The 144,179-nt window shown below is 35.4% G+C and overlaps 1 protein-coding gene across 1 annotated transcript; it reads left to right on the top strand.

Annotated features, from left to right (window-relative positions):
* Nucleotides 1-25,579: 25,579 nt before the first annotated feature.
* Nucleotides 25,580-134,877, top strand: BMP5 (bone morphogenetic protein 5). Its single transcript, XM_081140781.1, has 7 exons — nucleotides 25,580-26,707; nucleotides 83,145-83,337; nucleotides 96,079-96,227; nucleotides 116,833-117,027; nucleotides 127,932-128,008; nucleotides 129,321-129,431; nucleotides 133,056-134,877. The coding sequence occupies exons 1-7, from the start codon at nucleotides 26,218-26,220 to the stop codon at nucleotides 133,203-133,205; spliced, it is 1,365 nt and encodes a 454-aa protein (XP_080996907.1). The 5' UTR covers nucleotides 25,580-26,217; the 3' UTR covers nucleotides 133,206-134,877.
* The last annotated feature ends 9,302 nt before the right edge of the window (nucleotides 134,878-144,179 follow it).

Genomic DNA, 144,179 nt, shown 5'->3' with positions numbered 1-144,179 from the left:
TGATTTTCAGCCCATGTGCCCCAAGAATTTACAAAACATGCAATACCTGACATTTAGTCAGGGGCGCTGACCTCTTTTCCCTTAGATTGCCAAATAAAAAAGTGACAACAGCCCACACAACAGTAGCTGTCCGGTGTGAGTGAATCAAAATTATACCTATTTTTTTGGTCCACTCAGCAAAAATATAGTGTGTTTTGGTGTGCTGCAGAATTTTAGCAATTAGCTTATGAGTGCCATGAGATGAAAAAAGTTGAAAATCGCTGCTGTATCTAATGGCTACGTTGATTTATTGGTTATCCTCCCCGTTTCAATTCTAGCTGAATCTCAAGGATGACGTGAGTGACCTTTTCAGCTACAGGAAGACCATTCCATAATAAAGAATAAGGTCATCCTTGAGGATCCAGATCAGATGTCACCATGTCCAAAATCATCTCAAGTTCACCCTTCCATCCCTTGGTCCCATGCACAGTCTGTCCTTACCATACATTTTCCTCCCGCTTGTGCCAATGCCAATGATGAATAGGTAATGTTATATTATCTGATTGCACTGCTTACAAATTCTATCCCTGCTCTTTGGTCTGGTGAGGATTCCTTCTGTGCATGTTAGTGATGATTAAAATGAGGGAAATAATTTTTGAAGTGAAATTAATGAAGAAAAATATAAACTTGAGTTCCTGGAGGAGGCAGAGACAAAGATTTTAAGTAAGGAAACAAAAATAGCGTCATTCCCCCTTTTTACCCTTCTTGTAACCGGATACTAGGAAAATTTATTAATGATATATTTGAGTTCCAACAATCATTGGTGTGGTATTGGCTTCCTTTTTAACACATGAATGAAACAACACAAAGAAAGTGTTCTCCAAATTTCATCCCCCCCCCCCCAAAAGGTAACAGAACAGAAAAAAAACAGAGAATCTAGAGAAGAGTTGAAATGTACCTGCTTTTTCATATTAGCCATGACCCTATAGACCTGGGTTGCTCCCAAGGTCATTGCCCTTCATTAGTTCATGGAGACTAATTGAGCCCCAGACTGGGATTTTTCTAAGGGAGAAAAAAAAGAATAGGTTTTTGGCATTGGTAAGATGTTTAAATTTTTCTTTGTAAATAAATTATTTCTATATCTGTGGGAAATACTCTATTTCCAATTTCAGTTGGCACATGATTAACTAAATAAGAAATCATCTCCTTTAGGTTCTTTAATAAATTGCTTTTAAAAATTAATGCTGGGTAAACTGTTTTAATTTTATTTATCACAATTCCTTATGAACTAGACATTAAAGGAACGTGTCCTAAAATCAGAAGTGTTGGCGTCATCCCTTCATTAATTATACTTATTTTCTGACTCTCATTTGCTTGCTCTTCTGCAGATAGATACTTTGTTTTAAAACTTCATTTTTATTGTTGACACTATTACAGATGCCCCCGTTTTCCCACCTTTGCCCACCTCCACCCAGCCCCTGTCTTCCTTCCCCTTGGCCATCACCACACTGTTTTCCGTGTGCATGGGCTATGCATGTATGTTCTTTGGCTAATCCCTTCACCTTCTTTCACCCAGTCCCACTCCCCCCTTCCTCCTTTCCCTTTCCCTCTGACAGCTGTTGTCAGTCTGTAGAGTAGCGTGGCGATATAGCTTTGCTTTTGTCCTGTGGCTTTCCTTTTTTTTAATTACCTCAAGAGACCACAAATATTTTTATCTTAAATACTGTTTATTTTGGTTTATGTACTTTTAAAACTTGAATCTTAATATTTTTTCACAGAAAGTTGAATACTCAAGTTTGGTTTCTGTCTAGTCAGGAAATAAGACTGTGTCCTTCTCTGCTATTATAGGCTTCCTGAATTATTAGTAACAATTCTGAATTACTACTTGGTTGATAATTCAAGCTCTCTTTGCCATCAGAATCTCGAACCTGGCTCTTCTGATCTAATAGACACTTGCTTCCATATCTCTTCAAAAGCCTGACCCAGCCTGGGCCCCCCTTGCACTGCTCGCTTCTCAAGGGTGCTCCTGTCCCATTATCTGTTTGGAACTCGACCTCTTTCTCTGAAAAAATGAGTCACATTTATCTAAACCTTACCTTTCAATTCTTTTTTTGCTTATGTTTGGGGCCTCTGGGAATCTGAGCCTGGGGAAAAGAAAAACAAATACTCCTAACTTTTCCCTCCTCAGAATGCCTTGGCTCTTACCCTTTCTGTGTCTCTGCAGCAGACACAGAGCCTCTGTATCCATTTCACATAGATTCGTCTCCCCAGAGCTCTTTTATTCCAAAGTCAAGCGAAGAATTTATAGTCATCTGGTGAATTCCAACACAGTAATTCAATTTTTTAAATAGAAATTTTACTGCTTGATATTTTGCTAAGGCTTATCCTATGAATCAATAATATGAATTATATTAGTAATAATGACCAGTATCAACTGATTGTTTTTTCATGTGCCTAATATTGAGCTAAGAAATTTATAGACATAGTTATATAACAAATCTAGATTTATCAAATAACAATTACCCCTTCACTTTGTCAATATTGTGTTTTATGATCCATGCTGCAGACAGTCAATAAAACATGTTTAGGATCATGGTCCTTGGATCAGAGATCTGGGTTCAATTTTGTGTCTGCCAAGTAGCACCTGTATAACTTTGTATAAGTTATTAAACATTGTTTTATCCAACAAATATTTTTGAAAATATATGTCATTTATTTTAAATTAATTTTCTATTGAATTTATTGGGGTGACATTGGTTAATAAAGTCATACAGGTTTCAAGTGTACAACTCAATAAAACATCATCTGCATTCGCTCACCACCCAAAGTAAATTTTTAAATTAATTTTAAAATTCAAAATTATTTGTTGAATATATATATTTCATAACCAAAGCCACACCATTAATAAAAATGAAAAAAATATCTAGCTCATAGGGTTTTGTGAGGATTAAATAAGGCATATTTGCAAAAAAACTTAGCCTAGTGCTTGGTGCATTCCAGTAGTCAATCAACTGTATCTGTCTGCCCTACTCCAGTGGTTTTTAAGCTGCTAACTTGTGAATTTCTGGGGCCAGAAGTTGGTCATGATCTCATTCTTTATTTGTGTAAAACAATATTTTATAACAATTTCTAGGATTAAGCTGGCTAGGATAGAAATAATGTAAAGTCATAATAAAATGAAAAATTATAATTTAAATGTATACTCAATCCATTTTAAAACAACTAAAATTTTACACTTTACCATTTTATTTCCCAGATAAAATTATTATTTCTTCTAGGGAATAAGTGGTTAATCTTGGGCCTGGTTCTGTCCTCTCAGATAAAATTTAAAAGGCAAAGGCACTGAGAATGGGATATAGCTATTTACATTCTTAGAACACAATAGAAGACCAGTACAATACATCAATACAAGCTGATTCATAATGATATTAGGCATCCCTAATCTGTCAAAGGACAAAGATAAAGAAACAGTTCTATTTTTTTTTTTTTTTTCCACTTCCTACATATAATTATCAAAGTCAGGTCGAAACACCTAAGCACTGAAATTCAAATTTCCAGCCTGTTTCTCATGTTTTTCTATATTTTCCCATGTAGCACATCCAGGCTGGACCACTTGCTCCTCTGTGAATATATTATGCAAATTGATGCTTTTGAAACTTTGTTCTTGTGATATACTTGGCAGGAGTTTTCCCTCTCCCACCCTACCCCAGTTCTCCTCTGTGAACATTCCACTCATCTTTCAGATTTCAGGTCAGGGCCTACAACCTCTTCTTTCCCATTTCTCCTCTGCAGTCTTGATCTTGATATCCCCATAGCAGTTAGATCTGCATCTTCAGTATGACATTTATTTGAGTCTCTCTCTTCTTATGATTTTTTAAGTAGAAAATTTGGGTGCTATATAATATTTATGGAAATTGAATTATTAGTTAATCTCCCCATTGTGTTGAGAATCTTTTCCTACCTCAGTCTCCCTATGGATAGCAAATGTCTACAACTGTGTTTTGTAATATGGTAGCAACTATGTACAGGTAGCTATTCAGCACTTGAAATGTGGCTAGTCTGCATTGAAATGCACTGTAAGCATAAAATACTACACTGTTTTTCAAAGATTTAATGTAAAAAAATTCAAAATATCTTAATTTTTGATGACATTGCAATGTTAATATGTTGACCATATTGGGTTAAATGAGTATATTATTAAAGTTAATTTTACTAGTTTCATTGTACCTTTTAAAATTGTGGCTACTAGAAAATTTAATATTTCATATGTGGCTTATTGAGTTGCATTATATTTATACTAGACACTTCTGGTCTAAGTTAAATTCAAGTTGAAGGGTATTAGTCCCAAATGGGAGGCGTGGAGATGGCACAAGTGCTGGCAGGGTGGATACATCTGGCTCTTGCTTTGTAGGGGCTGCAGCTATCAGGCCTGAGCTCTGCAGAGGGAAAGGCCGGGGCTGAAGGCTGAAGGCACAGGAGGTGTCCAATGGGCGGTTGCAGGTTTTTGTGTGTGGAGGCTGAGGTGCTGCCACCATGGCTGCCTCAGATGGACGCCAGATGGGGACTGTGATCCCTGGTGACTGCTGTGGACATCTTATGTTTGGTGCCGGGCCTTTGAGGCTGGAGCAGTAATCTCCTGCTATTAACACCTTTCTGTCACTCTCATTGGACTATAAGATTCTTGAGAAGGTCCTGCATCTTATCATCTACTTCACACAATGTTAACCCAAGTGTTTAGTACATAAAAGACACTTCAAATCTTAGCTGAATCAAATTAGAATTATTTCTTAGTTCAAAACGTTTCATGGGACTATATTCTTAGTGCTCTTGATTCACTACTGCACTTTTCAAGACGATAAACAAACATAGGACCCTTTCTTTAGCTCCCCAGCACTTCCCAAGAGGCATAGGATCCTGTCACAGTGCAGTTCCATGGTGTGTTTAATGTATGCTATTAGTATCATCATTATTTGTGTGTATTGAATTCATTTTTAAACCGATTTATCACAACCCTAATTAAGAAGGCTTTGTACATATGACTCATACTAATAATAACGGAGGCATTTGAATGTCTTAGTTACTGAACAGTAAGTCATTTTGTCTCAGTCTTTTACACCCGTTCTTTTTCTTGACTCTTTTGCACTAACATTGTTGAATTCACATATTTACTGGTGTTATCGGACATCTACTATATAAAGCTGCGCGAGGGCTGAGATACACTAGACATTCTCTGTCTTCCAGCTGTTTGCTTTCTCATAGGAGAGTTAAACACACAACTTCTGCACACAGCGTGTAAAAAGTGTGATAGGAGCCTGCAAAATGGACTGTCAGATTGCTCAAGAAAGGGTAATGATCTCTTCTACTTAAGATCAAAGCCAACAGCATTGTTGAGATGATATCTGAACTGAGTCTGAGATGGTAAGTGGAATTTGGATAAGTGGAGAAAGCGAAGAGGGTATCTGTCGGCAGAAACAAGGACATGAAAAATGGTATACTTTTAGAAAAATGGAGTTTATTTGAGCTGAGCAACAATTTTGAGGTACTTTTCTCTTTGTAAATAAAAGTAGTGTTTGCTTTATTTGTTAGACAGTAGAGAAGGACTGAAAAATGTGACGGTGTGTGACATGATCAAGGCAACACTTTGGTAAGATAATGTAAAATTGTGGTGGGTGACTTAGGGAGTTTAAGTTTATTTCAGTGGAGTGGCCATAGGAGAATGAAAGAAACAAGTGGGACAAACAGGAAAACTACTACCCTGAAAGAATCCACATCATTTAGAAAATGATTTTGATACTGGTGAGGTAGAGAGTGAATAGAAGATTATAACCACAGATCTGATACTAATAAACGGTGAAAAAATTGTTTTTCAATTCTAACTGTGGCCAAGTTTCCAAACATTTTTCAACACTGATTTTACCTTTAGTGGGAAACCTCTTTCTCTTTCTCTCCTTCCTTTTCCGAGTTTTTGTAAAATAGTTGTCTTCATTTATTATTTCCATTATTTCGCTTTCCATACGCTTCAAAATATGGTTTCCATCAAGGCTACACCATCAAAAATTTTAGGTAAAGATCTTTGATGATCTCTCTGTGGTTTAATAAGGAAGACAATTCCTGTTTCTTACCTTCCTTGACCTCACTGAGCTATTTGAGAATGATAATTAGCTCATGCTTTGGAACTGTCCCCTATCTTGGTTTCTGTGGCACTCTTCTCTCTTTGTTTCTTTTTTCCTACACTGGCTCTTTCAAGAACAGCGCTTCCTTAACTAGTTTCACACACGTTTCCTAACCTGTTTTCAGCCATTATATATCATTATTCTATATCTGTATTCCCATGGTTCAACCATCATTTCTAAAATGGTTTCTTTCTTTTGGACAAGTATTTATTGAGCACCCATCTTTGCCAGAAATGTGTTGATGCCCCAAATCACCATCTCCAGCTCAGCTCTTTCTTCTGAGCGCCAAATCCCAGACGCCCATCTGCCTGCTTGTGTTAATCTCCTGATTGGCTCCCGGGCCCTGCAAAGATAGCATCTCCATTCTGACCCTTGCTCTTATTCTCCTACCTTTCGTTTTAGTGAATGGTAATATCATCCACCCAGTTGACCTAATTAGAATCTCAGGAGCCTTGCTTGACTCGGCATTTAAGTAGATGACAGCAAAAACTAATACCAATGGCCACAGACCAGAGGCCTTCCTTTCATGGCATGGAGTTAAATAACTCCTGAGGAGAAAGGGGAGTGGAAGGAAAGAAATTTTTAAGTAGAAAGCATTTAAATTAGGAAGAATCATTTTCTATAGAATTGACTGAAGTATAATAATGGAGATTAAAAATTGATATTGAAGTGAATTTCAGAAAAAGAATGTTACATTTTTGCTTACCTGACTTAAACTTATGACTTAAATTTGTTGAATTACAATATAATTCTTTTTTTATTAAGTTTATTGGGATGGCATTCGTTACTAAAATTATATAGGTTTCATGTGTACAGTTCTATGATACATCATCTGTATATTACATTGTGTGCCCACCACCCAAAGTCAAATCTTCTGTCACTATATATTTGGCCCCCTTTACACTTTACTACCCTCCCACCTCCCTTCCCTCTGGTAAGCACTAGTCTGTCTGTGAATTTTTGTTTGTTTATTTTTTCTTGTATGTTCATTTGTTGCTTTCAGTTTTATATACCACATATAACTGAAATTGTATGGTTCTTAACTTTTTCTGGCTGGCTTACTTTGCATAGCATTATATTCTTAAGGTCCATCCATGTTGTCACAAATGGCAGTATTTTATCTTTCTTATGACTGAGTAGTAGTCCATTGTGTATACATACCACATCTTCTTTATCCAATCACCTACCAAAGGACACTTCAGTTGTTTCCATGTCTTGCCCATTGTGAATAATGCTGCAATGAACACAGGGGTGCATATATCTTTGCAAATAAGTGTTTTTTAAAATTTTGGGTAGATGTCCAGAAGAGGGATTTCTGGGTCATATAGTAACTCTATTCTCAATTTTTTTGAGGAACCTCCCTACTGTTTTCCACAGTGGCTGTACCAGTCTACATTCCCATCAGCAATGAATGAGGGTTCCTTTTTCTCCACAACCTCTCCATCATCTGTTATTACTTGTCTTGTTGATCATAGCCATTTTAACAGGTGTGAGGTGGTCCTTAATACACTTCTAAACATTTTTCAGAGGTTTCTCCTGACATTTAGAATAATGTCTCAAAACCAAAGAGATCCAAAACCCTTTGTGCTTACCTCTCCAGCTTTATCCCTATATTCAATCATCCTTTCATCCTACCCTTAAGTACACATGCTTTTTCTGACCTTCAGGAGCATATATTTGCTCTTATATTTTCCTAGAATATTCCTTAGCCAGTGTTCATTGGGTTAATTTCTATTAATTAATTCATAATCATTTATAGGATATCTAACCTTGTGCCTAGCGTTATCTAGCACTGAAGTCCTATAGATGAAAAAGCAAAAATCCCTACTTTCAAGTATTACATTATGTTTTGAGGTTCAGCAGAAGAGATAAGTGTATTGAAAGAGAGGACATTGATAGAGAATCATAATATGTGGTGTTTCAGGAATTGAGGGGAAGGCCTGGGTAGACTTATTTGAAGAGGGCACATATAAGAGCAGCCCATGGCATTTTCCCAAGTTTTAATGATCAGCAAGTGTTTTCTGCATACACAAAGGGAAGGAGAATCAGTGCCATATATTCAGGAGAAGAAAAATTTCATAGTGAAATAATGGGTTGACCTTGATAAATATTGGAACTACAGTGTCAAATGCTGTTGGAATATATAAAAAAGTCAAGAATGGGAATAATTTATTTTATAATATAATTAGGATATCAGACTTGATATGTAAGAGAACAGTTTCAGCTAAAGTGGTTAAGACAAAATCTTAATACTAGTAGTTAACAAATGCATAGTGATAAAATGATGGAAGTTTGAGTAGGAGAAAGATGTAATAATAATTTGCCAGAATGGCAGGCAAAACCAGATAGTTTGTGATTTTCAGATAAATGTGTATTTGGAAAAAAATGTATCTTTATTTCAGATGACTGACAATAACACATGGTAGGAAACATTAAAAAAGGAGAGTGCTGGAGGCTGATCTTGGGCAAAGTGGAGCTGTATGAAATCCTTGCAAGTGTAAGAGATTGGAGAGATTCAAGGCATCTTTTTGTATGGCATAGAGGAGAAAAAAAATAAATGAGGATGCCGAATAATTTTTAGGTAGAAAGGGAATTAATTTAAAGTTTGTTAAATGATCCCCATAAATTCTAGAATAAGCTGAAGATGGGTAAAGTGAATATAGAATTGGAGTGGGAGGTTGAAATGACTAGGCTAGGTTGGAAGAGCCACTGTAAAGATATTAAATACAGAGCCAACAAAGGAGTAATAATAATAAATGACTTGTGGTGCAGTGATAAGGGCCCAGCTGATCCAGTGTGACTATGAACAGCAGCGGGAAATACAGTCAATGGGAAGCAGCTTGGTTAGGTGGGAATGTTCAAAATCTAAGGAGATGTGGAATTCAGAGACCTGACGAAGGGAGGCACTGAATTAAGTAATAATTTGGACTATGATGAGGAAGTCATCAGTGAGTGAATGAATTGAGAAGTATGGTATAGGGATCAATGGCAAATATAGGAATAAAAACAAGCTTAGTAGCTGTGAGGGTAACAGTAAAAAATAGAATGAAGGCAATTATAGTTAGTGAAAAAAGAGTACCTTTATTATCTGGTATTTTTCCACATTTTTGTTTCTCTAATGGCCCATATGAAAGTTGTATCATTAGATTCTCTGTGATTCTCAGACTTCTGGATTTCATAAGCCAATAAAATTTCAATTTTTTTCAGCTTTATAGTTTATTATTTATCTTTGACCATTAACAACAATAAAAGAAAGAACTGCCGTCTGCTATCACTATAATATGCTAACATAAAATGCATTTAAATATTAAAGAGCAAGAAAGGCAAAATCTCAGAATAAAAAAAAGAAAAATATTTTCCAAAAAAGCACAGCCTGCAATTATATTAGTGCTTGAGCTTAAATTTATATATACATGCATATGCATTGATCTATCCATCTGTTCATCTTTATTATTGTATCATTATTACTATAACTTATTTTTGCTTATTTTATCATAAAAGCTTTGCCACGGACGGATAACTAGCATTTGGGTACTGCCCCCAGAGCCTTCAGAGAGAGCATGGCCCTGCTGACACCTTAATTTCAGATCTCCAGCACCTAGGACTGTGCTATGTGTTGTGGTAATTTGTTACAGCAGCCTTAGGAGACTAATGCAGGGAGGTAAAAGTGCAGACTGTTTCTTATTTGCACATTTTCATGTGCTTGCTTTGTATTCTCTTGGCCCATAGATGTTCAACACTGACCCTTTCGTAAAGTACTTATGTGGATTCTTTGGACCCACTGCTGCTTTCCACCATTAAGGACCTCGCATGTGTTGTCTTGATGTAGGTAATATATTCCCTTGTAGTTGATTGATTTTGGGGCTCTAGGAATCCAGAGGGTGCTTTTAACTTCTCTCTACTGCAGCCAGTTCACCCTTTAGATAGCCTTTGTGGGCAAGGCCCTAACATGACTCAACATACTGACTTTTTAAATTTGTGGTCCAAATCTGGTCTCTGGAAAGTCCTCAGGTGTCCTTTGCTTTACTAAATTCTGGAATGACAGGCCCGTCTCAACTATGCCACCTCCCTTGACCCACCATCAGAGCGATTAGCCTAAGGTTTTATGCCTGTAACATTTTCTAGGTGGGAGTAAAACACTGTCCATTGCAGCTCCCAACTTTAGGGTGCATGGGTCAGGTTCTCTGCAGAGACTTGTTGAAACCCTTGTCATTAAGTTTGATGTTAGAGGCAGACACCCTCCCCAAACTCTTTCCCCTGAAAACAAGGAGGGACTCACAACACATCAGCAGTATTCTCTACTTTCGATCTCTTTCTACTCAAGAGGTAAAGGACTTATGTATTGTTTAATTGGTTTTTATAAATCCCCTTTGAAAATTTTTATATTTGTCTAGCATTTCACTTTGACATCTGATACCTGACGTTTTGGGGTATTGGTTCAAGCTTTCACCTACTTGGTATCAGTCGTTTAATATTTTCTTCTTCCCTAGATGTTACTTCTATGAAAGCAGAGATACTTTTTTTCCCTTATAAATGTATTCCCAATATTATTCTAAATGCCTAATTTATGATAAGCCAATAAATATTTATGGAATGAACGAATGAATGAAATTGCAGAAGAAACATGTTTCCCTGGTACTGAGTTTTAAAATAAAAATTTCATGTGATGCTTTAAGAGGGATATATTTAGAGATGGATAATAGTCTCAACATCAGTACTTTAGAAAAGCTAATATAGCTCATTTCTCATCCTTAGATCAAGTTTTTCAAGCAGTGCATGGATGGTATGTCCATTACATTATCTTTTCTGCATAGCTTCTCAGCCATGTTTTTTTTTAAAATCAGAAACAGATTTTGATATTCATTTACTCTGATGAGTAAAAACTGTTGATATCTGTAAATGTACTTGATGGCAGGTCCATATTTAGCAACTGGACTGTCCGGTGATATTCTTTTTTCTTCTTTTTTAAATATATTTTTATTGATTTCAGAGAGAGAGGAAGGGAGAGGGAAAGAGAGGGAGAAACATTAATGATGAGAGAGAGCCACTGATGGGCTACCTCCTGCATGCCCCCTGCTGGTGATCCATCCAGCAACCCTGACTTGCCCTGCCCGGGAATCGAACCTCGATCTTCTGGATCATAGGTAGATGCTCAATAGCTGAGCCACACCAGCAGGGCTCCTGTGATATTTTTTAACATTCCATTATGAATGTTGAGATACTGAAACCAATAATTATCCTGGATTAAAGGACAACTTACTCTTGTAAAAAACTTTCCATTATTGCATGACAAGTAACCACCAAACTTAGAAGCTTAAAACAACAAACATTTATTATTTCCTGCTTTCTGTGGGCCAAGAACCTGGCCCTAGAATAAATGGATGCCTGTGGCTCAAGATCTCCCATGAGACTATAGTGAAGTTGTTCACTGTGGCTGTGGTATCATCGGATGGTGTGATAAGGGTGCATGGGGGGAGAGATTTGCTTGCAAGTTCACTTATGTGGCTGTTAACAGGTCTCAGAAGATCTGCTTCTGAGTTCACTTATGGGGTTGCTAGTAGGCCTCAGGTCCTCACCTGTGGGCCTGTCTATAGGCTGTTTGAATGTCCTCACAGCAGGACAGCTGGTGACTCAAAAGAGAGAGCGAGCCAAGCTGAGCATAGCTCAGCCATTGAGCGTCAACCTAGGATCTGGGGATCATGATTCCATTCCCGGTCAGGGCAAATGCCTGGGTTGCGGGCTCGATCCCCAGTCGGGGGCGTGCCGGAGGCAGCTGATCAATGATGACTCTCTCATCATTGATATTTCTCTTTCTTCTTCTCTTTGAAATCAACAGATATATTAAAAACAAAAGAGAGAGAGAGAGAGTAAAAAAGAGAAAGCATCTGAGATGGAAGCCTTTTTATAACCTAAATTAGAATTAATATCTTGTTACTGCTGTATTTTCCCCCGTTGGAATGCTAGATAGACCCTAGGTTGTTGAAGTGATGTTGTTTGTTTAATTAGTTTAGGATTAGTTTTTCATTTCTAGGCTTAGAGATTCTACTGTTATCCTGTCATGCAGACTTTTAATTAAAAAAAAAGAATTTTATGTTTTCCACTTGGATTCTCAGGCCACATCAAATATCCTTCTTAATCCCCCAGACTTTCCCAAGTAGAGTGATTTTATCCCCTCTGTCACTCAGGTCACTTCTCATTCTTCTAGTTCTCTATGTGGACCTCAGGTTTTACATATAAACTCATATATGTCCAAGATCACCTTCATATTACAAATGGACATTTAATCTGCAGCCTCTAGAAACAGGGCTTTACCTGAGTCTGATAAGCCCCTGAACATCTACCGAGTCACTTTACAAATCTCTGTATTTTTACATTTCTTCTTGGTTGCCAGCACCTAGGAATTTCTCTCTCTTTTCTTTAAGTTCATCTATGTATTTTTTCTTATTTCATTTTGATTATATATTATTTACTGTTTCTCTACTTTTATACCTACAGGGGCTCTTTGTTAGGATAATCGGCCAGGTTGCAGGAACTGAACTGGAAAAAAAAAATAGTGTAATTTGCTGTTCAACCAGTTCCTTATTTACCTTACTTATTAATGCTTATCTACTCTCCCATTCTTACTTAGCCTTATTTTGTTTTATTCCTATGCTTAGGCAGCCTCATAATTTCAGGTTCTGTCCTAAATAAAATCTCTGTCTATATTTAGCCCATTATTTCTCCTCACACTCCAATTAGTCTTTATATGTACGTAGGCACCTACTGTGTCATTTCTTTTGCCCTATGATTTAAAATTGTATACATAAAACACTTAGGAGTGAGAAGGCATAAATCCTTCCAGCTGAAAGAAATGCAATTAGTACTTTGGGGAATTTGAGTGTGTCATTGCAAAATACTGTTCTGTAGGGTAGTGGCATGGTTTGGTATAAAGAGAAGTCATAGAAAGGCTCCTAACAGAGCCCAGGATATAAAAGTCCTTTGTGTTTTTCATTACTAGGTCATTACTTGCCATTCTTTACAAAATAAACAGGAAGAATCATTTCCAGGTTCTAAAGTTCAAGAGTTTGGCGACAAACTTGCAAAATGGAAACTGAAATACTTAAAAATAAAGGACTACAACTGAGAAACAAAACTTTTAAGATGGGTACTTTCATGTCAACAGAGATAGGATTCCTGTTTCTAAAAGCTGAAAGTATGTCTATACATTTTCATTCAAAAAGGCTACATACACTTTTGCAACTTTACATGTTGTGTAACCAAAAGGTGGCAGTGTTCCATTGGATTTCCTTTGGAACCTAATTTTCTAGAGCTAAAATTTTCAGATGTATTCTGCCTCTAATTTACTTTTAAAACAAATACTAAGCAATATTACTATTGTCGCATGTGCCAAAAGATAATAAGGATTGAAAATAAAAACTTTTTTGACAATAGGAGCTTTAATGCTTTGATCCGAACAGCCAAAAGAAATACATTTTCAAGATCAGCATATGGGTGTTTCACATCTAAGATGTTTTATGTTTTATTAGACGATCTCTTTGGTGTTCTACTCTGTCTTGAATATTGATTGAGCCATTTTATAGTACTATGCAAACAGTGATTTATTTTCAGGTCTAACTAGTAAAGCGAGGAAAACAGTTTGGCTTTTGTGTTCATAGCAGACAATATATTTTCATCAGTCTGATTAAAAGTTTTCTTCAAGAAGCAAATAATAAATATTTATGACCATTGATGAGTAGGTTGAACATATAGGCAAATATGTTAAGCTATTGGCATTATAATGAAAGCAACTAAAATAAATAATTGAAAAGGATTCCATCCCAAATCCTAACTCTGTTCCAAAATCTTAAACGAAAGCTCACTTGAGGCAAAAATTCTTTTTTACAAGTATATCCTGGCAAGAATTGACCTAACAGCCAATTATTATAAACAAAGTCCAGGTTTCTTAATTAAAATACAAAATATTGGCTCTCCTACTTAGCCTGAAATAAGTTATGTCTTAAGGAGACTGCAATTATGGTGGCGCCTTCTAATGCCACTGATGGTCAGAGCCTGTCAGTGTTTGTATAAAACCCCATTTTTTTTAGAGCTTTGCAACAGTGCTGCAGATTGTTACTTCATTAGCTAAGGCTTGGCATCGAAATTCTAAAACAGAAGTTCAGGAATTTTGTTTTGAGTTTGGTCGGAACACCAGAAGACTCATTTTCATTCTCATAAATGTGGGAAAAAGTAAACTCTTCCATTTATTATGGTTACATATTTGGACTTGGGAATTTTATCTCTGTCCATCTACTATATATAAATGTTATAATTGGCAATATTTGGCAAGTAATACCAAATAGAAATTAATGAATCTTTCATAGCCCTTCTTAAACAACTTCTAAAGAAAGCCTTTATGTATTTGAATGATAGTTGTTTTCCTTTGGTGAAGCAAAATTAGTTTTATAACTGATTTTATCAAAATGAATAAACATTTATTTTCAGTTATCTGTGTTAGTTAGTGACAAAGTCCTTTTAAATGCTTTTACTCATTATTTTAAAACTTTTTTACTACCTAACCTAAGAAAAATTTCTAGGACAGAGCAGATTTGACTAGTTTTAATATTATCTTTCTTCTCCTTCCTTGCCACCCTATTGAAAGAACGAAAATGACAGTGAAATAGTCTATACTTGGTCAGTGAGAGGAAGTGAAACAGTAATCATGAGCTGATTTTTACACCTTGGACTCATACTATGTTCACTTCTATGTAGTATTTCTCAAGGTATTTATATAATTTGAAAAAGTGACAGTGTATCATTTCAGTTCAAGAAAGCTGTTAAAACCCTTTTTTTTAAAGACTTTTAAATTAATTTTAGATAGAGAGGAAGGGAGAGGAAGAGAGAGACACACATTGATGTGAGAAAGAAACATCGATCAGCTGCCTCCTGCACCCCCAGACCTGGGGTGGGCCTGCAACCGGGGCATGTGCCCCGACCGGGAATCGAACCAGCAACTTTTCCATGCACGGATGACACCCACTGACTGAGCCACACCGGCCAGGGCAAAAGCGCATATTCTTTTATTCTTATTTGTTATAGTTCATCAGGTGTGCTTGGCTAAGTTATAGGTCACATTGGCATAAGAAAACACTTTTTAGGAGATAAGCATTTTGACCTTTCTGCGTATTAAATTGCAGGATGCACTTTGTTGAGCTGTGTTATCAATGTGATAGCAGTTTATATGGACCAGTCACAATCATGACCTACGTTTCTTTAGGCTTGAATGCTATCTTAGTAACTTAAGATGTGTCAATACTTATTAATGTATGTTTAATAATTGCTACTATTTAGCTACAGGTAGATGCTTAGTAGATATTTTTAAACAAATTCATTCTATTGGGCATCTGTGTGCCAAACACTGCTAGGCATGAGGATCTAGTGATATGTAAGAAGGTCCTGTCCTCCAGGAATTGGTCATCAAGTAGTGAACTCTCATAGTACCTGACATTTATTATTATGTGCCAGGCCCTGTGCTAAGTCTTTTTACATTTATTAGTTCATTTAATCCTCATAAAACCCTATGTGGTAGGAACTGCTATTACCCCCATTTACTAAGCAGGAAACTGAGGCAGAGTAGGGTTACACAGCTATGAAACAATGTAGCCAGGATTGAAATTCAGCCTGGTTCATGAACATAGACTTTTAATCACCATTTTATGTTGCTGCTTCAATCATAACAAGACACAGATTCATTCTTTCCCAAAATGTGGTGGGTAAAAACCAATCCTAGGATGTGTTGTGCAAAACAGCCATCAGCTTCTTAAATAAATGACTTTCTGGTAAAATTTTTTTGGAAAATACGGCGTACTATAACTGCCCTTCATCACCACCACCATCAAAATATCTTTGTTTATTCTAAATGTACACTAGTATCCTAAATGCTTTGGGCAGTCTCTCTATAAAGGTATGGAAATTACTCAGTACACGTCTCAATGAAAGGGTGCTGAATAATAAATGTGGCAAATGCTCTCGTAATGATTGCTTTACACTTAGGAAAGAATGTTCACATATTGTGTCATTTAAGAATCATAACAGTCCTCTAAAATAAATATTATTAATATCCCATTTTTTTAAGGTGAAGAAATTGAGGCAAAGGTGTTAAGTAACCTTTCTCGTGTGTAATAAAGTAGTCAGTACCAGAACTACTACTTGACTCAGTTCTTCTAATACGAAACCAACGCTGTAAACTGTGTAGTATAAATGTCTCAGTTTGGGGAAACCACATCTTTGCAGGCATGTTTTGGATAATTCTTGTTCCCGGCCCTTAGTCATAGGTTGCTTACTTGAGTCAAAGCTGAGCAACCATCGCTTCCTCTCTTTCACTCGCCAGGTTCGGAAGCAGACTGTCTCCTTAACACTAATGGAAAGCCCTCGGGCTAGATACGCATTTTACATTTTCTCCCTGGTGTGGTAGAGAAGCAGTTACTCAAACCTAGGATAAAAATAAGAAGCGATTTGAGATGGGCTGATAGAACAGGGAGGGGTATCACCGAGGAGAGAGGTGCTTTATGTCCTTCAAGATGTTAGGAGATTGTGCATAAAGATAACAGCGTACAATCCCTGGCTTTGTCTAACTTTGTCCGTCTGTAGACATAACAGCCTTCTTTTGAAGAATGATCTTTTCATAGTAATTCTCAAATGTTTTTTCTCTCCATCAAGTGATTAAATAGGAATACAAACATTGAGTCCAAGTCATCATTGTGCATTAAACGATGGAAAAGCTTACAATAATCTGAATTCTACCGGGCCACGTGCCCATGACAGTAAGTTATGAAACGCATTGCCTATTATGAAGCATTTTCTCATACACTCTCTCATTTTAATGGGTTCAGCAACCCCATGGTGAGGTATTGTTTTTTTTCCCTTCCACTTCACAGATAAAGAAACTTAGATTCAGAAAGGTGACCCCTTCCTATTACTCTCTATTTATGTGATTCCACAGTGACTTCTCCAAGGTCGTTCAGACAGTAAGTAGCAAAAGCAAAGATAAATCTAGCTCCCTGGCTGACGTTCTTGAACACATGTTAAGTGATGAGAAGTAGTGAGTACCTATCAGAAGATTTAAGCATCCAACATCATTTGGATACTTACAAAGAAAATAGAATACATATGCTAAGGCAATGACTTTTAAGCTATAGTTATTAATTTTAGTTATTAATTTTATAGTTATTAATTTTATAATTATTAATTTTATAGTTATTAATCTTATCCTAAATTCTGATTCCATTGTTTATGAATGATTCAGTGGTTCTGTTTGGTAGAGGTATCATGACAGAATATTTTGGATTTATAATTGTAGAACCAAGTACCCATCAGCATCTGTAGATTTAGAACAGAAACAGCTCAGAAAAATCGAACTGCTCCAGAGTTCCATGGAAATAACTTTTGCCACCTAGAGGTTGCTTGAATGCTTGACCAGTTGTGAATGTCGGCATTTAAACCATCCTAAGAGACATTAGCAAATCGTCTTTGTCTCATGATAATGAGTGAGTCTTTCTCATGGATTTAAGAACCATGTCTGAAAATATATGTCAGTGAGTAGGATACCTCCGTATGAGGAATTCCTGGATTATGTTAGAAACTGTAGACACTGTGGCTTAATTTATTCCTTAAAAATGGTTGGAAGATAACACACAATTAATAAGCATTATATCCAGGGAATTTTTTAGGAAAAGTCTAAAAGGACCCTTTAGAAGACCGTGTTGAATGATATTGCATATTGGATAAGAACCTCCTTATAAGGGATATACCTGATGTCAAAATATAAAAATATTGAGAGTAAGTCATTATGCTAGGTATGGACTGTTGTCGGGATTTAATTTCAGTAGCTATTTAGATTATTTCATTGTATTTGAACTGTAGTCTGCATATCTCATTAAAATGCAGTGATTATTACTGTTATTATTAAAAGTTGTGGGTGTTTCAAAAGGATTTATAACTGCCTTTGAAAACACTGCCTTGGAGCTGGGTTGGTAGGCTCCAAAATTTGCATCCCTCTCTACAGAAGCAGCTTCAGGGTAAAATGCATTTATCAGAAAAATATTATTATACTGCAAATTGATGGTATCACCGCCTTGCTAATGAACATGCAATTATAGAAAATACAACACTTCTAGAAGGAAGAAGAAAGAACTAGAGATTAGGGGGGTAGAAGGGTAGGATTACCCTGCAGGAAGAGAGGGGTGGTGAAAGGTGAGAGATAAAGAAAACAGCTACACACTTGAAAGAGAGTCCTAGATAAGAACACGAGGAGGGATAAAGCTTTTAAAAACGGAGACGGCTAGATAAAGAGTTTATTGTGAAATGGAGGGACAGGAGATATCAAGAGAATGCCAGGCTTGAGAAGAGAAAATCAATAGCTTTTAAATATAGAAAGTAACTGGGAAAGGAAGATGGAACTTCAGAAACGCGTGTACATCTGAGGAATGTGTGTGCGTGTAACCCCCACACATACACACAGTCTCACAACACACACACACACACACGCACACACACGTCTAAAAACCATGAAGGCAGAAAAATTTCAGAACTGAACACATCTAGTGTAGGCATGAAGAGAACCTGTTATGTGAATTTCAATGACTATTTTTTTAATTGAATTTTAAAGAGTGATGTCATGGAGCAGGCCTTGTGATTCACATTATATTATAATCAAAGAAAGAACTACAAAGGAGGGTCAAGAAGACTGTGTGATAAACAGATGCCATTTTGAGTAACATATTCTTATTTATTCTGCGATACAATAGCATTTTGATTATTTTAAAAACTGCATTTTAACCTCTGCATTAAAATACAAATCTCTAAGGAAATCCTTGGAGAATTGTTCTAGAAATAACTGACCTCTAAATTTGGGAAGAGCTGGGCCTATCTGCTTTATTTATTGCTATAGCAGGTGTTGAATAAGCTGTATTTAGTATATAAATGGGTACAAAAGGTTTTCTGGATGCAAGCATTGTGTACTTGTTTAAACAACAATATACTATATACCAAATAAGGTCTTGTAATTTGGAAACTCTATTTTGATACTGGAACATACTCTTATTATGTGTGTAGTGGTTTAGATATTGTCAAGAATATTTGTTAGGGCTCTCAACTTTGGTTACCTATTAATGAGTATTTAAAAATACTAATGTCTGGGCTCCTTCTCAAGAGTTCTGATCTAGCCCGGAGGTGTGGCTCAGTTGGTTGAGTGTCCTCCCAGGCACCAAGCTGATTCCAGGGCACATGCCCGGGATTCAGGCTCAATCCCCAGTAGGAGGCACGCAAGGGGCAGCTGATCCATGTTCCTATCTCTCCCTCTCCCTTCCTCTCTCAATAAAAACATATTTAAAAATTATCTTAAAGAGTTATGATTTAATTGGTCTTTGGTGTGGTCCAATCATTTGTGTTTCTTTAAAGTTCTCCCTGTTCCCCATTTGTGATTATAATGCGCAACATGATTGGAGAAACTTTGGGTTAGTGTAATATTATGTGCTTACAGCTAGAATATTATTAATGATTATTGTCCGTCATCTTCATCGTTAGTTGTATTTGGCCAGGGTATTATGTATTAGGATACAGAATTCATATCATCCATGTCATGTCACAGGGCATTAGTGGGTCTTGAGTGACATATACACATGTTTTTCTTTTGTTGCTGATGGACAATTTTTGTGATATAGTTGGGGCTAATTTGTTAGGTTTTAAACTTATCCTAAAGCATTTGATGATGATTCTATGAAATATTGAATGTTTCCTGAGGGGGAAAAAAGTGCTATGGAAAAGTAGGGCCATTTAATTAAAGCATTACAGGTAATACTATGCCTGCTACTGAGGCAATTTTGCATTAGGTAATTTTTAAATTTCTTTCAAATTGTCTCATTATGAACGTATCATGATTAGTATTGTGTATAGATTTTATTTTCCACTGAGAATTAACTTGCTGTTCATGGGAATTTGGGATAAATTAGCAGTTTTTGTCTTTCACTGAATTATAACATTTCTATAGATTTTTGAATTGGTCAACATGCTGGTAAAATAACTTATAGAGTCTTCTATCTGCAAAAGTGTGAAGTATAAAAAGTGTGGTTTAAAGGCTTTTACTTTGACTCTCCAACTTGCCTCACCTAGTACCTTTCCCCCCACTTTAGGCATTTTCAGACCTCACTTCATCCCTGTGTTTACTGTGTATCTCAACTCTGTATACAGTAGTCCCCCTTATCTGTGGTTTCACTTTCCACATTTTCAGTTACACACAGTCAACCACGATTGAAAAATGGAAAATTCCAGAAATAAGCAAATCATGAGTTTTAAATTGTGCACCGTTCTGATTAGCATGATAAAATCTCATGTTTTCCTTTTCCATCCTGCCTGGGACATGAATCATCCCTTTGTCCAGCGTGTCCACACTGTATATGCTAGCGGCCTCTCAGTGACTTAGTAGCTGTCTCCATTATCAGGTCCACTGATGTGACATCATTGTGTGCTTGTGTTCAAGTAACCCTTATTTTTCTTAGTAATGGTCCCAAAGTACACGAGTAGTGATGCTGGCAATTCAGACATGCCAAAGAGAAGCTGTAAGTGCTTCTTTTAAGCGAAAAGTTGAGTACAGTACAAGATATTTGGAGAGAGACCACATTCATATAACCTCTATTATGGTATATTTTTATGATTGCTCTATTAGTTATCATCTTACTGTGCCTAATTTATAATTAAGCTTTACCATAGGAAAAATATAGTATATATAGGGTTCAGTACTGTCTGTGGCTATAGACATCCACTGAGGGTCTTGGAACAAAGCCCCACAGAGAACAGGGGACTACTGTATACCTGCAGGAGCCTTAGCAGGTATGGTGTTAATTGCTATTGTTTGTTAAACAAAGAGTGGTCACTTTCAGGGCTTCTTGCCTTGTAATATGGGCCATAAAAACAGCACCAAAAACATAAAACAAAACATGTAAGCCAATCCAACTCAAAGAAATGAGGTATTAATCGATTAGAACAGAAGTTGCTCTTTTGGGTCAAGAACCACTTTAATTCATTAGGCAGTCACCTAATCAGCTTTCTCTATAATGATAGACTAACGTATTTTGCAAGTGCTAATCTGATTCATTACATGATACTTTTCCTTCTAGGTCATTATAATTATCTAGTAATGACCAAATTTAGTGCTTGGGTTCGTAACTGTGGGATTAGGCATGCAATAGGCAAATTTCCTTGTAAAAGGAAGGCAAAGTGAGCCAACCTAATAAGAAATACAGCAATTCATCAACTAGTGTGCCTAAAGAATCTTTACAGCCATGCATTCAGAGAGTACTGACCTTAAAAAAAAAATCTTTGGAGTTTTGTTCATCTTTGTTAAGAAAATTGATTGTTCACCAAATATTAATTGAGCTGCTAATATGACCTGTTTGACACTGGTGAACAAAATAAACTCACCTTCTATTTTTATGCCGTTTGCATTCTCACTAATCTCTCAAGAAAAAAGTAGAACTATCTCAATTATAACCACGTTTAAATAATTTTATAATCATATATATAAACACTATAAGGACAAGAGCCTCATTTGAATTTTTTGTTGTATCTAAAGCATGTAAACATAGTAGTTCCGTAGCAGGTATTCAATAAATATTTGTTAATTGAATAAATATTTCTAAGGGCTCAATTGTTGTGAATGAGTTTTTAAAATTATAAACTGCTCTACAAATGAAGAATTTCTTTCATGGTTAATGACACGATGGTTTAAGGGTCAACCTACCTATTTAAAATATTCCATCAGTTTGGATGATGATAAAGCATCTGCTCTAATAATCTCACTAACCAAATGTTTTGAGTTCAGATAACTGGAATCTATTTTTCAAATACAATCCTTAGACTGGTAATTTATTAACAGAATTTGATTTTTAATGATTAAATGTTGCTTTATTCTCCCTTAAGTAACTATTAGAATACCCACTCTCTTGAAATAATATGAAACAATCTTAGGAACATATAATAATACAAAACATATTGAAAAATCCTCTGTTCCTTAAAAATATTCAATAATGTCATCATTCATTAAAAATAATACCAAACATTTCAAAAGAATTCTGGCGACTGTATTTTGTTATTCATTTCTTAGTTTTCCTTAACAAGTATTAATTAGATAAACAAAAAATGCAGACTGCTTATGATTGCAATCCCTTTCAGGTTACGGCAGGCAAATTTAAGTCAGATGGTGGTGTTATAGCACCACTCTGCTCTGCTTGGGACCACTACTGCGCACACCACATTCTCTATGCTATGTTTTGGCTCAAAAAAAAAAAAAAAAAAAAAAAGTGAACTGAAGGCAATTTAATATCACAGATGCTGCTCTGTTCTGCACTTGTGCATGTACTCACCAAAAAGATTCTAGACAGAGATGACTTCCCTCGCTTTTCCCTCTACCGCCAGCCTCTTCAATTTCCCAACTGGTCCCCTTCCTACCCTTTTCCCTGACTCCCTCCAACACAGTCTCACATAGCTTTTGCCTAGGAAGGGTACGATCATATATTCAAGTGATTTGGGATTGTTTTCCAAGCTTGAGAGGTGATTTAGGAGTGCAGATACCATTTATGTTGGACATCTGCCTTTCACTGCCGTCACATCTTTCCATGAGAAATTGTGTTTTGTGAAGAAACCAATGTAACAACAGAAAAAAAATACACCCTAGAAATGAAACAGGCAGATCCAGAACAACAGATTTGCAAATGCTGCAACTTTCTGTTGAACAAGTTTTAAAAGAAACTTTTGCAGCCTTGAAAGGCTAGGAAAAAATGAAGTCAGTCTATTGGACATAGCGAGGTTACATACTCATGGGCTAAGTGTGTCAAATTTGAGGAAGGAAAAGACAAAAATGAATAGAAAAAATGACAGTGGAGAAATATTTCTACTTGGATTCAATTGTTCTTTTCCTCTCCAAAAGGTCACTTATTTTAGTATAGGCCCGAGTCAAACGGTACATTCTGTGAATTAAGTTCTTACTGAAATGTACTTCTATTTAGAAACAATTCTTGCGATGCCCTGGATGCTTCTCCTTTCTCAGCTTCTTCCTCAGCAGATATTTACTCGGCATGTTCAATGACTTCCACACCTTTAAATACATGCTCTGAAATTTAAAATGTTTATAACACACGGTTGCAAAATACTTTATCTTTCAAACCGCTCTCCTATACTTAGATACAGATCTACCTGGGAAGCCAAATGATGTGGTAAAATACATTTATTTTTAATTGAAAAATGAATCTGACTTTTCCTTTGGTGCTTAGCATTTCCTCTTTATTCCTGGCAGGTTTTTGTCTTCCTTACTTTCTTTCTCTCATTGCACATGTTGATCCTTTTGAAAAATGAATGTTTGCCAAATCTAGTCTGAGTTGGAAGGGAAGGTAGGGGGCGGGTGGATACTAAAAATTCTGACCAAGATTATTAACAACTGATTTCCAATATAGAGGTAGGCTATGTGCCTGATTAAGTAATTAAACTACAATCGCAATGGTTCATATTATGAATCATGCTTTGGGAAAATGAGTTTTTGAGACTCGTGACACTTAGACTCACTTTATTTTTTACTTGTACCTTAAGGGAAAAAGAAGCACATGTGGAAGATGATAAGAGTTGCTCCTTCCTCTAGTGTGGCCAGTTCCTACTTGTCACTCTATGCTGTGTTCTAGAGACAGAAAGCAAATTCACCACCTGGATAACTTATTTTAACATGGAGAGGAAAACGACCATATATTTTATCGGGGATGTGTTTTATAAATGCCGAGGAGAAGCTTTTTGTCTCAAACTGCTTGATTTGAATTTGCACCAATGCCCAAAAAACTTCATTTGGTTTGGATCTGAAATAAACAATTTCAAGAATTTTCGTGGTTTAAACCATATCTTATTGAAATGTATTTCTCCCCTTACTTCCAAAATGTACTGCTATTTACATGATGCCAATTTTGTAGAAGTGTTCCGTGTATGTCAGTGTTTGGCTCTGCTACTGTGGCATCCTACATGGATTTAACAAAGAGCTTTCAGTAAGGCAGATAGTAAACAGCACCCTCAAATCTTAGTGCCGTGAGTTTGTGGAAGGAAAAAAAATGACACGTACAATAAGACCCTGCAAGCCTTTTCAGTACCTTGCCTTTACCCATAAACTGAAGACTTGTAAGAAATATGGCTTTGATTTAGACACACACAGGAAATATTTTAAAAGACATTAAACAAGAAAGCGGGTGCTTCTAGGCAGAGTAAAGGAAAAACATTAAAATTTCATAATGGTTCTAGAATTTGCTTGATAAATCAACACTGGTATCAGAGTACTATTCCGGACAATGAAAGTACTGTGAGCCCTAAGGTTAAGTAGGAGCTTGTAAGGAAAATTATAGCTGCACAAAAACACTGTAGACTTCCAAATTTTAAAGGCATTAAACATTAAGGATAAACACGTACTTTGCTCATTTCCTCGGATTAAGCATGGTATTTTAGAAAGGTGTGCACTTTCCCCGTTATACCCATCAACTTTTAAAAAGGCAAATTTCGATCTGCACGTGGTCATGAGGAATATTTCACTTGGTCCTATTTGCATGGGTTAAAACCAATCAAAGTCCTGAGCACAATTAATGGGAAGTACCTGATTTGTAAGTCTGTTTGCCTTTCAACTAAAAGGACTTAAGAATTATGACACTACATCTTAGGGTTTTTGTATTTCAGCTGTACTGACTTAATGAGAGAGATATGAATATACTTTTCTGCTTTAAATTTTGATATTTAAAGACCATTAAAGCTGGGCTATTTAATTACCATTATTGAATTATTATAACTACTGCTTTGATACCTAAAATATAATTGCCTGTGATTAATTCTCTACTGTATTTTATTCGAAAAAGATCTGGCTGTAATTAAGAAACAACAAATTAACCTCAATTTCCAACCCCTCCTCTTATTTTTTAAGAAGTGAACTTTAATAACTTATAAAAGCCAGAACTAAGCTCAAATACAGAGCTGAAACATATCATGTTAATTTAGCCACAACCTGAGACTTAACATAGAAGTGTATTAAATGCGTACTATTAAAAGAAGGATCTAAAAGAGTACTATATAAAATTGGTGGCAACATTTTCAACGTGCTGCTTGAAAATTTGGCTTCTTTCCCCCCCTAGAATTTATATGCCACATTCATCACTGCTCTGTGTTAGATGCGTGGCTATAAAATTGCGAAAATGGAGGCTTTTCTGGTAGCCAAAGGGTTAAGTTCTTTTTGCTTTACCAGTTTCAAATTACAATGAGAAGCCTCTTCTTTCCCAGCAGGGTTGTGCTTACATTACTCTTTAGATCTCCCTTGAAGAGGGCTGGTATATTTGTGCCTGCTGGAGGTGGAATTAACAGTCAGAGGGAGAAAGCAATTGAATGGACTTACAGCAAGGTTTTCAAGTAAATACAGGGACACACATTTACTTGAACAGTACAACCTTGAGTTGTACTTTACACTAAGACGACACAAAAGATGTTAAAGTTATCACCAAGCTGCCGGACAAATATATATTCCAACACCAAGGTGCAGATCAGCCTAGATCTGTGACTCAGGAATCAGGATCTGCCTTGGAAAGAGCCTCAGGGTTGAGAAGAACTGAAGAGCAAGTGAAGATAACTTTGGGAACTGCAGCTTATCAGAAGATCAGCTTCCGTTCACTCAGATACCAACAGGCCTGATTATCATAAATTCATATAGGAATGCCTAGGTCATCTGATCAAATCATATTAGCCGTCTCCTGCTACATCAATGCAGCAAAAACTCTTAACAACTGTGGATAATTGGAAATTTGCGTTTCAGCTTTCTTAGAAATAACTACTCCTGACATATTCCAAAATATTTAAAATAGGGCAGGAAAATCAGTGAGGGTGTTGTGTTCAGAAGTGTCACTGTCATGAAGAATAGGTAAATTTGTTCTTTCTGCTACTGGGAAATTGTACCTCCTAGAAACTTAGATTTTTTTTTTTTTAAGAGGACAAGAAGAACTAAAAACATCAACTTTGCTTTTGGACAAAAATGCATCTGAGTGTATTTTTATTTAGGGGTATTGTGGGTTTCCTCTGGAGCTGCTGGGTTCTACTGGGTTATGCCAAAGGAGGTCTGGGAGACAATCATGTTCACTCCAGTTTTATTTATAGAAGACTACGGAACCATGAAAGACGGGAAATACAGAGGGAGATCCTCTCTATCTTGGGGCTGCCTCACAGACCCAGGCCATTCTCCCCTGGAAAACAAGCTTCCTCTGCACCCCTCTTTATGCTCGACCTGTACAACGCTATGGCCAGTGAAGACAACCCCGAGGAGTCGGAGTACTCGGCGAGGGCATCCCTGGCAGGGGAGGCCAGGGCGGCGAGGAAGGGCCACCCGGCCTCTCCCAATGGGTATCCTCGCCGCATCCAGCTCTCGCGGACGGCGCCCCTCACCACCCAGAGCCCCCCTCTCGCCAGCCTGCACGACACCAACTTTCTCAATGATGCTGACATGGTCATGAGCTTTGTCAACTTAGGTATGTTGGTCGTTTATTTGTTAATCTGTGTTATTACAGGGTGGAAGTTTTTCTAATGGTAAAGTAGCTGCCTGGTAGGTGGTCATGTTTATATAAAGTCATTTTCTATAACTCTCCTCTCCAGCTCCTGTTTCCTTTCTTTCATTGGTGCAGTGTAAGGTTTTTGCCTTAGGCAACGAAGTCGTATATAGCTTTTATTTTTAATACGTAAAAGCTAAAATGAAACAATTATGGTTGCGGTAGATTGGGTCTTTTCAGATCTTGTTAAAATATCAACCTTGCTTCATGTATAAATGTATGAATAGCCAGGCAGTAGTCTAAAGAAAAGGAGAATTTACGAGGATAGCTGTGCTATGAGCAAACAAATAAGAATAATAAAAATATTTTTAAAAAGCATTTACAGGCAGAAAAATAAAAGTGACATTCTCAACTATTTTTTAGTTAGTAATTTAGGAAACATATAGGTATATATTTATATGCTACCTAAAAGCTCTCATTCAGGGGAGGCAACTACTGCAAAAATATTGATATGAAATTAACTAAGATCAAATAATATTATAAAAGATGACTATCAAATAGCTTCAGGGAGAGATTCTGTTCTCTGGAAAATATTTTAGAAACCAAGTTTCAATCTAACTGCAATGATTAAAATATATCATAGACCTATTTGATTTTTTCTCAGAAGCAAGGGAAATGTAAATCATGCCATGATGGTCTTTATTACCTATAAAAAATTTCTTTTTATTTGAGATACAAATTAATTGCAATTCTTTAATTAGTAACATTATTATAGAATAATTTTTAAAATTATGTTTTACTGAGTGCTGATACTCTCAAGGCAGTTTTGAAAGATTGGCAATATCAAATAGTAAATTAATGCCTTATACTCTATCTTGCAGTAATATTAAAGAGTTTCCTAATTTAAAATGATTTTTACAAGTGCTGTAGTTTTATTTAAATGTTTTAATAGATACTGAAGGTGAAAATTTACTATTCTTCAGACATTCAAAATAACAAAAACATAGAATATGTTTATTTTTGAAGACTAGAAATTGTATCAACAAAATTAATCAACTTGAAAGAATCGAGAGCATTTTAATGTAAGAACTTTTAAAACTTTGTTTTAAAAATGCAATCTGCTTTGAGTTAAAATTGACATATTTGATTATACACCTAATTAAAAACTTCCCCATATATCTCAAAAATATTCTTTGAAAGGTCTGCTAGCAGCAACTCCTAATAACACATGATACTTTTATATATGTTGCTTAATGTGCTCTGCTCATTTGCTCTCAGCAGTCCTAGCATGAAGGATAAGGTGCTTCATAAATCATATGTTTCATGTTACTAGAGACAAAGCTCTCATTATTGAGTTTTACTAAGTCATCATTGGGTCCCCTAATCAGGTGTCCTGGATACCTTTTCTCTGACATATAATTAACAGGTTTCATTTGGAACTCTCAAGACATTAAAATATAGCTTAATTCTAAATAAGTTTGATTGCTTTTCCTCCTGTAAGTGGCATGCAGATGAGGCGTATGATATAGTTTTACTCTGTAGCAATTTCTAAAGCTTTTTTCAACAATTTAACTTAATGTTAATATTTTAATAGAAAATTGTCACTCTAGCACGATTTACATAATCACAAAACAAATCACTGAATAAATCAGTTCGGGTCACCTCAAATCTGTCACGGAAGAATGTGTTATGTAAGGTGCTTTAAGAAACAATAGCTCAGTCAGAAATCTGTTCTAATAAGATATTTTATTATGTTTGAATATCTTGATCATTCACGAAAGAAGTGTATTTGTGTTTTGAAAAGGAATTAAATTTGATTTTGAAGCTGTATGCCGTTACTTTTTATAAATCTACATAAAATAAGAAAACCCAAAAACAACAATAAACAGTTTTATTCAGTGACTTCTAGGACCATTTTTAACATTTAAGAATGATTATACTTTTAAATCAATGAAATTTAGGTTATATTGTTTGGATTATAACAAACTAGTTCATTAACCATATCATGAAATATAATTATTCATTTTACTCTGGAGAAACAATTGGGTGTAAACTTCAGAACATTTTTATTTATTTTTATCATGCTTGAACTGCTGAGTCATGATTTATCTTCAATAATAAACCATACTGGTTTTTAAAAAATGTAATATTCCAAACTAAATGTCTCACATTAAATTACAGATAAATTAATTCTGATATTGAATTTCTTCTAGTAGTCTCTGAGGAAAATTGAACCACAATTTTATTTTATTATCTTCAGACCATGCCTTCTAATATATCCAAAAGTTGCAACCTATCATTACTGAGTAAAAAGTTTCTCTGTATTTCTTCCATGATAAAATAGGTCAAAGTGTACTTAGAAAAGGTGGCACTATAATATCATTGTTAACTGCACTGAGAATTTGAGCGTCCTTAGTAACATTCACTAGCAATTATCTGCAACGTGTTTCATGTTCTTATAAGACTCAAGATAACTTAATTTAATTTTTTATTATCTTAAAATATATGTATATTGTAGGGACTAAGGACAAATGATCAAATTAGCAATAGGCAAGGGATTATACTGAGGGAGTCACCTGGATATTTAAATATGTGAAAAGAATCTGTTGACATATCCCATAACAAGACAAATTATATTAAAAGGATCTAGTAACATCCTTTTTATGAATGCTTGCCTGTGTCATTTCGAGTCAAATAATAGATTTTCTACAATTATCTTGTCATTCAGGAAGACATTTTTTTCCAACATAAGTTTTGCTCATCAAGAACAATTAAACTTAATTCAAACCCCGAATCATATTTAACAAAATATCTATTTTTAAAATTTCAGATGAGAAAAATTTTTTGTCCATAAGTGAAAAATTGTTTAGAATTTACTAAGTGAAAAAAATAAAAATGTAAATAAACTGTGTTACGGTCAATATAAACAGCTAACTATGAAACTAAACACATTATTTTGACCTTTAAATTATTTTAGTGATTTGTTTATTTTTAAGAAACAAATGTTAATTATTTGAAGAGAAACTTTCCACTCTATTCCATTCGTTATTCTTATGCCAACATTTGTCAGTCTCATAGTACGTAGCTTTTACAGGTTGACTTCTCTGATTTGTCCTGTAAACTACTGAATATCAGTGGAATTTTTTCTTAGCCAATGCTATAGTACTTTGTTAGAAACAAAAATGTATTTCTGGTAAATTGTTTCCTTTTTAACCTTGTCTTTATCAAAAATGTTAAGGGTTACATATCAAAAACCTACGCAAATAAAAGTAGTTACTAGGTAATTTTTTTGCAATATTTAAGTATATCTCCTGTTTATATAAACATAAACATGTAGTGCATTTCTAAGATCTTTTAGTTAGAAGCCAATATTTGATTACTTGGTGGTAGTATAATTAAAGTGACACATGTTGTAGATGTTTTAGAGGAATTACAAAACACAGGAAATACAGGAAATTTACGTTTATATTATTCTTAGTCTACATGTATTTTCTGATAAAGAAGAACTTTGGGTTTATTAATGGTTTTTGATTCACTGATTATATTTGGCTTGGAGTCAAATACTTCTTAGATATATCTTAAGAATATATAGTGATTCTCAAGCAGAAAAATATATAAATGTAATGCTTAAATTTATTTATGTTATAACAATATATTTAGCATGCTAAGATATGAAATAGAAAAAAAATGCTTTCAAAACTTTAAATTAAACCCTTATCTTCCTACTTCCTCAAATTATTAAACTCTCCTGGTACTAGAAGAAAAAGATTTGAAAGACATCATTGATATTTATTGTTGTTTTTGGCTGACTCAAGTGCCCAGTGGAGAGGAATTTATATACAGATCTACCTAAAGATGCCTATCTATGTAGTTTCTCCAACAGGGTTATTAACACTTGTGTAACATAAACACAACCATAAACACATGCAAGATTTTTTTCTTTTGAGGAGGGAGGAATGGGATGGGAGGAAAGATCATCTAAATCCATTATAATACATACTCATGGATTATGTCTAGAATCGCAAATGCTAATACTGGGCAAAAATATTCTTTAAGACTCTTAACTTCTGAAGAAAAGAGAAGTTGATGTGGGTGGGGAGCTTTCTCGCTCTTCTTCAACAACCCTTCCCATTCATAAATGTGACCAACGGGGTTCTTGTTTTCCTTTAAAGCTATTTTATTGTCCAGCAATGGGCATGGCTGCAGAGACAGTTATCATAGTTTAAGTCCAAGTTTTTTTGCAAGTTTTAATGGTCACTCACAAAGAGCCAGTTTTGAAAAGTTAATGAAAAGTAACAGCTGGAAATAGGAAGGGGTAACATCCTCTAGAAAGGCTTGGGACTACTTCACCCACCTCTTTCAATCCTTCCCTTTTATTCTCCCCTTTTTAAAAATATCATCTTCCTTTCCCCTCCCCCTTCTCCCCCTCCTCTTTTTTGGCCTTTCCTCTTTAGTTCTGTGGTCCCTCTAGCCCCAGGCTCTCTTGGCACCCTTCTTCTCACTGCCCCCACCCTTCCCGGGGTCTGCCTTTGGTCCTAGTTTCTTCATAGCTGGAGGCTTAGATTAGCTGAAAATCAATTAGTTACAGCGTGATCAGTTAGGTACAGTCTCCTGTTTTCTCTTTAGTTGAGAAGGAAAAGGTCATGATGTGCCAATTACAGCCTCCACCCATCAGGAGAAAAGCTCCCCAGGGCAGCAGAACCTGCTCTGTCGCCATCCCTTGAAACTGTGGCCTCCACCTTTGCCTCCTCACCTCTCCCTGAGGACCCCACTGACAGAATTTAATTGTTTTTGCCTTTACTATTTTATAACATAAATTAACATTTAAAATGGGGGGGGGGGAGATTTAAGTGAAAGTAAAAAAAAAAAAAAAAGGGGGGGGTGTGTGTGTGGAAATGCGACATTAATCAAAAATTCCAAAACAAAAACCCTAATCACAAATGTGATTCTCTTTTAGTTGTTAAAGCACTTTTGCTTATATTATTTTCATTTAACATTCATGTCCCTTCTGTGAAGAAACTGCCTTTTCTCAAGTGGAGAAGAGATGGTGAGAAGGATAGAGGGATCAAGAGTAGCAGGCAGAGCACAGTGAGAAGGAGACAGAGACAGAAATGAGTATTTTTGAAAAAGCCCTTGGAAGAGAGACACTGAAGGCGAGTGGTTAGAGGCCGGCCTTGGGGCGCGCAGGTGGAGGATGGCTGGGAACCCCTCAGTCTACCTCATCCTGACACAGCAGCTCATTCAACATCCCCGCCACGTCAGCTCCAGGGAAAACCCTTTCATCCTTCCACCCAAAATACCGGCGTGGGGAGGAGGGAGGGGGCTCCCAGTGTCTGTGTACAAGGAGCCTACAGACGGGCCGCTCGCATCTACAGTCATAAATAATGTAGTAGCTCAGCTTGAAAAAACCACAGGTTAAAGGAAGAGGCTTTCCTGACGCACAGAGAGGGGCTGAGATCACAGGAACCACTGCGAGGGTTGGCTCCAAACAATGAGTCCCTTGTCCTAAGCAATGTTTATGAGTGCTTCTTTGCACCTCAAGTTCATATTTTATTGGCTCAGCTGTGGGGTTTCCCCATTTGCTCATCTCTTAAAATAATGCCCTTGGCCAAGATATCCTTCAAAGCACACCAGTCAGCCCTGACAACCGGCTCATTTATTTGGGAGGAGAAGGGATCCGTTGTGATTCTGATGTCACATTGGGATGTTTAAGATTCAGTTATGGATCTTGACGTTATGACAGTAAGCTAAAAAACAACAGTGGGAGTATTCACCTGCTTTTTTAGAGATGTTTACAAGGATCCATGTAACCAAATGGTAACCCCCGAGTTGTCTGTCTTGTCTAAATGGTTGTGGTAAATCATAATCTACAAAGGTGGAAACATAGTTAAAGTGTGGAATGTTTAAAATGAGGGAAAGTCATTTGTAGATTGGTAAGAAGGACTGTTGGTAGTTTGGGGAGAAAAGAAAACAACAACAAACTCTCGTAACTAAAAAAGTGAGTATCTTCTACTTGGAAGGCAGTGAATTACATAAAACTTAGAAACCAAGACGTTGTGTGATGTTAAATAGTTTGGTATAAAAATTAAACTAGGGTATGTGTTATTTTAAAATGTCTAAGACGACGAAGACCTCTGTCTTCACAATGATGTGCCCTTTCATTTTTCTTTTCACAAACAATGGAGTATAGTGCTTGCATTAGAAGAAAAGACTGTGTATTTTAAACATGAGTGAATATAATTAGATTATCTCTTAGATATTTTTGTTTATTTATCTTCTTCCTGCAGGCAAATGACAACTTTATTTTTGTTCTTGCTGTTGAGAAGCTTTCCTGGAGTTGTTAGGAATAAAGAAAAAAACCGGTTTGAAGTGTTAGGATTAACACAAATAAATCTCATTTAGATTTTATTCAAGACTATGGGGCAGTCAAAATCAAGATTCAGTATCATTCACAAACACCTTTGGCCATTCTCATGCTGTCATGATATGAGAAATTCAATATTATTTGTTTTGCACAGATTTTCTGTCCTTATTGGAACTGTGGTTAGCCTTTCGATATAGGGCACAGAATAGTTTCAGAATTTTAAGTCCCTGCTGTAATACTGCTCAAGTGGCTTTAAGGTTTAATTATAAATTAAACCTAATGGTTTTTCTTTCTGTGCATCCCTCAGAGAAGCATAGAGGAAGCCAGAATGTCTGAATTGGAATCCCATATTCTCTGCTTTCTAGCGTTGTGATCTTTGGGAAGTGACCTCAATTTTCTCTGTGCCTCTGGTTCCTTATCTAAAAAGTGCCAATAATAATAGCACCCTCCTCATTGAGTGCTGAAAGAATTAAATGAGTTAATATGCACACAGTTTTAAGAACAGTATTTGGAACAGAGTGAGACCTCAATAAATAGCCATTTTTGTTGTAAGAGTTGCATTTGTGTCCAACATCTGTACCATATTTGCAGGAGTGGCTAAGTAATTTGTGAAGCCTGATGCAAAATGAAAATGTGGGGCCCCTTGTTCAAAAATTATCAAGACTTCCAAGGTGATGGCAGCAGAACATTCGACCAAGTCCGGGCCCTTCGGAGTGTAGGGCTTTGTGTAGCTGCACAGGTCACGTGCCAGGGAGGGCAGCCTGCATATTTGATTACAGGTTGCGAGGGCAGGAACCATGACCTATTCATCTTTTTTAATCCCCCAGTGGTGTATCAGGGTCCCAGAAGGAAAGAGACAGCATGAGTAAAATGAATAATTTGAGGAGGGTTTAACTAATGTAATTTTTTAAACATTATGGGCAGGGTTTTCTGGCAAAGTGGGATAATGCAGCACCTGGAGCAGCTGGGAAGCCTTCCTTCCCCACTCCTGCGCAAGGGGGCCGAGAACTCCCAGGAGAGCCTTATGAAGAAGGTCCTGGACAGGAACTGTGGCCTTTCTGAGGGAGACGCCACGCAGCCAACCCCTAGATACTCAGCAGGGAGGGAGACTGAGGAATAAATACCTGGGCCTTATTTTTCTGTCATGTTTCCCATTGGAGAGAGAATTCCAGAGATAATGATAAGTTAATGTGAGCGTTAATTCACGTGTTGGTGAAATAAAGTGGCAAAAGCACATATGGAATGCTGAAAAAAAATGTTAAATTGTATATCGCTCAGTAATTTCATAGGATATATTAAAACTATTTTAGAGCAAACTGAACTCTAAAACAAAAACCTGGAGAAGTAGCACTCTCAGATTACAGTACCAACAGTAGACTGCAATTGCCAATCAAAAAACTCAATATGGAAAGCGCTAGAGTGTATGCAAATGTGTAGAGCAAACACAAAGAGCAATATATTTTCTATAATCTTTACTCCTGTTTATTCTCAATCCTATGCCGTTCTTTCTGCAATGACCCATGACTATGTGTTAAAAGTTTTGGAATTCTGCTTGGAATCACATGAGATTCTCCACAGTTAATGTGGCCTGCAGAAATAATGTTAGGATGAGGTAAATTGAGATTATTATCTTTGTTCTCGTTACCTTTCCTCTCCTCTGGCAGAGTTCCTGGGATTTACAGAGGCAGAATTTAGTGGAGGAGCAGGTATGTCTGCTATTTAGTTCTCATAAATAACCAACCACTAAGCCTTGAGGCCAGAGCCATGCCCCAGCCCTTTAATCACAGACAGCATTGAATAGAGCAGCCCCTTTCCAGTGGAGTCTATGTTCCCTTTCAAAGCCACTAAGGATGGTAATTTTAAACTGATTTTACTTCTATAATTATCAAAAGCAGAGGGAGGGAGGATTCGACTTGGAAACTGTATAGGCTCTGCTACAAATAATCTTGATGCAGGCACCAAAGGTTTATTTAGTAGAGAAGAAGTGAAGGTCATCAATTAAATAACTTTTATAGTTAATGTGTTTTTAGTAGTAAACATATTTTTTTAATTTTTAAATTACAGTTGATGTACAATATTATATTAGTTTCAGCCATACAACTTAGTGATTAGACATTTATATAACTTATGAAGTGATCACTCTGATAAATCTAGTACCCATCTGACACCACACATAGTTATCACATCATTGGCTATATTCCCTATACTGCATTTTACATCCCCATGACTGTTCTGTAACTACCAATTTGTACTTTTAAATCCCTTCACTTTTTTACCCATCCCCCTCTCCCCCTCCCATCTGGCAACCATCAAAATGTTCTCTGTATCTATGAGTCTGTTTCTGTTCTGCTTGTTCATTTATTTTGTTTTTTAGATTTCACATATAAGTGAAATCATCTGGCATTTGTCTTTCTCTGTCAGACTTGTTTCACTTAGCATAACACCCTCTAGGTCCATTCATGTTTTTTGCAGATGGCAAGATTTCATTCTTTTTTATGGCTGAATCATATTCCACTGTGTATATGCTCAGGTTCTTCTTTATCCATCCATTTATTGATAGACACTTAGGTTGCTTCCATATCTTGGCTATTGTAAACAGTGCTGCAATAAATATATGAATGTATATATCTTTTCAATTTAGTGTTTCATCTTCTTCAGATACATAACCAGAAGTGGAGTTACTGAGCCCTTCTTTGTCCCTTGTTACAGCCTTGGTTTTAAAGTCTATTTTGTCTGGTATAAGTATTACTACCCCAGCTGTGTTTGTTTGTTCATTTCCATTTTCATGAAATGTCTTTTTCCATCCCTTTAGTTTCATTCTCTGTGTGTCTTTTGACATGAAATGAGTCTCTTGTAGACAGAATATGTGAAGGTCTTGTTTTGTTATCCATTTAGTCACCATATTTTTAATTGGAACATTTAATCCATTTTCATTTAAAGTAATTATTGATAAATACATATTTATTATAATTTTATTATTCATATTTTTTATCTGTTTTTTCTTCTGGTTCTTAAAAAAGACCCTTTAACATTTCTTGTAATACTGGTTTGGTGGTGATAAACTCCTTTAGCTTTTTCTTGTCTGGGAAAATCTTGACCTGTTCTTTGATTCTAAATGATAACTTTGCTGCTTAGAGTAATCTTGGATGTAGGTCCTTGCCTTGTATCACTTTGAATAATTTCATGCCCATCCCTTCTGGCTGCAAAGTTTCTGTTAAGAAATCAGGTGATAGTCTTATGGGAGCTCCCTTGTAGGTAACCAACTGCTTTTCCCTTGCTGGTTTTAAGATTCTCTCTTTGTCTTTAACCTTTGGCATTTTAATTATGATGCGTCTTGGTGTGGGCCTTTTTGGATTTATCTTGTTTGGGTCTCTGTGGTTTCTGGACTTGTATGTCTATTTCCTTCACCAAGTTAGTGAAGTTCTCCTTCATTTTTTTCAGATAGGTTTTCAATTTCTTGCTCTCTCTTCTCCTCTCAGTACTCCCATGATGCAAATATTGGTTTGGCTGATGTTGTCCTAGAGGCCCCTTAACCAATCCTAACCAATCCTCATTTTTAAAAAATTCTTTTTGCTGTTCTGATTGGGGTTTCCATGTCATTTTTTATGCTGTTGAGGTTCTCATGAAGTTTCTTGAATATCCTTGTAACCATTTTTTTTAACTCTATATCTGGTAGTTTGCTTGCCTCCATTTAATTTCATTCTTCTTCTGAAGAGTCCTCCTGTTCTTTCACTTGGGACCTATTTTTTTATCTCCTCATTTTGGCTGTGTTTGTTTTTACATATTAGGTAGAACTGCTATATCTCCTGGTCTTGGTAGAGTGGCCTTATGTAGTAGGTGTCCTGTAGGGTCCAGTGGCATAGCTTCTCTAGCCACCTAAGCCAGGTGCTCCAGGTGTGCCCTCCTGTGTGGGCTGCGTGTACCCTCCTGTTGTAGTTGAGCCTTGATTACTGTTGGCTTGTCACTCGGAGGGATTTACCCCCAGACCAACTGGCTAGGAGGATTGGCTGTAACTAAAGTGGAGGAGATGCTGTGCAGGGGCTGACTCAATGGAACAAGGCTCGTTTCACTGGGGCTTTGGTGCCTACCATCTATCCCTTGAGTGTGTCCCTTGTGGAGGTGGTTGGGTGGTGCTTTGATGTGGTCTGAAGTGATCCACTGGATGTACTGGCTTTGGTGCCTCCTGGAAAGTAGACCAAGGTCAGCCACAACCTATACGCCGCCCACGGCCATCCAGCATGAACTACAGAGTGATCTGCAGATGGCCACAATTTGTGCTGGGTTTGGAGGTGTCCAGGTGAGGCTAAGCTTTGAACCAAGGCTGGCTGCCACTATTACCTGGCCTGGGCCACTTAGCAAGAGCCAGGTGCTGCTTGTTGGAGAGATTTTAGGACAGTCCAAAGCATGAGCCAAGAGAGGAGGTTTGTATGGAGAAGCTACTGGAAAAGGCTTGGGTGGGCCTGCCAGTTAACTGGGGCAGGGTCTCAGGGAATCACCAGGGTGGGGTGAACAGTGTTAGCCAGGTCTCAGATATGGTGCTCTCCTGCCAGCTCTATAGACGAGGGCTCAGCAAAGGAACAATGGCTTCTTCCAGCACTTCCTTCTTAGAGAAAGCTGCCCCTGTAGCCCTCATCCTGAAGCCAGACAATTCAGTTCCTCCCCATATGTCCCTGGCATTTTTCAAGCTGTTGTCCCAGAGCTGGAGCTCAGAATGAGTAAATCCAAGTAAGTCAGTGTGTGAGCCCTTTAAGAGGCACCCCTGGAACTCTAGGAGCACTCCAGGAGCACTCCATCTCACTCAGCCACAATCTCTGTTGATTTTCACCATCAAAAGTTATGGGAACTTCTCTTCCTAGCATTGGAAACTTGGGCTAGAGGTTCTGGTGTGAGGTTTGGACTTGTGGCTCCTCAGAGGGGATCTCCACAGCAGAGATCTTCCTCCCAATTTTTAACCACCACACATAGCGTGGGAACAGCCCCTTCCAGTCTTTGCCCCTCCTAACAGTCTTACTGTGGCTTCTTCTTTGTATCCTTAGTTATAGGACTTCTGTTCAGCTAGATTTCAGGCAGTTCTGAATGAAGGTTGTTGTACAGTTTAATTGTCATTTTGATGTGGTTGTGAGAAGCTTTGAGTATTGCATTCAACTACAATGTTTTCTTGCATGGAAGTTCGTATGGTTGATGTTCTGTAGATGTTTTCCTTGTTCAGAGAGTGAAGGAATTAATTTTTTAAATTTAATTACAGTTGACATACAATGTTATCATAGTTTCAGGTGTGTAGCAAAGTGATTCAATATTTTTCTGCATTGCCAAGTGATAACCACAATAAGTCTAGTTATCATTAATCATTACACATTTATTACAATATTATTGACTATATTTCCTTTTCTGTACATTAAATATTTGTGACTCTTTTTTTTATAATTGAAAGTTTGTCGCTCTTAATCCCCTTTATCTATTTTTACCCATTCCCCATGCCCTCCACTCTGGAAACCATCAATTTGTTCTTTCTGTCTGAGTTTGTTTTTGTTTCTTAGACTCCACATATAAGGGAATCATGCTGTATTTGCTTTCTCTGTCTGACTTGTTTCTCAGTATGATACCCTCAGGTTCTTCCATGTTGCTGCAAATGGTAAGACTTCATTCTTTTTTATGGCTGATTAATTTTTTATTGTATATATGTACCAGGTTTTCTTTATCCATTTATTTACCAATGGACACTTAGGTTGCTTCTGTATCATGGCCACTGTAAATAATACTGCAATGAACATAGAAGTGCAGATATCTTTTTGAATTTGTGTTTTTGCTTTCTTTAGATAATATACCCAGCAGTGGAATTGCTGGATCATATAGTAGTTCTATTTTTAATTTTTTGAGGAATTTTCTTACTATTTTCCATAATGACTCCACAGATGTATATTTTCACCAACAATGCACGAGGGTTCCATTTCTCCATATTCTCACTAACACTTGTTATTTGTTGTCCTTTTGATAATAGCCATTCTGACAAGTGTGAGGTGGTATCTCCTTGCGGTTTTAATTTTCATTTTCCTGATGATTAGTGATGTTGAGCATCTTTTCTTATGCCTGTTGGTCATCTTTATATCTTCTTTAAAAAAATGTCTAGTCAGGTTTTCTGTTCATTTTTTAATCAGATTATTTTTTGATATTAAGTTGTTTGAGTTCTTTATATATTATGGAAATCTACCTCTTATTTAACATATCATTTGCAAATATCTTCTCTCATTTAGTAGGATTCCTTTTCATTTTGTTGATGGTTTCCTTTACTGTGTAAAAGCTTTTAATTTGATATAGTACCATTCATTTGTTTTTGCTTTTGTTGCCCTTCCCTTGGGAAACATATTCAAAAAAAGATTGTTAAGATCAATGTTCAAGAGTTTTTGCCTATGTTTTCTTCTAGGAGTTTATGGTTTGGGGTATTATATTTAAATCTTTAATACATTATGAGTTTATTTTTTATTATGCTGTAGGAAAGCGGTCCAGTTTTATTCTTTTGCCTGCAATTGTCTGGTTTTTCCCAGAACCATTTATTTAAGAGACTGTCTTTTCCCCACTGTGTATTTTTGCCTCCTTTGTCATAGGTTAATTGGCCATATAAACATGGGTTTATTTCTGGAATCTCTATTCTTTTACATTGATCTGTGTTTTTGTGTCAGTACTATGCTGTTTTGATTACTATAGCTTTGTGATACATTTTGAAATCAGGTAGTGTGATATCTAGAGCTTTGTTCTTCTTTCTCAAAATGTCTTTGGTTGTTCGGGGTCTTTCATATAAATTTTAGAATTATTTGTTGTAGATCTTTGAAAAACACCATTAGAATTTTGATAGGGATTGCATTTAATCTATAGGTTGCTTGGGATAGTGTGGACATGCTACCATACTCAACAGTAAAAAGCTTTTTCTCTAAGATCAGGAACAAGACAAGGATGCTCACTCTCACCACTTTTATTCGACATAGCATTAGGAATCCTAGCTAGAAAATTAGGCATCAAAAAGTAATAAAACATCCAAATCGCAAAGGAAAAGTAAAACTCTCACTATTTGCAGATGACATGGCACTCTATATAGTAAATCCTAAAGACTCTACCAAAAAATTCTATTAGTACTGATAAATTAACTCAGTAATGTGCAGAATATAAAATTAATATACATAAATCTGTTGCATTTCTATATACTATTAATGAACTATATCAGAAAGAGAAATTAAGAAAACATTTTCATTTTCAATTGCATAAAAAAAGAATAAAATATTCAGGAATAAGTTTAAGCAGGTAAAAGATCTGTACACTGGAAACTCTAAGGCGAGGAATTATTTGGTTCTTTATCTCAGTAAGGTTTAAGTGTAAGGGCTGTGGAGTCATACTGGTTTGAATAACAACTTTGAATTAACAGCTGCATATTCTCCAGCAAATTATTTCACTTCATTGAAACTGTTTTCTTATCTGTAAGGAGAACATAATAGAGAATTGTAGTTAGGAATTACTAAGGTAAGATTATAGGCCTTTAAATCATCATGAGAAAGGTACTCAGTGGTTTCTATAGCTACTATAACTACTTCTACCAGAGTCTAATCTATGTCATTCTAATGTTAGAGGAGAGCCATACCCAGTCAGTCCCCCAGGCTTTGTCAAATCCATGCCTTTGCTAATATTGTGGAAAATTAACACATGACTTTTCCTTTTTCCAAAATTAAATGAACCCTTGGATTTCATTGACTCTGTCTTCAAGTTGGATTGTTGATGGACTGTATGTATTTCCCCATCAGGGTGTCCTGGAAAAAGTCAGTCTATAACGGAGCCTTCAGGAGACTGCGGGGCTTCCATTTGAGCACCCAAAGGAAACATTTTCTGTGATTGCTGCTGAAAGGTGCTATTCATATTACATTTGGTCAGATTCCTAGAACGAACCCATGGTTTCACTTTAGTTCCAGATATTACCAATTCCATTTCCTTGCTTGTTATGGAGAAGGGAAACTGATTGCAGGCCAAAGTAATAATATACAATTAGAAAATATTTGGTTGTGAAGACATGGGCACTCTCTAAAAGACCCTTTGAATGAAGGGGAAAATGTGGAAGAATTTTAATACTTATTTTCATAAGCCAACTTGTTTTTTTTGAGTTTTAATTTTTTTAAGAATTGATTCATGATGAAAATCTTGGTGAATAAACTCCTGAATTCTAAATAGGACAGCCACTCTGTTCAAATAATCATTCAATCTTAGGCTTTTGTATTGTATGCAATTTAAATCATGTTTAAGCTTATGATTTCCCAATTTGTAGCTATTCTCATTACTATTGGTATTATTAATTATAATTCTGTTTCTATTTAATGCCATTCAACCTTAAGTATTTTGACTTTCCTAGACTATTTGTTTGGGCTGCAGTTTTTTTTGTTTTTTTTTCAGATGACAGGCTTTTTTTGTTAATTTTCTTTGAATTGCTTTCTGTTATAATATTTTGAAGCAGGATGAGAATTATAGGTTTGATTCAAAAAGTCACACCAAAGGCCATACATGCACTGTGGACATCTTCTATTTATAGTATCCATATTGTAAAGTATTGACTTTTGATACTTCATAATCTATTGAGTGGGGAAATATGAATTTATTGGTTTTTAATTATTTAATAACATGCTGAAAGATAATTCATTAAGTTGATCTTTGCTAAATTTTTAATTGTGTTGAGTAAAGTTTGTAAAATATAGATTCCAACTATATATATTGACATAGTCAAATGAATATTTAAGATTTTTCTCTTTTATACTGCTGTGTCAAAACAGTTATTATTTTACAGTTATTTACTTTGTGGAAGAATTTGTCAGAATTAAGTGAAACATTATTTTTGTGTGTATGTGATACTTTTAAAGTATATGACATTGTCAGGTGTATATAATCTTAAATTATAGTATATTTGTAGCTGTCGTAATTAAAGCAACCCTAAAAACAATACATATAATTCCTGTGCTAGAAACTGGACTAAGTGATTTGCATGCATTATTTCAATTAATTTGTGTCTCATTTGTATGAGTATTTTTAAATTCCCATTTTATTGATGTGGAAATTGAGGCTTATCAGAGGTTAAATAACTTACAAAGATCACCCAACTGGTAAGTGGCAGACAGAGTCAGTCCTGGATCCATGCATGGTCTGTCTGGACACAGATTTTTTTTGTTGTTCTTTGCCACTACTCTAACTTGGTAATCCACTTTTGAAAAACAGGTTAAAATGTGCAAGTTTTAACAATAATAATGATTAATACTTTTTGAAAGCATCTTTATGTGCATTACATGCTTTCATCTACATTACTGCAATATATTGCACTCAAGGAAGTAAATACGGTTCTGCAGTATACATCTGTGGATACTCGAAGTCCGAAAGGTCATTCATTCAGTCATTTGACAAATATAGGTTGATTACCTACTATTGGGCCAGGCACTGTGCAAAAGACTGTGCCTGTTTTACTGCCAAAATTACAGCGCAAGAAGAGCCAAGCCTAGGCCCAGTATCCCTGATTCTTGTGCCAGGATTTTTCTTGCTCAATATCCCATACTTTTCAGAAATCACACAAAAATTCCAGCACCAAATAAAATTAAAAGTATTAACAAACATTATATAAAATAACTTGGCCTTTTGTTATTTAAATAACCAGGTAAGATTAATGTCCTGTGTATAGAGAAAATGTTTTTCAAGCCTCAATCCCTTAAAAAAAAAATCATGTTACCAGTAAACAGAAGCTAAGGAAGCCATTTATCCCAAAGTAAAACCCAGCTTTAGCAAATCTTAGGGCCTCTGTTGGAAACCTGCTTGTGTAGCTGTAGGGCCTTACTGATATGGAGGCTCCAGTGGTTTTAAAGGAAATATCTACAGAGAAGCTTTCCATTGTACGCTGGACACCTACTGCACATTCCAGAGCATAAGTGTGGCTTGAACACTCATTATTTATTTGTGTTGTACTCAGGAAATAAGGGTAAGAGGTCATACAATTTTTCAAAATTAAGTTGTTTGATCTGTCTAAATATTGACCCCTGACCCTGTCTTCCTTCTTCAATTGTGTGCTAACAAGGTTGTGTTCAGGGTTTACTTTGTTCCTGTGCACACTGAACATGATGTGGATACAGGTTATAATAAGAGTCAATAGAGACACATTTTACAACGTGGAAAATAACAGGGAACTCCAAGAAATGGAATAAAGAGCCCTTTGATACAGTGCTTTGAATCTACTCAGGATATTAGGCATTAAGCAATTATTCCTTCAAGTTGATTGTTGAGAAAAATTGACCAATATTTTACAGCTGCTTTGCTTTTTACCAACAATCTGCTGTGATTGTGAAATGAATATTACAGCAAAAGGTGGATCTAAGTCTCCTGGTTCATCACCACATTTATTCATGTTTACCTATCAAGTTATATCAACAAAACACCAAACTGTCAAAGTGAACTAATAAAAGTAAAAGAATTTAAGACTTGTAATGATTGCTCTACTGGAAATTCACTATCTTCCACAGCTGGCATGTATTCAGTGCTTATGAAGTACACGATAGTGCGCTAACAGCATTTCAAGTGCCAACTTATTTAATTCTCACGAAGTGACCCTATTTTACAGATGAGCAAAATGAGACCCAGAGATGTCAGGTCATTTCATCTTGTAAGAGGAGGAACTGGATTAAGGGAAGGAACTGGATTAGGCCAGGCTATTCACTGCTGCGCTAGGGAATCTTTGTAAATGCTATTGGGAAAGTGGTCATTGGACATTGTTTGGACTTTTTGTAAAGTTCTCTATATTTTTCCAACATTTCATGCATTGGATTTGGAATGTTTTCACCTCATCAGTAATGCTTTGCATTTTAGAAAAACATCTCTACTAATGGGTAACCAAGAGCCTTACCTTTGGAGTTGGGCTCTTATAAGCCTTCTGAATTGCGATGCTGTGGCTTTTTGAAGGAGGCAAATATAATACTCACAAGGCAGAGGGAAAGAAGCACTTTACAGACACTAAGGGTAATGACCTTTGTGCCGTGCAACCTAACTGGTCATTAATGAGGAATGTAAAGGTGACTTGTGCTGATTTTACCTTAAAAGACTTGGCATGAGCAGGAGTAACCTTTGGCAAAATAGAAAAGAGGAAGACCATCAGAGCTGCAAACAGTAGAAGGCCTCAAAGGCTGTGATTAGAGATTGGAACAAATAGTGAGTTCATTTAGATACTGGAAAACTACCAACCTGCTGGCCAGTATAGAAGGCCACACAAGCAGGCAGGGCCGCCCTGCAGTTAAATATGAGTCCTTGCCCCAGCTTTCCTGACCCAGCTCGGGAATGACCGGTGAATCTCATGAGAAACCTACTAAAGTGGAAGTTTGGGCTGCAGGACCATCTACAACCTACAAGTTAGAAAATTCCTGCTGCTGCAGATAAAACGTCTGGCAGATAGCCTCTGCTCCATCCTGTTAGTTATGGTTGAAATCTCCTCTGTGTTCTGTATAACATTGAACACTCCACATTTAATACACATCTCGTGATTTGTAGCAGCTACAGCCCTAATCTCTTGCATGTGTAAAGTGAGTTCCTTTCGTATGGCTCACTCTTTGCTCCTATACCACACAAGCTAAATATATTATTGCTGTTCCTTCAGTATCTTATGAATTGAAGGCTAAGGCCTTTGGAAAATTCTTTTTTCTTTTTCCCCAAAAGAAAATATTTCTGAGACGACAATATTTCTTAAAGCAAAAAGCTCAAGTACATGAGGACAATTCAATTTCAACTCCCAACTGCTTCAAAATCAAGCAAGGGGACTCAAAAGAGGTGTTGTAAAAAGTAGGTATTATTGTTAAAATACCAACCTTTAGCTAACCACCTGAGGACAAATGTCTGCTTTGGAAAGCAAGCTAAGAGGTAGCTGCAGAGCAAAGTAAGCATTGAGGATGTCACCTGTGGCTTTTTAAAAATTCTACTTTTTTATCTTTCTTTTCTTTATCTAAACTCTCCTACACAGTCTACCTACAGGCCAACTATAATCTAAAGAGAAAAGTAAACAATCTCAGTAACTGATTTCTAATTATTTAGACTGAAATCTACCTAGGAAGTCAGATGATAAAATTATTATTTACAAATAGGTCAAAAATTATATTTAATTTTAATTCCACTAACTTCATGGACGTACAGTAACCAAAGCACATGCTGAATCATAATTATTTAAATCTCTCGGGCACTGTCAATCATTTACTTTTTTTACTCAGAGTTCTCTGTCATTATTTCCTAACTTGTATTTCATTGGAAGCATTTCTACGTCCTTTTAAGAGGTGTTATCTGAAATTTTGTAGTCAAATAAATCTGAACACCGCAGTGAGCAGTAATGAAATAGGTTTTAATATTTCCAAGACGAGACTTCTCAGTATCTTTATTATGCAGATGGGCATTGTGAATCCCTGCAAGGAGGAATATTTCATATGGTTTCACATGCACATTGGGTCTGGAACTCTCCGAACAGAGCACCGCAGGTACCTAGTGTTACAGGAAACTCACTCTGCGAATCATTCTTCCATGTGGACAGACTATTTTATAAGCGTCACGTTGGAAACATTGCAAGCAGAGCATAATCTAATTTGTTGACATTGTGGTCTCTTTGTATCCAAAATTAAAAGGAAGCAGGAAATCAAGTTTTAATTCCATTTTCTAGAACCAACCATTGTTGATATTTTTATATATTCTCTTCCGGACTTTTAAAAATATACTTTTTCATAGAGTTTAGCAATGTTTATGCACTGTCGTCTCCTTATATTGTTTTTTACTTTTTAGTGTATGACTTTTCTCATTTGTTCATTTGCTCTTTGGGAGAACATTTTTAATGACAATACTATTTCAGTTGAATAATTAATTAATCATTTAGTTAAACATTCTCTTATTGTGGGGCATGCAATTTTTCCAGTTTTTACCCTTATATACTCTGTTTCAATGGATATCTTTATACATAAGTATTTGTACAAATTTCTGACAATTTCCTTAGAATCTGTTCTTTGAAAACAAATTAGGGTAAAAGGTATGATTGTTTTTTAAATCTGGAAAATATTGCTAAATTGTTTTTCACTAAAGTTTTAATTTTTATTTGCACCAAAGTAAATGCTAGTGCTATTTTATCATACTGAAATATAAAATAAATGTAAATATATAGTCTTGAGAATCAAAACTTTATTTTTTTTAGATGTGTATTTCTTCTGAAATTGATATTTTTATGCATCTATTGGCCACATATTTTCTCTTTGGGAAGTTTTATGTTGATGTTTTTTGTTCTCTTTTTCTGTTTGCCTTATTTCATTGTTGCTTATTATAAATTCCTCTCAGGACTAGATATTTAATAATTATTCACGCCTATCTTTTTCCATTTTTACTTTGATTTTTTTTTTTTTTTTTACTTTCTTTAACAGCCATGAGAAAACACTTTCAGATATTTAAGAGTTTCGAAAAACACCAGCCATATCCCATTTTAGAAAGAATGCTAAAAGATGCAGTGTTGCTGGGTTAAAAATTAAGATGAATGAGGAATTCAGAGTCTTCAACGAGCCACAGGCTTAGAATTCAAGTCAACTGAGGGAATGGTTTTGGGCTAAATAACCTTATGCCCAGGTGATCTTCTGTAATTTGATTACAAAACATAAATTTACATATGACCTAAAAAAAGTTGGGGTGGGATAGGTTTAATGAACATCTCAATTACTATACTACTTAAAGGTGGCATTTTCACATTGGAGGAGAGAACACTAAGTAAATAAGCGCATTATTTTTTAATTGACGAGCAATTGTTAACATTTACCCACAACTTACATACTTTCTAGTTTAGTATCAAGTTTGATTTTTGAATCTAAGCCCTTTTTCACAGAATCCCAGGATATTTTGGAATTACTTTTTGTCATCAGCAGTTATTTAAATAATCACTGTGAAGCGGAGTATTAACAACTCACTTTCATCACTGTGATCTCTAGGCACCTTCTAGGTTGATAGCTGCATCTGAGATTATGGGAGAGTACCAGGCTACACACTGTTTTTTTTTGTTTTTTTAAAATATGTCTTTATTGATTTCAGAGAGAGGAAGGGAGAGGGAGAGAGAGAGACAGAAACATCAATGATGAGAGAGTCATTGATCGGCTGCCTCTTGCACGCCCCCTACAGGGGATGGAGCCTGACTGGGACTTGAACTGCGATCTGGATCATGAGTCAACGTTCAACTGCTGAGCCACACCAGCCGGGCAGGCTATACATTTTTGTTTTGGCTAAATGGAGCCTCTAAATCTTGGTTTTTCCTTATACATGTTCATCATTGTATCAACCTGTCTTAGCTTTGAAAAGTTTTGAATCATGCATAACTTTTTGAGTTTCAATACTATATCATAGTGTAATTTTATGAAAAAACACTTAAATAAAAGTTAGAAACCCACGTTTTAGTATAATAGCGTACTAACTGCAAAAATAACTCAAGTGAAATAATCAAATAATTCAATAAATTCTGAATCAAGGAGTAAGGTATTTCAGGACAATACAAGCAAAAAAAAGCATGAGTCAGAATTTTATTAGTCTAGGATTTGAGGGAAAATAAATGATATGGAACAGAACAAGTCCCTATGCTCATGAACTATTTAAAACTCAGCAAAGCTCCAGCATTGCTAACTCCTTGTATGGAAGGTAGTAAGTCAAAATGCATAAAACAAAAATTAAGAGCGTAAATAAAAATTGGTAGAAATAAAATTATAGTATGAAATCTTATTATAATTAAAACTACATAATAGAGCCCCCCCAAATGTAATGTACTTAAATGATACAATTAATAAAGTTGAATTATTTGACACATCTCAAGATCATACTTTGAAATATATTGACATGAATCAGATTGCATAGAGAATATGTATATATATTTTTTGAGATCATGGAACATTTACATGCTAATCAGATGATATATAAATTTTAAAATCTTATGCAAGATGTAGGTAGTCAACAAGCAAATAAAACCATGTTCAACATTATCAATCGGTCTTCATTCCTACTTGATCAAAAAATAATTTTTAAAAGTTTTAATTTCAAGAAATTCTTTTCATGTACAGCAATAGATATACTAAGTAGTTAAGGAAAGTCTTAAATATAAGGATAAATTAGTTTGAGATTCATAAAAATTTTATTTTACCTTTCCAGACTTTGAAATACTGTCTGTCTGTGTTTCTTTGAATTACTTCTAATGGCTTTCAAGAGTTTTAATATTTGAAAAATTTCTGCTAAAATGCCCTTACCACAAAACTTATAATGAAATTATGTTACATTTGGTAAAAACTTCTGAAGTTCACAAGGGTTAGGAATTTTTCCAGCCTGCTCTGGGTGCTATTTGTGTTTCCAAGTCATGTGGCACTACATACATATTCCTGCATTTAAACAGTAGATTTGGTATAAATAATGATAGCACAGTGATTGTTAAGAAAAAAATATTGGCTAAAGTTCCTACTGGGTTTGTGCACTGGGGTTGAATGTAAAACCATCAGTTCTCCATGTTAACTTCCAACTAATGCAATGGTTATTACAGGATAACTAATAAAAATGTGCTAATTTGAAACTTACATATGTATTATGAAAATATGACCATAACAACAGTATAATTTTGAACTTTGTTTAACAACATTTTTTTTTCTGGGAGGAGGATTTTTGTCACGGACACTATTTAGAATGGCTGAGACATAGTGATGATAAAAGGCAGAATAAATTTATAGTTGGTTTTGTTACTGGCCTTAATGAATCCCTTTCTTTCCTAGACCTAGCCTGGACTGCTCAAACTGCCTGCTATTTGTACACCAACGATCTTGATAAAATTTAATAGCATATAATAAAACTCAATTCCTGATCCTGTGAGGGGGTGGGTGGGAGAGAGAGGGAGTAGAAGAGGGAGAGAGAGAAAACTAGGAATAGAAAGCTATTTCACTCACACTGTAAAAACTTTCATAAATCCACAGCAAACATTTCAACACTAAAGACCTATATATTAAAAATAAATAAATAAAAGAAAAAGAACAAACTAAACAACAAAATCATAACAGCAAAAACAAGTGTGCTGATCATCACCATCAGTAATTGACATAGGTTTGGAAATTCTGAAAAGTGCAACAAATATTAACTATACACAGTTAATATTATTGCTTATTGGAGGAATCAACTGTAAAGGTACTAAAATAAATTGGTTTGGCTAAATGAACAAAAACAAAAACATAGATTTCTTGAATATAAAAAACAACCAGCTAGAAACTGTGATAAAAAAATTACATCCCAATGACAGTAGAAGCAAAACGAAACACCAGTATAATAGTGTAAAATGTTAATTGGACCCCTAGCAAGAATGTACAACCTTTAGGACGAAACTTTATATAAATAAAAGATAAATTCGGAGATAAACCAATCTGAATGAAAAGAGATGTAAAATATTATCTTTCTAAATGAATTTGCTATTCCAATTAAAACTCTTAATTGTATCTCTATTGGATCTTGACAAATATATAAAAATTCATTTTGAAATAAAACTTAGTTTAGGTCTAGTTGAACAGGAAGTTTAGAAATCTTTCTACCAAATCTTATTGTACATGGTAAAGCCCTACCAAGTATTATAACATATCATAAGGCTATAGTAGTAGAAGCAGTATAGTATTTGTATATATGGTAGTCCTCCCTCATCTGCATGGGATAGATTTCAAGACCCCAGTGGAGGCCTGAAATAGCAGATGGTACCAAACCACATATATACTATGTTTTTACCTATGTATATATACTTTTTCACTTAAAGGAAGAATTTTACTTCTCTTTGGCATATCTGAATTGCCCAGCATCACTAGTCTAGCATTTTGGGGCAATTATTAAGTAAAATAAGGGTGACTTGAGCACAAGCACTGAGTGACTGTGACAGTCAATCTGATAACCAACATGGCTTCTAAGTGGCTAACAGGTGGGCCTGCAGCATCTATAATGTTGATAAACTGGACAAAGGGATAATTCATGTGCTGGGTGAGATAGAGCAGGATGGCATTAGATTTCATCAGGCTCCTTAGAATGGTGTGTACTTTAAAACAGATAAATTGTTTATTTCTAGAATTTTCCATTTAATATTTTTGGACCACAGTTGACCATGAATAACTGAAACTGTGGAAAGCAAAACCTCAGATAAGCGGGAACTGCTATAACAGGGTATATATCCATGAATCAGGAGAGCTAAGAAAGAAATACTGCCATATATGATAATTTAATGTACAATAAATGCATACTTACAAATCAGAATGAAATTAACATTTATTAGTTAATTAACTTATTAATGTTTGTTTATTTTTGACATATCGGTTTTAGTTTTAAAACATAATAATGTGATATATGTATATATTGTAAAATGATTACCATGATACATTTAGTTAATATCCATCACCCCACATAGTTATAAAATTTTTTTCTTGTGATGAGAACTTTTAAGATCTATTCTCTTAGCAACTTTCAAATATATAATAGAGTGCTGTTAACTACAGTCATCGTGCTGTACATATTCATGTTGATTTTGATGCAGTCCTTGGGGGAAGACATTCTGCTATCAGTGAAAATGGAAAAAAGCTTAGAAAAAAAATAGCTAGATTTAACTATATCACATATGAGCAATTAGTTTCTCCACCTAAGAAAAGGAGAATAGAATTGGAACAACAATTAATTGGATAAAAAATTAAAATAAATATAAAATATAAACATTACATTCTAAATGTATAATGATTTTCTGTAAATTACATAAGCCCTAAGACTCTACAAGATAAAAAGAATAGGGACTATAATACAGATATGGGTCAAACTTCTGTTGAAGAATATACAACTACTTATGCATTTGTTTTGAAAATGTATCTGAAAATGCCTGAGAAGAAATGTACCAACCTACTAATTAGCTTAATATTTGGGAACTAAATTTATAGTAATTTTATAATTTTATTCTTTACTTTCTGAATTTTATATAAGTTCCAAAGTTTTCTGCTTGACCTTCTTCCTGTTTTTCTTTTTTATTAGCACCTGTTATTTGTAAGACAAGTTTTTTTATAGCACACTTCCTGAATTGGATCAATTTCAATATAGTGAGGGCAGATAGATATATCAACAGAAATACTTCCTAAAATTTTTAATAAGAAATGCTTGGTACACAAAAAAAAAGTTTATCTTTAAAATTTTTTTTGGTAATGAGAGGCATGAAATTTTGGGTCAATGCCATTTTCCCCCCTGAATTTACTGGAAAATTATAGGACCTTTAACTCTCTTGTCGACTCACACACTCATGATATTTTTGCAATGAATATACTTCTTAAAATCTAACAACCCAAACTTAAGGAAGGCTTTTTATACTTTTGAAGGCATATTTTTGTCATTTACTAGAGGAAACAGGTAGATTTCTTCTTATCAAACGCTTCCTGTGATATTTGATCTGAGCACTGACACAATAGCCGTGACAAGTACTTTTTGTAGGATTTCATTCTTTAAGATTGATTTTTATTTGTATCAAAATTATACATGTACTTGTTAAAAAGAAAAACTAGGCTCTATTTTCCAAATTCACAGATTCCTTTAAAGTCCAGTGACTCTGCCGCCCGTCTCCCTCTCCAGAAATATTCCATTAATATTCCCTAGGATTGGAAGCCCACTTTCCATACCCCTCCAGAGGTATTACTATTCTCTCCCTCTGTGAAGGAACTGGCCTGGCCCCCTCCTTTTCCCAGGGTCTCGGGAAACCTTTCTGTTCTTGCTACTCCTCCCTCCCGCTTCCCCTCAAAAGTGTTAGCCTCTCTCTCCTCAGCCTGACAGGCCTGGCATAATCCCCTCAACGACACTAGCTTATAGGCCCAGAAAGAGCCAGGAAGGAAGGCTGCCTGCAGGCACCCTCTGGTTTCTGTCATAAAACACAATCATCCCCGGAAGGAAAAGGTAGCACAGAGACCTGTCTAGCTGCTTGGAATGGGGAAAGGAAAATTCTCTAAGAGAAGAAAATTATAAACAGCTTTCCTTTCCTTATTCTATTATACTAGTGAACGATGCGAACAAAACACAACACTAACAGTTCACGCCACTGTGCTCTGCGCCTGAGAAATATAAGGGAGACTGGGACACAAAACCTCCTTCAGGTTTAGAGTCTGTTAGAAAGGTCCAAGCAATAACTTTGTAATAACAACTGTTATCATGTACCTGCTTCGCAATTCACAAATACCAGATGCTGTACATGTATGTATTTTATCATTAAACCACCCTATACCCTGCAAGTTTATCATATATAATTAAAATTTTATACACACACACACACACACACACACTTATACTGTTTGTTATATCCCATTTGCAAACGAGGATGTTGAAACTTAGGGAGGTACAGTAAAATGCACAAAGTCACACAACTAATAAGTTAAGAAGATGAGGTTGGAACTTAATCCACTAACCACCATGCCAAACAGCCTACAGGTATAAGTTTAGGAGATGCTAAGTCAGTATCTGATGAAAGAATTTATAAGAACAAATACATAGCTTATAATATATGACAGGGCTGCTGTCAAATAAGTATCGCGAGTGCTTTTGTTGGAAAACAGCACCATCCCTGTGAATAGAGGGAGAAGGGGACGTGGAAATGTGAACAGAATAAGGCTTGGGCTGCGTAAGGTTTATACTGGATGGCACTTGGGACAGGAGCGCCCAGGGACAGGATAATGACTTGAGAGTAGAGATGTAGGAGTATGCATGCGTCACTCGGGCCCAGCACCCCTAGTGAGGAATTTGCAGTGTTAAATATACATATAAAATCAATAATGTATATAAGTGATGTATAAATGTTTGTAAAAATATGTATGTATAGGCTTCATGTCAGATGAAAATAGTTTACTTTTAGATACTGCTTTCCATTCACCAGGCATATTCTAAATAATTTGTATCTATTATCTCATTTAATCCTCAACAACAAAATATTTATAATGTAAATACTATTATTAACCCCCATTTACAGGTAAATAAAATGAAAGACAGAAAAGTTAACTAATTGGTCAAGGTCACACAACTAATAAATGGCAGCTGGGATTTGAGAAAAGATGATATGTTAGAGAGATACTTTGTTCCAGGTCAGAAACAAGAAGAGTAATACAGCACTGACATGACAGCACTGACATGAGTCTTGACAGTTACCATGTGTGCTGTGAAAAACTCCAAAATGTTCTTTGACTATAATTTTAAGAGAAAACAAATTGATAGGCCTACCAATAAATGTAATGCAAATGTAGATTTTATTATTAGAGGAGATCATCAAGAGTAGGGTGGAAACAGTCCTATTGTAATTGTTGATAAGACAAATCTAGGATACTTTTCATTAACTTCTGGTCCCCGTGATTTAAATGACATGTAGATAAAAATTGACTAAGTTCATAGGAGGTGAATACAGGTTCTGAGGTTATTCTAAATCATTTAATTCATTCAGAAGTATTTGAAGAAAACCTCAAAGCTTTCCATCACACAGAAAAAAATTCAAACTTTTTATTCTGTTCTACAAGGCCCTAAATAATCTAGTTTCCACAAACTCTCCTGCATTTTTCCTTAACTCCTCCTGCAGCTCACTCGACTGTAGATTGCTTATCTTACTTGTTAAACAGGCCAAACACCATCCTGTCCCAAGGCCTTTGCATCAGCCATCCACACTGCCTAAATGTTCCTTCCAAATACACAAGGTTGTGCAAAAGTCAGTTTACAGTGGAAAATAATATAATAATTAATAAATACAAATACAAGACAAACTGTTTCTCGTACTCATGACTGTAAAACTCCTTTTGCCAACCCTGTATGAATGTGGCTTACTCTCATTTTTCTAAATTTCACTTTCAGAGAGAGCCTCTCCTTAGCTATCTTATCTAAAATAGCACCCTTATTACTCTCTATCCTCTTATCCTGATATGAACATATGCATGTATGCATGCATATATGAATATATTTAGGCATGTACATACATAAGATGGCAGTTACCATCTGATATTATTTATCTATGTGTAAATTCTTAGTTATTGTTATTTTAGTTTTCACCAGTAGAATATAAACCCCATAAGGACAGGGACTTTGTCAATTTTGTTCATTGCGATGCACCCAATCCCCAGAACTGTGGCTGGTACACAGTAGGCTCACGATAAATATTTATTAGCCTGGAGAAGGGAAAAATGTAGTGAGGCTAATCATTATCCTCAAATATTTGAATTGCATTTACACAGAGGTGTGATTAGGAAGAATCTGGAATAGCGCTAAATTATTGGTAATCACATCTGAGCTCAAGATGAGGAAGGATTTTGTGACAGTCCCAGCTGTTCAAAATGAAGTGGACTGTTGCAGGTAATTCCCTATTACCAAAGATATTTAAGCAGTGTCCACATTATGTCTCAGTTACAACTTAGAGGGGATCATGCTCAGACTAGATTAAGAGCTGATTTAACTCTGCACTCTTTTATGATTAAAAAGGAGAAAAAAATGACTCCTGCAGGATCTTTTTTCACATTTGGTAGCATGGCTCACATTTAGAGTCATAACATTTTAGAGCTGAGAAATGAGATCTTCTAGAAAATGAAGTTGAAAACTAGAAAAATACTATTATCCCCTTCAATGAAGCCCTCTGTGGACATTCACAGAGCACAGCATAAAGTCTCAGCTCTTCAGTTATCAACAAGTATTTATATTTATATTAAGCTCCAGTTATGTACCAGGCACTGTTGTCAACCCTGGGTTACATCAGGACATGAGATAAACAAGGAATTTCTTCTCGCTGTGATTCTATCCATCATCTGAGAGCTGGACTTTCACATATATATTGACTTTTTGAATAGCATGAATATATTGAATTATGAGCAGTATACCAATCAGCTAAGCTTTGTGTGTTATTTCTAAATGACAAAGATAGAGAATAAAATGCAGTGACAGGGATGCAGTGTTTCCTTTGTTTAAAACTTTGCATTCTTTTGGCCTTTGAATGATTACACAAAGTGCCAGCAACTGGTCAACCAGAACCAGGACTCAGCCAATTATTTGCAGGATATTTATTCCTACATTAGGGTGGCCTTCCAGGAAACAGAACCACAAACAGAACATTTTACAAGCACTGTTATAGAAATATACACAAAGAACCATTCTGGTTGAAAGTAGAAACTTTGGGCCTCACACAGGGAAGTCTACATGTAAGTTAGGCTACACCAGCAGTTTTGATAAAGGTAAGTAAATTGGAGTCTTTTAAAAGTTGTTTTTAAAATAATGGCTTAAGAGTTAAACTGTATATGTTAGAATCATTTATTCTTCTGAGGAAAATTAACTGTAATCAAATTAAAAATCACTCTCACTGAGAATATTAGTGAGCTCTATGAAAAAACTACAGGAGTGATGTGATTTGCCCTAAAAGTCCCTTTTGAACTGTTGGAGTGCAGTCTTTATTTTCACAATCTTGAAATATATCACTGATATTTTGTACATGGGGTGCTAGACACCCTATAATAATGGACATTCTACATAAAGAATTTTGTTTCTTTCACAAATTTCTAATCCACTATTGAGCATTCAATAGGTGAAAAATAAAAATCTAGATTATAAACCCAGTTCACCTAAAAAGACAAAATATTTTTACATTTTTATCTACATTGATTTCTCCATTAATGTATCTATCTTGTAAGCTAAAGGATGATTGTACTGTTTGTATTTGTGTGGGATTTTAAAAAGCACCATTTTCTATTCCCCCCCCCCCCCACAGCAAAGATTTAAAAGTTTTCATTTTTTTAACACAACAAATTTTTATGAAAGACAATATACAATTATACTGAAAAGCACACTAATCTTAAGTGTACAAATCAAAAATCTGTCTTTCCCATATTAATACACCATTTTCCATTTTTATAAATAATATGGCTGATGGCCATGCAACAGTTGAGGCTCTTGTGTTCTTGGTGGTGTAACATTCTGACTGTTTCTACTGTACCTATACATTACTTTATAATAATGATTTTATATTAACGTTTTGGAAATTATGAGGATAGGTAGTATACATTAAGAGTTTTATTTCATAATAGAAAAAGGACACATTACAAAATATTTAACATGACAGGAAGTGTGGGGTCTGCCTGGGCTGAGAATGAAAGAATGAGATGAGAATTCATAGATTTCACCTTGGGTCTGGCACAGATAACCAGAGAGTGTTCAGTGTACTTTTAGAATGCATTGACTTTGAATCTCAGTTCCACTACTTTCTAGCTGCACAAACTTGAGTAAATCTCATGGAACATCAGATTCCACCTGTATAAAATAGGAACTGTAATTCCCACTATATGAGATAATGGAATTGTGGGTCTATAATGCTTGAGACAGGTCTGGTCCACAGTTAGCCCTCCATGGTTACTACCTTCTCTTGCCTTACAGCTGTGATTTCATATTGAAATGATCTTTAACTATAAACATTTACTTTCTGAAATGAAAGTCATGAAAAATCTAATCTACCTATATATAATTATAAAATATGAGCTATTGCTTAAATGTAATATAAAGGAAGAATAAAAAGAACAATTTATTTTTAAACATTACATATTTAAATGTATAAATACTTGGGTTTTACTTCAGTAGATGAAACAGTAAGATAAGTGCTCATACCTACTAGAAATAAAAATATTTGAATTTAAGAAATGTGATGTAGGAAGCCATTCTGTTAAAAAACGCATTGAAAGAGCAGACAGTCAGGGAAATATATAAAGTAGTGTTAGGATAAGTAATAAGAAACTGGGCCATTTGCACATGATAAGAGAAAGAGAATATCAATAAGTGTATGAATAAAAGTGCAAGTTTAATTGAAGGCAGGATGCCTGCCAAATAAATGATCAACTATTGAAGTGGAAAAACTGAGGGATTATTATAGTTTCTCAAATGAGGGTGTAAATAATACTATCACAACCCCTTCAGGGTGCCATCTTCTAAAACTATTTTGGGCACCATTTCTCTCTAATATGTAAAGAGAACCATCCCAAGCAACTACCATGTGTTTCAGTAATAATAAGTAAAATACTAACAAAATGAAAATTATCCAATCAGTACTGGCATTTCCCTTTCCATTTTATTTACTATTGGCACATGGCATTTACAATCTACATTGACTCTAGTATAGAGTAGCAAGTAAATCATTCAACAATTTCAAGAGAATGCCTTTGTTCCACTTAAACTTCCCCCTCCCTGTTGAGTTTTGCTGAACTACTGGTACTTCATGTAAGTTCTTGTAAAAATTCTTCAATATTATTACAATGTACTAAAGAATGACCGGTTTATATTTATGGAGGTTTAGTCTGGTGGCTACTCAAAGGCAATATGTGGCCCCAGACAACTCTTCCCTGAGGGGGATTCTTGTGTTGCTCTTCCTGCTGAATATCAAGGCTCTGTGAATTTGCAAAACACTCTCTAGGGACCACATTTGGGGTGAGGGGTGGGGTTCAGGAGAAGAGGAAATTGGATTTGGTGTCCTTTTCTCCAAATACTTTGTTCTATAAAAATATGAGAATCGGGGGCTAAAATAGCTGCCTAAAGGTATAATATATGTTTTCCAAGAAGATGACACAGGGAAATTTGAAAAAGCCCGGAGTTCTCATGGCATACTCTCCAAAACACTGAGGGACAGAACACCAGAGCCTCTCGTGTATGAGAGGAAACCAATTCCCACCTCCCTGTGTTTCTCTGAAAGGCTTCTTTGCTGTGGTTTAATGAGAGTTCAACCTCATACTTTAATCCAGTTAAGTATATTGGCTATTCAAGTAATTTTAAATTAACAGTACAGCCATCCTCTGTATTTTGGGATGGGGGGGATTAGTTTCAGGACCCCCGCACCTCCATAATACCAGAATCCACACATGCAGATGCTCAAGTCTGTTAGTAGTATTTGCATATAACTAGTGCATGTCCTCCCTTACAGTTCATATCATTTCTAGATTACTCATGAAACCTAATACAATGCAAATGCTACGTGAATAGTGGGGGATGGGGTCAGGGAGAAGAGGAAATTGGATTTGGTGTCCTTTCCAAATACTTTATATTGTACTGTTTAAGAAGGAATATGACAAGAAAAATAGTCTGTATGTGTTCAGTGCGGACTCAGCCATCCCGGGCTTAACTATATAGCATACGTCAGCAACAAAGTAACATTTAAAAATATATATTTTTTCAACCCATGTCCCTTGAATGGGAGAAAACGAGAATACAGAGGGCCCACTGTACATTATTGCTACCACCCATAGATCTGTATAATAAGTAAAAAAAAATCTTAAAGCTAGTGGGAGACACTCACTTTTACAATAAATGAAGTGTTGCACATTCACACATTCTGTGGAAATCCCTGCACCTTCTGATTATATCACTACCACAAATCACCCAGACATGATTTTGTTTCAAGAGTTACTCCACAGATCTATTTTAGGTTTCAGGTGAACTTGCTACAGTGATTTAGTTACTTGCAGATGTCAAGTAATTTGAATGGTAAAATCATATCTTGGAATAGTTCATAAAGTTCCATGTTTATTTTTCATTGTCTCAGCATATCTGATTCGTAGTGAAACTCGAATTTCTGGGCAAAAATATAAATCTCATTATAAACGTAGAATGAAGTAAATATGACAGCTCTGTTTCCTATTATGTGCATGTGCAGTGTAAAGATATTAGCCATGAAATTTGGTGAATGTCCTCTAGGGGATTTCAAACTTTAGTATGTTTCAAATAACTTGTAGAATAGCATTTGTTTATGATTTTTCATGTGTGTAGGAAATAATAAATACAACTGACAGTCATGTACATGGTGAATTAAACTGAAGCTATATGATATATACAAGGTGTCATTTTTTTTGCTTTTGAAACGAACTTAAAATGAATTGAACATGTCAAAGTCAATATTTCAAAATGTACATTTTTAGCTAAACATCTAAAAATATTTAGATGTTTTTTAGAAAATATTTTGGTAGGTGTTATGCAGAATTATTACTTTTTTCTTAGATAAGTTTATGTCTTGAATATTTCATTTGGTATGAAAACCTAACTGTTCCTCTGTAGAATTTCAAAATTACTTACAGCAAGAGTTAAACTGTACATTTACAAGATTTTGAAGGGCAAGAATCAAGTTTTTAGTAGACCATGTGATTTATAAAATTATTCATAAAAGTTTTGGTATTTTTTTTATTGAATACTCATTGAATTTTAATTTTAAAGACCTGCTGTGAGTCTGAAGTTTGGGAAACAATGTAACCTGCTTATTTGTAGAACTCAAAAAATAGCTCTCAAGGAAAAAAGTATATTATAAAAAGAAATTTACTTCTAGTTTAAACATAATATTAAAAATGAGTTCACAAATACGTATGATCTCTTGTAGCTATAAAATTGTGTAACTTCGTGATAATATATCTCCTCTCTGCTGATAGCTTTTATTTTTAATTTAAAAAAATGTTTGCTGTCTTTAGATTGATGTTGAAGAAAAGAAAACCTGACAATATTTTTATTCAGCTATCACAATTAAAATTGGATTAATGAGGCATGATGACAGGATGATAGCAGTACAGTTTTAAAAATTGATAAATTATAAGTGGACCATCTCCAAACTCTGCCTGCTACTCCTCTGCAGAATACAATATCTTAGTGGGGGAAAAGGCTTAATTGAGAAGATAGAACAACCAAATCCTAGGCTCCAGCTGTGCTCTCATAAATAATACGATGCTTTATCCAGAGAATGGTGGGTGAAGACATCATAATCTCACTTTAAAAATTATCTTTAAAATTTGTTTCTTTGCAGAATATTAAAGGATGTTGCTCAGAGTAGGTAATTAAAAGCACCAATTTTATAGTCAGACAGAGAAGCCTGCATCCGAATCTTGCTCAGGCAGTATTGGGAAGCTTGTTTGTTTATTCAACATCCACTTATTACGTGAATTCTGTTTCAAAATTGCATTTGATTTGATAGCATACCATATAAATCTTTTCTGCTTTTTCAGATTAGTTATTTTTTCTCTCTGAATATCAAATTACTCCACTGTACAGTGTGAAGAATAATTTCTCCATTTTATTATGTAAATACTTATATAAAGCCTGGCCTCAAAAGACAGTGTGCAAGTTTTTGAAGTTTTTGCTCCAAATGTTATCATACAGATGTATGTTTATGCTTTAGTTGGTGATATTTCTTGACTTCGGAAAAGTATTAATTTGCATAGTTTAGAAAATGCTTAAATATTTAAAGGTAACTTGTTAAAATTTTATACTTGTACCAAACAATCTAATGAACAAACCAGTCTGCTTTAAAAGCTAGTCATTTATCAGTAAGTGTAAAAATCATATATCCTAATGGGTGATACTTAGAAAATAAAAACGTATTTTTACATGGCGGAATGTAGCCATGCAAATTGCATTTTTGTTTGATAAGCCTATGGAAAAAGGAAATTTAGAAAAGCTTTATTTATTTATTTTGGCCTTACAGTTTTCATAAGACTCAGCATCAATGGCCAGGGATAGATTTAACGATGTTTATTCTTAGGAGACTTCCTCTGGTCCAGGCAAGCAATTAGTTTATTTTTAGTTTCATAGCAAAGAAGAAGTCAGTAGATGAGTGAGGGAAAATATTTCTTTAAAGTTGATATATATTATTTTAGCTCAAACATTTAAGAAATATATAAATAATATTTTTCTTCTGATCATGGCAGATTAATTAACTGCCTTAGGCTTGTATATTTAATGTTAAAAAACACAATAGAACCAAACAAAATAGCTATGAAAGTGGGAAATATATATGAGGCAGTTTTTTTAGGCATTGAACAGTAGGCAGTGAAAGCTTACAATTTTTAATAGAAAGTGAGACCCATACTTGCCCAGATTTTCTGGATGGAGTGATTTTGGGGGGGCCACAATGCAAGAGGTGGATCTACGCTGAGAGCACTAGGCACTTCTGAGGCAGCTGGAATTTTCAGGGAAAGGTACTGTAAGAGAGAACTTGGTTAAAGGTTGGACTCTCCATGTGCAGGCTGAGACACTGTGAGGCCTAGCAAAGAGCAGGTGCCACAGGGATGACTATTGAGTCATGGTAAACGTGGGAAATCTAGCCCGCCAGAGTGCCCAGAGTAGAGAGACCTTGCTGACTTCTTGGACTTTCAATTAGAACATCAGAAAGACTGTTACTCAGGAATAAGGATACCTAGGTTAGGGCTGATAATCTAGAACTGAAGACAAACTAAAATAGATCTACACAAAGAAATCACAATTTCATTATAATAAAACCTAGCAGGATTAAGAGGATTCATGACAATTTAATTGCCTATCAAAATAAAACTCGACAGCTTTTAAAGAATGAAACTGTACAGACTCTCTACAAGATATTATTCACAGTGGTGGCTAAAATAATGATGTATTTTAGGTAAAAGAAAGTGGAGATATTTCAAAGGAAAGCAACCTGCATTCTAAGAAATGCTAGAAGAAAATTTTCAGTTTCAGGCAAATACATCAGTATTATAAAAGACATCTGCCTAAACTCTACAGTTAACGTTACACTGAAAGGTGAAATGTCAAATGATTTCCCTCTAAGATCAGAAATAATGTAAATATATATCTGCTTATCATGTCTATTCAACATTATAGGGGAGTTCTTAGCCAGTAAAGTAGTCAGGAGGAATAAAAGGCATGAAGATTAAAAAAAGAAGTAATAAAAGACAATTACAAATTGAAAAATTAGAGGCTTTAGCAAACTCACTGATACAAAGTCAATATAAACAGTAATTGCAATTTTATATCCTGGCATCAAACAATTAGAAAATAAAAATTTAAAACACTATTTGCTATAGCATCAAAATAAATTTAAGAAAGGATATTTAAGACATCTATACTGAAAATTATAAAACATAGCTGGAATAAATTAAAGAAATTTAAACAAATGGAGGAATAAATTGACGTCATGGATTGGAAAGCTCAATATTGTTAAGATGACAGTCTTCTCTAACTTGATTTATACATCAATGTTATGACAATTTAAATACCAATGGTCTTTTTAAAAAATCTAAATTACAAGAGACCTAGAAGAGCCAAACTAACCTTGAAAAAAAACAAAACAAAATAGGAAGACTTGTACTGTCTATTTTCAGAATTTAGTGTAATGTTACAATGATCAAGACAATGTGATATTGGAGAAAGAACAGACACATAGATCAAGGAGAGTGCTGAAATAAACCCACAGAATTACACTCAAAGAATTTTTGACAAAGTTCCCAAGAAGGAAAGAAATTCAATGGAAAAGGATTGTCTTCTCAACAAATGGTGATGAAACAATGGTTAAACATATAGGAAAAAATGAACCTTAACTTCTACCTCATACTGTACACATACTAATGCATCACTAGAGATGGATCATATAATTAAATGAAAAAGTTAAAATTATAATGCTAAAAGACAAAAATAGGATAACATCTTCTGAAAGAACTAAGTAACTCCCTTTCTCTGTCTTCATAGATAATTGAACTTCATTAAATGAAAAATTTCTGTTCATAACACACAATTAAGAAAATGCTAAGTTATTATTTACAATAGTCCAGACATGGAAACAACCCAACTGTCTTTCAATGGATGGTTAGATAAAGAAGTAGGACATATGTACTATGGAATACTACTCAACCATAAAAAGATGAAATACTGCCATTTGAGACAGCATGGAAGGATCTTGAGAATATTAGGCTAACTGAAATAACCAACAAAACCCAACAAGAACCATATAATTTCACTCATGTGTTTTATAAAACAAAAAGCAACAAATGAACAAACAAAACAAAAAACTCATAAAGAAAACAATGGTGATTCTGAAATGGAAAGGGCATTTGGGGAGTGTGAAGAAGGTAAAGGGGCTCAAATATATGACGATGGAAGAAAATTAGGCTTCAGGTGGTGGGCAAACAATAGAGTGAAAATGGTACAACTACTTTGGAACACAATATGCTGTTTTCCAAAAAATTAAAAGTATGTGTATCCTATGACCCAGCACTTATGCTCCTACGTACTTATTCAAGAGACTTTAAAAATCTGTGGTCACAAAAAGACTTTTACTGGACTATTTGTAGGAGCTTTATTCACAATATCTCCAAATTTGAAATGACCTAACAATCCATCAATATTTTTGTTCATTCTAGGTATGTTATGGTATATTTACAAAATAAAATAACACATAGTATACTTAGAGAATGAACACTGATAGATACAAAAATATAAATGACTCTCCAAAAACATTCTTGTTGAGTGAAAGAAGTCAGAAATTCAATGATAAGAAAAAGGAAGCTTTTAAGCTAAAAATAAGAATAGTTGTTTATAGTGGTTGAGATTGACTGGAGAGGGACATGGGGGAACTTTCTGAGGTGATGTGAATTATATCTTGATTTGGATGTTGGCTATATGAGTCCAAATTCACCAAATATTATAATTGTACATTAAGACCTCTGCATTTAATGTATATCAATTTTATATCTTTTAAGAAAAAGCCCCATTAAAAAAATGAAATATATGAATTTGAGCAATTAACTCCATGGTTTTTTTTTACATGAATGCAAAAGTAATGCTTTAATTATAAAATGCTTTGATATATAATAGGCATAGTATGTCAGAACATACTTTTGTTCCGTGGCAACTGAGACCACACAGAATAGCACAAAGTGAGGACACAGCCCCAATATGTACAAATTTCAGTTAACATGGTAACATGGTAACATTAGAAAGTGAGCCTGTCTTCCAGTGTGTGTGTGTATATGTGTGTGTGGGTGTGTTGAGAGTGAGAGGAGCTTCTAGTAGGTTGTCATTTTACTGTATTCTGAGTTGGCTGGAATATTAACAATTTTTACCGAAAATCACTTCTAGTCTCCTGTCCCTTTTTTGGCCTCTGTCAACATTTCAATTGATTATGAAGCTTCAGGAAGATACTTAGGGGACTGCCCAAGAAATAAAAAAGTAAATGTATCTCTTACAAAATATGTGATACTCAAAATGTCCTAACGGTCATCTAGGAACTAGAATAGACAGAAAATAGAGCATGTATGTATTAGTGATCAAGTATAAAAACAAAACATCATTCCCTCCAAGGTTTAATATTTTCCATATTTTTTGTTTTAGAAATATTTAAAACAGTCTAATTTAGAAAATACATTAAAAATAAAATAATAATTATTAAAGGATCTCTAGTGAACAAATTACATTGGGAAAATTAGTCAAATTGTATTCCCATAAATATCATGGTATTAATATCTACTAGAAAAGATTACTAACATTTTATCTATTAATGCATTTTTAAAAAATAGTTCAATAGAATAGGTCTCTAAGACTTGCTTTTTCTTTGGCTTCAGTATATATACCTATTTGTTAAAGCTTTTCTTGAGTTGTATGGAATTACAAAATAAATACAATTAAGGACAAGAGATGCTGAACATATTTTTATTAATTTATAACTTTCCACAGAAGCCTGATAGCAAACACATCATGAAACTGTGGGATTCTATAGATGTTTCTGTGGGGTAATAATAGGATAGAGAAATGTTTTTTAATAATATATAAATAACTTGGAGAAGGTCTAGATCTGCAGAACACCCCCTAGGAGTTTTTAAAGTGGTATTTAATGAAACAGCTTAAAAAGGCTGCAATGATTTATCCAATAGTGAACTACCTCCTGTCATCTATCATCTATCTATCATCTATCTATCTATCTATCATCTCTCTATCTATCATCTATCTATCTATCTATCTATCTATCTATCTATCTATCTATCTATCTATCTATCTATCATCATCATCTATCATCTATCTATCTATCATCTATCTATCTATCTATCTATCATCTATCTATCTATCTATCTATCTATCTATCTATCTATCTATCTATCTATCTATCTATCATCTATCTATCTATCTATCTATCTATCTATCATCTATCTATCTATCTATCTATCTATCATCTATCTATCATCATCTATCTATCATCTATCTATCATCTATCTATCTATCTATCTATCTATCTATCTATCTATCTATCTATCTATCATCTATCATCTATGTATCATCTGTCTATCATCTATCTATCATCTATCTATCTATCTATCTATCTATCTATCTATCTATCTATCTATCATCATCTATCTATCATCTATCTATATCATCTATATCTATCATCTCTCATCTATCTAAATTAGTTATAGAAGATATAAACAAATCTTTTGAAACTTGTCCTAGTTATACAATTTTCAGCAGTTCTTTCCATACTTTCAACACTAAAATAAGCACTGTATTATGTCACAAATTTGAAGAACTTTGCTTATAATTAATTGTCCACAATATTCCTTCTGATTTTAATTTTTATATGCTTCAAGTTCAATATAAAAAATATTTTAAATTGTAGTGTGAAAGAGCATTTAAATTGATTTATGAACTTTTTAATACTGATATTTTACACAGGAACAAGAAATTACAAAAGTACTGCTATGTGAGTTCAGAATTGATAGTGTTCTCTGAAATATGTTAGTTGGCACCAGTCTGGAGGAAGGGAGGGCAAACGAGATAATCTGGAAGGTCTCCCAGTGATATCTACTTATGTGTGTGTGTGGGTGTATGTGGGATGCGTGTTAAGGTCTCTACAATCTAGAATGTGTCAACTGGGAATCTATATTGTCAGTAGACAAAAATCTCATTCTTACTACAATTCATCACATAACTTGGTTCACCAAGACATATCAAGTTGTTTTTATATTGGACAATGGAACTATTACTTCTAGACATAAAGTCCTTTAGAGTGATAGAGGAAGGTTTTTGTTTGGTTTTGCTTTTAAAATATGCTCTCTAGTCTTTGCAAAATATTTCTATGTCTGTACATGTTCTAGGAATTGGTTAATGTTTACTACTTTTTTTGAATTTTAAATGTATCTTTATTGTTGAAAGTATTACAGATGTCCCCCTTTTTCCCCATTGACCCCTTCTACCTCGCATCTACCCCCTACCCCAGGCCTTCACCACACTCTTGTCTCTGTCCATGGGTTATGCATATATGTATATAAATTCTTTGGTTAATCTCTTCTTAATGCTAACAATTTTGTTACAGTAATTTAATAACAATCACTTTTAAAGTTATTTTTAATTTTTAGTTATAGATATTTATATAATATTTCATAAAAATGTATCTTAATTTATCGTATGGCATACTTTAAATGCTCAGTAAACACCAACTGTAATTCTAATAATTATTCATTTTCTGATATTTTTATTAGCATTTTTAGATATTTTAATCAAGTTCACGAGTGTGTTAATTTGTTTAGTTTAGTTTTTATTGGGGAAATTGAGCAGCCTACACACTTAATAATAAAATGGTGTTATGATTCCATTTAATATTTAAGAAAGAAAACAAATTCAGTACTTTATTTGTTAAATCAAAACATTAAATGCATATCAACAGTGGTGTATATTATATGCCTATTCTTTAGTTCTAAATTAGTATTGTTTAACTTTAAATTTCTCTCTCACTTTGGTTTTAAATTTAAATTGAAACCTTTGTAACACTTTCCCCAAATAGTTTCTGACAGAAAATTCTTTTCTTAGTCCCTTGCCACTGAAGTGTTTTTTATGTACTGCAAATCTGCTCTATCTATTGCCTTTTCTCTTGAACACAATGGAGACTATAGTTGGAATTCTAGAAAGAAAAAAAAAAAAAAAGGGTTAATGGAAATTGGACAGAATCCAAGCCTCAGACAGAAAATAGAACTATATACCCCTGAGCTCTAAGTAATGTAGTTTGGTCTTAAGTACAAAAGTAATGTCTATAGTTTGTATTCTGCTCCCCTTTCCCCCCACAGCTTCAAACTGAGTACCTTGTACAAAATAGGTACTCACCACCTCAGAGAGCAGTTTTCTGCAGGAAGATAACATTTGGCTCCCTATCTCCCTCTCCTCTATGCTCCATCTTCTCTGCCTAAAATAGTGGCTAAATAATAAACATTCAGTAAATCCAGCTAAATATGTTTTTGTTCTCTAAATACATATTGTATTAAGTAAGATTATGCGCATTTTTAACATAATGTCATAAATGCTAGTAGGTATAATTTTATGGCAATAATTATTACTATTATTATTACTCACATTATAGGACTTGTAAATATGTATCCAAGCTTCATAAATTCATTAGGATTCTGTGATTGAATGTGGAATATCTTGTATGATTTTGAATAAGAAGGGAAACACTATAGCTTCTAATTTCTTTTTTTTTAATATCTTACAATTTTTGTTTTTTGGTAAATTATACCTCAATAAAGCTGGAGAAAAAATAAATTCACAATCAACTCAATAAAAATGGTACAGAAAATATGAACAGACACTTCAACAAATAAGATATAAAGATGACCAACAAGCTCATGAGAAAATTATAGCTTCTAGTTTCTGTTCCATCATCACTATTGTTAATTATGTAGGTTTTGCTTCATTCTGCTGAGGTGGTTGTCCCGTCTACATGTTCCGCGACACCCCTTGCTTGAATTTATGGGGCGATGGATGTTAATGAGCTTTACTCACCCCCTACTCTCTCAGATGCGTTCAGTTTCCCTTCCAGAAAATTTCCTTATCCATTTCCATTAACATTGTCAGCTCTCTTCTGTTTAATAATAATTTACTTGACTGTTTTCAGCTTTTGCTGGTTTCCTTCAAAAGCAGAAAAGAAAACTAGTTATAACTGGAACTATGCTTTGAGATGACTTTTGCTTTCACTCTGTGTCAAGTGCGATGTGCAGTAGACTCCTATGTGCTTCCAGGGTTATGCTTTGTTGCCCTTGTGAACACACATGGGGGGGGGGGGGAGAGAAAATAAAAATGAAGCTTCAAGGGTTATTTTCTGTTTATATATAAGAGCAATGTACTGGGACCCATGAGGATAACTAAAAATGCTCCCTAGCCCTGGCCGGTGTGGCTCAGTTGGTTGGAGCATCATCTATGCACCGAAAGGTTGCCAGGTCCAGTCCCAGTCAGGGCTTATATCTAGGTTGCGGGTTCGATCCCCAGTACAGGAGACAAGCAATCGCTGTTTTTCTCACAAGAGCGTTTCTCTCTCTCTCTCTCTCCCCCACCTTCCCTCAGTAAAAACATATCCTCTGGTGAGGATAAGTAAATAAATAAATAAATAAGAGTGCTCCCTAGTGTGCGATATTTCTAATCACTCTAAAATTATTTGTAAAGGAAAGGTGTACAAAGAAAAAGTAAGAAACAGGACAATTTTTGAATTAGCCTATGCAGTGAGGCAGAACATAAAGATAAAATTCAAAAAGAACTTTAGTAGCCTCTTGGAACATTTCTGAAGAGGCGGTGATGTGGTCAAACCTAGATTTGAAACCATGCTTCATGGATTACTATTGATATCAACTTGGAGAAGTTATATTTCTTTGCCCCAATTATATTTTTTAATATTTTATCAGATATATTTCACATAGGAGTAAATATAAAACAAATTACAGTTAAAACCAATAGGAAGCACCAAGCTGCATATTTAAGTGAGAGTGTTCAGGTGCATGCTTCCAGAATACGAGCTAAGCATAGCTACTAGATAAAACTCTGATTTACTCTGCTTGATGGTTTTTCAAGTCTCCTTTCTGGAGTAGCCTGGGGAATGTCAGGGCCGGGGTGGGGGGGCGGCCAGGCACGGTGCAGTCGCCTGAGACAGGATGAGAGAGCTTTTCCCCAAAGGCGGCGTCTAGGCCCAGCATGGTCAGCAGCCAGCTCTGAGGGGGACGGCAAAAGGGGAGAAAAAGATCTCTGTGGGGAAAAGTGAGTATTCTCAGGGGACCAGGCAGCAGGGCTTTGAGGAGACGCAGGGGCGTCATAAATACCTGTCAGACGAGCTCCTTGTAGCTGGTCAGGCTCACGTCGACTTTGTCAGGTTCAAAGGACACAGCATGAGATCTTTGTGAGGCTGGCAGTCCTGCTGAGCCACACCATCCTGTAGGGACTGTTTGCTTTCTAAGACTGGAGCACAGCTCTCAGCCCAAGATCTCTCTTCATAATCATTCTGGGAATTATCTTTGTTTCTCTTGTGTTAAACTTTCTCTTTCCTATACCCATGACTTCATCTTTCGGGCTTACTTGTTTTGGTAGAACAAATTTTTCAGGAAATTCCTAAGAAATTTTGGGGGGAATCAAATGCTTGATCCCTTCCATGTTTGAAAGTATCCTTCCTATACCTTCCTATATGAAGGATAATTTAATTGAATATGAAATTCCAGGGTAAAATAACTTTTCCTTATGATTTTGAAGGCATTGTCGCTTTGTCTTCCGGATTTCAATGTTGTTCTTGAGTCTTCTAAATCCATTTTGATTCCTGATTGCTCCCATATATGTGATTTGTAGTTTGTGTCTGGAAGCTTGTTGAAGCTTCTGGTTATCCACAGAGCAGACATTTTCAATCTTGAGACTTCTGCACTTTGATCAGTGAACTGAATTATTTCTTTGATTATCCCCTGCCCCTGCTCTTTTTCCCTTATGTCTCTTAATAGAATCACTGTTATTAGCGCTAATTCAAAATTAATCCTTCCTCCCTCTCCTCCTTCCTTCCTCCCTCCCTCCCTCCCTTCCTTCCTCCTTCCTTCCTTGCTTCCTTTTGTCTTTGTCTCGTATTTTCCACTCCTTTAAGTAATTGCTTTCTCCTTTTGAAAATTTATTCAAATTAATCTTTCAAACTGAGGTTGATTTTCAGCTTTATTTCCAAGAAATATTTTAGCACTGCATTTAAAAAAAAAATTTTTTTTTTTTTACAGCGTCTTCTTCATATTTCATAGGTGCAAAAACTTCTCTTAGCTCTCAAAGGACATTAAGGTAGTTTTTCAGTGGTAGTTTTTTTTCTCTCTCAAAATTTTTTCAAGTTTTTTACTTTAGAAAACCTACTCTAGTTTCTATATTTCAAAGCAGAGAATTTACTCTGATATCTGGTAATCTTTGCTTGTCTTCTCTTAATAGTGAGAATCTGAAAACCTAATTAGTAGCTTTTATCATGTGGCTAGAACTTATCAATATCATTTTCTGTGTAAGACATTCTTGCTTTGCCATTTTATGGAAACTTAAGCCTCTCTTCTTGGAATGGTCATGTTTCAATGGCAGGCCTCTTTTGTTCTCTAGAAGATACAGGGCTGGCTATCAATATTCCGGGAATGAAGTGGGGAAAGAGGCCTGGGAACTCAGCATGTAGCATGAATAGGTTTGTCTAGTTGCTCTTACACTGAATGGTGTCTTATGATGCCCCATTTCCCCCTCTCCAGAAAGCTTCAAAACTGCTTATGTGGGGAAGAGCAGTCAGAGCACAGATGTGGAGTCACCTAAGGATTTGCCTGCTCCTTAAACATCCAATGCTTAAACATCCTTTTAAACCCCTGAACTCATCCCTGCTCTTTATACTCACCTCTAGATATCACAGAGATATCACCAGTTCCTGATCATTCTGAGGTGGTTTAAATAAGATGAATACTCAGCTTTCCCTGCTGTTGCATCTAGCTCTCTATGTAATGTTCCTATGGGTTAGTTGGATGGATTATTAAATATCATTAAGAATAACAAACTTTCAGCCACAAAAGTATCAGAAAATCAACCATCTGATAATTAATATAAAATTGGGTTGGCTACTTGGGAAGTAATTAAATATGAATCTAAAATGAGATTGTCAGAAAACTTACTGTTCCAAGTGAGTATCTTAAGAAATCTGGAGGATTTGTATAGCTTGAACTCAAAACCAGATGCAGCTCAATGATTCTTAGCTAAATTTCGCTCAGAGTTTTGCGGTTGACATAAAATCCCAATACAAAGGAGAAGCCCGGGAGTGTGAAACCAGATCAACCAAAATATGAGACTATTCATCGGAATACTCCCTGTCCTGAAACCACTAAGGGTCCCTTGACTCTAATTACAATGTGGTCTCATTCACTAAATGTGGGATGATCCTGTGATATATATATATATATATTTTTATTGATTCTGGAAACTTTTAAATCTTTATTAAATTCAGCATGTTTCAATTATAGAAAACATCCTTTAATAAAATGTATTGATCCATGTAACTCACAATATTTTAATACTGTCTTATAAAGAAATGTTAAGCAAGTCATGGATTATGTATTCCTGTTTCTATCTATAAACATGCAGACTGATGGAATAAACTTTCACTTTCACACACCGAAAAGAAACAGTTATAATAATTTTTTCAAACAAAAAAGAAAATAACAAAAACAAAACATATTTTTGAAGAGAACAACTATTTTAATATTTTAGGATGAAGATTAAAAAATTATGAGCATGCTACCAAAGATTTTGTTATATTACATATATTTATTGTGGAGGAATAAAATTCTTAAGTGTTTTATGTAACTAGAGAAAAATCAATGAGAATATAGGAATTTATATATTATATTCTAAAATTGCATGAATGTTTTCTATAACATATGATTCATTCTGCAAATTATTTTAAGTATAATTCTATTAATAGCCATAAAATAAGAGTAATGTTATCTAATTTTTCTATTACTTTTTAATCTTTCACCAAGAGTAATATATCCATTTGAGAATCATAAAGATTCTACTAGTCTAACATATGTTTTTAAGTAACAAAATAGCTAATAGAAACTAAAAATACATGTATGACATTAGGATTCTAAGTTATCAAGTTATCATTACTTATTTGAATTCTCTTCAAAGAAGAAAGAAAAAAATAGATGATTAGGAATACTAGTGTTTTATCACCTGTGCAGGACTCATTTAAGCATAAATGGTTGAGGGGTTCTGCTTTTGGCTGAGTTGGATTAACAGGGTCTGAGTTTCCTCTTTCTTCAGAAACAACTCAAACAAAACAAAACAAAGAATCAGAACCAGGCATGTTTTTATATTCATTAATTCCACAAGGATATTTAACACCTACTGTGTGCCAGAGGTTGAGTTAGGAGCTGAGTGTACAGCAATAAGCCAAGTAAAAATATTGCTGTTGTCAAGCTTAAAATCTACTGGGGAGACAGGAAGCAAATAATTACTTCTTAGGGGAAAAAAGCCACATAGGCCACCAATAACCACTTGTGGTTTTTGCCTAAGCAGGAACAGGTAAATCAGCTACCCTTTTATTGCTATAGAGTATATATGTAATATATTCTTAGACATCACTTTATTCCTCTTCTTAAAAACCTATACAACCAAGTAATTTTGTCTCTAATAATGTTATACATCATTAAGTATAATCACATTTCTCTATGACCTCCTTCCATGTACAAGACTTCACTGATGCAACCCATTTGGCGGAAAAATGACAGATTGAACCACAGATTGCACTTGAGTGAACTCTATAAAAGTTATACTGATTTAAAATATAAAGCAGTAAATTTGAGAAAGACATTTATTTGCTCAGCTACAAAAATCTCATATCTTTTATACTATGCAAACTGTGTCCTGTATCTCCTTTTTTTCCTCCATAGAGAAATTCTAAACAAATTTAACATAATATCAAGTTTTCTATTTTTTCTTCCTTTCCATTAAACATAATTTTTTTTTGGTATAAAATGTTCCTAAAGTTCTCCAAATTGAATATTGAATACACTGAAAATGTGCTATGACAAAAATCTTTCTTTAGTATCTAATAAAAATATGCAAACCCTAACCACTTAGGGTGAGTGGCTTCACTTTCACATCCTGAGTATAAGGACATACAGGTTATCTCTAAATTATAACCAGAGGAAGTGAGAATGGATTTCAGGCTTGGGGAACAGCTATTAAGGGGATAATAGACTTTTGATGTCTGCCTTTTCACAGTAGCACAATAGCTCATTCCTGTGACTCCTGACCTTTTAGTGTCTCCTAACCAAGTATTGGCATTAATCTACTGCTTATCTGTCACCCGCCACATTTGATAGTCCCAGTCTCTGTTTTCAATTATCAGTCATTAGAGAAGGCACTGAGCAATTTCAGAAGAAAACTACAAAACCTTTGACCTGTTTTTGTCAGACAACCACAAATATTCTCTGCAGATAAACTATCATTTCATTGTATTCAATATGTAAGGGAAGGTTCTTTGCTGTATATCGATTTACTGTAACCTCTGTCACCTCCAGGTGGTTGAAATGGACTTTTTTAGTTTTTAAACTTATGGAGCAGAAGAATTTAAGGTCATTCAGTAAAATCTGGTGAGATTAGTTGACTTCTAGCTGCCAGGCAATCTATAAAACCTACAGACATATCCACTAAAGAAAACATGAGAACTAAATATTTACCAAAAGGTGATTATCAGACAGCTGTGCCTTTACATTAATTTGTTGTAGGCAAACACACTTTCCTCAAATATTTGTATATAGTATGATTAAAATCCATTTTTACATATAAATATATTTAATCATCATTAAGTAATCATTTTTTATTAAACAAAATGAATTAATCGTGTATCATCTGTATTTATTCTAAACTGATTATTAAAATTTACTATTAATATTCAACACACAAAAGTTGAATATTTGTTTTAAATTTTAATTAATAATTTTCCTATATAAAATGCCTATAACAAAAAATAATAAATTTCTTTTTTACTTCAGTATGCATTATTGTCTTCAGGGATAAAATAACTAAGTGACTTCAGATTTGTTTAAGGAAGGGTTGTGTCAGAATCAGCAAATTTCACTGAACTGGTGGGCAATATATAAATGCCAAAGTACGTGCTCTTATGTTCTCTGCCTTGTAGATGTGAAATATCTAAACAAGGTATCTAATTATTTTCTATCTCTCTATTATTGTGGAAATCTAGGCTGAAGATTTTTTAACTTCACTATAATAATTATTTTTTAAAAACTAACAACATTAATCCCCTTTAATAAACCTATATTTTAGATAAATAAATTGACATTTGATAATCAAAATGCCATGTTTTAGACCAGGTAGCATTTACTATACAAAAAGTCCTCTTTGAGGTATGTGCAGAAATATAAAGATAAAAATCACATTCAGCAAAAACATGGACATTTCTCTGAGTTATTTATGGGGTAAATATAAGGTGGTGTAATAATTATAATGCAAGTGGAAAGTAATTAATATGATAGGTACTGCTTTTGGAGAATTCGCTATGTTCCAGACCCTATGCTAAGATTCTCTCTCTCAAAACAAATATCACTTAACCTTTATAACACATTGCAAAGTAGGCCTTTTATCATCTACTTTCATTTTAAAGATGTAGAAATAAAGACAGAGAGATAATGAGGAGATTTCCTAATACTGTACCACACTCTTTATTCAGTTAGGGAACTAAGATTGAATTCCAGTTTTCCTCACTTCAAATTCGGGACTCTTAACTCTGGGACACATCATCTCCATTATCAAAAGGGGAGACACAGAAAAAGTGCTATTGGGTTCCCAGCAGGAAAATTCATTTGGATGGGAATTGTCAAAGTTGTCTTTGTGGGCTTAGAACTAGAAATATTAAGTAGAGGTGGAAATTAGATCTCTGAAAATGAGGAAAACATTTTAGTTACAGGAAAGGGTGAGCAAAACTATCAGGTTAGGAAAAGGAGATAATTATTGAGGAATCAATTCATTCTACTTTCTTTCAAAACGATTTGAGCGTTGACTATGTGCTTGCCTGTGCTAGGTGATGCTGATTTAAAAAAAATAAGTTCCTGTCATTAGTTTCTATAGAATGTATCAATGGGATGGGAATACTGGAAAATATTGGTCAATTCCCAGAAAATTCTTACTATACCCCATATTCCACCTGACCACCTAATCCCACAATGTGCATTGACAAAGAGCTATTTATTATTTACTATTTTGGCCATAAGCTACCACTGTTCTATCTATATGAACTCTTTTCTATACCTGGGGTCATTCTTTAATACCAAGTTCAAAATGACCTCCTTTTGAAGCATCCTGCATAATGTTTTGCTCTATTTTATCCTGTCTTACATTACGCATATCCCTCATAAGCCTCCCCACAATTATATCATACCTGTATTTTTCCGTGTCTGTTTTTCTTATCCTGAGCTCCTATCTTTTTCCTTCTTATATCTCCTTAACTATTAGGATTTGGACCAGTTAGCAAATAAATATTTTGGGATGGAATAAATGTAGAAGTAGCAAAGGAGCTGTTTTAGGATGATCAAGATTAGTATATACGGAAGGAGAGAAAGAGAAAAGAGCCTCCTGACAGACAGGAGATGGACTGAACCTGTCCTCCAGCTTGGAGTTGCTAGGAGCTGGCCCAGCGCTCGCAGTTCTGTGGAACATACTGGACAAGACCGCTCTGTGACCAGAAGGGCCAAGTCAGTAATAGGAACATTTCAATATGATCTGAGCACAGATTAAAAACAGCACTGTTCGAATCTTGAAAATGACCTTTTCCCGGATAATATTAGTGACTGTTGCTGCTTTGCCAATTCTACTTCTTTATTCCGCTTCTCTTCTTCCTGATTCATGGAAAAATGTATTAAAATACCAATTTTTACCTTTGCTGTCTGACAGCACCCAGTTCCAGAGCAAAACCCTGCCTCTTTGAATCTTTGCCCAAATCACACTACATAATCCCAATGAATTCTAACACCCCTTACCCAGGACCTTTATGTTGAAACAAGTCAATCCCGACTGTGTTCATCTATGGGTGTGTTTCCAGTGTTCAATTGTCCAGAGCACTGAAACAAGCTAGAGAGAGAAATTGAACGCACGGGAGGAACATTTGTAAGAATGAGCACAGGAAATTGAGAGCAAGGCTCAAGTGGAAACACTGGCCTTGGAATGAAAGAGGAAAACTTTTGCCCTGAGACAGAAGTAGCAGTCATTAATAGTTGAAATTCTGGTGCACGGAACATTACATTTGGAGTCATAAGACCTACATACTATTCCTGGCTTTGTAGTTAACTTACTATGTGGCATTGAGGAAGTTTTTTAAAATTTTAATCTGTGTTATGGAGAAGATAATGGAGGATCTACCTTATTGCATCAAATAAAGGAGAAGAAACAAAAATTTGAACTAAATTAATTTTATGAAATCAACAGTTTTATTGTTATCATTTATTAACTTAATAATTAAATATATCAATTTTCATACCAATGTTTGATACATATAGGTGTTCTCATTATAGTATTCTAAATAACCATTAAGGGCTGAGTGCTGAAGCCATCCAATCTAAGGAGGTAAGACCATGAGACACGGTCATTCCAATTCCAAAGCTCTCTTTATACAAGACTTCACTTTTTTGTGTCCCTAAATTGGTTATATTTTTTATTTATTTATGTTTTAATCCTCACCTGAGGATATATTTTTAATGATTTTAGAGAGAGAGAGAAACAGAGAGAGAGAGAGAGAGAGAGAGAGACATCGATGTGAGAAACATCAACTGGTTGACTCTCGTACATGCCCCAACCAAGACTGAACCTGTAACCTGGTTATGTGTCCTCACTGGAATGCGAATCTGCGACCCTTTGGTACATGGGATGACTCTCCAACCAACTGAGCCACAGCAGCACAGCAGCCAGGGTGAAATTGGTTATATTTAAAAATATATATATTGGATCTTTAATTACATTTTGTAAATTTCAAATTATATGCACTGTATTTTAAATTGATTCAAAAATTAATTTGTTTATCCTATTACAATATTTAAATTATTTAACCATTTCACCTTTTGAGATTTTCCTTCTGTATAAAACTGTATTCATGAAGCATTTATGAGTATAAGTAAGAGTATTTTAACTATAGAACATTTGAAAGTCCACTAACATTGTTCTTTGAAACAAAACATTCATGGGGATGATTGCTCCCCTCCAGGTCACACTTTGCTATGGTGTTTAGAGGCTGTTAGGGTCCCTGGAATCTGGAGTTTACCACACTCTCTGGAATGGTTATCCATTCAAAGAAACATGTAATGTGCATTTGCTGACCAATGAATAGATCTTTATAGGACCAAGTTTATGTTTCTCAGTGGGCTAGTTGGTGAAGATGTCTTGTGAAGTGACACATTTTGGCAGATACATGATATATTTGCTTTTTTTCTTTTACTTTAAAATGCAACAGAGATAAGTAATAATTCTATGAATAATCTCTTAATGATTTTTTGCACTCAGCAGCAAACAATGATGTGTATTCTTTCAACAGCTGGTGAGGCTCCTGGGAGAATGCTATCTTTGCCTTGCAGCTACTGCTTCTATTTGTGTCTTCCAAGTTGCAGCCCTGTGTGGGAGATTAAGATTGATTGCCCATGAATGCATCTCCTAAAAAATGCAGATAAATCACTAAAGAGATAAAACTGCAATCCTCTGTTAATTACTTTCACTCTTCAGATATTGTGGACATAAAAATATTTAGTCCTGACATTTCTATCCCATTTCTATTAATGATAAAGTCATTCAGAGAGGTGTTTGTTTAGAAATAAGAGAGACTGCAATCAGTCATTAACTTCTGTTAAGCTATATCGCAACAATAAAAGGCTTCAGTGTATGTTTTTAACCACAAGAAGCTTAATCTTTGCAGAACTTCGGCAATTTAGAGCACTTAGAGTGTAGTTTGATGCTTATATAAAGGGAATCCTGTTTCTTTTCACTGCCAGCCCATTAATCATGGAATGTGAGTCTTTTGATTCATATTTTATCTCTTGTATGCTTTGATGTTGCCACTTTTAAAAAACCAAAATACAATAATAAATTCATCCTCTGGTTCTGTCAGTGTAGGTGAGCTTTCCGTTGTTTTAGGTAGTTCACATGGATGGGAAAGTTTGGAATACACAGAAACCTGCTTCCTAGAAGGAAAAGGAAGTATATTCACCACCATGGCTATGACTGTTTTGAGTGGTGAGCTGAATGAATAATGCTGAATTTTTGATGGTTTATTTTCAGTGAGGCTGGGTGTATGTATATGCTGTAGTGACTCTTTTTAATTTTTGTAGAGGGCACTCTTGGCAATCATCAACTCAAATAATTAAGCAACCTTATGTCGATGAGCTTATTTTATTTTAATGGTGATATCATTGGTGTACACTTAAAATAAGCATGTATCATATATGACAATGGGAGAAGAACATGCGGCATTAAGTATCATGTATGTGCGGCTGTTTGGCAAAATATAGCCTTTTGATCGTGTTAGATATGTAAGCAGATTTGAAAATGGCAGTCTAGGCTGGTCATTGTGTACTCTTTTTAATACAATTTTCATAGGTGAATTGATTGGAACAGGATGTGTGTTGTAAATCTAGTTATATTTGTTCCTAAACTCTCTTTTCCACTTCACATGAGGGAAATGGTGTCTGTGGCATGGGATAAGCAAATGGCCTCCACTAGAGATAAGCATTAACCTTCTGATCATAGTATGTTTTAACACTTTTTCACTCTATCTCCCTGACAAGTCCAGGTTCTCCCTTGAATGAGCTAACTCTCCTGCTGTCTTGTTTTATTTGTTTTTCATCATTTTGTCCAGGAATTAAGAGAGTCTTTTCTCCCACCAAATAGGAATGCAATTGTGGTTTTTATGGGTTCTTTCACATTTTCATCTAGTAATATTATTAGAAATGATAGTAAATATTTTTTAGGAACCTCATGGTGGTTAGTTGATATAACATGTAAATTATAGAGTGAATTGAAAGGACCAAATATTTAACACAATATGAATTTAAAAACCAAGAATAGTAGACATTAAATTTTATTAATGCTTTTAAGCTTCCCAAGCCATTTACAATTGCAATGGGTTAGAGCACACTGTAATATACAGAGAAAGAGAATACTTAATACTGACCCTAATCATTACAATATAAAGAAGGCATGGGTAGCTCCTATAAAAAGCTTGCACTTAAGGAATACAAAATGTGTGTGTATATATTTTTTTCATCTGTTTTAGGAGTGTTGTTTTTGGTAGTGTGTATGGTAGGGAAAAGGTTGAAGTATGAAGGGTTCCAGATGGTGAATTACAATTATTTTAAAATATGGTTGTAGTAAAAGAATGACCTCACATGCTAGTATAAATATTAGATAATATTAATTCAAGTTATGAATACAATCATTGTTTATTCATAAAAATTTTCTTAGATAAGATATAGAATTAATATTAAATAAGTAAATACAGTACAACATTTGCTAAGACTGTCTGGAAGGAGTGAGTTCTAGAAGAATGAGAAGAGTTCAGAAAGTATGGCATCTACAGTAGAAGCATCATAGAGGCGAGTGAAAGTATTAGAAGAAGACCAACTTTCCTGAGTGATAATTAGATAAAACTAACTAACTAACTAACTAACTAACTAACTAACTAAACTAAATCCAGGGAAAACAAACAAGCAAAGTGCTGTGATGTCCAGGACTTAGGAATGGAAATCTTGATCCTGGGATCAAACCTGTTCTCTCCAAATTATACATTGTGGTTTCTTGGGCACGCTATAGAATCTTATGGACATAAGTTAGGTTGTGTGGATTAAACCAACTATGCGCCAAATAAATGAGAGTTAAATAAATTACTATGTCTTTAGTCAATGGGGAAAGCAGCAAAGATGCTGAGTAAAGAGACAGAACCTGATTTGATCCATTTACACAGTTTTTCTCTCAACCAATATTGATTAGGAGACATCTTTGAATTAGGCAATATATTGTGTTAGATGTTAATTATATACTGATGATCAAACCCCTGATTTTCCACCCTATTTGCCACTTTTTTTGTGTACTGCTGAGAAACATTGCTTAAATACACTAACAATGAACTAGTCTCTAAGTACAGAACAGCAGGATGTCATGATGTAGGTGGTATGGACATTGAACAAAGATTTATAATGAGCTTTAGAAGACAGACATCTGTTCCCACCTAGCTGTCATCACCCAATTTCTTATTCTTAAATCAGGGGTGTTAATATTTGGCCCTCCCTAGCATGACTCTTTGAGGTAACTGAGATTGCCTTGTGAATATTTGTGAGCATCATTAGGAGCGCAAGGTTCTAGAAATACAAGTTTTATTCCATGACTCACTCCAACATGTCCCATGAAATTTACTAGTGAAATTATAATTCAAAGCAGTAGGATATAGGATTTTGAATCACTGGACAAATCTGCACTGCAACTTTATTCTGTGTGGTATATTTAATATAAATTTTTATGAAACTCTTTGAAAATTTGCCCCCTTAAGGGGTTAGGTTAAATAGCCTGGATTATAAAACTGAAATTTTATAATAACAGTTGAAATTCTAGCTTTCCACTTTATTACACTAACATCTCACAGGGGATTCCAGAACAGTAGATGACTTTACATAATATGAATTCAAAACTCATCTGCATTATCCAGGTGCATGCTTTAGATTGGATCCCAACAAACTCATGCCTCAGCCCTTATTTCTAGAACTATAGTTATTTTGGTCCTAATTTCAAATATAAAATTGATTGCTAATGAAAAATTAGATAATGATTGTTACCACTTAGAATTTTCAATATTGACTTTCAGAATAGAGAAAATATATTTCTGAATGGCTGGTTGGCGTACGTGCCATAAAGTATGGAACTCCTCAAGCAGAGCTGGGACAGTGCCACCTCGTCGCACAAATGAACATTTCTGGAGCAAAGCAATAAATATTCATATTAAAGTGGAATAAATAGAAACTTGAAATGACCTCAAATCGGTTAATTTCCAGCTTTTCTGCCAAATGAACTTGAAGCCAAACTCTGCGTTTTCAGAGCTTTCTGGATTTTGAACTTGTGAATGTGACGTTTTAGATCTTTATTAAAGCATAAATACTTCATAAATTAGGACAAAGTAATAAATAGTCTTTAAGCAGAAGCAGTATATTTGGCATTTAAGATCCACAGCCTGGTGACATCGAAAGCTTGGGTTCAACTCTTTGGCAAGGAGTTTACCCTCTATGCCTCCTCGGTTTCTTCATCTTCAAAATGAGGACAATGGTGGAACCTACCTCAGAGGTTGTCATGAAGTGTGATATGTTAATGTTTAAAAGTACTTAGGACAGTGCCTGGCATCTAAATAAGTGCTATTTAAAGCTGTTTCATGTAAAACATGATTGTTTCATAATGTCATCTACTTTAAGTTAAGATCAGAAAAGAACAAGTTTACATCGAATTAAATTTAGTTCCCTGTAAACAAAAGCTGTGGCTGGTTTTAATATTCATACATGTGCTTTCAGTGACTAGATGCCCAGTTTCTAGGTATTTTCTACCCTTACACGTTCCCTCACAAATGGCTCAATCAGGAGAATGGACAAATGGAAAAAAGGGGCCAAGTTCATGGCCATCTCCACTGTTGCCAGCAGAAGTTTAGCGCAAAAAAGAGGTTTAAATTATGGACCAAAATAGGATTCTAAAAATGAGGGTATCATCCCTATTTAAGGAAAAGTGTTTTAAATAATCTCCCTGGGAATAGACCTCTCTTAGGACTAAGATAACGATATTTTTAGAAAACAGAACTTTTTGAATCCTGTGAGGAGTGTTAGTGTGAGCCAGGCAGCCCAAGAGAGCACCGTCCCGGTCAAGCTCCATAGGACAAAAATGCCTCCAGGCATAGCTTATATTTTTCTCTTTGCTGCCCTAGGTGTCTGTGGTGGGGGCGGGATGAGCTCCTGGTTCTCCTAACCACTGCCCACTCTTCTGGGAAAAGTAAACCAGAGATTATTTTGGATGCTGAAGGCAAAGGATCGTGGGTGCCTTTGTCAGGAGCTTCCTCTCAGATGTGGAACCCGCCGGGCACCGGGACGCCGATGCCTAGCAGCCTCCCTCGCAGTCAGTCCTGGGTGGCAGTGACCTTCGCCTTCTTAAGCTTAGCCCCTTCTCTAGTCAAGGATCCCTCGTTTCTCATATCTATAGCAATGTTGACATAATTTCAATTAAACTCCTAAAGATATTTTTGTATTTTAATCCAATTTTTGAACCTGGTGAATGTATTTATACAACTTATACATTTTTTTATTTTCTTGAAACACAGTTTTAGCAATGAGACATGTCACTGGAAACATTTAAAACATCACTGTAGGCTATAATTGTGAGACACCGCGCACGCAGTGTTTTGCAGTGGACTTTCTGTTATCCTGTTCTGTATTATCCTACATAACTGAGATTTTGAGAAACTTACCAACACTGAGAAACTTAACTCCATCAAATGTATCACATCACTGCAAATGAACCCTTGGAACAGATGGTTTTGTAAGAAAGTTTTTGGTACCCAGTAGATACAGACTGTATCAAATAATAAACTTCTTTACAAAGCCAGATTAATAATATACAGGACACCTACTCTGCGAAATTCTTCAACATCCCTTAACATCCCTAAAGGCAATGTCCTCTGACTTTATTTGAAGGGAAGGTTGCTGAATGGGGGAAATATATTCCCCTCTCGATTCTGAGGAAGAGCAGAAAGAGGTGTTTGGGGGGCTTTGTGCAGTATACAGGTAAAGAGGTTGCACTAAACAACCTATGAGAACTAATGGAAGAGCATTTAAAAAAAACACATTTCATTTGCTGAAAGGGGAAGACATTTTAGAAATCATCTTTATTCTGAAAATGAATTTGGTCTGTGTACTTCACCTCTAAAGTGTCATCAACACTGTCCTTATGTGCCCACGATTTCTCATTCTTTCTTCTTATTTTCCTCCCTTGGCTGTGCTAAATATCACCACCAACTTCCCCTGGAGCTCTGGAAGGTTCTATAACATATTCCTAGATCCTGTATGAACCTTCTGTGTTCTGGTACTGGATACATACTAGTAATCACTTCACAACCTTCACTTTTAAGAGACATTTTTGGATAGCCTTTCCATTTAGGATCCAGGCATTTGTACAAAACCACAGAAGTTATATTGCTTTTGAACTAAAGGTTGTTGGTTTGTGGAGTTTCTCTCAACTGGAAACACGTATGAGTCTGTGGTTTTAGTGTTTTCCCAGTTTTATAATATCCTGCGTGTTTGTTTTAATTGCAAAGCTGGAGAATTTACCGTTAATTTCCATATTTTATAAAGGGCTCACTTTTTCCTCTCCTTTCTTCTTTTTCTTTTTCAGTTGAAAGAGACAAAGATTTTTCTCACCAGCGAAGGCATTACAAAGAATTCCGCTTTGATCTTACCCAGATCCCTCACGGAGAAGCCGTCACAGCAGCTGAATTCCGGATATACAAGGACCGGAGCAACAATCGATTTGAAAATGAAACAATTAAGATTAGCATATATCAGATCATTAAGGAATACGCAAATAGGTATGGGCTTTATATCTAACTTATTTTAGCAAACAAATGTGATCTATCAAATCACTTTTTGGGGTGTAATGGCCAGGTACAGGCACATTAAGAGTAACAGATCTGAAAAGTGTCTTCTACATTCCCCAGCTTTTCCCTACTCCTGACACCAATCTCTGTGCGCTATATGGTCCCTTGCTTGCCCACATGTGCTTTCCAGGCCTCATGTCATTTTGTAGATGAGAAAACTTCCATTTTATTTTGCACACAGGAACTTCATAATCATATGATTTAAATCATTTGGTGTTTTTTAAATTGGAGAAGAGCGACTTTGGTTTTCATTGGCATTAAGTGTAAATTGTGTCATTATGTGTATTTTTTTAAATTAAATGTATTGGGGTAACATTAGTTAATAAAATTAATAGGTTTTAAGTGTACAGTTCTGTAATACATCACCTGTATATTGCATTGTGTGTTTATCGCCCAAAGTCAAACCCTGTCATAATATATTTGACCCTTTTACTCTTTACTGTCTTCGCCACACACCCCTTTTCCTCTAGTAACCACCATATTGTTGTCTGTGTTTATGAATTTTTGTTTGTTCATTGCTTTGGGTCAAAGAAGAAATAAAAGGAGAGATCAAAAGACACATAGAGACAAATAAGAATAACAATACAACATATCAAAACTTTTGGGATGCAGCAAAAGCATAATAAAAGGAAAGTTTATATCATTATAGGTCTATCTCAAGTAGCAAGAAAAATCCCAAATAAAAAAGCTGACATTACACCTTAAAAAACTAAAAAAGGAAAAACAAATGCAACCCAACAGCAGCAGAAGGAAGAAAATAATAAAAATTAGAACAGAATTAAATAAAATAGAGAACAAAAAGACAGTACAAAAAACTAATGCACCAAAGAGCTGGTTCTTTGAAAAGATTAATAAAATTGACAAACTTCTGGCTAGACTCACTAAGGAAAGAAAGAGAAAAGATTCAAACAAAATCAGAAATAAAAGTGGAGAAATTATGATGGACACCACAGAAATACAAAAAATCATACAAGAATACTGTGAAAGACTATATGCCACCAAATTCAATAACCTAGGAGAAATGGACAAGTTCTTAGAAATATATAATCTTCCTAGACTGAATCACAAAGAACTGGAAAATCTAAATAGAACGTTGTGTGTTTTGATGTAAGACATTGTATTTACAATAGGTCTGACAGTTTACCTGTGTCTTCTATTTCTAGAATGTTTAATTCAAAATGGTATAAAAGTGAACAGAGAATCTGAAATACTAAATGTATGGAAATCTCAGTTGATAGTTGTGGCAAATTAACCATTAAATAAAAGAGTAAAGCAGGGAGCTTAGCAGAGTTCTCAGACCATTCACTCAATGATAAAATTGCTTGGGTAACACCTTGACAGGTGATTTGCCACCTTTGTTGGGCAGCTTTTACATTTTCTTTTAACTTTTATTGAAATGTTATGTTGAGATGAGATCCATCTCCGGTAGCTTCTATTCATTAGATCTAGCCCTTCCCTTTGGTGAAATACTGTGTCTTTTTTTGGATAAGACAGATATTTAAAGACAGCTATCATGTCTCCTCTAAGGCCCCTTTGTCTCCTTGTTGAATATTTCTAGTTCCTGACGTTTAGATTTTTCTTGGTCTTCTGGAGTGCCAGAGTTTCCCAATGGCTGCTCCGTGGAACGTTAGCCCTCACAATAAACAGTCTAAGGTCAAGTGCATTTGAAAAGTCTACCTGTTAGACCATCCTCTAGAAGACTCACAATGCATATCAGAATATTAAAGTCTTGGAAAGGCTTTATAATAAAGAAACCTAGTCTTGCTCAAATTTATTTGACTACAGAATCTTTTTCTTTGGGTGCGTAATAATATCCTATGAAACACTGGTTCAGCAGGGCACACTTTAATAAATACTGATCTATATACACTATTATTTTTAAGAGCAGTAATTCCAAGGCAGAAAGTTCTATGGTCCTTTATCAGTTGTAACACTTACTAGTTATTTGTCTGTGGGTGAGGTTTTTGTTGCTGTTTTTTTTAAAATCTCAATCCAGTGGTTCCATTTATAAAATGGGGACACTAATTTGTTTTTCTCAGAGACAGGGCCTGACATATTACAATAGATTGTTTTTAATAATGAATAATGATGTCATCTTTCAAAATACAGTGACAAAAATTGAAAATAATACTCCAAATATATTTCTGTGTCTGTTTTCCCCCTTGGACTGTGAGCTCCTAAAAAAGGGATAGTGTCTTAAGTAATTTTATTTATTTATTGTTTTATCCCCACACTACAAATTTGTTTGGTATGATTTAAAGTTTTGAAATCATTATTACCCATGACTGCAGTACTACTTCTACTAACATATTCTAAAATTCTTGAATTTGCTTCATTTTTGGTCATTCACGTTATATTTTTATGCATGTTGAATTTGTACATGCTTACTTAACATTCAAAGTGGGTTTTGTTTGTTTTTTTACAAAACTATTGGTATGTCAGGTCTCTAACCTCTGGAATATATTTGCTGATTTTTTAAATCTATATACAAACTTTTACATTTATCATGAATAAAGGTCCTAACTTTTATTGAAGTCCATTGTTCTGTCTTCGCAGAATATTTTTTAATGTCATCCATTGAACTAGCTATCCCTTTGAGCTTTTCTAAGTTTGTGAATTGTATAACTTAAGACAACAATGATGAGAGAAAGGACTAATAGAAGAGTCTATTCACAGTTATTTGTAGATTTATTGTGAATGAATCCACGCAGATTTTCATTAATAATACATTTCAGAATATTGGTGAGTATTGATCCTTAGCTTATCAGACTTCATAATATTGGGAAATTAAATTTCTCTTAAAAATGGGACTACTATATATCTTGAAACTTTGATATTTCCAATAATACCAATTTTAAAAATATTACTCTCATTTTTTCTACAACTACATCTGCATGCTCTTTTAGTACTGTTGGGTATAATTTAGCTAAGTCTTCATATATTTAAAAAAACTTTTTTTAAGTTAAATTTATTGGGGTAATATTAGTTAATAAGATCATGTGGGTCTCAAGGACACACACAATGCAATATACAGATCATGTGTCGTAGAAATGTATTCTTCATGTATTTAAGCGTGTTTAAATCTACTCTAAGATCTAAGATTTTACTGATATTTTCCCTAATTTTTTAGAGAGAGAGAAAGGGAGAGGGAGGGAGAGAGAGAGAGAAACATCAATGATGAGAGAGCCATTGATCAGCTGCCTCCTGCACGCCCCCTGCTGGGATCCAGCCCACAACTTGGGCATGTGCCCTGAGGGGGAATTGAACGGGAATCTCCTGGATCATACAGGTCGATGCTCAACTGCTGAACCACGCCAGTTGGGCTATTTTCCCTAAATTTTTGAAAAATGATTTCTAAAATCTTAAGTACATGTATATCTTCAACTGGTGTTCTCTTGCTTTGCCATTCCAAACTCTAGGGTGGCATAGATTGAATAGATTCTATCCAGTGTACAGAATATTATTTTGAAAAATTCAATTCAGTATTAATTCAAGTCCACCAAGTTCACATTTTTAAACATTTGCTATTAAATATTGTGGCTGAATTATTATTTTCATCCTTGTAAGGTTACGCTATGCCTATTGTCTTTTGTGGTGTTTGCTTTTGCTAATGTGCATGGCTTTTGTCTCCAATTATCTTTTTCAATCTCTGAAACATACAAACTCAAACATACATACCCCACATTTCAATTTTACATACCATTGATCAGGTGAGAGAATGTCTAGCAAAATGCTTTCTTTGTCTTTGAAATAATCATTCATTCATTGCCAGGTATTCATTAATCTGCAGTGTTAAGAAAATGCAATCTGCGTATCATGCCTCTAGATCTAGGATTCACTTTTTGCACTTTGTTTTCTTTTCCAAAGGAAGTTATTTAAGGGACAGAAAATATAGAAACAGCACAAATGCCTCTCAGGATATTTCAGGTTTCTACATAGGATTTTAATGTCACCATAAAAAAAAAAAAAAAAAAAAAAGGTAATGTACAGCAATAAGAGTGCAGACTTTGGAATTTACACATGGGAAAATTGCTGTGCACCTTGGAGTTTCTGTTTATAAATCTGAAAAGAATAGAAGGAAAAATAAGCATTTTAGAACAGTAAATGATATTTCCAATCTTTGGGCAGGACTAATGCTTATCACAGTGCAGAGATCATAGTTCATACTAAATACATTGGTCAATATATAGCTATATAGTTTAATAGGGCATTTATTCACTAGGGTTTAAAGTTTTGTGTGCATAGCCTAACCATAGTAGGAGGTGATTATAGTAACAATAGCGAACATTTGCTGACACCTGCTTTATGTAAAGATGAAGTAAGCAAAAATGATGCCCAGTGCGTTTACTTAATGAAAAATTATATGATGTTTGATTCATTTAGAAGGAATTGCTGTGTTTTTGCATCTAATAATGAAATTAACGCCACCCAACTTAACAGCATTACTATCGGAGCTATCTGTGAACTTGTCCCTGAAGACACGTTTTTAGATAAATAGTCAAATTTTTCTATAAAATACAGTTGACAAGGTATGAGGATTGGAGACTGCTTATCTGTAATTTATTTTACAGAAATATCAGAGATTTGGGCAGGTGAGACAAAAGTTCATGTATAAATAGTTATCCCAATATTGCTGTTTACAATTGCATAAATTGAGAACGCCAGTTTAAACAGAAGAGGAAAAGTTACACTCCAATTCCTGGAAAATTGAAATGCTATACTTTATACAGCAAGTAGAAATTGTGTTTTAAAAATATTTAGTAACCTTGGAAAATGCTCAGCCTGTAATGTTAATTGACCCAAAGCAGGAAACCTAATTATACACATTATTATATTAATTTTAAATCAATTCATGTGGAAGAATCAAGTGCTCATTACAGGCTTGTGGGAAATTTTAAATTTCAATTCTTTCCCCTTTTCTGTACTTTTAAAATTTTTATAATGAAAATTGTTTTTATCATGAGAAACTTGCATAATTAAATATAGTTGAGAGAAATGATAATGAAACAACTTTTTATCGCATATCCCTTTGTAAATTAGTATTCCCACTTCCCCAGGTAGAGAGGTGCAAAAATCAAAACAAAACAAAAGTCAGAATTTAATAATAAATTGCTCTTGATTTTTCTTAAGCTATGGAAGGCTTTCTTCCCTCGCAGAAAATGAATATAAATAATTACTGTTTCTTTTTTCCTTTATTCTATGGAAAAATTTTCTGCCTACTGGGAAGCTCGACTTCAATTTTCTGAAAGTGAGGAGAAATAGATGAAAAATAATTCATTTTTATATCATGTGATCACAGTTAGAACTGAAAAAATTTTAATTTGAAAAAGTAATTTTAAAATCTGATTGTTCCTATTATTTGTTTAGTATTGATTATCTGTGGTTTCATATATTTCTTAAATCAAGAAGTAAAATGGAGGTAAGGAGAAGAAACTAATACCTTTGGCCATCTTCAAAGCTAGGGTCACCTCTTAAAACATTTTCTTCAAACTTGTGGGTCTTATCTACTTAGTGTTTTGAATTAAACTCAGAAACAATTGAAAAGTCAGCACAGACTATACTCTTTAATGCATTACGCTTAACAATGCATATGTGTGTGTATGTATATGCATATATTTTGAATCCTTGCAATATTTTAAACTGATTTTTTTTAGGTATAATTTATATTCAAGACATGGATCTATTAACCATCTAATCTATGAATTCTTTGACAGTGTTATGTAACCAAATAAGAGAAAACCTATGATGTCATCTTTTTTCATACTTATTTATCTTAGGGAGGCTTAAAACTCTTAAAATTATTATTTTATTTTACCATCTCCCACCTCCCCCATTTATCCTTACTCATATTTAAATGTGTGCAATTTAAAGGAGTGTTCTGATATTTATCCAAATCTTTATTTTTCTTGGTCAAAAGTTAACACACTTTGCATCATTTCACTTATTTAATCTTTTCATAAAGGCTGACAGCCTGAAATTCTATATGGAAGGCATTGCTCTTCAGTCACACCTCATATATCTGGCATTATTGGGAAATGAGGTTTCCACATGATTGAATTTTCCAGATAATTCAGCTGAGTTCGGCATGCTTTGCTGAGTGCCTACCATGTGGCAAAGCACAGGGGCATAAGGCCTAGTAAATAAGATCTCCAAAGCTCATAGCCTGAGGGCTGGGGCTGTGGTAGGCCTGCTGCACACACACGTTAATAACTATAATACAATGTGCTAAGCACTATGATGTAAGCATGCACTAAGTGTTGTGGAAACACAAATGAAGGGAAAATTAGTTCTTCATGTGGGAGGGTAAGGGACCTTAGGGGAAGCCACTGAGAGGGGTTCACCCTTGAGTTGGGTCTTTCTAGATGAGTAAGAACTGCTGAGAGAGAGAGCGTTGTACCCTAGAAGAAATATTCCAAAGTGTTAAAATGTTTAAATGCATAAAATAATTAAATAATGCAAATAAAATGATCAATGCCAGTAATACTACTACAAAGTCTAGCAGCCAGCACTTATCCATTTAACGGGCACTCACCATGTGTCTGGCACTGTGCTAAGTGCTTTACTTGAATTAATTTTTTCACAAATATATGTACTTATATATTCCCCAAAGAAAATCTGCTATGTATAATTCAACCTTTTCCTAATGTTCTGCTATGAATATAAATTTCTGTACTCCATTGTAAAAACATTTTAAGCTAGCTTGCTCGATGTCATTAGCCACCTCTGCTGCTTGGATATATTTAGCTAAGCTGTCATCATTCCAGTTCACAGTCAGCTTCATATTTACATCATCTCCCCCCTCCCTGCTTCTCTAAGATTTGTGATTCTTCTGTGGACATACTTCAGAATGTACACTGACAATTTCTACTCAGCAAAATTTCATGGGCTCTGCAGAGCAGTGCAGCAGAGCAGGACACTCCGATGGTCGATGACATTGGCTCTAAGTACACGGCGCGGCTCGCAAGCACGGCTGGCATTTCTTCAGTGTGCTGGGAGCGTGCTCTATTCAGTGGCTCTCAACTGGGGTGTCTTGGCCCCCAGAAGACATTTTACAGTCTCTGGAGGCATTTTTGGTTGTCACAATTGCTGATTCTAACACTGTTAAGCTAAAGCTGCTCATGAGAGAAGCTTTTGACGTTATAAACTCCGGAGAATATCATTTATTAATTTGTATTCCCTGGTTACTGTGTTCCGTGATAGAGCTATAATCGAGTTCCTTAAGTGGTGTGGTGGTATTTATGTCAAAGACCCAGAGAAAGATGTATGCTTTCTCCTTGGGTGGCCATCATTACATTTTTACTAGACTTAATAAGCTCTTAGAAGACAAAAGGAGATGGAAGGAGGTGAAATAGTTATAATAGTAGAAATTTTGGGAATAGTGGAGATGTCACTATAGACTGTAAGACTCATTTCTAATGAAAATGGAAGAGTACAATTTTTCCTCTAAAATTTATCCATGTATCTTCCACACAATTTCCCAAGGTTTTTCTTGGCAATGTTTACATAATGGTTTTACCTTCTTTCTCTCTCTCTCTTCATATATAGGGTGTCCCAAAAAATGCATACACACACTTTGAATAAGTATAAAGGCATTGTTAATTAAAATACATTTCTTTTTCAAAATTGATCTATCAACTGTTAAAATGGGTATACATTTTTTGGGGACACTGTGTATATATATATATACATATATATAATGTGTTTGTGCATACAAACATGCATACATATAATAGAAAACTATAACAATCTGAAGAATATTTCTCTTTATCTTTTATTATTATGTAAACAATCTTACTTCTTTCTGATAAGTTTTCAATTTAATTTTTTCTTCTATTGAATTTAGAGAGGAAGTTTTATGGATCATATGTATCAATAAATGTTACTAAAGTTAAAGAAAATGAATGAATTCCTATATCCCAAATTTATAAGTATAGATTATTAAAGACTTTTAACTGTAATAATTGCATAAATCATTTCTGACCCTAATTTTGCATCAAGCATACTGCATACAACTTATTATATGCACTTTTAGATGCCATAAATGTGTTTTGGTAAGAAAGTTGCAATTATAGTAATTTGCATAGCATTTTTATTTTGTATCCTCTTATCCCTACCATAGACTTATGAGGTAGATATTATTTTAATATTCATTTAAAGAAGAAACAAAAGCTCAGGAAAGTGTCTTAATTATTTTTTCTAATATCAAGCAATTCATTGTTAAAATTAAATAAATACCACCTCCAACTATAACTATGATTCTTTGCTTTATGAAGGTAAACTTATAATGAGGCTCTTCAAGGATCCATGAGTCTTATACCTTCTGCTCAAGCAATAAGATACCAATGAAAATTTTTTGCTAATCATATTTAGAAACAAGCAAGATAATATATGTGCCACAAAATATATGTACCCTTGATAAAACGGATTTCAGCAAAAGATGAATGGGGTTCTGTCCAAGGGCAATCCAATGCATGTTAGTTTATCCAATTCCCTTGCCAAGAAGTGATTTAATTTATAAAGAATTTTTACATGTGAACTACAAGGATAGTGTAATGAGAGGTAACAAAGCATATACTTATTTTGGACCATTTAGTATTGTCTATGCACATTTCTTCTTGTGTTGAAACAATGCAAAATGTTTTATTTTATAAATATGAATTTAAGTGTGTCCTGTAAATGTCCTCATGTTTCTTGCATTAACTCAAAGGCCCTCTGCCTGCTTCTGTTTTCTCCTACCACCTCAGATTCCACAGTTTTTTGCTTCTTTATGTCTGAGACAGTCTGGAGGCTCAAAGTCCCAAATGAAGGCACTTGTAGGGACTTACTCCCTCCACAACCTGTAAGCGAGAATCCGTTTTTGCTTCTTTCATCTTCAAGGAAGCACAGAAGTTCCTTGGCTGTGTCAACATAATTACCACCTCTGCCTTATGTCCATATGGCTGTCTCCCACTGTGAGCTTCTCTCTCTCTGCCTCTTCTCCTCCTAAGGACAGCAGCCCTAATGACCTTGTCTTAACTTGATTACAACTGTAAAGACCCTATTTCCAAACAAGATCTCATTCACAGAAATTAGGACTTCCACATATCTTTTTGGAGGACGCAATACAACGCATTCCAGGGAGCTTGTGGGTCAGTGTTTGATGAGAAAGATAGAGCGATTATGGATGAAGAGTCTTTATTACAGTGATTTGGCTTTTCTACAATTGTGGGATCGCGTTAAACAGTTTATGTAAGGCTCCTGCTTTTGCAAGTGGTGATGGTGTTAAGGTTTGGAGCACAAACTATTTTCCCTTAGAAAAAGGGAAAACTTGGACACAGACACACACATAGAGGGAAGATGATATGAAGACACAGGGAGAAGACAGCCGAATATAAGCCAAAGAGAGAGGCCTGGAACTGATCATTCCCTCAGAGTCCTCAAAGCAACCAACCATGCCAACACCTTGATTTTGGACTTCTAGCCTCCAGAGCTGAGACAATAAATTTCTGTTGCTTAAACCAACCAATCTGTGACACTTTGTTAAGGCAGCCTTGGGAAAGTAATGAAATATTTGCTTAACACATCCATGTAAATGGGCTTTTTTTGTTGACTAGAATGCAGGCTTTAATTTTATTATTATCATTGCACAAAATATAAAGAAATTATATTATGGGTTTATTTTTGCTGTAAGTGAATATATTTTTCTACATATATATTTTCTCTCTACTGCATTCCTTTTAAATGAATTAATAGTTTTTCTTTTTCTTATTTTACCCTAATTTTATTTTTTATTTTATTATTATTATTGTCTTTTATTATTTTTTTTATTTTCAATTACAGTTGTACATTATTATGTTAGTTTCAGGTGTACACGCCAGTGATTAGACATATAACTTTCCAAGTGATCATCCTGATAAATCTTGCACCCACCTGGCACCATACATAATTATTAAAATATTATTGACTATATTCCCTATGCTGTACTTTACATCCCCATGACTATTATGTAACAATCAACTTGTACTTCTTAATCCCTTCCCTTTTTACCCATCCCTTAACCCCCCTCCCCTGTCTTTAAAAAAGTCAGGTAAAAATGGTAAGACAGGGCAACTTTAACAAGTTTACTTTATATTGTTCATAGGAAATATTTAGTATATTCTACTGTTTCCAGTGAGATGAGTGATATTCCTTAGTGGAGTAATTTTATACTTCAAAAGGAAAAACATCTATGGAATGGGTGAAGATTTCTTTTTAAGATGCTGTATGAAAGTTGCTATATGAGTGAAAATTATACAATTATTACCATTGTGCTTCTTAAAAATAGATTTGGTTCTCCCAAAGCATGTTCTCTTGTCTTTAGGTAATTCAGAAGGGCTTCTTATATAAGAGAGGAGAATTAAAGAATACATGTTATCAAAAATAAAAAATTTTTAAAGTAAAAAATAGTGTAACTTTGGTCAAGAATAGGAAACCATGAAGCTTATGAAAGCAATTGAACCTTCATAACTTTTCAGAGGTGAATTAGAAATATATGAATTTTTCAAAGCATACTCTTTGCCTATATTTACCTTCCAATGAATTGGGATTTGCATCACTGAAATTCATATATTTAGGGCTACCTTTAATCCTTCGGTTAGTGTCTTTTCTAAATATATCTATTAAAACTGGAATCATTTTCCCCATAGACATACTTGACAGTTTTGAGACTTGAACATGGATTAGTTTGGGGATCATTTTTTTCTAGAAAAATAGAACAATTTAAAAATAATAGAAAATACCACCTAATGAAATGCGTTAACTAGTTGAAACTGTTATCAAAATTTACCTCTTTGTTCTGTTTTGTTTTTCAAGGGTTTACTTATATCTTGCCAACAGATGTTATTATAAGCTTTGTGGGATTTATTAGAATATTTTCCCCATGTTTCAAATGAAACAGGTTTGAAATAGGGTAGCACTTAGGTATTTCCCAAGATACAGGATGATTCTTTTGTTTAAGAAGCTAATAGTTTGATTAAATTAATATTCTAAGATTATAGTCTCAAAGATATTTACTAAATATCTCAAAATTATAAGGATAAACTTTTCTTGGAGCTTGTTTATTTGGTGGGTTTTCTAAGTTAGGACGAAGAGGGGGAATATGACATTCTATCATACTGTGAATTTTCATGGATTCTTAAAATTCAAGTGAGAACTGTTTGCAACTTTTCATTGCCTTGTGGTGTATGCTTGTCCTATGTCTGTGGTATCTCAAACTGAGTCACATTTTGGATATAAAAAGTGCAACCCTCCTTTGGGAAGCGCTATGATTAAAATTGTGAAGGAAATTGAAAGTTTCATAGTTCAGAGTAGGTTAGCGGACAATTTAATCGATCATAATACATTTATTTTATCTTCTCTAGGTTAATGGAGGAAGGGTGTAAATCAAGTTGAAATAAAGAAATGAAGGTGTAGCTTTGAAAATATTGACTGAGATTCTTCACTTCTATTAAAAATAGTTTAATTTTTAACTATAGAGCATTTTATCTAAAGATAAAATGTGCATGATTTAATTTTATTCAAAATTTGCTTTTTCCATTTCGTAAGCCACTTTTGAAATGACTTCTATGATGCAGATAGATGGCCAGTGTAGTAAACCAATATTTAACGTAGCTTATTATGACATAGTTCTTATTTTCCTCATATAAATAATAAGCTCTTTAACAGAATCAGCACAGTAAAAAAGGTCATAAAATGCATAATAGTGTATTTCTATATTGCTTTGAAGAAGTTCCAATATTTTACCAGTAGTCTATCTGAGCTTCATTTTCATCAATATAAAAGAGCTGCTGTAAAGATTAAATGTCAGAAATATGTGTCATTTAGCTCAGAGACTGCCTATAGTAAGAAAATAATAAATAAAATAATCATAATTCAACAAGTATTCATACATTTGTAAACTTAAAGCTAAAGTTAAGATTGATAAATGCTAATAACAGTAACATTGTGGAGTTTTTTCTAAAACATTCAAGTTCATACTCATAGCTATTACTGTCCCTGAGGACTTAGGCTTGCAGAAGACGTTAAAGAAAGTCAGGGTAGATTTTTTACCCCCCTCAATCAATGGAATTTACCCCTGAATCAACTAGTGCACTCTCTGACCCTCTCTTAGACCTTGGGTATCCATAATATAATTTATATAAAAATGGAAAATGAAATAAAAATATGTAGAACAAAATGGAAAAACATTTAATGAAAATAGAAACAAATGGAGAGCTATCTCTGTGCTCTGTTCCTTTGGGAACCCACATTCATCCAAACCGGAGGAGCTACTTTCACTTCTGTCTCTACTCAGTTTAATCCTTGCCTGTGAACTTGCCAGTGAGAGCTACTTACAGATAGTGGTTTCGGGGAACACTGATTATCAGGGACCAAATCAAGCTCCCTGAGTTAGTTTGTAAAGGCCAATGAAGAGCAGGAAAATGAAAATTACTTTCAGATATTACTAATCTGCACCAGGTTTGGGTTAGGAGTCGAGCAATAAAAAAGGTTCTGTATCTTATTACCCATCACTTGAGTCTCTTGTTTCCCTTGTTCTTTAATTAACTCCTGTTATTTTCAAAAGTGCTTTGGTAATGTTTTCACTTAAGTATAGGAAATGATGGTCTTTGTTCAAACCTTTAACTTTTTTTTTATTGTTGTTCTTTTTCTCCTCAGGGATGCAGATCTGTTTTTGTTAGACACAAGAAAGGCCCAGGCTTTAGATGTGGGTTGGCTTGTCTTTGATATCACTGTGACCAGCAATCATTGGGTGATTAATCCACAGAACAATTTGGGCTTACAGCTCTGTGCAGAAACAGGAGATGGTAAGCACTGAATTTCATGTATTTTTTTGTGGTGCTGGTTTTGACACATTGAGAGTTACAGCTTTTTGTTCAGTTTAACTAATATGTGCTTTATACTTCCAACGTGCAAGGTAGCATATTCCATAGGATAGCTCACTACTATATGAATTAGTTAACTGGTTTATGAACACATTTACTCAACATACATTTATTTTCAAGCTCTGTAGTAGGGGTGGAGAGATAAAGAAGTAGGTACTGTCCTTGCTCTCAAGGAGTTTTTAATCCTGTATGAAAACCCGTATGCAAACAAACAGAAATAATCTAATCTAACAACACCAAAATTAAAGTATATACAAAGTACTATAGATCTTGCTCTTGATTGTGGTGGTGGTTACAAAACTATATAATTTGTAGACATGAACAGGACATTAAGAGTGAGTATCACCATATATAAATTATATCCCAAAATCTGACTAAAAAGGACAAAGAAATGTATATTTAAAAGATGCTAGGGAAACACACAAAAGAGCTACTGTAATAATGCAAGGAGGAAGGGAAGTTGGGGATGGAACAAAGGAGTCACACACAAAACACTCAGAAAATAATTAGGTCTTAACATATTTGGTCACACACAACAGCTCCAGAATCACTTATGGGAGTAGTCTGTAGGAAATCTTCATTTTTTAAAAAAAACCTTTTTCTTTTAATATATCTTTATTGATTTCAGAGAGAGGAAGGGAGATGGGGAGAGAGATGGAAACAGAGTCACTGATCGGCTGCCTCCCGCACGCCCCTGACTGGGGATCGAGCCCGCAGCCCAGGCATGTGCCCTGACCGGGAATCGAACCCCGATCTCCTGGATGCTAGGTCAATGCTCAACCACTGACCATGCCCCACTGGGCAGAAATCTTTATTTTTAAGAAACCCCAGAAGTTATTCTTATGCTCACGAGTATCCGTGGAGCAGCAGCTATGTGCCTGTGCTTGGCTAGATGGTAGATTTGAAGCGGTGAGCTAACGCGGAGATGGCTTGATGGGACACTAGGTAGTAACCACACCATAATACTGTCGAATGTGTGTCACTACACACCAAGAGGAGCCTGATGGACTTATGAGTATTCAACAGGGAGAGAATTCAAGCTGCAATTTTAGAGATTAGGAAGATGTGATTAGGGTAAGAAGTTGTGGAAGGGTAGCCATTTCAGACAAACTGAAAAGAATTTGCAGACTGTGGTGAGAGGGGCCTTGGCACATTCGATCCAGAGGTGAGGGGAGCCAATGCCGATTTATTCAGAGCGTTGTTGGTCTTTGATCAGTCAAACAGTCCAAAATTTTCAATCCAAATCTGAACTCCCAGGTTATTTAAAATGATACTTGTCATAGCAGGCGGGTAAAACATAATTTATTTAATGGTGTGTTAGCTTGATTAGTAATTTTTAAATATTCAGAAGTATACCAAGTGGGCTTACATTGTGTTCCTGCCCTAGGGAGGGTAGTTTTCAAAAGGTTTATAACTAGAGAACACGCCTTATTAAGTTTTACTGCATTTAGTTCTTCACAGGATCACACAATAGATACACTAGTTGTAGTTGTCTCACTCATTTCTCCTTGCCTGGTTTAGTGAACTACAGTTAAGCATAAGGTGTGTCTGTCTTGGGTCTCTTTCAAGGGGGTTTATCACTGTGAGCAATTGGACTTGACTTTACATGGCATTGTTTTACCTATAAGCAAATTCACAGCCTAAGAATAACACCATAACCAATGTTGTCATTCCAAGGTTTTGTATATGGAATGGGGTTGACCGCCGTAAATTAAGTATATTCTGCAGTTAGTCTAGTGAAGGTTTCATGTGCCTCAGATCTTGACTGAGAAACAGAATGTTTTTGCTGAAAGTGTTATAGACAAGCTTCAGACGCCCCTCACCCAGACTTTCCATAGATTTTAATTACAATGCTGAATTTTTTAATAAACAACTTAAATATTTTGAATTATAGGTTATTTTTCAATTATGGTTTTGAGATTAGTGTTAAGGATTTTCAGTATTCAAGCATTATAAATGTGGACTGAGAAAAACACACATTTAAATAATCTTCCAAAAATTCTTACAGTGTTAAACTACTGTACATTTATGGTCAGAAATGTGACTGGGAAATCAGCAGTGTGGGGGTGAGCCAGTTGTTTCTTCCCTGGTATGCTGCCCAAACAAAAAAAATTAAATTAGTGGTATGTGCTTCTCCCAGTCTTTTCCTTGGGGATAAGCTTGAAATGTCTAACTAAACAACTCAAGAGATCTGTGAAATATGATCAGCCTGTTTCCTTTTAATTCCCTCCCCCCACCCACTTGAAAATTCTGAAATTTCTCTTTTGTTTTTTCACTCCTCTTATACTGATTTACTTTCCTTTACTATTTATGTAATTTAGCTTCTATCTGATTTCAATTTATCTTTTTCTCTATCAGAACTACTTTACATTTTGAATTTCTCTCTTCCCTTAATTTATTTCTCTTATATATTTAAGGGAAAATTTACTTTAAATTACTTTTGTATTTTTTATGGCATTTTTAAGACCCTAAAATAAATAAACATTTCACTTTTTTCAAAGGTTTCCAAATTCTCTGTTTAAGAGTTAGGTTTGATTCATACAGCATTTTGTTGCTTTTCTTTGTCTCTTTAATATGAAAATATTAAAATGGTTAAATGTGCTAGGCTTTTTGTATTTAAACAATACTTAAAACAGATTTTAACCAGAGGCAGAGCATATATGGCCTTAGGAAAGCAAGTGACCCTCCCACTACCTTAATTTTATTAACTTCAACCCCATGGAGAATATACATGTGATATTTCTCTATAAATATGGATAACCAGATGCTTCCACTTATTACTGTTCCATTCATTGCTACTGCTGATGTTCTCAACATAATATTGTGATATTGCTTCAAATGGAGCAGACAAACCATCTTTTATTTGCAATGATAGATTCTGAATATGTTTACTTCTTAGCAAAAGTAACTGGAAGTTATGAAAGAATGATACTCAGAACAGTCTGCTTTCAAAGTCATTTGTTTACTATTATTCATTTATTTATTTATTTATTCAACATAAAATTATTGAGTGCCTGTAACATGACAGACAAAATGTTAAAGGACAATATAACTTGGGAGCAGACATATGTAGCTAATCTTAGAAAGAATACGGCACCATAAATGCTAAAAATAGTGATGTAATCAACACGCTAAAAGAAAACAGGAAAGAGATGGTTGAGTCCAAATGGGACAGGGACAGAAGGACCATGGTTCAGGTGGCTTTTAAACTAGGTCAGCTGGGTAAGATTTCAAGAAATGGAGATGGGGAGGGAGGTGAGGGAGTTATGGGGGTAAATGAAATGGTGGTGAGACCAGGAGGAGAGAATTCATTTCTGAATGAGAAAACGATGGGAGTAAATACATAGAATGGTAAAATGGCATGGTATATTCTGGAAAAAGTCAATAGTCACGATGGTTAGAACAACTTTCATGTGTAAATATGATTGCAAGATGCTATTAGGGAAGTGATTTGGAGACAAATCATGGAAGGAACATGAAATTTAACTTATGTATAATATATTCTTGTAGCTTGCTCACACTTCATAAAAGAGCTAGACTTGCTGCTTTAATCAATCACAGCAACACCGTCGTGATTACATGTTGGAATGAATATCAGTTTCATGAGGTCATGGGATGTGTATTTCTTGTTCACAATCACACCCTCGGTGCTTGGTACAATGCAAGTTGTAGGCATTAAAAACATGCCTTGAATGGTCATTGAATGAGTTTGTGATTTAAAAGGCTCTTTTAGACCACCTGACACTGAACATGTTACTCTTAAAAAGACATTCCAAACTGTAAATTTTGGGTGATTATTAACCAAACCAGTTTGGTGTAACACAGGAGAAGAATTTTGTACCGCAAACCACAGTGCAGTAGTTAAAATAGTTTCAATCATAAGGTGAGGAGAAAGTCAGCTATGAATATTATTAAATTTTGTTTATCCTGCTCCTGCAAAGAAAAAAATCACAGAGGCCTAAATATATTTTGGAAATCAAAAGACTGTTGAAATCAAAAGTAGCATTATGATTTCTCAGAGGACCTGTGGAAAATACGTCAGTCTGTGAAATATTCTTTTTAGAAATCTGACAAATGAACTGCCATGGATTTGGCAGGAGAGTTTAAGAATATTATATTGATTTTTTTTTTTTCTTTTCATGCAGAATAGATGATTCTCTGAGTTTCATAGGTCTGTTTCAGCAAATTAAAGCAAACGTGAGCAAGTAAACAAACTAACAAAAATATTTGCTGCTTTTTAATGGACAAATATAGAGATTCCAGACAAGTGGTTGTATCCAATTGTGCAAAATCAGTTTCCAAGTTCTCAAGCGCTCTCATAGTGATTAACAAACAACCATGAGAGAATATGTACTCTCTTTTAATAACAAATTAGGCTTAGGTCAGTCTTATAATTTATTATTAGATTTTCAATTCCCTAAGTTATAAAATATATATTAATTATATGACTTATTAGGACTTTATTAAAATGGTTATTAAATCTATGGTAATTATTACCCTTTACACATATATGCACACAGGGTTTATTACACAGAAGTTTAATCTAGCTTTTAAGATGGAGTTTTCAACCTAAATACTATAATTTTCCATTGTTTGATGCTTATATAATTTAAACCTTCCAAGTAAATTAATTCTTTTTTTGAACTTGGGTTTATAGAATAAATTAGAGATGGAAAAACAAAGATAGTATTTTTGAGATCATTAGAATGTCTTTTAAAAAAACCCCTATGTTTTCAGACATTTTAGGTTTGGCAATACTCGAATTGAATTTTGCCAATGACTTTTTTCCTCTCTATTCAAACCCACTTATACGTCAAGGAAAATTCAATCCGTATGTTTCTGATTCATTTGTATTCAAGTCATCAAAATGTTGTTTTGTAAAGGTATTGTTTAATGTCCAAGAAACATTACAAGGTTCTTTTTTTAATAAGTCTCTAAAATCCATTTTTCTTCAAAGCTGTGGCATGATTTCCAAGGGTATCGAGGTAAAAATTCAGGTTTAAAGTCAGAGATTTCAAAGTTTTATTAGATTTTGTAGCAGGATCAAGAAAAGAAGATTTCAGCCCTGGCTGGTGTTACCCAGTGGTTAGAGCGTGGGCCCTCACCCCTAAGGGTCAAGGGTTCGATTCCCTGTCAAGGGCATATACCTGAGTTGCAGGTTCGATCCCTGCCCAGGTTGGAGTGTGTTCAGGAGGCAACCAATCCATGTGTCTCTTTCTTGTCAGTGTGTTTTTTTCCCCTCTCTCCTTCCCTCCCTTCCTTCCAATCTCTCTAAAAATCAATGGAAAAAGTATCCTTGGGTGAGGATTGCCAAAAAAAGAAAAAGAAAGAAAGGAAAGAGAGAAAGAAGGAAAGAGATTTTAGAGATATTTCAGAGATATAACTGTTCAATTAAATTACATTATAATTGATACTTATATATAATTTAAATAAATTTATAGTCATTGTTACAGATAACTTAGAACATTCGATACCTAATTTAAATAAGAAGGATAAGTAAATAGAATAGACAGCTCCATTATGGAAATATAAATCCTAAGAAGAAATCATTAGGAAAGCTAGATTCAAATATTGGCCCTGACAGATTATTTCATATTTTAGACATAGAATCAATAAAATGAGTGTTGTAGTAATTACCCTGCAAGGACAGTGCAAGGCTGTATTAGATGATAGGGTTGGAATATAATAAGACAGGAATGCAGGTCTTTATGCTTTGTCTAGAGAGTAGTTCACAGGGGCTTTTTATTTACTCTTGGTGGCACTCCTTTAACTTAGGATAATTATTTTATTGTGGAGGCTTTACAGATGTCTTAAGGAAGTTTTAGATAAATTCATAAATGATAGTCCACAAAAGAAAGGTAAGATTATTAACATATGCTCTTAAACTTTGAGTTGGCAGCACAGTACCTAGGCAGTTCTGTTACTAGGCTCAAGTTTAATAACTTGGGTTGATAAAATGATTATTGATAGGAAACTTTTAAATATATTCTGATATAGGATACGAAGCCAATAGGAATGAATATGCAGAGATATGTGTCATGATCGGTTGCTTGCTTATACTCATTAGATACTCATGGACACCAGCAAATATCACATTATTAGTACTTAATGTGGTATTTTTCTTGAGTCCCAACCATTTTATCCTTAGAAAAAATAATATAGTTATTCTGGGGATAACAAATTGCATCAAAAATATAAGAAAAACAAGCTTCTTGTCACTAGATAGTATTATATACAGGGATAATTAATTAAAGGCTTTCCTACATAACCATCAGAAAAAAATTTACAACTCAGAGATGCCTCAGTGTAAATTACTAGTATTTGACTAGTAAACTATTAGCAAGCCTTACACATCAACATGGCTTCTTACAAAGACTGTAGAATTACAAGCAGTATTTTAATGCTCAAAGTAGACATGGCTAAAGAAATATTAATAGTCTTTGCTAAAGAATGGGAGCCTGATAGTCCCTAATATAGTATGTTGTACTGACATTTATAGAAAATTGCATGAAATTTCCATAAAAGAATCAGAAAACTGAAGATATCTTATGAAATGATTGGAAGAACATCAGAGAAGACCTCCTTGAATGTCAAGGAAACAAACCATTGTAGTGGCTGTCTTCTTTTCGGACTATAACCCATGTTGATCATCAGTTATATTTATCAGACATTGCAAAGGGGTAAAGGTACAGCTTTTTTCTTGCTTGCTGGTTCACAAGAGTTTTCTCTATTCTATTTTTAGAAATTATATATATATCAGTTTTTCTAAAAGCTCCATTGATTTGATCTCCTTTTGTCCTCCAACATTATTGTGCAAACTTAGAAAAATCTTAACTATATTTATCAAGACAATGAACTTAAAAGTGAATATTTTGAAACTTTATTACCCAGGGTTTTTCCATGTTTTCTGCACTTTGACTTGTGGGATTTTGTTGTTGTTGTTCATTCCTGGAAATAGACAACAACTACATCTACATCAATAATGAGGAATTATTTATTTTTCCACAACCTTGAGGTGTTTTGATGCCTATTGTTCTTTACTATATACATTGTAAATTAACATACTGATTAAGAATTTTCTTTAAAATTGCAATATTCTGTGATATCTCCTAAATGTGCTATTTTTAAAGGAAAGTATTTGGTTAAGTAAGTTTGTTGTGTTATTGTTAGGATCCCTGAGACAGTCGTTTTTACCTCAGGGGAAATTTTCCAAAATAAGCCCTTGTGTTGTCAGATTACTATTTATCTGTGTCAAGGATCAGATGATCTATGTGGCTGGATAATCTGAATATCAGCTGACATAGTGCTAATAGGTAGCAAAAGAAACTCAGAGATCAAGGGTGATATTTTTCTTTTTGTCTTGCTGTTTTGACTATAGTTTCTCATTATTATTTATCTAAGTTCAGAAAGTTGAATTATGTCCACTTATCAGAGGATCTTTTAAACATTTTTGAGATTTGATAATATTCTCTTCCCTTATCAGAACTTTATCTTATAAAGCAATTAACTCATTTTCGTTCATAAAAGCATATGGCTCCCTTCTGCTAAATTTATAGTGATGACAATTGGTTTCAAATAAATAAATGAGAGAGTCTACATCAGTGAAACGGCAAGAATCACATATCTTGCTAAATGTTCTGGAAGGAAAAAGGAACATATACTCCTACGATTTTTCTAGGTAAATATTAGTATAAAAGAAGTAGTTCTTTATGTGCTGTTTAATGTTAAGGATAATTAGAGCATACTTGCTTGACTTTTGGATGAATATTTAAGAATAAATTAGAAGGATAGATGAGGAATATTTATCTTCAAATATTTAACTAAGTAAAATAAATAAATAAAATTGAATTTTTTTCCACATAGTCCAGAAATTAAATCAATGTGCAAAAAGGGCAGATTTAAGGCACAAGAAAAAAAAGTACTTAAGAAATGGAAATTAATGGCTGTGGAATTGTTTGTACTGTGAAGGAATGAGCTACATGTGACCAGAAGAATTCAGCATTTATTTGACCTTTTGTCTAGGGATTAGCATATTGCATAAGATAATTTGTCAGGTAATCGTAATTTAGAAGCATCTAGTTATACTTTAAGGATTATACATATATAAATATTATATCCTGAGGGGTGCAATGAATAAAAATGCACTGTTGTAAAGGAGCCTGATATTAAATACTTAACAGTTAAACTCAAACTCAAGATATTATGTAACATCAGAGATGGGAGAAACTGGTAAAGGGAATCAACAAATTCCATGCACTTTTTTTCAGGATAAGTGTGTGTGTGTGTGTCTGTGTAGGGTTGGAATATCGAGGCAGAAACTTATTCACAAGTTATCGTGTGAGGTATCAGATACAAGTCCATAGTTGAAAATCTATCATTACCAAGGTTTCTAGAGAGCTCCTATTACAGCATTTAGTAGGGTTATATTCCCTTTACTTGAAATGCCACAGAAAGTTTTTCAGTGTCATAACAGAACAAAATCTAAATTTTTCCAGAACATACTAGAATGGCTTCTATTTCACATTTCTATATAATTTCAAAAACATTAACACATAAATTAATTTATGATAATGCATTAGTTTCTAAAATTTTTGTTTTTAAAGGGCAAATACCATATGATCTCACTTATATGTGGAATTTAATCAACAAAATAATTTAACAAACAATATAGAAACAGAAGCATGGATGTATAGATCACACTGACAGATATCAGAGGGGAGGAGCTTTGGGGGCTGGGGGGAAAAAAGGTGAAGGGATTAACCCAAAACATATATACATAATGCATAGATACTATGGTGATTGCCAGAAAGAACAGGGGTGGGGAGAGGTGGAAGTGGGCAAAAGGGGCATAAATGGGGATGGAAAGAGATTTGACTGGGCGGTGAGGGCACAATGCAATGTGCACATGATGTTTTATTGAGTTGTACAAGTGAAACCTGTATGGTTTTATTAACCAATGTCGCCTGAACAAATTCAATAAATAAGTAAATAAATAAATAAATAAATCTCATGTTAAATAAATAAAAATATAGCTAAATATGCATTAGTCATTTTATGTGAATGATTCAGAAACTTGAGAATTACTGTATTTTTGTGGTTAAAAATGACTAGACTTCTACTGAAAATTATATGACATAGATTTCCCTTGGTATTTAAAATCGGCATTTGTTGATTTTCCAAACGCATGTAAGCTGTGACTTAAAGGTTTGCTAACTCATGTATTGTCTTCAAGCTTATGAAAGAACATAAATCTTCCTGTATGCTTTAGATTTTTGCTATTTCCCACTGCATAAAAATGAGCAAAATCATCAATATGCTTTTCATGGCTAGAGTAACCAAACATAAATTTTGGAGCCCTGTTAAATTTCTACTTTGTTCAACCCAAGATCTTATTATCGTATTAATCATATAAGATTTTCACAAACTAGGCTTTATTTTCAAACTCACTCCATCACAACTTATTTTCTGCCTAATTGAAAATCTGCTGTTTTTATACCCTGAATTTTGTGGTACTTTTTATCAACATCAGTGATTCTTTCATGCTAATATTTCATATTTTTTTACTTTTTCATGATTGATTCCAGGTTTTACTTCCTAGGTACATCTTTAGTTCATTTGGAGTAAATATTCAAACTATGTATTTGCTATGATGTTCAATCAGGGTAATTTTAATAACAAAAGAGAGCTTACTAAATGCTACCACTTCGCTAAGCTCTTTAAATGGAATGTCTACTTTATCTTCACTATTATCCCATTTTGTACACGAGTAATCTTGGCCTTAGATAGTTTAAGAATCTTGCCCATGAATCTAAAAATGATTTGTTTTCAGAGCCTGCTCTTACATGCTGTGACTCACAAATTACATGATTTGTATAAATTCTAAACTGGATAAAGAGTATTTTTATAATTTCCAAATAAAACAATGCTATTAATAATGATTGTTATGGAACAAAATTGAATTTTATGTTGGATATGTTTGGAATTACCTTTGAGTTTTCATATTTTCTGTCTGGAATTTAAACGTGATCTGACCCAAAAAAACTAACAACAGTTTTATCATACTTTTTGTTTTCTCAATTTAACTACAGTACTTCAATAGTTCTTTTAGCTCCTTAGAAAATTAAAGCTAATTAGATAAATTCATAGATTGAAAAGAAGGAAAAGTAACTTTTCTTTTGCCAGTGATTGAGTTCAATGTGTAATTAAATTTGACTGAATTTAATTTCTTTATTTTTCATTTGATAATTAACTTCCTCCTTCCTTTGTGCCCTGCGTTTCTCACTAATGTATTTTGATAGATTTTCCTCGCTTGTTTTCTCTCCTTCTCTGCTTTACTCTCGCTTAATCTATACTCCCCACCATGGCATCCTCATATCCACCTCTCCCCACATTCTTTTCAAGTGTGAACTGGTGCTCAAGTTTTTAATTTAAACCAGGGTCCAGCAAACTCATCCTGAGGCTAGTCAAGAATGCAGTTTCCAAAAATGTATTAGTTTATTATTTAGCAAAGTCAGTATGCGATCAGTCCTTTCCCTCATCACACAATCCCTTCTCCCAGCATCAAAGCTGATAAAGCGAGTTGGTATTGTTTCAACTTTAAAGAAGTCTTGGACTACCTGAATTCTTGGGGAGCAACATATTGGGGTAAATTTTCCCCAAAAAATAAAAAAAAGAAAAGTCTCTGGCAATGAAACACATTTTTAATTTAACAGTGTGCTTAGCTTTGCCTTTTTATTTTCCCATATAAACAAAGCTTCACTGGACAAACCAGGACAGCTTTTCTAAAAAACCTCATATTTTTAACAAAATGGTTTGAATCTTTTAATTTACAGATAGCTTAGTTCTGTTGATTTTGAAGAACCATGATTCTGATTTCTTTTTGAATGTCTATACCTATTTTTGATATATATATATTATATTTTTCTTCAGTTAGAACTCTGAAATGGGCCTCTTATAGCCTAGTTTGGTCTTGTGCAATAATTTGTAGTGAGAAAATAATTTTCCTTTATAAACAGATGTTGATTATGGAATATATTCAGTAATAAATTGTAAAACCTTCGCTTTGCTATTTTACCATGTCCATTTTATACACAGCGTTTCAAAACTAGGTTTTAAAGGCAATTTCCTTTGTTTTAATTTATAGTATAGTTTATATTTGAATGAGAGCCACATGGTAAACATAATTTGCTTATCCAAATTTTAGCATCACAACTCAAAAACATACATAAAAAGGAGTTTTGAAATCAATGATTTAAAGTAAGCAGAGACAAACAGGAGTTAGTCTTTCTTCATTATCTGGTGAAAGATGTACTTTACCATCTCTTAGATTTCCCTTAACAAAAATGGATATGGAAGTGTTTGGCTACATCTGCTTTTCTGTTTCTGATTTTCCCTAATTCAGAACAGTAACCATGGAGCACCAGTCTTGCCCAACAAATGCCAATGTCAGGAACATAGTCCAGTTTTTGTTGTTTGTTATATGCCTTATTCTAGACTCTAACCCTGGTTTAAGTAATGAACTGAGGGGTAAATATTTTCGTGGTTATATCAATTCAGAGCCATGGAGAATATGAAATTCTCCTTATTTTTGTCATATACTAGCGTTAACTCTGTCTTTTCCGTTGTTCTTTCCACTGTAAGTTTAACTTATTGCTGGTACATGTTTCTTAGAGACAGATTGCAAAAATAGCAGTGTTGGTTTCGAATCACAAGCAGGGAGCACAATGGGAAGAGGAGAGAACCTTTAGTCAGTGTAAAGTGTGAGGAGTTCCTGCGGCCCTGTGCTGCTGAGAGTTAAAATTCAGCACAACTGAATTCACAGGGGATGAAGGAAAACCAAAACAGAAACAAAAGCATCTAATAACCAAACCCAATTGTATATAGTGCAAGTGGTGATCAAAATTTGAAATTAGAGGCACATTTCTTTTGTAGGGGAATTATATATCCCAGGCCCTTCAAAACGCACACTAATTCCTCTGTGATGTGACAAGTTTCAATTTGAGTGAAATAGAAACGGGAGACCACCTGCCCTTTCATGGCTGGCAAGGAGTGTTCAGGGCTTATCTTCCCACTTCCTAAGGAAAGCCCAATTTTGACCTTAGCAAAACAGGCAGCTATAACACTGTTCTTGGCAGACAGTTTGTTGGTCACTGACAGACCTATGAGATGGATGGTTTTCTTCCAGTCTTCTCAAGGGCAAAAGCAGAGACCTAAGATGAAAGCATCAGCCCTAGACAATCCCTAACAAAGGGGAACACTGTGTATTTAAAGGAATAGCATACTACTCTAGGGTTGGCAGGGTGGAGTTAAATACCTGAGCCCTCTTGAGTCTTACTTTATTCATTTTTGAAATGTAGTCATTGTTTTGCTACAAGGAGTAAATAAGATGATATATGTAAATCAGCTGGTAAAATACCTACCTTTCATATGTGGCAGCTGCTGTTCTCTCTTAACTTCAGAAGTATTAAATTTGCTAACCTCCTCAATTCCCAGTTTCTCTGATCCTTTTGGGTACCAGCTATATCTACATTTGCAGATAATCACATGATTTTTCTTTGAAGTAATACAACTGATAGATATATGAAAGTTCTAGTTATACTATGAGATCAGATGATGCCATGACCCAGGTTGACCAAAAGGTAAACACTCTGGAAATCCAACTATTATGTTATATATAGACAGCTCTGAAGGATGTTTTTGTTCTGGGGGCCACCATGGAATCAAGGTGGCGTGAGATCTCACCTTAGGTATGGTCCGTATATGGGGCAGGCCAGTTGACATTCTTGCCAAAATCAAAGACATGAGAAATTGAAGAAAAGGTCTCCTTCTCTTCACTCAAAAACTATTTTGTTGTCCAATTTTCATATGTATAAGAAATAATTAAACACCAAATGCCTTTTTTTTTTTAAAGTAACAAAAGTTTATTTTTTATTTATGCTGTGTATCTACCAGGGGTCAACTGAGGCTCTGTTTCTTGTCATCATTGGACCCACACTGGAGGAGCAGTCACTATGCATAACATTGTCCAAATGTTTTCATTCCATTTTCTTTTGGCAAAAGTAGACACTTATCATATCAGTTTTTTACTGCATATTTGGGAAAATACCTTGTACTCTTTCTCTTTATTAGGTGTCAAAATAATGTCTCCCTCTTTCATTTTGGTAGTACTGGCCTACTGCAAAGATCCTAGAAGTAGCCTGTGGTCATTTCACAGGTTCATGTGTCAAATTGAAAGGAAAGGTCAAACATTTAAGGAACCATGCTTTTCTATATGAAAAAAAAAATTTTTTGACTAATATATCATATAAGGTGGTAAAAAAGGATGTTTTCTTTAGAAACTCATAAATTTCCCGAGCAGCTGCATTAAGTTCATTTTGAAGACCTCTTTCCCTCACTATCAATAAAATGTAGCGTATGAAATTGATTTCACTGCTATGAAACAAACTAAAATGAATTTGAAGTCTGAAATTTTTTCCTCATTGATATATTAAGACATAAAAATAGTTTTTAAAGATCCTCTTGGTTGATTTCTGCTGAAAATCTGCATCATTATAGTTTCATTTAAATCTCATGATTTTAAAGAAAAGAAGTATGTGTGCGTGTATACTTTTTATTTTCACATAATAACTGGAAAAAAGACTAAAAATAATTCACTTTTCCCATGGTTTTGTGAAAAGAATGTTTCTGCTTTCTTAAAATAAATGAGGGCTGTGAGACCAACTGCTAACCAGTCTTTTGAGGCATGTAACAGATGATGTCTGTAAAGCTCGCAGGGCCTCAGGGGAAAGGCATTATATACAGGGTGGAGCAAAAGCAGGTTTACAGTTGGTCATATGGAAAAAAGTACAATAATTAATAAATAATAAACTGTGTGTCACCTACTCACAACTGGAAACCCACTTTTGCCCCACCTTGTATAAAGAGAAGAGCTATTGAAAAGTAGGTGCTTGCATGAAGGTAGAGTGAAATTCTTAGTTTGAGATTCATATTCAACTATCTGAAGCAGGGTCCGAGTAAGCATTTGTTGGGGTTGTCATGCCTGAGACAGTACACCTCCTCATTTCAGGCCGATGTCCCTTGGAAAGAGACTAATTGTTTTCCACCGCCTCGGTCCCCCCCTCAGTGCAATGAAACATTGGGGTGTTCTGCACCGCTTCCACAGCTAGGCACACAGCTCTGGCCTTGCTGCTGTACGGTTCCCAGCCTTTCTTTCCTCAGGCCCTTGCTCCTGGAGTCTCATGAGCTTCAGTTCTATATGTATTTTTCCCCCATCATGCCTCTAGTCAGCATGTTGATGTTTCTGACCAAGTATCCACTTTTCCAGTCCCCACCATACTTTCAAACTGGAGGGTATTACTGTCCTGTTTGCAAAAATTTTAGAAAGAATTTAAACCAAAAAAAAAAAATAGCTTCCTTCTTTAAACTTATCTCTCTCTCACATATTTGAATTGTAGAGGAAAATGGATTCCTTCTACTGTCATATTACCAGGAATTATAACTGCATTTCTTATCTGCAGGTAACTCTCAACTCACATTTCATGTCAGTGCGTGGTTGCCCTCTGTGGATCGCACACCTCCAATGTGTCTTTACTTTAACGTCGGCTGCAGAATCTAGCTTTATTCACATATATTATTACATTTGTTCTTTCTTTTGTTTCCGATCCTTTTCAATACCGAATATAGAGTTAATTGTACATATGTAATATTTAACATATAATACTTAATATATAATAAAGTGGTTATTTTTAATTTACTCTTTTAAATGTCAGTATAAAGAAGAGAGTGGGGGGCTCTAGAAAGGCATTGTATGAAGAGCCGGGTCTGTTGGACAGAACCCCAGAATTGCTATGCAGACTCACTCAAAAATCTCACTACCTTTCACTATCATCTCAATAAGTTAAATTTAAAAATGTTTTAAATACTACTTAACTACAAGTTTCTAGTATCACTGAAATAGTCTACTATACCAGCCTTTCTTTGTTTTTGAGTTTATGAGGCAATGTAAACCATCTTAAAAACAAGAAAGTTCTGAGCACAAATGTAAAATTCTATTTGCGATTTATCAAATCCATGTGCTTATTTCTGACAATAAGCTTATGCTTTTAATATAAAACTTGAAGCTATGCAAATTTTTCATCAAATTATAACAGAGTAGAAATTCAGAGCTGCATTGCAACGTGCTTAATTTAAGGTTACACTGAGTTAAAGTGTATATGGAATTTAAGTAGACAAAATTGTATCTTCTCTACATTCCTTAAAATATGATATAAAATGATTTTAGTCTGTATGCTGGGTAGAGAATTCTGCACATTTAAAATCCTCTGCTTCTGGAAGGGTTAAAATTCCAGTATAATTTTGAGTTACAGAAACTATAATTTAAGAGCCCCAGAATCAAATTTAATCACAGATTGAAAATAAGTAAGGATCAGGAGGATCTGTGAACGAGAAACAATGCATCAGTTTGTTTTCTATGAAAGCGTTCATGAAGGATGCTACAGGAACTTTTTTTGAAATGAAGGAAAGGTAATTTGTGCACAAGTTCCCATCACAGGTGTTTTGGGTTAAGCAGTCAATTACTGTGGGTTTATAGGAGAAAAAACAAACTGGGATTTATGCTAACATCATAGAGCGATATGGACGTTTAGACTCTGATAAATCCTCAGATGAATGTTTTTCAAACTGTGTATTCTGGAGGGAAACTAAATGCTCCTATTTGGAACCACTTATCCCTGTAACATCAACATGTCTCTAAAGAGCTGTTTTATGTCAGAGACTCCTTTAATAACCCCGTTTTTAAAGAAATAAACATTTTTGAAAGTCACATTTTCCAAAAAGAATGGCCTGAAATACAAAACCAGTGAGTTTGGGATGGACCTTTGCTGTGCCAGCTTACCTTCTCTCTGACTCTGAATGTGAAATAGTGTGTCCTCAGACAGATGTGGAGACAGCGCCTGGACACCGGCGCTCATGCAAAGTCCTAAGGGTCAGAGTCGCAGACCTGGAAGCCTTGCATCTCCAGCTTCAGTTAAGGCAAAATTTAGTAGGATGAGCCCCAGCCTCACCAGCATCCCTCTTGATTGCTGTGTGAGGAGAGCAACTGTTTCTTTTAGAAGATATGGTCCTAGCCCTATCTTTATTCACTCTGTACTTAACTCAACCGAGAAATTACATAGCCAGACATTTGCTGCTAAAATTGTTTCTCTTCCCTTGGAGTTTGTATGGTCATTTTGAGAGGAAATAAGAGGAACGAGGTTTGAAAAGTTGTAAAAATTTTTTACATGCAAAGATTTAATGAGTATTCTTTTTCTAAACACATAAGACAAACACTTCTGCCAATACCAAACTCTGGACTTCCATTTTTGTTCTCACTACCCCTTTCATTTAATAATCCAAGAATTCTGTGATACACAAACCTGGGGTAATTGAGCACAAACAACGTTTCTTTGAGGGTAGCTGCCATGAAATCAGTGGAATGCCGGTGTGTTCTTCATAAGCCTTTCCTATCTCCTCTCTTCTCCCATTTGAGTAGGAGACCCCAAGTGTATTTAAGCTTGAACGACTCCCATCAGCCAAATTCTTCTCCCTCTTGCTGTCACTCTACCCACTAAACAGATCACATCCCTTCCATCTGCCTAGTGCGCAACATTAGGGCCTGGGTATAAGACAAGGGAAGTGACTTCCCGATGTAACAGGCACTTCATGCGTCACCGGCACTGGCTCTTGCTTTGGCAAAGTTGTCGGTGCCCCTTCAAAGTCCCAATGCTCTGCTCACCTTTGAACCGCTCATGCTCATGCAGAAGCTCATGCTCATGCTGACGCTGGCACAGAAGATAATCTTGGACCTACATCCTGTCATCCTGCACCAGTGAGGAGATGCTCGGCAACCACTCTCCAAAGTGGTGATGCCTTGCCTTCCTGGCATTTTCCAGGGACTTCAGATAAAAACAGATTTTCTTGAATTCTCGGTTCTTTAGGAGTTAGTCATGCAACCTTATTGGAGCTGCACAGACTTAAAATCACTGCTTCCTTATTCTCACTGGGACATTGTTTTGAATCTATGAGTTAGGGATTCACCTTTTCCTCAGGATGACCTGCCCATGAGGTTGCTCCATCCAAATTCAAAACTGTGTCTAGTGAATTACGCCTGCCAGTGTCCTAGCTATGCCTGGACATGTCTGAGTCCCAAGGTGACTAAGCTTGGGCTCAAGCTGATGTCCTTACTGCCCTTTTCATTTAATACTCTTTTCATTATTTCACCCCATTTTTATTTTCACTGTATATTCAGTGATTAATCTTTATATATTTTCTATCTATCATTCTGTGTATTTTAAACTAGAAATAAAAAATAAAGATCAGCTTTCAAAAGTAAATCCATGGTGATAGACACCTACATATAGTTTTCCCAAATCCAAATGTTTTGGGTAGGCTTCTTTATTTATATATTGGCCATATCTAAAACATACTGTACATTTAATAATAAAACTAAGCATGTTCAAGTAAATTTTATGAAAGATTCACTATCTTCAATACATGTAATAGAGTCTGGGTTCCCATTAGTACTTCTAACAAAAACAACTGTTCAGGCATTCAAAAGGTTTAGTCTACACAACCAATGCAGGTATATTGTGTCTGAAGGAGTAGGTCAAATAGTTAAGCTATGGTGTAGCTCAAGACCAAGAGTAACTGAGCAAGCATTAACTTATGGAATCTTAATAGTCACCTCATTGCTGAAGTAAAAAGGAAACCAAGAGGAAACTTAATAATATCAAAAGTTATTTTAAAGGGAGTTCACATTGGTTTGAAGGGTACTTTGCTTCACACACAATATCCACCTTTGTAAAGCCCAAGAAACCCATATTTGTAACATACACACATCTTTACAGTTTTCAGAACATAAATCTTTAGAGCAGTATTATTTCTCCACAGATAAAAATTAAAATATTGAAAGTCTTTAGAAAAATAATAAAAGAACCCCTCCTGCAAACCAAAGGAAACTTGGAACTTTGTGTTAAGTGCTTATTTAACTATAAAAGGGTCTGTGTGTGTTGTAATGAATGGAAAACCGATTTTACTGTATTCCATTTGTGAACATCTTGCAGCAACCTATTTCAGTATTAGAAAGATCATATATTAAAAATGGTTTCTGCAGTCATCAATGTATACAAGTAAAAATTTAGTTTCTGTTAAATTAACACTTCATTAAAAAATCAAAATAAAAGCTCAACAAATATTTTTTATGTTGCACTCCAAGACAGGGGGGGAAAAATCAAAAATTTGAAGAACAGATTGCCAGTTATTCTATTCCATAACAGTTAAGTTTCTCAGTTCTTTTTTTCTTTTTTTTCTTTTGCTGAGCTCTCTGTCACTGGAAACATCTTAAACCAATTTCAAGTGCTACACCTGAATAAACATGTTGTAAAAGTGTTTATGTATTGAAGTGGGTCAGTTCAAGGTATGGTATTTGGCTGGAACTTCTAATTTCTCTTTTTACAGCAAAAGGGCTGCCAGAAGGAGGAAGTCTGAGCTGAATTAATACATTTGTTACAGTGGAAGTAGAATGGAAACTGCTCTGACCACAAATCAAACTGCCTCTTTCATTTATGCCAGTGATAGAGTTTTTCTAAGAAATATAGACTCTGGCATAAGGCCACTGTAAGTTTGCATTTAAAAGAGAAATCTATATGCTTATTTGTTTAAGGTTTACTGCTTTGATTATTTGTAAGTTCTCTCTTTGGTAGGACTGAGTATAGTGGCTTTTGTGAGGTGGAATGCCATTTTGATACTTGTAGGAACTGCACAGGCTTTGCCAATATGTTGTAGAACAATTGTTGAGGACCCCGATGCTGCCTGGATTGGTGCACACTTTTTTTTTTTTTTTTTTTTAACCAATACCTCCACATTTAAAGGACCTCTGTGTCTGTCCCAACAGCTGCACAGACTCACATGACACAGTCTCATTTTCTGACGGTAGAAGGTCTCTGCACAATACAAGTATACACAAAAGTGTTTATGCTGCCAAAATAAATTTTGTTAAGAGCAAGAGTTTATTTGCTAAAATGCCATTGATGCCGTTTCAGGGACTTGTTTTCCTTTTCTTTCTTCTAAGGTGGGTCAGGCCTTATAATGGACTGAGGTTGCTCCACAGTCTTTACTGAATAAATATTTTAAGAAAACATGCACATCTCCCATGGGGCAAAGCACAGTCAGTCATGCACATATTTCAAACCACATTATATATTACTCTTCAAAGATTGGTCATTTCTGTATGTCAAGTAGAAAATTTGCATGAGTTCTGAGTAATTCTCAACTAAATTTACAACGTAAGATTACACAGTTTCATTCCCTTGCATGATTTTCATGGACCGAGATATCAGCCAATGGTTTGCCTCATATATATTATAGTATTAATATATATTATTATATATTTATATTATATATAATATTTTCAGTGATTATTTTAAACTGGAGAGGATAGTAAGAGTAAATTGTAAAAAGGGGAAATAGTAATATGTAACTCCTAGAGTATTTGTGGAATCAAATAACACATGGAAAACAGTAAAATGCCTAGCACATACTTAGCAAGTGCTCCAAAACATTTGGCATTATTATAATTATAAATATTATCATTACTACCCCAATGGGAGAGGCACTTTATTAACATCTACTTCTAGTGTCCAGGACACCCGAACTTCTAACTCACTCCTGCGCAGGCCCTTTCCTGACACACAGCCGCACCAAGTGGCTCAGAAAGGTCCGGGGTGCAGGCTGGTTTGGAGACGAAGGTCAGTCTCCATGCCCACCTGGCATTTTTCTCCTTTCTGAAAGTCTCCAGGCTTGGTTTGCATCTTCTGAAATCCTTTCAGTAAACATTCAGTCGTGTCAAAACTCAGAAGGGGAGGAATTCTGAAATTTTCATGTTTACTTCAAATCGAGAAAAAACTGGCGCTTAAAGCAAGTCCCCATCCTCAGCAGGGCTTCTGGAATGACCTTTGAAGAGCTTGAAGCAGAGCCCAGCTCTGTAAAGGCTGCTGGGCCCAGGCCAGAGGTGAGCGGGGGAGGCTATCAGCACTAATTAATGCTTGAAAGGCTTGAAAGAAGCTGGAGAAAGTAGCAACATCCAGGCGGCCATTCAAGCTTTTATCACTTAGAGGAAAATTATAGGGAACTTAATACAGAAGAGCCCATAGCTAATATTTTTGAAATTGTTACTCAGTGTGACTTTCCAGGCTGATGGTCGTCAAGCCTTCCCACGTACAGTGTTGCTCACTTCCAGGCCTGCGAACTCTCCATTAGCAGAGGCAGCCCGGGGCTGTTCTGCGGTGGAAGAAAGACGCAAAATGCAAAACCAGGCATGGATAATTGTCTGTAATAGTAAACTCTCGATGTTTGTAAGAATATGTGGCCTGCAGAGAAAAGATTCTAATAATGTTTTCAAACTTTCCCCCCCCAGAGTGTCCTCAGAATTCATTCATAGCAGGTAAACTCGATCTTTTTCTCATGAGCCGAATGCTTGTGCCTTGTGTCCTAGGACGCAGCATCAACGTCAAATCTGCTGGTCTGGTGGGGAGACACGGGCCTCAGTCAAAACAACCGTTCATGGTGGCTTTCTTCAAGGCGAGTGAGGTGCTGCTTCGATCTGTGAGAGCAGCCAGCAAACGGAAAAACCAAAACCGCAGTAAATCCAGCTCTCATCAGGACTCCTCCAGAATGGCCAGTGTCGGAGGTAAGGCCAAACCAGAGCAGAAGTTGTGCGCAGAGAGTTATGGGGTCACATGTTGCAAATCAAGTAGCCGCAATAAATTTACCCTCTGGATATACCTTTATTTGGTTTATTAAATCATCCAGCAATGTTTCTAGCATCCCCAGAATGTTTCATCGGTGAATCACTCGGTAATTCATTTTAAAATAAGTATGGCTCTCCTTGCTATGCTGAAAGATTCAGTTCAAATTAAAATCAAGCTGGCAGTAATAAAATTATGAAATGGTTACATCAACAAAGTCTGGCCAAAACTGAATTGCACAGCTTGCTGAACTGACTTCCCCAGGGCCTCTAGATATGGATGGGTAACCAGGTAAATTCAACATGAAAATATTTCTTTAGTACTTAAAACAATACATGTGAATCAGCGTAAGTTTTTTCCAACAATAGAAGCAGAAATTAAGATAATTATGATTATATTTCCATTAATTATTTGGAGGGCCATTATCTAGATAATCTGCTTTAAGCGTGTGTACACACACAGGTATATATAAAATCTAACAACAAAATATTACAAACCCACAATTGATCCCAATGAGCTTGCAATTTAATCTATTGATTGATAAAAAGGAGATAAAAGTACAGTTGATCTAAACACATCTAGCTGCCAAAATCTGAAGTGATTGCATCATATTATTTATGCCAATAAGTGCCTTGTTCAGTCCAGGCTACAGACAGATTTTTATATGCTGTCCTTAGATAAAAATGATGGCTATTTTATTCCAAGAAATTATCTTTATCTATAAAAAAATTAGTCTATTTGAAGAGGAAAAGTTACACTAGAACATCTCAACCTTGTGTAACATGCTGGTTCATTTGTAAAATACGTGTTCTTTCATGCTAATGGTCACCACATGCGAGGCACAATAGATGAGCTGGCAGATAAAACAGACATAATCCTGGCATATGGTTTTTCAGCAAATTAGAATGTTTCACTCTTTCAAAAAGACACATTCAGACGGTGTTTGCCATTATTCCCGAAATCGTCATGTTTTCTCCACATCACTTGAAACTGATAAATCATATAAGAACACAGAAGTTTTATTTAGTTTTGCTTTTTGCATCTGGGGCTCTCAACAAAAATACTAAGTGGAATTCACTGGAAACGTCCTAAAGTATGGGCACGAGGAGAATACTCTTAGAAAGAAATCTATTTGGTGCATTTAGCAACAGAAGAAAGGGGGAAGATTTCTATATGGAAATACATTATACTGAATTACATGCTATGTACGGAGGGATGCTTTTTTGTGTTTTTGTTTTCAGTCCTCACCCAAGGACATGCTTATTGATTTTGGAGAGAGAGAAAAATCAGTTGGATGCCTTCCCATATGCACCCCAATCAAGGATTGAACCCGCAACCTAGGCATGTACTCGGACCGGGAATCCAACCCACAACCTTCGGGTGTATGGGACGACAGTCCAACCAACTGAGCAACACCAGCCAGGACTAGAGCAATGTTTTAAAATAATTTTCCAACAAATAAATTTAACCATCTTTTTCATTTGAAAATAAAACATGATAGTAGTGCCTTATTACCAAGCTATTTTATAAAGATCTTCACAAGATATTTAGTTTGGCAAACACTGTAATTGGTTAATATGAAAGCTGGAGAAAACTAACTTTCTAAGACCTTTCCTTCCTTGTAAATACTAGCCTGTCAAAGTTGTATATTTTTCCTTTCATGTAGAATGGCCTGAAATTGGTTGAAATGTTTTTAATTTAATGTAGCAGACTGCATTAAGAAAATAGTTTGTTAAAACTTGAACAGAATAGTAAATACTTTTTGAGAAAACTACAAAGGGAAAGGCATAAGTCGCATACTTATTACTGAGCTCATGACGACTCTGGCAGAGGCGTCCTAGAGACCGAAATCATCAAAGTCCTTTTCCCTATTGGCGAACTCTATTTATCTTCCCTTCCTGACCGCACTAACAAATGTACTTCTATAAGGAGAGATGAATAAAACATATGGAGCAGAAATCACGTAACTTTTCACCAGTTCCCTAACACCATTTGGAGTACAAAATTATTCTAATATAGACCAATATTTTCTTTTGAAAAAGTTTGTCATTGGCAACCATTTCTGTGAAATATGCGGTAGATGGTTTTGGAGCGAGTTCATATTTTGATAATGAAAAGGAAGAAAGTAGCTGGTGTGTGTCTCTGAGACTTAACCTTTCAATAGGTAGTAATCAAGCAGACGGGAAAAAGTCTCATAGAATTTGGCCTAAAAGACAGGGCTTTAAGGAAAGGGAATGCTAATATAAACACAAAATTTGATACTTAGGAGAATTGAAATGCCAGCGAAAATTTAAAATCATCCAAATATAAATAATAAATGTTGTAGTAGTACTAGGCTTTTACAGTAAAATACTGTGTGAAGACTCCATGGCTAAGAAAGGAGGGAGGAGTGTTTTAGTAGATGTTTGTCTGATTGCTTTTTTTTTTTAAAATCAAATCATCAAAGGTTGAAAGTCTCAGTTAGTGCATGAGAATTAAAACCCAGGTTATCCTTGGTGTCTTTACCTCATTTCTTTTCTATTTAAAAGATCCTTGCCTTCTGAGTTCTTAATACCCCTTTATCTTTCCATTCTCCTTTGGGAGAGCTGAGGACCTTGTCTAGCATAAAAGGGGAGCCACCAAAATGCTTGTTATTTAATGTGTCAACTGTATGGGAAAAACGAACCTCATTCAGGTGGAAATACACTGAACCACAGCTCCCAGGCTTTCTACAGAAACTGTCCCTCTTTGCTCCTCTTCAGCCTTTTGGCAAAATGGTTGAGCAGATATGTTGTGGGAGAAGTTGCCTTTTTCATGAGGCTGTACGGTGGCTGTTTATTTCAATTTGGGTTTGAGGAGAAGAAAATGGAGGCAATAGCTAAATTTTAGGTTAGCCACTCTTTAAGATATAATGGCACTGGGTCGATAAACATTTTAAAGAATCTACTGAGAGCAAGGTGCTGTCCTATATCAGTGTTGACAAAAATAAAGCATTAAGAATCTGGAAAAACTGAAAGGGCAAATGGCAAGTCCTGGTTCACTGCAGAACTGCTTGGAAAGATTACTTATTGTGTGCTTCCTACTAGAGATCTTTGAGGGCAAATCCAGTCATTGGTGGACCTGCCTGAAACAATGGCTATTTCTTAGGACAAATCTTTCAAAAAGTCATTATAACAAAAGTATTGTGCACTTATTCTCAGTTCCAATACGCATTATCTCTTGCCTAATGGATACAGTGTAAAGGAATGCCTCTTGGACAAACATACAGGGTGTCCCAAAAAATGTATACACACTTTGAACAATTATTAATTCCAATGGGTTAAATCTGAGAAGAAAGAAACATCAATTGAGCTATCAAAAAATGTATATGTATACAGTTTGGGGGGGTTACCCTATATTAATCAAAACCAGAAAGAACAATTAATTGGCATTAATTGTTTAAAAAGTTTATATTATTCAATTAATGTACATTTTCATTATTTAAAAGTAAGTCATAAATAAGGCTAAAATTTTCCTTTTTAAAAAAATATATATAGTTTTATTGATTTCAAAGAGAGGAAGGGGGGGAGAGAGATAGAAACATCAATGATGAGTCATTGATCAGCTGCCTCCTGCACACCCCCTGTTGAGGATCGAGCCTGAAACCCAGGCATGTGCCCTGACCTGGAATCGAACTGCGATCTCCTGGATCGTAGATCGATGCTCAACTGCTGAGCTACACTGGCTGGGCTAAAATTCTCCTATGATCAATTAACATTTTTGAGATGGGTCACCCTGATACAGATATCAGCAGGGTATACTTATACTTCCAAACCTTTTCTTCCGCATATAGTCTCTTGGAGAATATATTTTTGTTATATCTTTTAAACTACACAATTGATATATTTTATGTATTTTTAAAGACTATTTTCAGAGCAGTTTTAGGCTCACAACAAAATTGAGAGGAAGGTACAGATTTCCCATGTACTCCTTTTTCCCACTCACGTATAACCTCTCCCATCATCAACATCACTCACCAGAATGGTACACTTGTTACCAAAGATGAACCCACATTGATACGTCATAATCACCGAAAGTCTATAGTTTATCTTAGGGTTCACTCCTGGTGTTGTACTTTCTATAGTTTTGGACAAATGTATAATGATGCATATCCATTGTTATTATATAGAGTATTTTCACTGCCCTAAGAATCCTGTGTCCTCTATCGATTCAACCCTCCCTCCCCCCTGCAATGACCAATCTTCTTATTTCCCCATAGTTTTGCCTTTTTCAGAATGCTATATAGTTGATTTTATCTATTTTTTTAAACAATATGTCTCCACCATCTTTCAAATTGGTGACCTCATTCTTGGTGACCTCTGCTGCAATATATTTAATAGTGCTTGTTTCACAGTTTATTTAATCATATCACTCTTAAAAGGCATTTGGTTGTTTCTAAATAGGGGCTCTCATAATCAGTGTTGCAATGAAAATCCTGCAAGGCTGCACATAAAATAATGTTTTTAATCCCCATGATTCCTACAGCAATTAACACTAAAAGCTGATTATCTTTGCAAAATTTTGGAAATCCCTCCCAAAACAACGATTATTTTGGTGCATATAATATCTAGCTCACTCTATATACCTAGCTACCTATCTATACTCTTATCTATCTATTATCTATATATCATTGTATCATTTAATCCTGGGTCCACTACTTACTAGTTGTATAATTGTAAACAATATATGTCACCTCTCTCTGCCTCTGTTTCTTCATAGATAAATTGAGAATATTAATAGTACCTGCCCCATCAGGTAAGATTACATGGGTTGTGAGGATTAAATGAGTTAATATGTATAAACTCATGCAATATGAGGACCATGGTACATACTTACTATAGTGTTAGTCATTATCATTGTTACATATGGTTTTGTTTTTCAGAACTGGTACTGAAAGAATTCAGGCTCTTACATCAGAGAAAACTAGACATACTTTCCCTCCCTCTCTCTCTCTCTCTCTCTCTCTCATAAGTACCCATACCTTGGTCACTTATTGGGATTTCTTGGCCCTTGAGAATTCAGAAGTAAGAGGTATCTTGGAATCTTTAATCAAATTTGGCAAATCTATCTGAGCATTAATTATATAGTATAAAATAAACTTGTCAATAGACATTAATACGTTGTTTATATTATCGAGTCTCTGTCTAAAAATAATCCACAGAAAGAATATAACTGAGCACAATTTTATTATAAAGTAATGTTTATTCAATATTACATAAGCACCCACTATGTGGCAAGCAGAGTATTAACTGCATGTTAACAAAAGATGGATAGCATAAGAACTTTGCTTCTTAAAAACCACTCTCATAGACAGTGGGAAAGACTTGCACATTAGTAATTATTGAGAGATCAATTCTATTATAGTAGGTATAAGGTAATGTGAGAGTGGTAAGGAGAGAGAACCTAAGCAAGTGCCCTAGTACAGCCCAGAAGACTTCATGAGGCACTTATGTGACAATAGACATTTTCTGGAAATGGAGGGGTGGTGGGTGAGGCCATTTCAGAATGAGATGCACAGTTACAGAGCCAAGTACCAGTGTCAAATGGCTGGGTATGCAAGTATCCCCGTGTGAGAAGAGTGTTATATCAGCAAGAAAATTATGAAGAATCCAAGTCATAAGAGTAGGCATGTGATGTAATGAGCTATGGTGTTTTCATATAGGCAATTAAAGAAGGAGATTCATAATCAGACATGCATTTTTAAAAGTTGAGTTTGGCTCAGAGTGAAGGATGGAACGCCAAGGGAGGAAGCTGAAATTCCAAATATGATTAGGGGCTTAGTAGTCCAACAACTCAAGCAATAAAGATTATAGATTGGAGAGAGTGGAAGTGGAAACCAAAACTTGTGGAATGAGGCCAGACGGGGCCCAGTGAAAACGGGACTCTGGAGATGGGAGTGTCAAGGATAAGTGGAAGGTGGAGGAAAAGATTTAGATATGAGGCCAAATTGTTCGATGAAGCCCAAGACTTCACAATGCCCTAGGAAACAAAAGCAGAGAGCCTCAAGGATAGAGCCTGCAGTGGGAACATCAACACGTCCAGTATCCGATAGGGGGAAAAGCAATCCTATGAGAGGGACCCCAGACGATAGGGACGCAGGAGAGCAGGGAGGAAGTGTTACCTAGATTAAGTTATCAGAAGAGGACTCTGAAGTATGAGGCAACCACTTGTGCGAAGGGCTCCCAACAGGTTAACTAGTCTAGAAAAGGGTCAGTTTAGCAAGGCTTCTTGGGCCGATGGAATGAAGGATATGAGGGAGAAAGAAAGAAAATTAAAAAACTTACTACATTTTCTGGCTTGAGCCACTAGATTACTGGTGATCCTGTTAATCAAAATAGTAAATATCAAAGGAGTGAAGTCAGAGGTAAAAATAGTGAGTAGGAGGCATCTGGGAAACCCGCATTTAGAGCTGTCTGGAAGGCAGTTTAAAGCTCCCATTTGTGGGCAGGCTCTTATGTCAATAAGCTCTAAGGTGAGAAGCTGGATCGGCCACATAGATGCTTTGCTAAGCAGAGTTAAGCAAACACACTAGATAGCTATTATTTTGTGGTGTCTGCTTTGCATCACACATTCATACAGAGAAAAACATAGTTATCCTTACACAAATAAATAACACTAATTCCTCCTGGGTTGTGCATAAATTCAAGTGAGGAGTTCACTGGATTTTTAAACCCCTCCTCTTTGGGGGGGATTGGTATTGTTTTGGGTTCACTGTGACTTTCTCTACTCCAAAGGCCAAATCAAAACTGACCATCTCTGCTTCTTTACCTCTCCTTGTATCTTCATTCTCTTGTCATTTCTATTTTCTATAAATTAATTAAAACCCTGATGCTATAGATGCTGGCTGACTTTTCCTTTTGGGAACTAAGCATGAGAATGCTAACATCTTGTTTTTTGCTTGGAAACACAATATCTCACCATATTTGGCTTAAGCGATGGGTGTGCTTAAATGTTAAATTCTATTTGGAATGTTTTTTCTGTGTTTTATTATTATTATTATCACAGATTTATCTATATTTTATCCCTTAAAGAAGATAATACTAAATTTTAAAGAAAAAGAAACCCATATTGGTATCTAGAGTTTTTTGGACTTGATTTTCTTTTGTACCCTTCATAAATAGGCTAGCCTATGTTTATTTATTTGGTTGCTTTTTTCAGGGATGAGTAGACAGATCATTGAACTTCTATGTAGATCTCAAGTTTTTCTTTTTAAGCCATTTTTAATCTCCATGTGTTATATTTTGATTTTTTGCAATGTTTTTTTTTTTTTTCCCTAGAAAAAATAATTTTAAAAAATCAAACTAAGGGGGAAAAAAGTATGTTTTCTCTTTTCAGAAATTGACCATAAAGAAACTGGCATATAAAGTATTCAACAATACTTTCAATATTTTGGCACTGATTTCCCAATATCATTACCATAAAGAGACAAACCAGAGAAATGCTGTATTTATGATATCTGCATTGTGGTTCAGGAATGTTAGCAAATTTTTCTAGTGTTGGCTGTGGCACCAGAACGTTTTTGTAATTTCTGGCACGACTCTTCATTTGTGGGTAGGTTCATCAACAGTAGCATTATGTTCGTTTTATTTTAATATCTGAAAGGCTGCCAATCAATATTTTTTAAAGATATAAATCTAATTTCCCTGCCCTTCCTCCCACAGTTTATTCAGCCAACCATTTATAGTAAACCTAACTGCAGACGTTGCTGGTTTGGGTACAACATTTACTTCACTCAGTATCCATTAATTTTTATTTCTGACAGAATAAGCATATGGTCCTAACGCTCTATGAAATCAGACTCTTGGAACCAGATTCTGTTATAAATTTCATTGCTCGTTACCTTTATGCGATGTTACATTATATACATCACTTAGCCTGCATGAAAAGCTGCATAGATGGAACAGATATATTTTGACATTTAAGTTTTACTTTCTTTTTTTTATAAACATGGAATTCAAGTAACCACATACATAGTTTATGGATTTTTACATGTACTTGTGTGTGTTATTGGCTACAATGTCTTTATTCATATCCCATGTTTTTAATTAAGACAAGAATAAAAGAATAAATATTTCCCTATTGTCTAACGCAGTAGTTGGCAAAGTAAGGTCCAAGAGCCAAATTCAGCCCATTGCCTGTTTTTGTATGGCCCAATTGCTAAGAATGTTTTTTACATTTTTAAACGTTTGAGAAAGACTCCAAAGAAGAAGAATACTTTGCTTCATGTAAAATTCATATAAAATTCAAATTTTAGTATCTAGAAGTCAAGTTTTATTGGAATATAGACATATCCATTCATTTACATACTGTCTACGGTGCCTTCATGTTACAGCAGCAGTGAGGGGTTGTTGCAAGGGAGGCCCCAGAGCCTGAAATATTGACTATCTGTCTTTTTAAAGAAAATGTTTGTTGACCCCTGGTCTAAGGCATAGCTGACTTTTTTTTTTAATCCCAAATCAAAAAGTTCATGCAATCAAACTAACACAATAACTGATTTTTTCTTTTCCCTAAAAATGATACAGGAAACGTATCCACTTTGTGTTGTATGTAGTGTTAGAGTTTGCCTCTCCACTGCCTAAACAAAGTCACCCTGTGCTGCTCTGATTAAGAGAGTTTACCCAAAGAACAAGAGTGCCGAGTTTCAGATGAGTTCTCTTTCCTCCACCTTCCATCATTATCAACATATTGACTTTGTTTTAATGAAGGTAATTGCACAGTAGGAGTAACTCTGAACTAGAAGGCAAAATGTCTCTAGGTTCAAAACTTAATCATCTTATTTCCCAGACTGACATTAAATAAATAATGAGTTGAAGTAACTGTGGAAGGAGACGACAGGGCCACTAAGACAGGCTCCTTGGATCTTTGATGTGCCTACATTTTCTTTCGAGGTTGAGGATAATTAAACCGAAAGGTGATCTCTTATGACAGGCTGCTCTGCATAGTAAACTTCTACACTGATTTACCAGAGATGACTGTCAGTGTGAATGTAGCATTTATTTCTAGGAGAAACACTTAGCTGTCATCTTTGAAAATAAATTATTTTCCTGGCTCCTTTACCCACAGTGTTTCCCTCTTTCATATTTCGTATTGGAAATAATCAAAATGGGTTCGCTTTTAAAATACTATTGGTACAAAAAGTGAACAAACTTTTAGACAATATAGAAAGATTTTCTGTAAAGTTTTCTGTTTCTTCAGCATTTTATTTTATTCCAGGAACAAGATGGGGCTGTCCGTTTATCCTTAAATCTTTTAAACAATTATAAAAAGTTATGGGTTTTTCAGATTATATTTCAAAAGATCTAAGGGAAATAATGTATTTCCTTTGTTTCAAATCATTTGTGGAATACTCTGAGGAATTCATTCATTAATGCCTCAAATGCCTCAAATATTTAGTGAGTACCTACTGTGTGCCAGTCACTGTTCCTGACACTTGAGATATACCAGTGAACCAAACAGAACCAAATGAGATTTTTGCCCTTGTGCAGTTGACATTTTAGTAGGAGGAAATAGACAAGAACCAATGTACATAATAAATGAGTAAATGGCATAGCATATTATAGAGGTTAAGTGAAATAGAAAAAAATTCAGAGCAGAGGGAGGGAGATCAAGAATATCAGGGTGGTTTGAGGTGGTCAGTGAAGCTTCATTGACAAGATGATGCTTAAGTGAAGAACTGAAGAAGCTATGGGCATTATATATATATATATATATATATATAGCCAAGGCACGAGCATTTCCGGGAGAAGGAATGGTGAGAGTGAAGGTCCTTGAGTGAGAGCTGACCTGTGTACAAAACAGCCAGGAGGTGTCATGGCTGAGCGGAGTGAAGGACAGGAGGAGCGGGCGTAGGAAATGAGTCAGGGAAGTAGTGGGGCCAAATCACATAGCCTTGTAAGCCACTGTGAGGATATTCCATTCTCATGAGCGCGGGGAACCATCACAGGGCTTTTGCTGGGGAGTGACATAACTCAGTTGACTTATTGAAAGGTCTACTTGGCTGTTTTATTGTGGGGGAGTCAGGCAGAAGCAGGGAACATATGAATGAGGAAATTGCAATAATTCAGGCGAAAGATGATCATGGCTTGTATAAGGACAAATGAAGGTGGTGGGAGTGGGTGGATTTGGGATGTATTTGAAGGTAAATGTGTAGGATTTCCTGAAAGATTGGATGTGGGAGAGAAAAAAAAGAAGTTTTTTTTTACTCTAAACTGTTGTTTGTTTTATATATATACATTTTAAACTGGGAACCTACCATCTGTCAAGAATGGAGAGGTCCACAGGTGGAGGGACATGTTTTCGGAGGACCATCAAAAGGTCAACTTCGGGTATCCTGAGTTTAAAATATTTATTAAAATAAAATAAATAAATAAATAAAATAAAATCAACTCAATATGATCCTAGTTGGTACTTTCCCAGTGTCTACCTCATGGAAGATGTTGAAAAATATTGTATAAATATTTAATATATGTAAATATATTAAGTGCCACTATAGTGTGCACAAATTAATGAATGAGCATTCATTGAACAGTGAGCACTCAATGAGTGGCAGCCAGCAGGCTGTGCACCACCACATAAGGGGTCTAACCAAATCCTTGTCAGAACCCCAAAAGGTAAATGGTATTGTCTACATTTTACAAAAGGAGAAACTCAGGATAAGTGATTTACATGAAGTTCACATGGTTAGTAAGTTGCTCTAGCTTTAAGATTCAAACTCACATTTTATAACTTCAAACACTGCCTCTTTTTTTTAAAATCAATGACCCCACAAAAGAAATAGTAGTATACCTGGTAAGCTGCCATTTGTTTAAAATCTGATTTTTATCTTCAGATTATAATACAAGCGAACAAAAACAAGCCTGTAAGAAGCATGAACTCTACGTGAGTTTCCGGGATCTGGGATGGCAGGTAAGAATGATCAGTCAATTCAGGTGCTTCTTTTCTGCTTTATGGTAAATCCTGAGTTACTTGTAATCTTTGTCCATGATTTTTCCAATACAGTAACCAACCTGACTATTCAGTATATGGATTATCCACATCATTTTTATTTCTCCATTATTCTTTCACCATTGAAACATAATTATTGGATTTTACAGTAAAAAGAAAAACTGTTGAAAAAGAAATGATATTTATAATATTTAGAAAGTGAAAAGAGTGCTGTTGTTTAAATATTCCAAATTTTTAATTTTAATAGTATTTTTTCATATTAACTTGAGCAATTCCCTTTTCCCCCAATGGTCCCAAACTTTCAGTCTTAAGAAATAGAATTCTTGACTATACTGCCTCTGTCATAAAAAATAAAAAAATTAAAAAAATCAGACAAAATGTTTTTTCCTGCACTTCAAACTTATTGCCATCTTTCACATATGCTTCATAAACATATGATCAGCTTCATAAACAGGGTGAGAAGGAGAACTTAACCAAAGCAGTTTAAAAACACACACATACACACAAACAGTTTTTAATAGCTTTATGTAGTAATCATTTAAATTGAAGTTTTTAGATTATATTATCCTATTACAATGATTCTCAGAGTATGAACTATTTTATTGAAAGTTATTATTAAAATGTGAACATTTCAAATTTTACATTTGGGCCAAGATTTTTACCTCTTTGGGGGAAAAAAAAAATGAGGACAATCATTACATATGCCAATTTTTTAACTTCCTAAAATTTTTCATGTGCCGTTTTCAGGAATTTTCTCCAATTCATTTCTTCTAAAGAGTCTATAAAGTTAATGCACGAATGAAAGGAAAAACAGTCCAAGAGACAAATATTAAAGCTTTAGGAGGTTGTCAAGCTTCTAAAACCAGGAATGAGTTATTAAGAAGTAATGAGAATTATCTCAAGTTCATACTTTTTTTGGTGTGGTTCACTTGAACTTTCCAGAGTTCATCATTTCCTGTTTAAAGAATATTTAGAATGCTATTTCATGATTATGGTTTTATTCATGAATGCATGGATTTATACATACTATGAATATTGTACATAGCAACCTCTTGGGAGAAATTACAGAGGACATTTTCTTGTGAAAATATTTATATATTTTTTTGTAAACTTCAACTTAAAAATAAATCAAAGGCTTGGGGGAGGCTATCCTATTAGACTAATTGTTGGACCAAGAAGAGAAAGAAACTTATCCAGGTTTATATATATTTGAGTATTTTTAAGAATTATTTTTTAATGATATTACCTTTTTATTCTTTTTTGTGCATTTTAGGACTGGATTATAGCGCCAGAAGGATATGCTGCGTTTTATTGTGATGGAGAATGTTCTTTTCCACTCAATGCCCATATGAATGCCACCAACCATGCCATAGTTCAAACTCTGGTATGCTTTGTTTTTGTAGGATTGAAACTGGTTTAAGATGCAAGCTTCATATAGTTATTTTACAGGAAAGCATGCATTTGCAGTTATCAATGCATTATCTACTCTTCTCAAATTCCTTTGGCACTTTTTAGAGCCAAAGTAACAAATTATAGTCAGGAAAGTCAGGCTGGTTTAAAAAATAATCCTGATTCCAGATTGGGGAAGGATTCAGCTAGGAAAGTTGGAGTAATCACATGATGTGGTCATTCTACCCTGATTTCTACACAATGCGATGTAACTGACCACACAGGTTCCCAGTGACTGTTTCTAACCCAGCAAATTCATTAGTACTCATTGCAAAAACATTGAATAGCTGTAGTGAATTTCATCTCAGGGCTTTTACTCTAATTCTTTAAGGATGTTTCATAACACACGATGGCATTATGAAAGTTCTTCAATATAGAATATAAGTAGAAGACACATTTCTATTTCTTAATACCTTTTTTTTTTGAATCTTTAATCTGGAAATTAATCTTTTTTTTTTCCTTTCCAGACTCAGGAAGTTAGTAGTGCTTTAATCTGTAATAGGCTTATTTTTTGAAAAAGATAATGAAATGTTGATTTCATGGCCTCTAAGTGGCTGTACTGTATTTAATGAGCTCATGAAACCTCTTGAGAACCTGACATACCTGCCTTATGGTGTGTGACTTATTGATGAGGCAGAAGGACAGCCTTTGGAAGACTAAGCGAGAGGCTCTTAGAAGGTGCAGTAGATTATGTGATATAATTCCAAATTAATGTTTGGGTTAATATGAAAATTTAACTATTGTAATTAGGAGAGAAGAAAAGGAACAAATTATTTTAGACTCCAGACTTAATGATGGGAATGGGGTTCTTTGGTGGATGGCAGTAAGAGAGCAATAGCTATTGGGGAAGAAAAAGCATTTAAAAAATCTGTCTTTGTGGATGAGGGTTGTTTATGACCAAAAAAAGAGTAACTATCAGAATTTGTGAGAAGTTGACTCTTCAGGAGGTTACCTTTTTTTCCACAATTAATTTAAAATTTAAAGTTGATGAAAAGAGTATCTCAGTTTCCTTCTGAATAAGGAATTATATATATAATATATATAAAATTCTTGAATGCCCGTGTTTTGCTGGCATCTTCACTGACTTAGTAGGTACTACAAAATAGCTAGACACCAAAGACACAACTATGACAGCTAGAGCAGCTAGGAATTGTAAAAAGCTGAAAAAGAAGCTGTGGTTTAAGAGAAACAGAGAAATAAAACAAATATGTATTTTGAAAGGTACTCATTTATAAATTTTCTTTTTATTTTCTGAGTCTTGACCAAAGAGATTGCCTACTTCTGTGCCATATAGAAAGTATAGAGAAAATTCCTGGAGGAATTTTAAGGTTTGATATGCCTTCATCTTTGCTATCTGTAAAGATAAGTGGTTTATACAGGATAACTTTTCTGGGGAGTGGGGAGCAGGTATGCTCTGCAAGGATGGGTGTTTGTATTCCAACTTCCACTGGTAAAAGAAAAAACAATCTTTATGAAGTCTAGCCTTTTATCAGTGTCTACGAGAATTCACCTTGTCTGAAACCTGATCATACAGAGAACAATGCTGGTTTCATGCCTTGAGGGGACAGCCATGACCACTGTCTTTCTGTAGGGTCACAGAGGAACAGCCACCATCAGCTTATTGAAAATGACAATTCCCAGAAACTTCTTTGCCTCTTTTTACTGTCATTCCAATGACTCAGAAACTAGACTTTTGCTTCCTGCGATATGTATCTAACTTATCAACGTTTCCCTCAGGCTAAGCAATGCTTAATTATTGACAAAATTGTCAAATGTTACCCTTTCTCTCATTTTTCTCTTTCTTCTTATAAATATATAATTACATATTGTCAGCTTTTAGGGCTGTAGTATAGAAGGCAGTGTCGAAAAACAAACATTTGAAAAAAACCTGACGTGCACTTGGAACAAGGCCCCGCTCTGCATCAGTGTCCCGGGATGTGGGACATAAGTCATCACAGATCTTGAAGTGTACATGGGAAGTTAGATTTCTTTTCCTGGCATTGTGCTCGCTCTACATTTGTTCTGTGAAAAACATGAAACAAGAAGACAGGCATGTTTGTTGTTAAAGGAGAGCTTGTTTGTGACTAATATGTTTGAGAAACCATTCAAGAACAATCCATTTCTTTTCGAAGCGACTGCTCCATGAGGCTGCCAAGCTCCATTGAAACAGGGTGATCAATCATGTGTGCATGTTATGGAAGATAAAAGTGATGAGGGACACAAGCTGCATCTGAAATTTGAAGAAACTCTCCAACTTTTAGTTTTGTGAGGTCTTAGGAAATTTCAAGTTCAGATCAGATCACCTCATTTTTTTCTGCTGTTTCTGTCCACATGCAGGGCTCTTATATCATCTCAGCCAGGACATTGTACAGCCAAACTCTAAGAGGCTATATTTGATTTTGTAGATCCCTTAGGACTCATCAATGGGACTTCCCATAAACTGCTCTGAGGGAAGCACTAGGGTAGATGGGTGGGAACTGGGGAACCAGGTTCTGGCTCCCTGCTCAAGCCGTAGGCAGCCTGCCAGTCTGATCAAGAGGAGACTAGACCCTTTATTTAAGCATTTCACTTTCCATGTAAAACCACCTTTTTAGGCTTTGGGGGGAGATGGGTATTCAATTTGTAAAATATCTAGGTTCTTTACTTCTGATTTAACTTAGCCTGCTTTTTGGAGTTTGTCTAGGGGAGAAAGAAAGTAAAAAGATCTTTTTTTTTTTTTAAATATATCTTTATTGATTTCAGAGAGAGAAAAGGGGAGGGAGAGAGAGAGAGAGAAACATCAATGATGAGAATCATTGATCGGCTGCCTCCTGCATGCCCCCAACTGGGGATCGAGCCCGCAACCTGGGCATGTGCCCTGACTGGGAATCGAACCCCGATCACCTGGATCACAGGTCAACGGTCAACCGCTGAGCCACGCCCGGCCGGGCAAAAGTAAAAAGATCTTAAACTCCAGCCAACCTGCTAAATAATTCTGTGGAGAAGAGCTGAAATCATTGCTTTAAAGCAAGTATTGGATTATACCTGGAGTTTATCTTGCTATGATATTTAAGTTTCCTTTTACCATGGAAAATTAAGAGTTGGTATAACTTTTATGACTTATTGTTTACTTATCCTTATAAAAATAATTCTTAGATCCGGACTATTTCTACAGTGCAATCTTGTGGCTTTATTGATTTGCATTTATACTTTCTGTATTTCTCATGAAGTGAATAGAAGTCATTTGAACAAAAAGCAACTCAGTGCTAGTTGCCATGTCCTTTTTCCCAGGAAAATTTTCACCGATTTTTCCATAAAGGATATTTTCCTTACTTGTTTGAATATTTTTCAAGACCCCCAAAACATAATTAGAACTGCTGGGTTGATTCTAGGTGCTAGTGCTTAAGAATACTTGCTTTACTACCAGTCCCCACCCCACTCCAGCCACTGAACATAAGGAGAATAGTGGTCAGCTGAAGGGTGCCTGATGGTGAGTCATAAGACAAGCATATTATTTTAAAGCTACAGACAAAATATCTACCTTATTTCTTAAAAGAACAAAACGTTTTGTCTTTCCCAGGTTCATCTGATGTTTCCTGACCACGTACCAAAGCCTTGTTGTGCTCCAACCAAATTAAATGCCATCTCTGTGCTATACTTCGATGACAGCTCCAATGTCATTTTGAAAAAATACAGAAATATGGTAGTGCGCTCGTGTGGCTGTCACTAATATTAAATAATAATAGGAATGAGAAAAAGACCTGTATTAAGGATTATGACTACAATAAAAAGTATACTTTCAGACAAAAGGAGAATTTCATAAAATTAGTCTGGCTCATTTCATCTCTATCATGTACAATATCATGTATATAGTCACTTTTATTTATTTAAAGGTATATATTCTCCTTTGCGGATGCCTTATCAAATAAAAGCTATTTCATAAGTCACTACAGTATACAATAGATTGTCCAGTCTAACTTTCAATGAGATATGCGAAGTCCAATTCAATTCCATTTCAACATTTTTTTCTAATACAATTTTTTATATAATTTTTTGAAATTAGAACTCCTTTTACCTTTAAATATTATTGAAGGAAACCGAATGCATTGGTTATGTTGTGCCAATAAAAACTATGATAGGATATTTATTTAGAAGTAAAATTTAAAAAAAAATAACAACCCAAACAAAAATGCTTGGATAAACACAATTTTTCTTTTAGAGTTTCTGCTTCATTAGACAAAGTGAAAATGTTGAACTGGATTTGAATAAATAAATGGTAGGCAGAACATAGAATCTGAAAGATTGCACATAATTGTTACAACTGTTTGCTTTAACAGAATTGGTGTAACTGTAGGAGCATGTTCCTTCTTGGCTTGTGGATTGCAGATTTTGCAAAGAGCTCAAAGCTTCAGGAACTCTGTGGAGACGGGCTTGAGCCTGTGTCCATAACTTTCCAAGTTAACACTAAAAAATGGCAGTACAACCTTCTTACCTCAAATAAATCATGTCTGCCTATTATCTAGAACACTACTGCTGCAGATTTTTTTCTGATTTAAAAGGAGTCCAAAATAAAGAAAAATTTACATGTGCTCCGCTTCCCTCCCCACAGACAAGAGTCACTGCATGCATAAAATATACTGGAGCAAGAGGCCGACAGAGCCATTTTCTTTAGCTCTCCATAACTGAGTCTGCTGATTGATGTGATGCAAGGGATTTTATTTAGGGTAAAAGCACTGAAACTAAACTGGAGGAAATTACCAAAAATCCCAGAATGGCTTTGACAGAATTGCCATTTCGAAAGAACAGCTGAAATCCATTTTTCATATCTTTGAGAATGAGCTCAATGAAAACCTTATTTTGTAAGGGGATTTTGTAAACCCTCCTCCAAGCACAAATAATTCCAAACGGGAAGGTTCTGTTGTGTGTATGTGCATGTGTGTTCTTCCCTCTGAAATTAATTTATTTTCTCTCTCTGTTTCTCTCTCTGCCTTCCAAGGCTTTTCTTTAACAGACACTGATTTCTTAAAGAATGACATTTAGATGGATAGCTTGCTATTTATGATGGCTCCACGGTTAGGCCTATTTATACTTCTTCCAGAATATTCATAAAGCACCATTTATTAATCACCCTTTGGGATCTTTCAAATAAACATAGAAATAGCTTAAAAAATGTTATGGGTTTGTTTGTAATTCAGGTATATTGCAATGTTGTTTTAAAATACAGTTTATCTTAAAGATTTGCTAATAACTATATTGGGGGGTACATTAAGTAATATATTTTTGAATTAATGGCATACCATTGTAAGAATAAGAAACGGAAGTCTATTATATTATTCTTTAAATGTGCTGTTTAAATATATTTCTATATTTTAAAATATATTAAACTTGTGATGCTAGTTTCTATTGTGCTTCTTGATTCGACTCTTTATTTAAGAGGGATACAACACGTAAGTATGTCATAAACAGAGACTATAAGAATATCAGATACAAAAGGTATGTGGATTACATGATTATTTATGTTGTTTTTAATTGCCCAAACTAGTTTTTGTGTTAATAAATAACTCACTGTTAAATAAACAAAGCAAACTTAAATGAATTAAATATTTTCTTAACTATTCAAACAACGAAGAAACTTTTTAAATAGCAAAAATGATTAGAATGGGAAAATACCTCCTGTTCTTTCTCATTTAAGAAGGGAGATTATCAGCATCAGTATTTTCATATTTTTTTCAAGTTATATGTATATGTGTATATATGCACATATGTTCAGTCACATATTCTCAAATAACTGTTATAGTATCTTCTTAGTGTTACTTTGATTGTGCTCAAGCCGTTACTAGAAATCAGAATAACTTGGTCTATTTTACTAGGATCCAATCTACTCAAGTATTGTTAGCTAGTTAAGTATTGACTTGTTTGTTGTGTCTTTAATTTTTCTGCTTTGCATATTTTTTCTTTATAATGTGTCCCTAATCCTTTTTGAAAATAGAAGGGTATAAATCACAAATATTCAAATTCTTTAAAACTAAGGCAAAAATAAATGTCTACATTGAACTAAAGAAATAAAAAACACAAGAAAGAAAATTCGAAATTACTTTTATCTCATTTTATGATCCCTGTATCACTATCATCAAATGTGAGCCAGAGTCTACTGGCTACTATACAGTCTGGCAAGTATCATTTCCCAAGACATTTACAATGAATAATTAGCTCATGCTGCAGCTCCATTCAAGGCAGAAGAAATCTTCATTCCCAAACACAAGTCACCATCTCATAACCATTCAGTCAATTGCTCAATCTATCATCCAATTTCCATCTCAGATTACCTCCTTGTTTATGTTTTCTCTTTGCGTTTTTTTTGGTTTTGAACTTTTTCAAGTTACAAGTGAAGATGGCTTTGCCGATAACACATATACATTGCTAAGTGTATGTCTATACATCTGTATTTTATCAAGTTTGGTTAAGATCATAATTGAAGCAAAAGTAGGAAAAGTAATAGGTGCCAGTACTTATTCTTATTTAAGCAGGAAAGTGACACTATATCCACGTCAGCAATTTAAAAAGAGCAAAGGTTCTGCAAAAATTACTTCAAAGTCAGTTGTAATATTTGTTAAGGGCTGTTTGAAAGAGGGGCATTTCAAAGACAGGAGAGACCAGATTAGACATAGCGATTAGAAATGACAACGAAATTTTAGAAATTTAAAAACTTGCACCTTAGCATTTGCATCTTAGTTTCAATTTGACAGAGGCAGGTAACCTCAAAGCCAGCTAGCCTCCGGGTCAATGCATGTACACAGCTGGGAGAGGATGGGTACATGCACTATAGCCTCACATTTTGCAACCTATAGATAGGAAGACGAGAGGTAACACGGCTTGAACACCCTCAAGAATTAACCTGTCTCAAAACAGAACCTAGACTGACGGTGTGGCTACTACTACCTAGTGAAATATAATAGAACCTACTTAAAAAACTGGACTGTGTTTATTTTCCAACAGGCACCTAAAGAAAAAGCCCAAACAGGAAAATAATTCTCTACCTTGAACCACAAGGCGATTAAGATGTCTTGGATTATATATCTTTATAATCTCTAATGAAACACACACACATACATATTTATATACACATACGTATATGTATATATGTATATATTATAAGTATATTTTATGTGTTTTAAAGATGAGAGCATTAAAATATGAATATTAAATACAGGGTGGGGCAAAGGTAGGTATATAGTTGTGAGGATACAAAACAGTTTGGTCTTGTATTATTATTTATTCATTATTGTATATTTTCTTTACAAACAACTGTAAACCTACTGTTGCCTCACCTTGTATTTTAAATGAACCACTAGAACCTCTGGGAAAGAAAAATATAATACTTAATTTAAATTTTATGGGATGTGTTAAATAGTGGCTTAGATGTTACTGATGAGAAAAAATATTGAGTTGCATGATAGACCTGAAAAAAATTATTCAAAAGGCAGCTATGAGACAGATAAAGTGATTCAAAATCTAAAAGAACTTGAAATACATAGGGACCAAAGGGAGTTCTAACATCCATTTAATCAGTATTCCAGAGAACTAGGGACAATTTTTGGGCTAACAACTTACCTTTCAATCAAAGCTGACTTCTCAACTTGGGAGTCAGTTAATAGGTAATTACTGCCTTCAAATTGTCAAGGAAAAACACTGACATTTAGAATTCTGGATCCAGCAAAAAATTCCAAAAATTAGGGCAAAATAAAAACATTCTCAGAAAAATAAAACTCAGAGCAAATTTACCATCAACAGCTAAACCACTGCTAAATATTACATCTCAGGAAGATAGAAAATTAACCCTAAAAGGAAAAACATACAAAAGCGCTGAGCAAGGTAAGTGGTAAACTGAGGGTAGACATAAATGATATCTAACCGTTGTTTTAAATAGCAAAAGAGTTAAATTGCCTTAAATAGGATTAAATATAATAAAACACAGTACAAGTATAGAATGTATGATGGGAGGTAGATGGCTGGATAAATAGATTTTGCATTTCACTTGATGACAATGATTACATTAGACTTGCTAACCTCAGAACACAAAATAGTATGCATATTTTAAACCAGGATTTGCAAAGGTTTTCTGTAAAGGACATGATAGTAAATATTTTAGGCCCTGCACTTCTGACACAACTACTCTGCTGCTGGAGTGTGAAAGCAGCCATAGGCAACAAGTCCTCGAACAGGTGTAGCTCTATTCCAATACAACCTCATTTACAAAACCTGCTGGTGGGCCGGATTCTGCCCGGAGGCTGCGTTTGCTGACCCCGTCCTGAACCAGTAGCGAGAATGATTGCAATGTGGTAAAGGGCAATCAATTCAACAAGACACAAGAGGGGAAAGGGGGAAGAGAGACACGGCATTATGAAAGAAGTGAGCGTCAAAACATAGCAATAACATTTTAATCACTATTCTCATTTCTAGGCTTATACGTAAGACATGGTATCCTATGCCTTAGAACTATATAGAGTAAAAATTGACAGAACCACAAGAAGAAATTAAAAGCACACCATTTTAGTGAGCAGTTTGAGCACCCCTGACCGGGGATAGAGCCCGAAACCCGGGCATGTGCCCTGACTGGGAACCAAATAGTGATCTCCAGGATCTTAGGTTGACGCTCAGTTGTTGAGCCACGCCCAGCAGGGCTAAATTTTTTATTTTAAAATGAATGTCCCCAAGGTATCTTTCACTTTTAGGGCATTCTAATTTTATTAAGGTTCTCCCCCACCACCAAAGTTCTATGTTATTATTTTGCTTGAAACATATTCCTTTGTTTCTCCTTCTTGCTGGCTCCCTGTGTTGGTTTCTAAGCAATAGATAAAAGCGTCGCCTCTGCCATTCTTGAAGGGGTTGGCCTTGTGTAGGTGAACCTTACTGTTCAACACTGTCCCAGTTCTTGGTTGTCTTTTAAATCTCTATAATTGTCCAGGTAATCTATTTTATTTTTAATAGCTCCCAGTAGTTGAGGGTGTGCCAAGACCATTGTGTCCCAAAGAGGAGATTCTCAGCACCTAGATTCAGGCTGTTTGGAAGCCAAAGCATGAGACAGCGGCTCTAAAATAATGCAAACATACATAGTCCTCTGGGACCTCAAGCCTAAAAACCCCACTGGCTACAAGACCAGGCGATGCAGCGGTGTCCTCTGACAGCAGCTGCAAAAATCAGGGCACCAGGCAAGATTATAAGCTCCTTTCTGGAAGATACCGGCAAGTGGGAAAGGGGCAGGCGAGCAAAGATTAGGTGCCATAAACATGCTACATCAGAAGCCTGCTCCTCAAGGCCAAAGCTCCTTGGACAAGACATAGGCCTTTTGCTCAGAAAGCCAGGGCTTCTTTTGGTCTGTGGTCTCGGCAGCGCTCTGGAGTGACAGTCCGCCAGGAACTGTTTCTCCAACTGTCACAGTCCCATGGGACCCAAGAATGCAGGTCCCCCTGATCTCCAGAGGCAGGTGCCTCCCGGGGGAGGCAGCCTGGAAACCCCAGGTCGCCTGGCTCGGCCGCCAGGGCAGCGAGGCGCGCGTGCAGGTCCCCACGGGGCGAGGGGGCCCTCGGGCGGGGCGGGGATCGCGCCCGCTGGCGGGGGCAAAGCAGATGAGCGCAAACGATGGCACCTGCTGGGAAAGAGAACAAAGGACAACTACATAAATAGAAGGGGGCCCTCGGCTCTAGGGAGGCAAAGGCTGAGCGGGAAGCCGGCACCTACCAGCCACCGCAGGTTATCCCAGGGGCCTGCGCCCGCAGACCCAGCCTTGACACCGAGCTGGAGAGCGGGTTTCACGGGAAGTGGGGGTGCTTCCCGCCTGCCGCCTCCACCCCGCCCGGGCCAGGTAAGCCTGCGCGCGCCTCTTACGAGCCGCCCCTCGGATTGCCCCTCGGGCCTCCTGCGCACCAGCCCCACTGATGTTCACAGTCAGATGTTTTTGGGGGGCTCATGTCCGATGCTGGGGGTGTTGAGTTCCCTCCCAGCCGTCGGCCACTGTGTTGGGTGTGGGGCTTACGGCGAAACAGTGCCTCAGCCTTTCTGGAGTTTCCATGTGGTTTTACGGTCGTTTGCTGAATGTGAAGGTTTTTGCGTTTTGCCCTTTTACTCCCAGAGCATGTGGTTCCCCCCGTGCCCGTGGTTTCGGTGCGTTTCTGGGGCAGCCGAGGCCAGGGCCCTCCTCGGCGTCTGTAGCTGGCGCCTGCAGGGCGCGCTGGTGGGTGAAGCCGGGTGCGCCCCTGGGCCCGCAGGGGGGCTCAGGGCTCCTGAATCCCGCGCGGAAAGGCCCCTTCCACGTGGCGAGGGCCGCGGGTTCGTGCGGCGGTGATGCGGTGCTGCGCCGACACGCACAGCGCTTCCTGTAGGTGTCGGTGCGAAGGGCGCTCCGGGCCCAGGCGGCTGCGGCTGCAACGCGTGGCCCGCGTTTGGGAGACACAGCGGGGGGCGAGCGGGGGACGGCAGAGGAGGGACCTGAGCCCGGCTGGTGGCAGGAAGGCGGGTTATGGAGCGTCGTCAAGGCCGCGGTGAGGGCTTTACGTTGTGCCCAGACATGCGAAGCCATTGGGAGGGTGTGAGTGGAAGAGGTCGTGGCCTGGGTTTTGCAGAGGAGTGCTGGCTGCTGTGAGAGGGCCCTGGGGGGTGCGGGAATAATCCAGCCCCAGAGGTATGGCAGTGTGGCCAGTGTGGTAATTGTAGAAGTGCTGGGGATTCATGCACATCTGAACATGCTTGAAAGTTAGAGTGGACAGGGTTTGCCAATGGGATGTGAGAGAAGAGGAGCTAAGGGTGATCCCCACTAATGTGACCTGAGGAAATGGGAGAAAGGAGGAACACTTACCGAGCTCCAGCACAGGACAGGGAGGGATTGCCTCACGAGGTGGAGAGTTTGACTTGGGCCATGTGAGCTGCTGAGGGAGATGTCCAGAAGGTGGCTTGGAAATGCAAATCCTAAGGTTAATGGAGAGGTCCTGCGGGAGATACAAACCTGTAGGTCATCAGCATATGAAGGCATTTAAAGCCATGTGATCAATGAGATCACCACTGCAGACAGGAGGTGCTAGCAAGCAATGAGATTTTATTATCTCCAGGTTTTATTACCCACAGCTTAATCATGCCCAATCATGGGAAACAGGAGTTCTCCTGAAGATAGTGAACTTAGTTCTGCGCCTGTCTGCCGTGTGACTTGTTGAAACAGGTTATCTCTGTTTTCTGAGAAAGGCCAGTTGGAACTCTGAGTTTTGCAGATAATAAAATGTAGGTATCGATTTATTAAACATCTTTATATAATTTTGTAAATAATGTTTTCTGTGCCTTTTAAATAGCCCAGGGAGCTTTGGTAAAGTGAAATAGTACTGAGAAAAATAGATGGATGAAGCTAAATATCTGGGAACACGTATAAAATATCACTGACATAAATGTTACATGCATATGAGTTCTTAAAAAAAACTTAAAAAGGTAATACATTATTTTCCATCAATTCTGCATATGTAATGAGGGGGAGCTTTCATGGTAGCCTAGAAGGTTTAGGAGAGACATAATGAAGGCATCGCTGATGTAAACTACTACTGAACATTAAAATGGCTCTCTAAGAAAATACTTTGAAAACCCCTTCGTAGAAGTGCAGTTGATTTTTGATCACCCCCATCTCTCAGCATTGACAGGGTACAATTCTGCCTTTAACCTCTTGACTATAAGTTCCTTTGTATATTATTAAAACTTCTTTTATTCACACAGCTTTATAGTGGTCTAAATTTAGAGCTTTTTTTGTGTGAAACTGAAACTTTTTCACATTAGGATGCAGTTAGTATAAAAAGTTTGTTTTCTAGAGAACTGTATGTACTAATATGAAAAATTTACATCATGAGGAAACAATGTGAATATTAGTCCAAAATTTTCTCGATGTTGTAGTGTTAGTGTAACTATTCTGTAGGTAGACATTATTATTATTGCGTTGAGATTTTATCATTAGACATAATCATGTATCATGTATTAATATTAATTACAAAAATAGAATGTATGGATTATTTTTTCTGATATCTTTTAAAAATCTGTGGTGGTGGCTTTTATTTAAATTTTACTAGCTTTAAATACCAGTGCCTCAAATTTTGTCTCTAGAGCCTGAAGAAGTCTTTTAAGTATGCTCTGTATTTTATCTGTTTTATTATTCAAGGTTTCTAACAGTCCTCTTAGGGAGCACTGTATCCTAGTTGATGTTGTGGGAGTTGATTTAGAAGAGCTTAGCCAAGTCTATTGTATGTTTAACTCAAATGGACAGGTTGAAGAAGTCTGTTTTCTTACTTTTTCTTTCAAGTATCTCTTCTCAAGGATGTGGAGAGAGACAAATCAGAAAGATAAATGTTTAATCTGTTTTGAAATAAGTGTTTCAAACCAGTTTATTATAATATTATCTTTGAAAAAGCTGTGTAAATTAACACAGCTGGAATGAGATAACATTTCACACCAGATTGGCAAATAGTTTTTAAAGACTGTTTTAACATTGGCTGTTGGAGAGAATATGGATCATTATGCTGCTAATGGGAGTATAAATTGGTAAAATAATTTTGAAAACAATTGAGCATAATCATGTAAAGAACATTTTCATACCCTACCACCTAATGATTCCTCTTCTGAATATTCACCATGGAAACATTTGTGGAGATATGAACAAGGAAAGTATTCAAGAAGGTTTATGACAAAGGTGTTCATTTTAGCAAACAATAATAAACAAACACATATATGTATGTTACAACTAAAAACCCAGACATGACACAGATGTTCATCTACAGGAAATGGACAAATATGTGATATTATATAGCAGGGAAAATGCATAAGTCACAATTCTATGGTTAAATCTCACAACATAATGTTGAAAAAATAAAGTACATTCTAGAAGGTTACATACAGTATAAAGTAATTTTTTATAAATATCAAAATAAAGCAATACTAAACTATGTATCCTTATATATGTGCATTAAACAACAGCAAGGTAATGACTTTAAAAAATTTATAATTCAAGATAATGGTTATCCCAGAAGGATGGGAAAGTAATTTTAATTGAGGAGGGGACTATTTACAATGCTATTATTTAGCATGAATGGTAATAAAAATGGTTTATTAATACTTTAAAAAATGTACATATATATATACATATATATACTGTGTCTCAGCTTTTGCTGTATAAAAGAAGACCTTTAGTCTTCGTGGGTTGTGACGATTTATTAACTCGCCATCCTGTGGATTAGTAATTTGGATTTGGCTCAGCGGTGATTGTTCTATAGCTCTTACCTGGACTCGCTCCCACAGCTGCAGTCGCTTTATGCATCTGATGGGCTTGGATGGCCTAAGCCTCGCTCACATTCCTGGCAGTTGGTGCAGGGCATTGGTGTGTTAGCAGTCAGCTGGGAATGAAGGTGGGGCCTAGGCTGTGTGTCTTCACATAGGCTCGCTCGGGCTTGTTTGCATGACAGTGGCCCCGGGATTCCTAGAGCAGTTAGAAAGCACAGCTCTATGTGCAAGCCCTCTTTAGGGTCTTGTATCACATTTGCTATTGTTCTGTAAGCCCCGAGTTCATGTGGGAGGGAGGCACATAAGGGAAATAAGTATAAATAGACATGAACAAGTTGGGGATTATTACTGCAGCAGTCTGTCCCATTCAGTTTATATATTACTTTGCATGTATGAAATGTTCCAGAATAAAAATCTTATAAAAAGAAAATAATCAGCACCTAACCCTAGGTAAAGAGTTCAGGATGATAATGTAGGAAGGGTTTTTCTGTTTAAAACAATCAAGTCAGGCTCTATAGCAGAGGAAGCATTTGATAGGGGATTTGGTGAATATACAGGCTTAGGGTTTGGAGAGGTAAGGATGTATTACAGTCTAGCAGAATAAATAAGCTTGAAGCAAGAAAGGGAAAGGCTGAAGGGGAATTTTTTATTGTTTAATTGTATTAAATCAATAAGTTTAAATGACAGCAGTTGGAAATAATACCCTTTATATAGGCAGGTGTCAGATAGCACAGGGACTTGAATGAGAGCAGCAAGTGCATGCAACCTATTTGGGGGTTAATGAAAATAATTGAAAAAGTATTTAAGGTAATTATATAATAAAAAGCTTAAGGAAGAATTTTGTGTCTCCCCCAAATCCTTTCTCTTCATCTTGGACATGTAGCTGCCCAGCTGGAAATCATAACTCTCAGCCCACCTTGCAGCTAGTTCTTGCTCCACAATAACTCAGTTCTCACTAAGGAATGGGAGTGAAGTGATGTGTGCAACACTTTCCTCTTTTCGATTAAGGAAGTTGACTGCTCTGGACTCCTTTTTCTTCCCTGTCCTTGAAGTGGAATGTTGGAATGTGGGGCTTTTCATCTAGATGAGAGGGAGAGAGGGAGGAAGACTGACTTCATTTTTCTTTTGGCTTCTCTTTATTATAGCAGTTAGCCATTCTTGTAACTATATTGCCATATAAGCTATCGAGCAGCAGGGTGAAAGTATGGTTGGAAACCCATCGAGAAGGCTAGTACAAAATCTTGGCAAGATAGAACAACAAAAATTATTTTATATGCTTGTCAATTCTCATATATTAGTGAGGGCTGCCTGGAAGATTATTTGTTGAGAAAAATCTTATGGTGAGTTTACAAAGGGTTAAAAAAAAAGTGAGGCAAAGCCAGAATCCGTGAACATTGCCGCTGCC

This window comes from Miniopterus schreibersii (genome assembly GCF_964146895.1).
Source record: "Miniopterus schreibersii genome assembly, chromosome: 6".
Taxonomy (NCBI): domain Eukaryota; kingdom Metazoa; phylum Chordata; class Mammalia; order Chiroptera; family Miniopteridae; genus Miniopterus; species Miniopterus schreibersii.
The sequence above is the reverse complement of the archived record's forward strand: the minus strand, read 5'-3'. Positions and strand labels throughout refer to the sequence as shown.

Bases quoted from the DNA above. Each gene is read 5' to 3' on its own strand.
- BMP5 (XM_081140781.1), top strand. From the start codon at position 26,218: ATGCATCTGAGTGTATTTTTATTTAGGGGTATTGTGGGTTTCCTCTGG. The intron at 26,708-83,144 runs GTATGTTGGTCG...TTTCTTTTTCAG, and splicing joins CATGAGCTTTGTCAACTTAG to TTGAAAGAGACAAAGATTTT. The intron at 117,028-127,931 runs GTAAGGCCAAAC...TTTTATCTTCAG, and splicing joins CAGAATGGCCAGTGTCGGAG to ATTATAATACAAGCGAACAA.